Source organism: Musa acuminata, chromosome BXJ2-6 (assembly GCF_036884655.1).
Source record: "Musa acuminata AAA Group cultivar baxijiao chromosome BXJ2-6, Cavendish_Baxijiao_AAA, whole genome shotgun sequence".
Lineage (NCBI taxonomy): Eukaryota > Viridiplantae > Streptophyta > Magnoliopsida > Zingiberales > Musaceae > Musa > Musa acuminata.
Window position 1 is genome coordinate 23898633 of NC_088343.1, and position 144179 is coordinate 24042811.

Below are 144179 nucleotides of genomic sequence, written 5' to 3' on the forward strand. Positions count from 1 at the left end.
AGCCGAGGAGCACGGCATAGGCGGGCTGGTCGCGCAGGCGTGGTCTCGAGGAGTAAGGAGCCGAGGAGCACGACGCAGGCGGGCTGGCCGCGTGGGCGTGGTCTCGGGCATCATGCGGCCGAGGAGAACGGTGTAGGCAGGCAGGCCGTGTAGGTGTGGTCTCGGTTATCATGCGGCCGAGGAGCACGGCACAAGCGGGCAGGCCGCGCAGGCGTGGTCTCGGGCAACATGCAGCCGAGGAGCACGGCATAGGCGGGCAGGCCACGCAGGCGTGGTCTCGGTTATATTGCGGCCGAGGAGCACGGCACAGGCGGGCAGGCTGCGCAGGCGTGGTCTCGGGGAACATGTAGCCGAGGAGCACGGCGTAGGTGGGCTGGCCGCGCAAGCGTGGTCTTGGGGAGTATGGAGCCGAGGAGCACAATACAGGCGGGCTGGCAGTGCGGGCGTGGTCTCGGGCATCATGCGGCCGAGGAGAACGGCGCAGGCGGGCAGGCCGGGCAAGCGTGGTCTCGGTTATCATGCGGCCGAGGAGAACGGCGCAGGCAGGCAGGCCGGGCAAGCGTGGTCTCGGTTATCATGCGGCCGAGGAGCACGGCACAAGCGGGCAGGCCGCGCAAGCGTGGTCTCGGTTATTTTGCGACCGAGGAGCACGGCACAGGCGAGCAGGCCATGTAGGCGTGGTCTCGGGCAACATGCAGCCGAGGAGCACGGGGTAGGCGGGCAGGCTGCGCAGGCGTGGTCTCGGGCAACATGTAGCCGAGGAGCACGGCGGAGGCGGGCTGGCCACGTAGGCGTGGTCTCGGGCAACATGCAGCCGAGGAGCCACTTGATCTTGATCATCAATCCACTGCTTAGTGACGCGCAGGCGCAAGAAGCCGGGTCGCTTCCTAGGGAAGCCCAAGGGACCGTCATTTTCGGGAGTCGCTGGTTTTCGAGGCCGATAAGATCAGCGCTTCAAGATCCACACCGTGCGCCAGTGGGCTGCCACGTCAGGCCATATTTATGGCGGAGTGATGTTCCGCAACGTGCTTCAGGATAGGATGGGTTGCCGTTTTGGTGGGATTTGGCCTATAAATAGCGTGCAGTCAGCTTCCTGCATGTCTTGTTACTTGCATTCGCCCAGCCGCTCCTTCGGACTATGTTACTCCGTCCGAATCGGCTATCCTGCTGTTCCTTCCCAAGGTCGGTGAGGATGGCTTCCCCTTCTTCCTTGCCTCCATCTTCTTCTCCATCCACCTCTAGTAATGCTAGAGAGAAAATATTTGCCAATGAGCCCTAACTCGTCGTCCGACGAAAAAGTGGCTAGGGCTCTCGAAGCCTTGATGTTGCCGCACGACCTCGACTCTACCATGAGCGAGTCGTCGCTTGGTTAACCTCTGGGGCCGTTATGGTGTCCCGGAGGAGTTTGTTCTTACTGCCCCCGAGCCGGGGCAACGGGCGTATGACCCTATCCCGAAGGGTTTCGCCCTAACATTAGATGCCTTCGAGGCCGGGCTACACCTCTCGTTGCATCCCGTCATCTCTTCTTGCATTTCGTGGTGGCGTATTTCCCCATCGCAGATGGCACCGAACTCCTGGCGCTATCTGGTGGCGTTCCTAGGGGAGTGCCATTACGCCAACATTACCCCGACCCGGTCCCTCTTCCTCTCCTGTTTTCGCCTTTCCAAGGGGTCGGGGGGTTACTATCTGTCTGCCCGGGTGGGCTTCCGGGTTAGTGGGGCCCCTTCCAGTAATAAGGGATGGAAGGGGCATTTCTTTTATGTCTATCGTTCAGCGGACTAGGGCTCCGGTGGGCGGCGCGCGTGATTGACAACACTGCTCCGTCCCTGAACGATGAGGAGCTCAGGGACTTTCAGTGGCTCAAGGAGATTCTCCAAGCCTCCCGGGCTATCTGAGAGATGACCGAGGGGTGGCTGGTCGAGGCAGGTCTTAGCCCGGTGCCTTGAGGTATGCCCACAGCGGGGAATGCTAGGTGTTTCTCTAAGGACCGTTGTTGGTGTTCTGACCAATGCTGGTGTTTTTGTGCAGAGATGGTGAACCTCGTCGATGTGCGTGGGGGCACACTTCGTCGATCATGTCGTCGCGTCAAATGGCCGAGCCTGGGGCCGACGCAAAAGAAGCACTAGTAGAACTCAAGGTCAGTAGACCTTAGAAGATATCGAAGATCGGCCCCGAGAAGGAGGATATGCCTCCACCTCGGGCCAGGGAGGTCGTTGTCGAACCGGGCCACCGTGGTCGGCGACGGGGCCCTGGTCGGGGCGAAGCTGGACCGAGTAATGAGGTGGCAGGGAAGGCGCCTCGGGAACCCTCCATCCGTGACCTGTGTTGCCTTCCTGCCCAGGACGAGCCCTATCAAGCTCGGGTGATGGGCGGACTCCCGGAGGGCCAACCCTCAAACCCGCTGGTCACCCGATGGTCGGGCCTAACCCGCGGGACCCGAGTGTGGGCTGACGGGGAGGCCGCGGCCTCCTTCGCGTGAGGCGGGCTTCATCCTGACATAGCTTGGGATCTATACACCCTACCCTCGGACGTTTTGTTGGGCAAATTTGCTAAATCGTTGCTATGGGTAAGCACTTTGCTGTCGACTTCCTTGCTCGACCGGTGTTTTGTACTGACTCTTTCTCCTTGCAGAGCCATCACTATACCATAGTGTTGATGGACCATGTCCGCGAGGCAGGTCGAGCCCTCGGCGTTTTGAGCGACCGCAACGCCGAGCTGCGTCGGCAGATCGAGGAGGTCCGCGCAGGGGCAGCTCCGGAAGCGGTGGCTGCGGCCGAGCAGCGTGTTTCCGACCTGGAAGTGGAGGTGACACGCCTCTCCTCTATCTCAAGGGCGGTCGAGCAGCGTGCCTCGGAGCTGGAGGCAGAGTTGGCATGCCTCACATCTGAGGCGAAGGCGGCAAAGGATCAGAATAACGAGCTCCAAAAGCTCCTGAGGGTAACTAGGACCGAGGCTCGTCTGGCTCGAGATGACGCAGTGGGCCTTGCTCGAAAACTAGAGGAGGCCCGCGCTGAGGTAAAGGGGGCTTCTGACGCCCTGGCTGCCGAGATAAGTCAGCGGCCGGAGAAGGACAGGAAGCTGATCAAGGACTACAAAGAGTCCTCGGGCTTTCAGCTCGGTCTGGTCCGGTCAGGGCAGGTCACCTATGAATATGGGTACCGGATCGCGTTGGCTCGCTTCAAGGCGCGCCACCCCAACCTGGAGGTCGAGGAAAACCCCTTCGCCTCCTGCCCTGAAGACCTGAGCGTTGATATGCCAAACGAGGTCCCCTTTGACGACAGCATCGAGGCCTCCGAGAAATAGAACACTGTAATAGCCTAGGGGTTTAGTCTGTAGTCTGGCCTTGTAATCAGATTTTAACTTCACTAAAACTTCTTGTCTTAGCTTTCTATCTTGTCTACTTCTTTCTTTTATACGAAGAACCTTTTGAGATTTTGCACGTTCCACGTCCTCGGCAAAGGGTGGCCCTGCATGGTTGCAAGCCGATATGTGCCGACCCTTACGATGTCAATGACCCGATAAGGTCCTTCCCATGGGGGCGAGCTTGACGCGCACTCGGGTCGGGTCGCTGACCTCAACCTTGCGTAGAACCAGGTCGCCGAATTTAATGGGTTGAGGTCGTACCTTGCGGTTATAGATTCTGGCGACGGCTCTTTTGTAGGAGAGATCTCTCAGGTGTGCGTTGTTGAATCTCGGATTTTGATGATGAAGTCAATTGTCATTTGTTGTCTAATCTATGTGTTGAGATAAGTGTGCAGGATTAACTACGATGAAAGATAGACAAGCAGCAGGAGTTGCGCCGGAGTCAAGTTCATGATCACGTTGGGAGTTCGAGAGTTCGACGGAAGTACGGACGGTCGTCGAAGGTTCTGCGGGAACAGATCCGAGAAGTCCAGAAGCTTGCCAAGCGAAGCTCGTCGGAACTCGCCAAGTGGATCGTCGCAAAGTCCAGGAGTTTGCCGGAAGTCCGCAGAAGCATCACCGAGGGTTCATCGGATGATCGACGGAAGTTCGCCGGAAACTCGCCGGAAAAAGCAATTGACGTACCGAAGCAAAGCTGCAGAAATTGTCTTAGATTTAATCGTAGTTAGCACGGTGATTAAGTTAGAAATGGGAGGTGATCCCATTAGCTTAATCCTGGGGCAATTGGGCCCCTGAAGAACTCAAGTTGGGTCGAATGGTTCAACCCATTCGAACCCAAGAAGCTGTGGGAGGTGCAACCGCCCAGGCAGGGAGGTGCCACCGCCCAGGCTAAGTCTCCCAGCGAGACTGGGAGGTGCAACCGCTCCAGCTAGGTGGTGCAACCGCCCAGGGCTCAGTCTCCAAGCGAGACTGGGCGGTGCAACCTCCTCTGTCAAGCGGTAGCACCGCCTGAGCTCAAGTTTCGAGCTCTGCCTGGTGATGCAATCACCGAGCTCAGTCTTCGAGCTCTGGAAGAGAAGTACGACCTCTCTGGCCAGGAGATGCACAGCCTAAGCTCAGTCTTCGAGCTCTGGCAGAGAGGTGCAACCACCTCTGGCAGAGAGGTGCAACCACCTCTGACAGAAAGGGGCGATCACCTCTGGCAGAGAAGAGAAACTTCTCTGGTCAGGAGATGCACCGCCTGAGCTCGGTCTTCGAGCTCTGGCAGGAAGGTGCAACCACCCCTGACAGAGAAGGTGCAACCGTCTGAGCTCAGTCTTCGAGCTCTGCCAGGCGGTGCCACCTCTCCAGTCGAGAGGTGCAACCGCCTGAGCTCAGACTTCGAGCTCTGCCAGGCGGTGCCACCTCTCCAGTCAAGAGGTGCAACCGCCTGATCCCGGAATTTCGGGATTTGATCGTTTTGAGCTCGAAATTTGAATTGGGTTGGGGCCTATAAATACCCCACCCATTCAGCACTGAAAAGAAATAGACCCACACCGAAATCTTGATCTTTTCTGTGATTCTAAGAGCTCAAAAGTGTTGTAAAGCCTTTAAGTCTCCTCCTTCTGTTCTTCAAGTTTTCAGTTGTAAAGTGAGGAGAGAAAGGTCTGTAAAGGTTGTCTCCTGAGCCTGTTAAAAGGAGAGAAACTGTAAAAGGGCAGTTTGGCCTTCGCCTATTGAAGGAAGGCCCCTAGTTGACGTCGGCAACCTCGTCGGTGGAGGAAGCCAAAAGTGGAGTAGGTCAAGGCTGACCGAACCACTCTAAATCTCTGGTTTGCGTTTATTTTTGAGCACTTTATCATTACTGCAAACCTCCTCCATTACTACTGCTCTCTGCGCTTTCACGAACAAGTTCTAAGTGCTGTTCTTCCGAATCTGCATTCAGACGTAAATTCGTATTTTCGTACATTACAGTTTACGTTTACGTTTGATTCTGCAGAACTGTCTTCGGTGCTTTTACGAAAGAGTTTCTTTGCAGTTTACACTTACATTTTGATCCTATTGATAACTGCAAACTGTCCTCTACAATTTTACGAACGAGTTTCAACATTTAGACGTAAAACTGCATTTAGACGTAAATCGGCTTTCCTCTCACAATCATCAGTTCTCAGTTCACGTTTACGTCTTGATTTCAACTGCATACTGCTTTCTGCGAGTATACAAACGAGTTTCAAAGTTTAGACGTAAATCTGCGTCTAGACGTAAAACAGCGTTTAGACGTAAATCTGAGTTTAGACGTAAAACTGCGTTTAGACGTAAATCTGAGTTTAGACGTAAACTGCGCTTAGACGTAAAACTGCGCTTAGATGCAAACTGTGTTTAGACGCAAACTGCGCTTAGACGCAAACTGTGTTTAGACGCAAACTGCGCTTAGACGCAATCTGCGCTTAGACGCAAACTGCACTTAGATACAAACTAAGAATTAGCTTTTGCATCATAATAGTTTTTTTATTGAACGAACGCAGCTTTTGGTTTTTAATCGCTGTAAGATTTCCGCTGCACTAATTCACCCCCCCCCCCTCTTAGTGCTCTCGATCCTAACAATTGGTATCAGAGCCCGGTTAACTCTCAAAAGGATTAAAACCCAAGAGAGATGGCTTACGCCGGAAACCAAGAGGGCCATTCTATTACACGTCCACCCATGTTTAATGGGACGGACTACACCTACTGGAAAACCCGAATGAGGATCTTTCTTATTTCTATGGATTTTGAATTATGGAATCTTGTCGAGAATGGTTTTTCAAAGTCTTCTCTTCCAATGATCGATTGGAATGATTTGGAGAAGAAGGCTTTCGCTCTAAATGCAAAGGCTATGAATGCCTTATTTTGTGCACTCGATAAAAACGAGTTTAACCGTGTTTCAACTTGTGAAACTGCATTTGATATTTGGCACACACTCGAAGTGACCCATGAGGGCACAAGTAGAGTAAAAGAGTCAAAAATCAATTTGCTGTTACACTCTTTCGAACTCTTTCGGATGAAACCGAGTGAAACCATTGGCGACATGTTTACCCGTTTCACGGATGTCGTCAACGGTCTAAAAGGACTCGGAAAGAGCTTTTCGGATTTTGAGCTTGTTAATAAGATACTAAGATCCCTTCCTAAGAGTTGGGATCCTAAAGTCACCGCTATTCAAGAGGCAAAAGATCTGCGAAATTTTCCTCTTGAAGAACTAATCGGGTCACTAATGACCTATGAAATGACTTGTAAAGCTCATGAAGAGCAAGAAGACATCCTTCCAAAGAACAGGAAGGATATGGCACTCAAAACGTCAGAATGCCACTTGAGAGAAAACTCAAGTGATGAGGACTGTGATGATGACTTGGCACTTCTAACAAGAAAGTTTAAAAAGTTCTTTAAAAGAAACAAGTTTAAGAATGATGCAAAAAATAAACTTGAACCCAAAAAGGACCAAGTGATCTGCTATGAATGCAAAAAGCCGGGACACTACAAAAGTGATTGTCCCCAAGTCAAGAAAAGAACAACAAAGAAGAAGGCGCTCCAAGCAACATGGGATGATTCGAGCGCATCTGAGGAAGAGGAGTCCAACACCGAGCAAGTTGCTCATTACGCCTTAATGGCCATCGAAGACGAGGTAACAAATTCAATAGATGCTGATTTATCTTTCGATGAATTATTAAATGCTTTCAATGACTTATTTGACGAATGCAAGAGTATAAGTAGAAAATATAAATTGCTGAAAAAGATGCATGATAGTTTTACTTGTGAGTTTGATAAGTTAAAAGTCGAACATCATGATAGTTTAAATTCATGTATCAAATGTCATGATTTAGAAACTATGCAAAAAGAAAACCTGCTACTCAAGGACACATTGAAGAAATTCGAGGTTGGTAGCAAGTCATTAAACATGATCCTTGCAAACAAGGGTCACATTCCAAAAAGGAGCGGGATTGGATTTGTGAGAAATCCTCACCAAAATCCAACCACCTTCATAAAAGGCTCCATCTTACATGTTCAACACCAAACCAAGTGCAACTTTTGTTGCAAATCTGGACACAAGACACATTGTTGTCCATTCAAGAAAATAAGTCCAAACAAATTAATTTGGGTTCCTAAAGGAACCATGATAAACTCTATGCAATATGATAGAAAATGTAGATCTATTTATGAGGCACCCAAAAGCAAATGGGTTCCTAAAGATCATCCCTTCCTATAAAAACATTAAAAGTCTAGGCCGGAGCAAGAAATGATATTCTGCTCCTTGACTCTCAATGGTCATAAACCAAGAATCAAAAAGGAACTCGCAACGCTTAAGTAACAAGTGGAAGTTGTGAAATCACAAATTCGATACAACCTTATTAGAAACGTATGAAATCCAAATTCATATACCCCCCTGATCTTCAAAACCCGTTCATCTACGAATTAATTCTTGTAGAAACTAAATATGTCATGATCTTAAAAGGGATACCAAACAAACATACGTATGCACGTTAAAAGATCTATCTTGATCGTACAAGAGCTTCTTCCTTAAATAAAAAACTCATACGAAATCATGTAACAAACATTAATTGCTCTGAAACTCTCCTCAAGGCAAAAGCTCCCTAATCAAATCATATTAGGTGCTCACTGGCTGCAGGCGGTGGCACCTCTCCAGCTGGCGGTGGCACCTCCAGCTATCACGGGTTGCCAGAGGTTGCACCGCTCCAGCCAGAGGTGCAACCGCCAGCAGCTCTGCCCTTTAAACCCACACTAGGGCCGGCTGTGAAACCGACCCCAGCTCACTTCCCTTCCCTTCTCTACTCCCCCAAACCTCCTCCATCTCCACTTCACCCCGTTGAGCTTCCCAAATACCTCCCATTTCGGAGCAAAACATCAAGAATCCTTCTCTCTTTTGAAGAATCAACCAAGGTATTCTCTAAGAACCTCTTAAATTCTGTTTTGCTCTCCATTCACTCTTGCTCATCTTTATCCCTCTAAACTGTTGTAGTTATGGGATCTAGAAGATCCTCAAGGGACAAGGGAAAGAGGAGATTAGTAGAAGAGTTTGATTTCACCCTCTTTGATTCGAAAAATCATGCTGAAAAATTTCCCTCTTTCGAACTTAGAAGCATCCATAAGGGAAAATACGTAGACATACATGAACTTAGAAACTTAGAAACTATCCAATGGTTTGCAAACCTAGATCTACTTCCAATCTTGCAGATTAATGAACCCATCTATCCTAGACTAGTTCGATTGTTTTACAATAACATAAAAATAGATGAGGAAGAAAGGATGTCCACCTATCTTTTAGGACAACACATCTCAATCACTAATAGATTCATTTGTGATATGATAGGCATTCCCATGAAAAGCATAGGACTTTACTTTAGAGGATCATGGGTTGATGAAACTATTGGAACATCCTATGCTGAAGCCTTAGGAACAATCTTGGACAATCCCGACATAACATTAGTTCCTAAAAGTTGTGAACATCTACTACCTATGAACACTAAATTACTTCATCATATCATGACTAGTATAATCCTTCCTAAACAATACCATCATGATGAAGTGAGTCAATTAGAATTAGGAACTATGTACTTAATCATGAAGGGACATGACATCTGTCTTGGCTATCTTATCCAACAAAGCATGTTAGAATTATCTAAGAAAGATATGATGCTCCCATATGGTGGTATAATCACTAGAATAATAAAAGCTTACGACATTCTAATATCACCAGAAGAAGAAGTAATGAAAGTAGATCGATACAGCATAATAAACAAAAATCTACTTCACCGACTAAGATGTTACTATAGAAACGGTAACTGGGTTAGACTCCCTAGAAGGACAGATCACCCTCAATCTGAACCAGAACCGGAAACACCAGTATTTAGGGGTACTCAATCTCCTCCAATCCTTCCCCTTGAGGAAACACATCCAGTTGAGCAAACTCATACATCCGTCGAAGAAATTGGGATTCGAATGGACCAATTCGAACAGAGACAAGAACGGATTGAACAACGACAAGATCAAATTCTATCAGAGCTACAGCAGATTCATAGTCAATTCGACTCCTTGTTTAGGCACTTTAATTTTCCACCTCATGAATGAACTTGTATGAACATTTGTTGTTGTAAACTTCTTATGTTACTTCTGACATGCTGGTTGTAAACATCTATTGTGGTAAACATTTGACATGTGCTTTGTGGTAAAGGTTATCTCGAACTTTAATCATATCGTTTTTTTTTTTTTATATGTGATAAGAATATTGTGTTCTGAAACTAAAAGTTTTGAAAACCTTGTGCATTGATTAGGAATGTTGATGTGTCCGAATAAATAAACTTGTTAAAATTATTTTTCGGACTATATTGAATGATCAGATCACATGAATGCCATTTTCTATGATTATATGTGAAAATCTGTAACAAAATCTTGTCCAAATGCATCTTAGTTGTTCGAATGCTATAAAACAGATTTATTCGTACACTTTCATGAAAAATAAGTTTTTGAATTAAATCTGATAAAGTGATTCCTGAATATGTATTTCATTCTGTAATATCTTTACGGGTAAAATGAATTATAACAAAAGGGGGAAGAAGTTTTCAAAGCAATCTATGTAAAATCCCTCTATAAGCTTTCGTATAAATTGGTCTTCCTTGTATAACAATGCTTTTTGTTGATGACAAAGGGGGAGAAATATATGAATTGATAAACACTGTGATTAGAAATACCTTGAGTGATGCTATAAATAATGTTTGCACAATGCCATCCTTGCATCACCAAGAGATATATGAAACATGTGCTATAGTTTGCATTATGTCTTGAGTTGATATCCTATTTTGTGAAGTAAATGCAAACTTGCTAGAATGATAATATGTGTGCATCATGTAATAGTCCTTCGAGCTTTAAATGATAATGTTCAATTACATGATGAATAGTCACAAACACTATCATACAAACTTGATGATGAATGTCAAGCTTTGACATCATCCTTGAAGAGATACATCATGATAGGTATCATGATGGGAGTATTGATAAGTTTAACTGATCTAACTTATCAATACGTCACTTGAATTCTTAGGTCTTGAATTCAAGGTTGACTTATCTCAACTATGGCATATAGACAGGGGGAGTTAAGGATAACTCCATTATCAATTGATTGTCATCATCAAAAAGGGGGAGATTGTTGAATCTCGGATTTTGATGATGAAGTCAATTGTCATTTGTTGTCTAATCTATGTGTTGAGATAAGTGTGCAGGATTAACTACGATGAAAGATAGACAAGCAGCAGGAGTTGCGCCGGAGTCAAGTTCATGATCACGTTGGGAGTTCGAGAGTTCGACGGAAGTACGGACGGTCGTCGGAGGTTCTGCGGGAACAGATCCGAGAAGTCCAGAAGCTTGCCAAGCGAAGCTCGTCGGAACTCGCCAAGTGGATCGTCGCAAAGTCCAGGAGTTTGCCGGAAGTCCGCAGAAGCATCACCGAGGGTTCATCGGATGATCGACGGAAGTTCGCCGGAAACTCGCCGGAAAAAGCAATTGACGTACCGAAGCAAAGCTGCAGAAATTGTCTTAGATTTAATCGTAGTTAGCACGGTGATTAAGTTAGAAATGGGAGGTGATCCCATTAGCTTAATCCTGGGGCAATTGGGCCCCTGAAGAACTCAAGTTGGGTCGAATGGTTCAACCCATTCGAACCCAAGAAGCTGTGGGAGGTGCAACCGCCCAGGCAGGGAGGTGCCACCGCCCAGGCTAAGTCTCCCAGCGAGACTGGGAGGTGCAACCGCTCCAGCTAGGCGGTGCAACCGCCCAGGGCTCAGTCTCCAAGCGAGACTGGGCGGTGCAACCTCCTCTGTCAAGCGGTAGCACCGCCTGAGCTCAAGTTTCGAGCTCTGCCTGGTGATGCAATCACCGAGCTCAGTCTTCGAGCTCTGGAAGAGAAGTACGACCTCTCTGGCCAGGAGATGCACAGCCTAAGCTCAGTCTTCGAGCTCTGGCAGAGAGGTGCAACCACCTCTGGCAGAGAGGTGCAACCACCTCTGACAGAAAGGGGCGATCACCTCTGGCAGAGAAGAGAAACTTCTCTGGTCAGGAGATGCACCGCCTGAGCTCGGTCTTCGAGCTCTGGCAGGAAGGTGCAACCACCCCTGACAGAGAAGGTGCAACCGTCTGAGCTCAGTCTTCGAGCTCTGCCAGGCGGTGCCACCTCTCCAGTCGAGAGGTGCAACCGCCTGAGCTCAGACTTCGAGCTCTGCCAGGCGGTGCCACCTCTCCAGTCAAGAGGTGCAACCGCCTGATCCCGGAATTTCGGGATTTGATCGTTTTGAGCTCGAAATTTGAATTGGGTTGGGGCCTATAAATACCCCACCCATTCAGCACTGAAAAGAAATAGACCCACACCGAAATCTTGATCTTTTCTGTGATTCTAAGAGCTCAAAAGTGTTGTAAAGCCTTTAAGTCTCCTCCTTCTGTTCTTCAAGTTTTCAGTTGTAAAGTGAGGAGAGAAAGGTCTGTAAAGGTTGTCTCCTGAGCCTGTTAAAAGGAGAGAAACTGTAAAAGGGCAGTTTGGCCTTCGCCCATTGAAGGAAGGCCCCTAGTTGACGTCGGCAACCTCGTCGGTGGAGGAAGCCAAAAGTGGAGTAGGTCAAGGCTGACCGAACCACTCTAAATCTCTGGTTTGCGTTTATTTTTTAGCACTTTATCATTACTGCAAACCTCCTCCATTACTACTGCTCTCTGCGCTTTCACGAACAAGTTCTAAGTGCTGTTCTTCCGAATCTGCATTCAGACGTAAATTCGTATTTTCGTACATTACAGTTTACGTTTACGTTTGATTCTGCAGAACTGTCTTCGGTGCTTTTACGAAAGAGTTTCTTTGCAGTTTACACTTACATTTTGATCCTATTGATAACTGCAAACTGTCCTCTACAATTTTACGAACGAGTTTCAACATTTAGACGTAAAACTGCATTTAGACGTAAATCGGCTTTCCTCTCACAATCATCAGTTCTCAGTTCACGTTTACGTCTTGATTTCAACTGCATACTGCTTTCTGCAAGTATACAAACGAGTTTCAAAGTTTAGACGTAAATCTGCGTCTAGACGTAAAACAGCGTTTAGACGTAAATCTGAGTTTAGACGTAAAACTGCGTTTAGACGTAAATCTGAGTTTAGACGTAAACTGCGCTTAGACGTAAAACTGCGCTTAGACGCAAACTGTGTTTAGACGCAAACTGCGCTTAGACGCAAACTGTGTTTAGACGCAAACTGCGCTTAGACGCAATCTGCGCTTAGACGCAAACTGCACTTAGATACAAACTGAGAATTAGCTTTTGCATCATAATAGTTTTTTTATTGAACGAACGCAGCTTTTGGTTTTTAATCGCTATAAGATTTCCGCTGCACTAATTCACCCCCCCCCCTCTTAGTGCTCTCGATCCTAACATGCGTCAGCACGCCGCTCTTCGTGCAGGTCAAGGCCGGCTCGCACTCCTTGGGCCGAAGTGGTTTCGTCGTAGTTTTCCATCCGAGGGGTAGGGAAAACCACTTCGAGGGGCAGGACAGCCTCGGTCCCATATGAGAGGCTGTAGGGGGACTCTCCAGTTGCGGTTTTGGGGGTGGTCCACAGGGACCATAAGATACTTGGGAGCTCGTCCGCCCAAGCAGATCGGGCCGCAGACACTCTCCTCCTGAGTCCGTCCAAAATAGATCGGTTGGTCACCTCGGCCAACCCGTTCGTCTAGGGGTGGGCCACTGAGCTAAACCTCAGCTGAATCCCGTAGCTCACGCAGAATTCTCGAAACCTTGCGCTGGCGAACTGGGATCCGTTGTCCGTGATGATGGTTCTGGGCAAGACAAACCGAGTCACGATGTTTTTCTAGACAAACTTCTCCACTTGTCGTTCCGCGATCGTTGCTAGTGGCTCGGCCTCAAGCCACTTTGTGAAGTAGTCTACTCCCATGATGATATATCTCCGTTGCCCCGAGGCCAGTGGGAAAGGGCCGAGGAGGTCCAATCCCCATTATGCGAATGGCCACGCACAGTCAATGGAGGCGAGAGGAACCGCCGGCTGCCGGGGAGTTCGGGCGTGCCTTTGGCACGGGCCGCACCGCTGTGCATTCGGGACATGGTGGGCCAGTAGTACCCTTAGCGGAGGATTTTGTAGGCTAAGGTCCAGCCATCAATATGCTCTCCGCAAATCCCTTCATGAACCTCGGCCAGGACCGTCTGAGCCTCTTCAGGCCCGAGGCACCGTAGCAGTGGGTGCGAGAAGGACCGCTTGTAGAGTCGTCCGTTCACCTCGGAGTACCATGCCTGCGCTCGGCAGACGCACCGAGCCGAAGCCTCATCGGTGGGAAGGATCTCATCGTGCTTGAAGCGCAGCATCTCCTGCACCCATGTGGTACGACCGTCGGCTGAAGACACAGTCGAGACCGAGATGGCGCGAAAGGGGAGCCTTTCGATCTCGGGCTGAGCTCTGGGGTCCGACTTTGAGGCATGCTTAGCCAGCTCGCTCGTTCTGGCTTCTTGGCACCTTGGATACCGTGAAGTGAGAGAAATTGGAGGCTAGGTTTTTTACATCCGCTAGGTACTTTGCCATGGTTGGTTCCTTGGCCTCGTATCCGCCGCTGAGTTGCTCGGCTACCAGCTGCGAGTCGGTGAGGACGTGGATGGCGTCCACCTGCATCTCGCGGGATAGTTTGAGCCCTGCAAGGAGTGCCTCGTATTCGGCTTCGTTATTGCTTGCTTGGAACCCGAAGCGGAGGGAGCGCTCGAACGAACGCCCGTCGGGGGTCGATAGCACTAGTCCCACGCCGGCCCCACTCGAGGTGGACGAACCGTCCACATGTAGGACCCATGCTTTCCCGGGCTAGCCGGGAACCTGGTCTTCAGTCTGGACGAGTTCTGAGATGAAGTCGGCCACCGACTGTGCTTTGATGGTCGTCCTTGGTGCGTAATGTATGTCAAACTCTCCAAGCTCTACCGACCACTTGAGGAGCCGACCTGCAACATCGAATTTAGATAAAACTTGTATGAGCAGTTGGTCGGTGATTACCTCGACCGGGTGGGCTTGGAAGTAGAGACGCAGCTTCCGGACCACAAGTACGAGCGCCAGAGCAAGCTTCTCAATTGGTGGGTATCGCTCCTCAGGCCCATTCAAGACATGGCTGATGTAGTAGATCAGTAATTGTTCACTGGAGACTTCTTTGATCAGGACTGAGCTGACCGCGCGTTGGGAGGCAGCCAAGTAAATACTGAGTTTTTCCCCCAAAGAGACTGAGGCAAGGCGGGGGAGGTTGGCCAAGTGTTGTTTGATTTATCTGAAAGCTTCCTCACATTGTGCCGTCCATTAGAAGTCCTTCGGGTTCTTCAGCGCCTGGAAGAAGGGGAGGCAACAATCGCCCGATCGGGATAGAAACCGAGACAAGGCAGCGAGCCTTCCATTCAGTCGCTGCGGGTCCTTGATTGTCCGAGGGGTTTGCATTTCGATGATCGCTTGGACCTTTTCTGGGTTGACGTCAATTCCTCTTTCGTGTATGATGAACCCGAGGAACTTTCCCGAGTTGACACTGAAAACACACTTTGCCGGGTTGATTCGCAAACCATACCTCCGTAGCGTGGCAAATGTTTCGGTCAAGTCGGTCAGGTGATATGCCGCCACACGGCTCTTCACGATCATGTCGTCAACGTAGACCTCGACGTTCCGCCCTATCTGTTGGGCAAACATCTTGTTCATGGCTCTCTGATAGGTTGTGCCCGCGTTCTTTAGCCCGAATGGCATTACTTTGTAGAAATACACTCCTAGATCGGTGAGGAAAGCCGTGTGTTCTTGGTCCTCAGGCGCCATTCTGATCTGGTTGTAGCTGGAGAAGGCATCCATGAACGAAAGGCGGGCATGCCCGGCAGTTGCGTCGACCAGTTGGTCGATCCTCCGAAGGGGATAGCAGTCCTTTGGGCATGCACGATTGAGACTAGTGTAGTCAACACACATCCTCCAGCTCCTATTATGTTTCTTCACCAGAACTACATTAGACAGCCATTGCGGGTACTTGACTTCCTCTATAAAGCCAGCTGCCAAGAGTCGCTCCACCTCTTCGCGGATGGCCTGCTGTCTGTTTGGTGCCTGGCGTCATGGTTTCTGCTCACTGGCCGAGCATCAAGTGATATGTTCAGGTGATGTTGGGCGGTCTTTGGATCGACGCCCGTCATGTCAGATGGCGACCAAGCGAAGACGTCGGCGTTCTCCTGTAGGAAGCCGATGAGCTATTCCCGCTTCTGCTCGGGGAGTTCCGACCGACTTTGATCGTCCAGTCTGGGCGGTCCTTCATCAACTGCACGTCACAAGTGGGGGTCGTCTGCTCAGGATGCGAGGTCAGCCGCTTCGTTTCCCTTGGGTCCTCCAAGAGTCGGTCGGTCTTCGCCCTTTTGTGCAGTGAAACCGCCATCAGGTAGCATTGTCTGGACTCCCGAGGGCTCCCCCAGACCTCCCCAGTGTTGGGAAATCATGGGGGCGACATCATATGCGCAGCGGAAGAACAAGAAAACAAAAATCCCCGATTCCCAAAAAGATGTTCGTCGTCGTGCGAAGATTGGTGCGCAAAATCCGCAAAACACAAAACTGCGTATAGAGATTGTGTTACCTAGGGAGATCGTATATCCCTGTTTCCTTGCAGATCCTCAGGAGAGGGTGAAAGAGGTCAAGCGTCCTCCTCTCTAGCGGTGATCCACACAGCAGGGTTGCGACGACGCTCCTCAAAACTCCAGGCCTACTCTGAGGTGGAGAGGGAGAGGAGAATAAGAAGGGCAAGCAAAGACTCTAGCCTATGAGGCTGTGAATCTCTCCTATTTATAGAGATCCCGTGTCAAAACCCTAATGGGTCCTTTCCCTAGTGGGTATTGGATCTGCATCCAATAAGACAAGGGCTCCGTCGGATATCTCATATCCGAACCTCTACTCATCGCAATGCCTACCATATGTGTGTGACCCTCTAGGCCCAATATCGAGCTGGCCGTGAGTAATACCTGTCAGAACTCCTTCTAACTAAGTGAATTATTATCTCTGTAATAATTCACTCGACTCATCGACTACGGAAGTACTAGGCCACTACGCCGTAGTCCCCAGACGATACAGGGGAATCCAATCCATTGGACCTGTCTGTCCTCAGTTACCATGTACCTATAGTCCCTCATCCATCTAATATCCCAGAGACCGTATATCGAGCATGGTGCTGTCAGACCCATACGGTTTCTACTTGAGTCTCGCTCTAATCGGATTCTCCCGGAGAACTCTTTCTCTCTCAACCCGAATGACCCTGGCCAGGGATTTGTCTGAGCAAGAACACATGGGATATTCCTCTCATGATACCGAGAGTGGATGATCCTCTATCGACACTCAATAGCCCTCGTAAGGTCGACTACCACTCCCAATGACCAGCTGTACTAGATCTGGGAACAGCCAAACCTATAAGTCTGGTATCAAAGAGTGGAGCACTCATACAGGACATCCTTGGTGTCTCAAGTCTAAGAACCAGATACACCACTAGGACTACGGAATCGTTGTCTGACAATAAGGCATCATCAACCATCCAGCATTCCGTAAGCGGATCAATCAGTGAACTCATTCTCCAATGAGCACCTGTACTGTATCCCTAGTGTCCCTACACGAGCAGCTATGAGACCAGCTGCATCCATCATATGGACGGGTATACAGCACACCAGTCTATCCGGTTATCACGATGTCCCTCTCGAGTAACCTATGACCGGGATTATTTAGGATATGTGTTTAAAGGTGAATCGATCTCATTATCGTGATCTCATCACGATCCGATTCCCATTGCACAAATCCAAGGACATCACTATACATATGCATTTATGCAATAGTTATAAAGTGATATACGCCAAAAATATAATAAGCAAAAAAAGATTCTGTATCAAGTCACACGTGCCATCACTCACGTGATTGGCTTGCTGGGCACTTATGACTAGCAATCTCCCACTTGACCTAAAGCCAATCACCTATGTGTCTGATCCCCATCAGACCCCTGTGACGCTCAAAGACAATCTGAGACAATGGCTTTGTTAGTGGATCTGCAATGTTATCTTCGGATGGAACTCTTTCCACTGCTACATCTCCTCGGGTCACGATCTCTCTGATAAGGTGGAACCTCCTCAGAACATGCTTAGATTTCTGATGAGACCTAGGTTCCTTCGCTTGAGCAATTGCCCCGTTGTTGTCGCAATATAGGGAAATCGGCTCCTCACTATCCGGCACGACTCCCAAATCTGTGATGAACTTCTTCAACCAGACTCCCTCCTTTGCTGCATCTGATGCAGCAATGTACTCCGCCTCTGTGGTCGAGTCAGCAGTGGTATCTTGCTTGGAACTCTTCCAGCACACTGCTCCTCCATTCAAGGTGTACACATACCCTGAATTCGACTTGCTATCATCGACATCAGACTGAAAACTTGAGTCAGTGTAGCCTTCAACCTTAAGGCTATTACCTCCATATACTAGTAAAAGATCCTTAGTCCTTCTCAAGTACTTAAGGATACACTTTACTGCTTTCCAGTGCTCCAAGCCTGGATCCGCCTGATACCTGCTCGTGACACTCAGAGCATGCGCTATATCAGGCCTAGTACATAGCATGGCATACATGATAGACCCTATTGCTGAGGCATAAGGTATCATATCCATGTTCGCCCTTTCTTCTGGAGTCTTTGGGGACATACTCGTAGAAAGCGATATCCCATGTCTCATCGGTATGAGACCTCTTTTGGAATTTTCCATGCCAAACCTTTTGACAATAGTTTCTATGTACCTGGACTGGGACAAGCCAAGCATCCTTTTGGATCTATCTCTATAGATTCTAATCCCCAAGATATAAGATGCTTCTCCTAAGTCCTTCATGGAGAAGTGTCTAGATAACCAAGCCTTTATTGTGGATAGCATTCCTATGTCATTCCCAATGATGAGGATGTCATCCACATATAACACCAAAAAGCTAATAGCGCTCCCACTTACCTTTCTGTATACACAAGGCTCATCTTCGTTCTTAACGAAGTCATAAGATCTGATTGCCTCATCAAATCTTATGTTCCAACTTCGGGAAGCTTGCTTTAGTCCATAAATGGATCTAAGCACTCTACACACCTTATCTGGGTAGTTCTTGGACACGAATCCCTCAAGTTGCATCATATACACCTTCTCCTCCAGGTTCCCGTTGAGGAATGCGATTTTCACATCCATCTGCCAGATCTCATAATCATAGTGTGCTGCAATAGCCAATAGAATTCTGATGGATTTTAGCATTGCTACGGGTGAGAAAGTTTCGTCGTAGTCAACACCTTGCCTTTGACGATACCCCTTAGCCACTAGCCTTGCTTTATAGGTCTCTACCTTTCCATCTACTCCGATCTTTTTCTTAAAGATCCATTTGCTACCGATGGGTACAATACCTTCGGACGCATTAACTAGGTTCCAAACCTTATTGGAGTACATAGAATCCATCTCAGAATTCATGGCTTCTTTCCACTTCCCGGAGTCTATACTCATAATAGCCTCCTCGTAGGTCTGAGGATCAATATCCTCTACATCCTCTGCTCTAATATGTCCCACATATCTCTCAGGAGGATGAGATACTCTATCAGACCTACGTAAAGTTGAAACTTGTGTATTAGGTATCTGAACAGATTCGGGCTGTAGAGTGGTGCTTGAGCTTGGTTCTCTAACTTCGCTCAACTCTATCATTCTCCCACTGTCTTCGCCAAGAATGTGTTCCTTCTCAAGGAACACTGCTCTCTTAGCTACAAAGACCTTTTTGTCCTCGAGATGATAGAAATAATACCCACAAGTTTCCTTGGGGTATCCCACAAATTTACATCGCCCTGTCCTTGATTCTAACTTATCGGGGTTGTGTCTTTTAACATGGGCAGAGCAGCCCCAAATCTTAACTACTTTAAGATCAGGCTTCTTCCCTTTCCATATCTCATATGGTGTAGACACCACCGACTTAGTTGGAACTCTGTTCAGAAGGTAAGCTGCGGTTTCTAGGGCATATCCCCAGAATGAGATGGGTAGGTCAGCGAAACTCATCATGGACCGTACCATATCTAATAATGTATGATTTCTCCTTTCAGAGACACCATTGAGCTGAGGTGTATAAGGAGGTGTCCATTGGGATAATATCCCATGGTCCTTGAGGAAGTGAGTAAACTCTGTACTTAAGTACTCACCTCCTCGATCTGATCGAAGAGTTTTGATACTCTTTCCAGTCTGGTTCTCCACCTCATTCTTATACTCTCTGAATTTCTCAAAGGCCTCAGACTTGTACTTCATTAAGTACACATATCCATACCTTGAGAAATCATCAGTAAATGTAATGAAGTAGGAGTAACCTCCAATGGCATGAGTTGACATGGGTCCACATACATCACTATGTATGAGTTCCAACAACTCAGTGGCTCTCTCTCCAGTTCCACTAAATGGAGAGTTGGTCAGTTTTCCACGAATGCAAGGCTCACAAGTTGCATATGACACATAGTCGAATGGATCTAGATATCCATCATTTAGCAACTTTTGAATCCTTCTTTCATGGATGTGACCTAGCCTACAATGCCACAGGTATGCACTGTTCAACTCATCTCGTTTCCTTTTGGACATATTTATATTCATGATATGTGGAGTGGTGTCTAACATAAATAAACCATTATGCAATGTTCCTTTCGTGATGATCTTATCATCTAATAATATTGAACAACCATTGTTCTCAAAAATAAATTTATATCCACTAACTGTTAAACATGAAATGGAGATAATGTTTTTGATAATAGAAGGAACAAAATAACATGCATCTAATGCAATAAAAGCTCCACTAGGCAGATGTAGGGCGACCTCGCCAACAGCTAAAACAGCAACTTTTGCTCCATTACCCATCTTGAGGTCCATCTCGCCTCTCTCTAGTCTCCTAGGCCTTGCCAGAACCTGCAATGAATTACATATATGATAAGCACTACCGGTATCTAATACCCATGTGTTATCATAAGAGTCTGACAAATGGAGACCGATCATGAATGTACCTGAAGCTTCATCAAGCTTTTGTTTCGCCCTTTCTGCAAGGTACTCTTTGCAGTTTCTCTTCCAGTGCCCATCTTTACCACAGTGGAAGCACTGGCCTTTGTCCTTTGTTGGGTCTTTCTTAGCAACCTTTGCTTTACCTTGTTTGCCCTTACCCTTTCCCTTCTTAAGGGACCTTTCTGCTTTCCTTTTCTTTCTGGTCTCACTAGTGTAGAGAACTGGCTTCTCTTTCTTAATAGTACTCTCTGCCTCCCTCAACATATTGAGGAGCTCTGGGAGAGTCACCTCAAGCTTGTTCATATTAAAGTTCATTATGAACTGTGAAAAGGAATCTGGTAGGGACTGAAGCACAATGTCCACACACAAGTTATCCTCTAGGACCATTCCTAGACCTGTGAGTTTCTCTATCCACTCAATCATCTTTAGGACATGGTTCTGAACCGGTGTCCCCTCAGTCATCCTAGCGCGGAAAAGGCTCTTGGATATCTCATATCGTTGAGTCCTTCCCTATTCCTCAAACAATTTACGGACATGTAGGAGAATGGATCTGGCATCCATCTTTTCATGTTGTCTCTGTAACTCTGGAGTCATAGAGCCCAACATATAGCACTGAGCAAGAGTGGAGTCATCAATGTACTTCACGTAGCGAGCGATCTCATCCTCGCTTGCCCCTTCTTCGGGCGTAGGCATCACTGTATCAAGGACGTACACGATTTTCTCCGCTGTGAGAACAATTCTCAAGTTACGGAGCCAATCCGTATAATTTGGACCAGTGAGGCGGTTGACATCAAGTATGCCACGTAAGGGATTTGAAAGCGACATTTTCTGAAAATAAAGATGTAGCAAAAATGAATAACATGCAGATTTTGCAAGAAATAAACTATCAAGATATGGACTTCTATCTTAATATGCTCCCACTATTTTACTAACGAGTCACGCGACACCCTCAGCACGTGAAACGGAAGTCTCCGGCAGACTTCTAGTGGGGATCAGGATCCAATCAGCGTCTTAGTGTAACCTCGAGGGACTCGACCAATCACACTAAGCCTAAAAGGTAGACAACTCTTGCCGATCACAACTCCTTGTGATTCCCGTCCTGTTCAGCCTCCGAATCACCATGGCCTCGAGGGACTCGACCAACCATGATGCTCGGTTAAGTCAACACCTTTGTTACAAGATGAGTCTGATTTGATGATATACCCTCGAGGGACTCGACCAAGCATATCATGCCCTCAGGTCACCGGTGACATCTCTATGTCGTAAGCAAGATAGCGAATCGCGATATAGGTGAGTCTCGAGGGACTCGACCAACTCAACCTACACCGGGATTCGGTTCCTACTCATAACGATGGAAGGCCACGTGGGTCAATCTAATTGCCTCACGTTTACCGACTTAATATTATCGAGAGATGTTTCTATGATTTGGTCTCCTATTATGACATGTCACACATGTACATATTTAATATATATCTACATCGCATGCAAATATATATACATATCTAGTATGTGTATAAGCAATCACACCAGATGATCATGGACCACAACCTAATATGATTAGGCCCGAGCCAGTAGGCCTAATCACTCACATCAAGATCTATGTGTGCAACGGTGCATCTCCATGCCTTGTGATCGTCCATCTCGTCCTCGTTGGTTCCGTCGACATCTTGATGCATCTTCATGCATCACGATCGTCCGTCTCGTGGGTCCCGCTATGGCTTCCACGCTCCCGCTGCGCCTCCTCATGTGATTACAACTTAATCATAGGCACGCAGGCCCGACAATAAACGAGAAATATAATGGAGGTTCGCAGACCTCAATAATAATAATCACAAGTACACACATCACACGGTCCATGATCATCCGTCCACTCATCATACATCACATGTATAAATAATCGTCATTATGTAGGACTACTAGATAATAAAAATAATAATCAACTAAACCTTTTAATTAATTAATATTTTCTGAAATCAGGGATATATAGGGAATTTCTCAATTCCTAAGGGTATTTTCGTAATTTGGACAAAAGACAGAAACTGGAATTTCTCAAATTCCGAGGGGCAAAACTGTCTTTTGCGCAGAAAACCCTAATACCCTTTCCCCTTTTCGCTGCTGCGCCGCCGCCGCCGCCGCCACCCTGCTGGCGGCGGCCTGTGCGGCGAGGGCGAGGGCACTGCCCTCGCCTGCAGGTGGCACGCCCGTTGGGGTCGCTGCCGCTGCAGGTGGGCGCCCCCGCGGGCGCCGCCGCCTTCGCGGGCGGTTCTGCCCGCGAGTTAGCGCCCGCAGGTGGTGCTGTCTCGCTGGCAGCCGCCCTTGCGGGGTTTTTGCCCGTGGGAGCAGCGGCCACAGGCTCCGCTGCCCTGCGGTGCCTCAGCCCGCGCTGCTGCCCCGCGGCGCCTCTGCCCGCGGGCTCAGTGGCCGCAGGCGCTTCTACCGAGCGGGCTCCCAGCCCCGCCGGCCACAAGCCTGCTGCAAGCAGATCGCCGGCCGGCTACTGCAGGCACAGCGCTTGCGCATGCGCCGGCACTGTGCTGCCTGGCTGCGGCTGCGGCTGGCTGTAGGCATGCAGATCGAGGGCAGCAACTGTTGCTGCCCTTCCTTGCTTTTGCGTCAACGATTTTGACGTCAATATTCTTCCTAAACACAACACACGCAGTTCAAAAACCAATCATTCGCACGAACAACCTGGCTCTGATACCACTGTTGGGAAATCATGGGGGCGACATCATATGCGCAGCGGAAGAACAAGAAAACAAAAATCCTCGATTCCCAAAAAGATGTTCGTCGTCGTGCGAAGATTGGTGCGCAAAATCCGCAAAACATAAAACTGCGTATAGAGATTGTGTTACCTAGGGAGATCGTATATCCCTGTTTCCTTGCAGATCCTCAGGAGAGGGTGAAGGAGGTCAAGCGTCCTCCTCTCTAGCGGTGATCCACACAGCAGGGTTGCGACGACGCTCCTCAAAACTCCAGGCCTACTCTGAGGTGGAGAGGGAGAGGAGAATAGGAAGGGCAAGCAAAGACTCTAGCCTATGAGGCTGTGAATCCCTCCTATTTATAGAGATCCCGTGTCAAAACCCTAATGGGTCCTTTCCCTAGTGGGTATTGGATCTGCATCCAATAAGACAAGGGCTCCGTCGGATATCTCATATCCGAACCTCTACTCATCGCAATGCCTACCATATGTGTGTGACCCTCTAGGCCCAATATCGAGCTGGCCGTGAGTCATACCTGTCAGAACTCCTTCTAACTAAGTGAATTATTATCTCTGTAATAATTCACTCGACTCATCGACTACGGAAGTACTAGGCCACTACGCCGTAGTCCCCAGACGATACAGGGGAATCCAATCCATTGGACCTGTCTGTCCTCAGTTACCATGTACCTATAGTCCCTCATCCATCTAATATCCCAGAGACCGTATATCGAGCATGGTGCTGTCAGACCCATACAGTTTCTACTTGAGTCTCGCTCTAATCGGATTCTCCCGGAGAACTCTTTCTCTCTCAACCCGAATGACCCTGGCCAGGGATTTGTCTGAGCAAGAACACATGGGATATTCCTCTCATGATACCGAGAGTGGATGATCCTCTATCGACACTCAATAGCCCTCGTAAGGTCGACTACCACTCCCAATGACCAGCTGTACTAGATCTGGGAACAGCCAAACCTATAAGTCTGGTATCAAAGAGTGGAGCACTTATACAGGACATCCTTGGTGTCTCAAGTCTAAGAACCAGATACACCACTAGGACTACGGAATCGTTGTCTGACAATAAGGCATCATCAACCATCCAGCATTCCGTAAGCGGATCAATCAGTGAACTCATTCTCCAATGAGCACCTGTACTGTATCCCTAGTGTCCCTACACGAGCAGCTATGAGACCAGCTGCATCCATCATATGGACGGGTATACAGCACACCAGTCTATCCGGTTATCACGATGTCCCTCTCGAGTAACCTATGACCGGGATTATTTAGGATATGTGTTTAAAGGTGAATCGATCTCATTATCGTGATCTCATCACGATCCGATTCCCATTGCACAAATCCAAGGACATCACTATACATATGCATTTATGCAATAGTTATAAAGTGATATACGCCAAAAATATAATAAGCAAAAAAAGATTCTGTATCAAGTCACACGTGCCATCACTCACGTGATTGGCTTGCTGGGCACTTATGACTAGCACCCAGTTCCCACGTGGGTCGGGAACTTCACCGTTTGGTGGTAGGTGGAGACTACGGTCCTGATTTTGTTGAGGGTGGGGCGACCGAGGATGGCATTGTATGCTGTAGGGAGATCCACTACTAAGAAGGTGGACATCACCGTCTTTGTTCTGGGCGGTGCTCCTAGAGTCAGGGGCAAGGTGACGGTTCCCAACGGTGAGATCGAGTCGCAGGTGAACCCAGTGAGCGCCGAGCAGATAGGCTCCAAGGCCTCTTTGGCTAGCCCCAGTTTCTGGAAAGCGTCAAGATATAGCACATCATCTGAGCTTCCCATGTCGATCATGATTCTTCTTACCTAGGCATTGGCGATTCGAGCCATTATCACGAGCGCGTCGTCGTGCTCTGGTCGCTCAGCACCCTTGGGGGGGAATGCGACCTCAGGGTTGGGGCTGCGTCGGGTAGCATCGTCCCTAGCTGAGCGGGCGTATGCCTTCCTTCCGGACATGCTGATCCCACCGGACGCTGGGCCGCCCGTGATGATGTCGATGTGGCGCTCAACGGGACCCTCCGGATGGGGCAACAATCCCCTATTCTCTTGGACGAACCAACTGAGGTGTCCTCTATAGAAGAGCTCCTCGATTTGCCGCTGCAGCTCGTGGCATTCTTCAGTATCGTGCCCGCTTTGCCGGTGGAAGCAACAATACTTGGACCGGTCAACTAGTTCCCGCGGGCTCTTCATTGGAACAGGGGCCTTGAGCAACCCTTTTTCCCTTATTTGGAGAAATATCTCCGTTTGGGATGCACCCAAAGAGGATATAGGAGACCTTAGCGTAGGCGGGTCAGGTCGGTCCAGCCTGCGCCTCGACGTGGCAGACTGTTGTCCCCGAGCCGGCTCCGGCCTGCCCCTCTTGTGCTCTTCCCGCTTCCCGGCCATCCAAGCCTCGGCCGCGATGAACTGGTTCGCGTGTTGGAGCATTTCGGGCACCGCGGTGGGGGGTCGCTCCACGAGGGACCATAAGAACCTGGAAGGATGCAAGCCTATCATAAACGCCTGCATCAATAGAGAAGTATGAGCGTCCGGTAATCCCCGGATCTGCGTTGCAAAACGATTCACAAAATGGGAGAGGGGCTCGTTCTCCCTCTGGTTGAGTCCGAGGAGAAGCACCACGGAAGGCTTCAGCCGTGCATAGGCCACGAAGTGGAGCTCGAAGTCCTTGACGAGCTGGTCGAAGGAAGCGATCGTTTTGGTCTTCAAGCCGCTATACCACGCGCGGGCTGGCCCTCTCAGGGTGGTGGGAAACGCTCTGCACATCAGAGCATCAAAGGTCCCATATAGCGCCATCTGGGCGCGAAAAGCGACTACATGGTCCGCTCGGTCGGTAGAGCCGTCGTAAGCGTCGAGGGAGGGGAGTCGGAAGTTCGAGGGGACTATCTGGTCCTGTATCTCGGGCGTAAACGGAGATCCCTGGTGTGCGTCCTCCCCGAACTCTCCTTTTGACCTGTGGACCTCCTTCTGCACCTCGTCCTGAGGCGGTGTGCGAGCCTGAATGGGTGGCTCTTGTTGTCACAGTGGACGAGAAACAAGGGGAATAATGGACTACACCATACCGGTCAAAGTTCGAACTTAATGGGTGAGGTCATGAAAGGCCTCGGATAACACGGGCGATGGGTCGGCGGGGGCACCGTCGGGCGGTGACAGGCCCGGGTTGTTGAATATCCGCCAATAGCGCTTTGAGGTCGTGGCGAGGTGTTCGCCATGAAGATCTCCGTGTGGGGGATGTTCCCCTGAAGCTCCAATCGGATGTGACCCCTCAGCCGCAGGTTTGTCCGAGCCAATCGGGTGATCCCTCGACATCCCGACCCTCCTTCTAGCGCCAAAATGTTAGTGTAAACAACTTTAAGTCGTGGCCTTGGGGCCGATGTGGCTTGGTTCGGGTCCGGTTGATGGGGGATCTTCTTGGGATGTTTCTCGAGACTGTTGAGGTGGTCGATTACGGTGGTCCGATTGGGACGGGGTCACCGTTTCCTCCGGGAAGGAACTCCTCGCCTGGGTGTTTTGTGGGAGACCTTCGCCTTCGCACTTGCACAAAGGTCGGGTCGGAGGGATCGGCACCCCGACCCAACCTTTGTGCAGGTGCGAAGGTGGAGGTCTCCCACTAAATGCCCAGGCGAGGAGTTCCTTCCCGGAGGAAACATCGACCTCGTCCCAATCGGACCACCGTAATCGTTCACCTCAACAGTCTCGAGAAATATCCCAGGAAGATCCCCCATCAATCGAACCCGAACCAAGCCGCGTCGGTCCCGAAACCACGACTTAAAGTTGTTTACACTAAGATAGTCTAACATTAAATCACTCGATAACCCAAAAGCCACTATTGTGAATGAGAAAATAGTAGATTAGCTGCTATCTAAGGGTTAAAAGAGTAAAGTTGTAGCATTATTTAAGAATTTTTCAAAGTAACAACGTTTTGTGAGAAATTTTAATAAATATAAATTTTTTGAGAATTTGTCAAATTAAAAAAGGGAAAAAGCTTTCTTTTTAAGAAAATATATCACGGGTAAGACCTTTATTAATACACTACACTTTTAACCATTAAAAGATGTACTTCATATGAATACTGAGCTGAAATATATATAGTATATTAAACAGCTGAACGTACCTAATGTTATCAAATTTTATCTCCTATTATCTGATTGATTAAACTTTAAATACGCATAATTTCACTCCCGTTTTTATTGATGAAATTCTAATTATTTAATTCGCAAAGAAGTGGTTTATTATTAGCTTTATTATTAATCTGGTCAACGCGTCAAATATGGTGGAAGGGTCAAACTTAGCCTATTTAATAATAGAATTATTAACTGGAGCTCAATCTCGAATTAAGAGAGCCGCCACGGAAGACCCTCGCATCCGACCGACGTCGGTCGCTCGAACACGACATGACATGTCCGACCCACAAGTCAGGTCAGATCAGATCAAGATCGCGTCGTTGAGGGGAGTCTTTTAATGATACGGTATGTATCTCTATAATTCCAATTCCACGCCAAGGGGCTCCGTCCTTGTCGCCGACGAAGCGGGAGGCAGCAGCGCTGGGGCTCGTGGAATCCCAACGACGGGGAAGAAGCCGGAAGGCAGGCGTGCCTGCTAGTCGGAGCGTAGACACGGCGGGGAATTCAAAGGCCGAGGGAGGATCGGCAGCGATCTTCCGGTGGTTCCTACTGTGAGTCTTCTTTCTCCTCTCGATTCTTTCTTTCTCTCTTGGTTCTTCTTCTTCCGCAATGAAATAAATGAAGATACCACGTGATCCTCGTTTCTTTCTTTCCTCCTTTCTCGTGTATAAAAGAAATCTCACGTTGTCGGCTGCGGAAACCAACCCGGATCGGATGATTTATGATCCGATCTTGACTCAAGCCTGAAGGATGTAAGATCTATCGACCATTGTCGAAAATATGCACGAACACGGAGCTGTTCAAAGTAGGCTGCTTATGAGAATTCCATGCGTCTCATGAAGGAAATTTAACAAACGTTGATAACATCTAACGCATGGGTGATGTAGTAAACACATAACACAAATGACAAGTTATTGGATATCTGATAGAAGAGATCTATGAAATAATGATTTCATTTGTGAAGAATACCCTCTCTAGGATATCCTTGTTAAAATTCCACTGATCGAGGTGATATTCTTTTATACCTCCTGTGTATTTCTTGTACATCTAAAATGTTTCGGTCCATGCTTCATGGATTTATTCTGTGTAATGATTCCATAATTTTTCTTGTTCACCTTTAGATAGCTGTTTGTATTTTCAAAGATTTGATTCTCAATCAAGAAATCTCCTGAAGATTTTTTGATGATTATTGGTTGATAGATAGAAGATAATGGTTATAGGGAAGTTGAGTTAATGAAGTATAATCAATCATGCAAGTGTGACATATGCACAATATTGGGATATTTAGAATAATAGAATAGAGATAAAAATATATTTAATAAATGATGTAAGAGGAGGTCCATTCCAACCTATCGTCGAGGTTATCAGTAATTAAGATTGCAAATAATACCTTTTTGTGGTGGATATTGATGTCAATATTTCATTGAAAAAGCAAAAGTATGACATGATTGAAAACTTTGTATTACTCCTATTTCCTTCATTTCCATGACAACTATTGTTCATGTCAAGGGAGATATGATTCGGTGCACACTTGCTAAACATTTGGTCTTTGGTTGCCTATCTAGTTATTACTTTTATGGACATCGAACAGCTGTTGTTTCAAAGGAAGTGACCTTCTGAAATGAAGTTCCACCAGAAATGGCCAATAAGGAAGCATGTAATTAATTAATTTATAATGGTCCAACTTAATTAACTATAACTCGATTCAAGTACACCTAATCAATATGTCAGAATCAAGTTTAATAAAATATTGAATATAACTAAAATAATAATTCAATTTCATTAAACAAACCCAGAGTCCCTTGACATCACTCCTGCTAAATAAATAATAGAACTCTTTGGAATGTGAGTTTGTGAAAGGTGGCTTCCTGGATATAAAAAAAAAAGTGTGGCAGGTAACCACATTGAGTGACAGGAGCAGAAGAAAGGGAAAAGACAAAAAAAGAAAAATAAAGAATAAAGAATAATAACTGCTAACTAGAAAAAATGGGTAATAGAGACACTTGGGCATTTGCTAAAGTGAACTGACGAGGTTAGGTGAGACTAGAGTGCATCGAGAGGCCCTAGGCGAGACATGGCACCCCCTAGGTGAATGCCTTAGTTGAGGCATCGGCAGCCAGGCCCCTGCCTAAACCTCAATTGAACTTTCAACAGGGCAAGCTTTATTTTCCTTCCCCACTCTTGCAACCATCCTCTCTCTTTGTCTATCAGTTTCATATGTATGAGTAGGTTTCTATTCCTAATTCTGTTGATGTGCTACAGGTGTTGCTAAACTGTCAATCAGATAGTTGATCATGGAGAATGGTGAAATTGAGAGTGCAGATGAGGAAATTACTTCACGTAGTGGACGGCAGTACAGACCGGTGGTTTCCCATGATCCACCTGTTGTCCAAATGACTTCCATAGATTCTGGTCCTCTTACAGAGATACAACTAAAGTGATTTCCTTATTTGAACTTTTTAGTAATTATTCATGCAACTTTTATCTTGTAGGAATTACTTTGCAAGATATTTTGTTTCAGTTGGTTATGTTTTATTCTCATTTTTATCCAGAGTATACTTGATCTGCAAAATTAACCTTTCTTTTTTTTTTAAAGAAATTTTAGCTTAAAGTGTTCTATTTTATCAGTTCTTACCTACTTATGATTAAAGCACAATCAATTGCATGTTATTATGGGAGCAGCAAGATTTATGGTCATTTTGATGCAATAGGATAAGCGTAATGCATGTCAGCTGCAACTATCTTCATTAACTGAAACCTCGTAACAATTTTATACTAAGAAAATTTTAATGATAATGCTACATATATAATGTTCCTGGAGATGATTATCTTCAGTCTGTCACGATGGGAGTGCATATATGGATCCATTAATTATTAGTTTATCAACAGCATACTCTAGATTGCTCAAAAGTGCTTTGATGAACTGGCTTCCCCTATTGATCAAATTCTTCTGCAGTTTCACTTCTCAAGGTTCTTGAAAACTAATTCTCTTTTTGGCAAGGCACAAAAAGGATGACAGTAGAATTAATCCATGCTTTTCAGATATTATGTTTTGTGCTGGTTATGCTTTAGCTTTGCACCTTAATAGATAATTTATTTGTTGCAATAGATTAGTCTCTTGAGACAAGCTTAGTTGAGCCTAACTCAAATGATCGGAGTAAATTCTCATATACATTTTAACAGTGATTTAGTTTCATTTTTGTTAACGCATAAGATATCAATTTGTCAAATTTTTAGCTGAATCTGAGCTGCTGACTCTCTGGGTTCTGCCCATACTATCAACATCTGCAGGCTGCATTTATGCTCGAAGATGAATATGATCAGTAAGGTCAAGACTAGGTTGGCATCCAATTAGAACAGAATTCTTTATTTTTCGTGAAACCTCAATATAAAGCTCCATTAGGCTTAGCTTATAACTTGTATAGTGATATGTGACTGGCCTTCTTAATCTCCTGTTTCTACGAATTAAGTGAATGCAATTGAGATCTTTTCAGAAGTAATAGGGTACGTTTCTGATGAGTTCATGGTTATTTGTGCGTTATGTGTATCTCTCTGAAGTTTATATTCCTTGTCTCAAGTTAGTTATTAGCAAGGTTCATCATACCGTGACATACTGCTCGGTATGGGCGGTACATACCGGTCCGATAGGGGACCGGTACATCGGTACGCGTTCATGTACTATGTGTTAGTATGCTTGATATTACTCGGTACAGCTCGTTATGTACCATACTGGCAGCTGGTCCGTACATTGGTACAGATCGGTAAGGTAAACCATGGTAATTAGTATTGCTTGTCTTAGATCTTGCTTTGGTCAAACACACTCTTTTCGCTTACTATTTCAGACATATTAGCCTTAGGTTTTGTGTTGTGGATATTCTAGAGAATATATATTCTACAATATTTTTGTTTTTTGTATTCTCTAATATATTTTGTTCTTTTATTGTTTATTTTTCTACAACTACTTTTTTGTTACAATATTTTGCCTGTGGATTGCTAACAAAGTAATAAATTTTATTCATATTTATTTTAGGAATATTAGGATGTCATCACAATCAGAGAATGGTCCCAATGCAACGGAGGGACCTTCCCATGGTCATGATGGATCCAACAACTCCCAGAGGGAATCAAAGTTGGAACTATTTGGTTTTGATTCTCTTGTGAACAAATTGGGACTCAAAAGGTACGTGATACTGTCGCCATCTTTCTTTCTTTAATATTTGCATTCAGTTTTTTTTTTCTCCGGCTGATGTAAGCATTCATGCTCATAAAAAGTTCATAACAATAGTTGCATGTTTGGTATTTTGGTTTGACTTAAGGTTTAAATTTTTGGTTGGATCTGCACGTATCAGTATTTTACCAAAAAAGACCCAAAAGATATTAAGAAATAGTTCAAATCTGGTATATGGATGGTATTCCATGATACTGGTGTACCACTACCCTGTTTGACTAGTATAATATCATTGGTATAATGTGCAATTTTACACCTTGGGTTAGTCATTAGGTATATGGATATTTGTTTTCTTTAATTTTTTAATTGATTAAGTCATTACAGTATGACAGGGGAACAAATTCCAACACCGTCAAGTCCCAGAGATGGTGAGGATGTATCCATTACTCTTGGGGGCCCAAAGGTACATTTGCTACCTTTTGCTTACAGCTACTTTGTATTTGCTTTTGTTTGTTGAAAAAGTTTGTAGGTTTTCTTGCACAAGTTATATTATATTTTTCTAAATTCGCGCATGAAATATATCACCTGTTGGTGGATTTACTGACTGATTGGGAAGGAGGTTTCCTAACCTTATATAGTTTATCTCTTTCTGTTTGTTTTGTGAACCAGAGGTTGGAAAACTTTTTATATATTTTTTTATCCTCTTTTCTTTTGTTTCTCTTTCTTTCTACTAATTTCATGATCTTAATGAAATAAAATTGTCTCTTTGCTCCTTTGCCTAAAAGGACCTAATTTGATGATGATCATTATCTTGCTTCCAATCTTGAGATGGAAAAAGAATAAACTTTTATTGCAAGGCTGATTTTAAAAGAGGCTAACTGCTTTCTGTTTCTCCTTTTTTTGCTCACTGCTCCCTGTTTATCTTTTCTCGTATCTTTTGTCATATTTTATTCTCTGTTTTTCGTCTTATTCTTTTTGTCATGGTAAGTTAATTACCCAAGAATGTTGCCTGTTCAGAAGGCATTGAATGTCCTTGCTAGATAGACTAGAACAGTTTCACAATGCATTTGTTGGTTACTTGGGATGCTTTTATGTGCCCTACCCTCACTTAAAAGTTGATCTGGACTTGTGCTCCACATTATTCAATTTGTATTAACAAAGCACATAATTCATGAGGAGAATGGTAGAGCAAGGATTGAAATACCGTACCGTACCGGTGTTTCGAAGTTGGCTCGGTACGGTACGGTACCGTGTATCAAGCGGTACACCTAATTTAGGTATAAAACCGTCTGAAAATACCTGAAAATAAAAACAAAGTTATGATAGGATTTTTAAGTTAGAAATAAATATAGTAATAGTATAAGTTTAGCAAAATCAATGTAAATTAGGTAAGAATAATATCACATATCTTTTTCGGACAGTCCATTACGGATTGTCTTTATGTAAATATTGAAATATCTACAGAAAAATCATTTGAATTGTTAGACTATTTTATTACAATATAAACTCTAAAATTTAAATGAATTAAATAATCACATATGTAGATATACCTGATTGCTAATTCTACCACCAAAACGAACGACGGGCCTCCACGGGTGGTGGATCGGGGTCCTCGATCCTATACATCTGCATATCAATATAATATGTTTGTTGGACCCAATCATGAAATTGATCCCATGACATAGTGTATTGATATACCGTATGCTATTGATGCATCAATGCGATGTTGATCGTAGGCTGATCGTCATAAATCACATTTGTCCGAGGCAGCTCTCGAGGCATATATTGGTGAATGTCAGAACTTCTACTTTCGCTATTGATCTGCTGCTCTGTATCATACTGTTGCTCAGAGAAGGATGACCAACTATCACCATACTACTTTTACCCGTATGATTCTCCATAATATGATGAGTGTGAATACGATGAGCTTCTTTCTGTGTCTACATCATGTAGGCTCTGTCACATTTGCTCAAATTCTTCCACTACCTTCCCCTTCCCCTTCCCCTTCCACGCATAAACTTGACCAGTACCTTATCGAGTTCCATGACCTGAATCTTGGGTGGCATGTGTAAAATATTGCTCCTCGGTCCATGCACCACCCTCAAGTTGTGTAGACGAGACCAACGACTGCCCGACATCACCGCCATCATCCGTCGAGGCACTGTTGTCCGTGCTGCTATCATGTCTCTGGACCGAGCGAGTTGCTGAATGTGATTGTGAAGGTGTCTCGTCACCCGACTCGATTCTTTCCAACGATGCAACTGATGCTACTGCCTTCCCCTTTGCCTTTGCACGTTGGGCGGACGATTGTGATCGTTGGGTGTCTATAGTTCCTCGAGCAGTTTGACTCGATGTTGTTTGACTCCTACCACGTTGTGATCGAGGGGGATTTCCCACCTGTTGGGGTTGTGCTTCTTTTTCTTCTATTGCCTCGGTGATAAAATGTGAAGGACGCTGAGGATCTCCCACCTCATCAAGTAGAGGATCCTCTTGGTTCTCTGCTGTTTCAACCCAATCTAACATCGGCTCTGAATCTTCGTTGTAGAATTGGAGGTCAATGGGATCAATATATGGTTCCTCTATCTCCTTATCTAGCTCAGCATGTCGCATGCTATTATGGACATATACTAGTTTCTTTAATCGTCTGTAGGAGAGTTTGTTGCGGACCTTCGTGTGAATCAATGCAAACGTCGACCAATTACGTCCACAACCACTAGATGTTGTCGTTTGTGAAAATACATGAACGACAACCTTCCTTAAATGTGGTACATCCCCTCCAAATTGTAGCCACCACTCGACTGCAAAAAGATATAAATAAGATTTTATTAGTATAACAAATAATTAACATTAAATATAATTGATAATCAATATGTGTAACTTTTCCTCACCAGGATCTATAGTGTAACGACACGATATAGCTACAACGTCGGAGAATGAACCAACTGTTTCTCGAAATAATCGACCCTCCATAGGACCATCGACTGCATCAGTAGTGTTTGGCAAGAGCCGATATATAACATTTCGTAGTGTCGTTAGTAAATTATTTTGTATTCCAAGAGTATATCGATATTGAATTGTCGGGTTTAGATAATACGCTACAAGACATAATTTTGTTAGTATGATTTTTTATTATTTAAAAAATAATAAATTAAATTATTATGAATATGAATTTACCTGTATTATGGATATCTTGATCCATATGAACTTCGATCCGACGATCAATGATCCGTACGTATTGGTCGACCTTAAAATCATCTTTGAATACTTTCCTGACCTCCTCTCTTGCTTAAATCAACATATATTTAAGATACGGCATCTGTGGACGCTTGTCCATATCGACCTTACAAAGGACAATATAAAGTGGTTCCATACCTTTTATGATTTCTACTGTAGTCTCCTAAAATCTAGAGGAAAGAATGGACTTTTTTATCTTCTTTCTATCGCTCAATCTCGAATATCTAGAATCAGACCACTCTTGTGAGGTGACCATTGCCTTCAAGCTATGCTTTTTTTGTTGTAATGACTTTAATGCAATAAAATTGGTAGCAAATCGAGTAATTCCAGGTCGGAGTATCGCACCGTTTACATACTTTTGCATTAAAGCGTGGACTAAATGATGATTATATATAAACTTTGTAATTGATTGTGCTCGAGCTACACAATTCTTGATTGCATCTAGCTCACCAATATCCTTCAGCATTAGATCTATGTAATGAGCTGCACATGGAGTCTAAAATAAAGTTTTTTTTTCTATCAATTACAAACCGGCCTTCTTGAAATTCACTCTATTGTCGGTTATTATTATTTGGACAACATACTGTGGTCTAATCTCCTCTACTAAAGTGTCCATCAAGCTCCCAATGTAGTTTGCATCTTGGATCTTTTCAGAAGCATTAACAAACTTATAAAACACCACTTTTCTGTTGCAATAAACAAGAAAGTTAATGATACTCATTCTTGTTGGTCCTGTCTAACTGTTACACATCAATGTCACCTCATATTCGTCCCATTGCCTCTTGAAGGATTTGATCCAATCCTTTAGTTCTGCCACCTCCTCATTTAAGTACACGTCGTAAATCTCTTTTGATGTTGGAGGTTGGATCCCCGTGCCAGACTTTTGAATAGAAGAGACCATGCTCTGATAATATGGACTTTGGGTTGTGTTGACTGGAATCCTATGGAAGTTGAACCATTTTGAGATTGCCTTCCTAATATCCCTTTTTTTTTTTGTGTATGCATCGTCAATCCGTGTCTATTTCGCTGTTTGTGGGGGATAAGCTTATGGATCAATATCAACAATATCTGGTGCGGACCACCTGCCAAGACCTCTCATAAAACCACGGAATCCACCATACCTCATACTACTAGTTCGGCCTAACTAAGGAGCAGTTGGCTGCCTCATGTTGGCCAACCTCTGGATTCCACTACCACTGCCATGCTCCAATTGTGAGTCAGGTCATCGATGTCTCATTGCTTCATCGACCGTATACTGATGCTCCAATGATTCACGAATCCCAGTTGTGAGATCCGGGTCGACTTGATCGCCGTAACTCTCATATTGATCATAAACTAGTTCCTGTGTAGCCTTATAATATTCTTCTTCAACTCTTGCTTTCTTTTTTAATGTATCTTCCTTTGCTTATTGTAACTTGCTTTGAAATAATTTACGGATCTCCATCGGAATGTTCTTGCATTTTGCAACATCAGGATACCCGCCAACCAAATGCATTTTCACCTAAGTTATTCCTTCACCCTTGCCAATGTAGTCACAATAAATACATTGTCAATGATGAAAGTTCCCATCTATCTTGCGGGCATGAACCCATGCATCATCATGTGGCGGTTCCTTTGGTGTCATGATCTTACCAAATTTAAATCAAATAAACTATAAAATATAAACATATTGAATTGATCAAATATCGATAAAAAATCACTAATCGCAGTATTAAATAATTTTATTAAAACATAACTAATTATATTTTATCATCATAAATATGTTACATACATAAAAAAAGCATTAAATACATAATTTTGATCTGGTTCAAATTATGATAAAATCATCATTAGATACATTAATCATCTAATTAACATAGTTAATTACTCATTAATTACTTCTCTTTCAATATTATAAAAATGTCAAACACCCTAATAGGTATTAAAGACATTAAGTTGATATAAAATTGATTAAATTTTGATTAAATCATTATTAAGATGACTAATCGCAGCATTAAATAACTTTAATAAAACCTAATTAAACTTATTTTACCATCATATATATGTTAAACACATAAAAAAAATATTAAATATATAATTTTGATCAAATATAGTTCAAATTATAATGAAATCATCATTAGATACACTAATTACATGATTAACTTAGTTAATTTCTCACTAATTACTTCTCTTTCAACACTATAAACATGGCAAACACCCTAATAGGTAGTAAACACATTGAATTGATATAAAATCGAATAAATTTCGATTAAATCATCATTAAAATCACTAATCGTAGCATTCAATAACTTTAATAAAATCTAATTAAACTTATTTTACTATCATAAATATTTTCAATATTTAATATATATTAAATATAAATATTTGACCTATTAAGTATCTAATTTTGAATTAATCAATATTAAACACACTAATCATAATATTAAAGCTCTTAATTACTCTTTAATTAAAGAGAGAGAATGCATACCTCTTGATTAGAAAGTTCTTCCTCTTAATCTTTCCAAATTAACCTCCATTCAATTCAATCATTGTTTTGTAGAGTTTAGGAGAGCACAAATGTGAGAAAAAAAGAGTTTGAGATAGTTTAAAAGAGTATAAGAATGTAATGGAGTGAAATAGAGGAGAATAAGACATACTATAAGAAAGGGCTCCAACGGTCAATTTGACCGTTGGAGCACTATAACACTGTTATCGAGCAGTAACGGTCGATTTCGACCGTAATTGACCGTTGGAGCACTATAACACTGTTATCGAGCAGTAACGGTCGATTTCGACCATTATCGAGCTGTGTCGGGCGGTAACGGTCGATTTCGACCGTTACCAAGCTGTGCCAGGCGGTAACGGTCGAAATTTTGACCGTTACCGCCCGATATTATCCCGTATCGTCCGATACGGGACGCTTTTAAACATTCCACCCGATAGTGGGCGGTCTACGTATAGGTATGTCGTCGGATCGGTATGTATCGCCCGTACCGTACGGTACCATTAGAAATTGCATACCTTGGTAGAGCATGATTACAACAGATTAGCTTATGCAATTTACATCAAGGTATGCAATTTCGAATAGTACCACCCGATACAGGCGGTACGTACCGGTTCGATGGTATACCGGTACACGGACCGTTCGCTACCGGACGGAATATGCTACAGTGCTCCAGTAAGAGGAAGAAATATTTAAAACCGCTCGGTAACAATGATACAGTGCTCCAACGGTCAAATTGACCGTTGGAGCCCTTTCTCATAGTATTTAAATCCTTCTTCTTCTCTATTTCATTTCATTACATTCTCATACTCTCTTAAACTATTTCAAACTCTTTTTTTCTCATATTTGTGCTCTCCTAAACTTTACAAAACAACGATTTGTGAATTGAATCGAGACTAATTTGGGAAGATTAAAAGGAAGAACTTTCTAATCAACAGGTATGTTTACATAAGGACAATTCATAATGGACTGAAATACGAACCTTGCACAAAATATTCTTCAAAGCCCGAAAAAGATATGTGATACTATTCTTACTTAATTTACATTGATTTTGCTAAACTTATGCTATTACTATATTTATTTCTAACTTAAAAATTCTATCATAACTTTTTTTTTTTATTTTCAGGTATTTTCGAAGAGTTTTACACCTAAATTAGGTGTGCCGCTCAGTACGCCCTGGCGTACTGCTCGGTACATGGTACCGTACCATACCGAGCTAACCTCGAAACACCGGTACGGTACGGTATTGCATACCTTGATTTACATAATGAAAGAACATTACGGATCAGAAGCTAGTAAATTGCATCCAGACAAAAAAATTGAGAACATTATTCATTATTGTATAATAGATATGGAAGCTGCAAGAGGTACAAACAGCTGTAAGAAAACAAAATTGTTTTTATCATTAACATAGTGTAATGACAAAACATGATTGATTCAGATCTAAGAACAATGCTAGGAGCTTTGCAGGAAATGGTTACAAGTTCTGCATAATGAAATGGTAACTGGAGGATTTTGATCAATACAATAAAGCAAACTTCTTTCACTTGTATCTAGGTTCTCACCGTAATAGTCTTTCTACATGTATGGATAAGGTTGCCTATATTGACAGACCCATCCTATACCTGGTGGGATCCTCGTGCACCATTTTTTTACCATGGCCTTACTTCATTGCAAATATGTTTTTAGGTTTTGGTCTTTGTTTGGTCTTTGAACAAGCAATATCTAAATTGAAATTTGTGTGTTGTCATTTCACCTGGTACATACTGGTCTGACTGGGTATTGGTATGATGGTGTTAATTTTAGCCAAATTATGACATTATATAATCTTTGGGTATATTTCAACACCATAACAACCATCACATGCTTGTCCAACCACATTCCAGCATTGTATTGGTACCAATATTTAATTTTCTGGTCACAAATAGTCTAATGAAAGTAGAGCAGGATGAACTAGAAAAGCATTGCAAGCCTGGAGAAATTTCTACTCACGCACAAAGCATGTTCAGGTTGATGTGTGGTGAATAGGAAGGACACATGAGTAAGCACCATATTAAGAGGTGTAGGTTTTAGTTTATTCAAAGACCAATAAATGAAGGAAGCAATCAATGATGGTTATGACTAATTGGCCATGTAACATGGAAGTTCTGAGGTTTCTTGCTTAAGGAGCTTTTAGGGTTTCCAATAATTATGGAAGAGGAGGAAAAGGTTAAAGGTAACCTGGGTTAAATGTTGTGAGGAAGTATCTATTATTTGCAGCAACATCATTAGAAGCCTATCAAAGGAATGATTGACAAATATGATCCATTAACCAGTTTAAGTCAATTACTTTTCATTCAATGTCCATGTTAATATTTCAACAGCCACAAAGCCTTCTTTTTTTTTTTTCAATTTTACATGAAATAAAAGTTCTGCTGTTAGATATTACACAATGCTGGATGTCTAAATGTGAACTAGATTCATTTAGTTAATGTATGTGTTTTTTATTTTCTGTTTACTGCTAACTAAGCATTATACTATGCAATATGCACTAGCATGCTTATGCATGCTGGATACTCTTTTGACAAGTTATGGATACACTAATACATTAGAATTGAGATAGTAGAATTTGGTATGGAGCAAAGATTTAGAAACCAGTTCAATGTCAGGAGGTATCCTGACCTATACTGCTAGGTATATAAAAAGGTGAATATACAAGACTCCTACTATTGAATAAAATAATTAAGAAAATAAGTAAATGGTATATATCCATATGTGAACACATTTGTTACAGTATTGGTACTTGATTGGATCATATATACTAATCTGTATATACTGGTCCAGTTTGTACTTAAAAGTTAAAACCTTGGAATGAAGAAGGCCATAGTATTTTTTAACTATGTATGTAGCCAAGCTCGATACTTATTTATAGTGTCAAAGCATATTGTTCTAATCAATAAGTAATTAACTAGCTTTCAGAACCTATTCGTCATAAAAGAAATTGTTGGAATGTGTTCAATTGTCAAATTACGCATTTACTAAAGTTTTTTAATGATGTGCTGCTCCGTTGTGTCTCATTATGGGAATGTACATGTGCTCACTATGTATGCCATCTATAAGTAACGTAGTGTCCTTCATTTGGATCCATAGGTTGCATGGAAGTATTTATCTTTTGTGTGCAAACCTAACCAGTCTGTTAATTGTGTTTTTTTTTTTTCACAACTCAATTTCTCCGTCATATGAAGTATATTTGCTGATAAATGGATTGATACTGTCGTAATAAACAATTGTGTACTTAACCATGGTATGCAGAACCGAATGGTACTGCCCGGTATGGGTGGTACCTACCGGTCCGATAGTATGCCGGTACGCGGACCGCCCGGTACCGGACGGAATGTGCTACAGTGCTACAGTAAAAAAGAAAATATATAAAATTGTTCAGTACACCCTGGTGTACCGCTCGGTACGCATTGGTGTACCACTCGGTATGCTGGTACCGTACTATACCGAGCCAACCTCGAAACATCGGTATGGTACGGTATTGCATACCTTGTACTTAACTATATGAAGTCTCCTATTAGTAGCTTGTCCTTGTCCTTTTGCCCTTCTATTGTTATGTTTCTGCAGTACAATAATCTTTTTGTGCCAAATCTTAAGATGATTACTGTAGTTGCACATAACTTCAAATATATTTATGTTTAGCATATTAGTTGGACTTAATTCTGTTCTGCAGGTTGCTGGCCCCAAGTTGGGGACTATGATGGGTGTGTTTATACCTTGTTTGCAGAACATCTTGGGAATCATATACTATATCCGTTTTTCCTGGTGAAGTGCATTATACTTTCACTTCCCTGTCGAATGTTGATTTTAGCATGAATGCTGTAGGTTTTTTTTTTCATGAAGCTTCTCGTAAGTAAATGATCACAACATTGACATTAAGGGTTCTTCTAGAATATAACTTGTCAATTTAAGTATTGGAGTGATTTTATCTTGCTAATTTGATGATTATTTCCTTATACTGGTCTCCCCTTTGGCTAAGATACAATTGTGATGGAGAGACTTGAGGCAACAATGATCAGATGATCTCAAAAATTTCCTATCTTTATGATACAATGATGAAGTGTAGCGGACACTCATATTTTACCTCTTGTGTTGATTTACTTGGTTTTTTAACAAATAGTGGGCAAAATGAACTTCACTGAGCATAGGCACAACTCACAAGTAAAGAGTATTTTTTATTATAGCAATAATATTACATGTTATTGAAACCAAGACCAATTATTATCCATTGCAGTTGAAAAGAAATGGCTACCATACATGACAAAATCTGTTGTTATTAAGTATGAAGTGCAATCATTGTGCTGAGGCTACTTGATGAAGCCTCTTTACCTGTTACACAATATACTATTTAAATTTTGATAAATTTCATTTTGTGGTGTCTTGGTGGGAATACCTTGTTTTCTGTTTCCATTTGTTAAGATGTTACTTATGACTTCATCAATTTTCTGATACATTACATATATGATGCTCAGATTTGGCATCTATGCCCTTGAAATCAATGTTGATGTAACATGCTACTAGTGCTGGTATGCTCTTTGACTCAGATTTGACTGGAAACAATTGAACTGAGACTCAGCTGGGAATTGACCCAACTTGGCCAAAAATCAGCTAGAGTTATCAAACTTAAGTCAATATCAGCAGATTCTTGCTGATCCTTTGTCAGCAAAGAATGGAAATTGGTGGATGAGTAGGAGGAGATGGTTGACCCTCCTTTGCTGCTGCCATAGTTTCTCTGCAGTTATTACCATTGATGTTCTCATAGCCAACATGCTACTGTACACTGTTGAATGCACGTGTGCACTCACAAAAAGCGAGAGAGAGAGAGAGAGAGAGAGAGAGAGAGAGAGAGAGAGAGACAGAGACAGAGACAGAGGTGATGTCACAGATGATGGAACTTAAGATTCAGTAACATCTAATCTATTCCAAGGCCTTATAGAAAATCAGCCTACAGCATCTTGGCCATCCATTGATCAAAGGAGGAAAATAAAGATAGGATAAAAAGAAGAAGAAAAATAAGAATAGAAGAGAGAAGAGAGAAAAAAGAAAAGGAAGGAAAGAAAAGTTATGTTTAGTTATGTTTTTGTTAACTTTAGATCATTTTAATATTATAATTGAAATATGTTATATAATATTTTAATATTTTTTGATTTGGTCTCTTATCCCTATATCTTATTTTAAATTGATTCTTTTTCTACTGTATCCCTCTATCCTTAGTTAATAGGATGACCATGTCAGATGCTATGATCATTTCCGTACATGACGCTGTATCCAAGTTTGAGCAACATAGCATCATATCATTGTCTGCAGTTAGTATTAAGTCCCCTTTCTGTAAATCTCATCAAATAATGGAGATTTTGTTTTTTAACATCTTATTCTTTTCTCAATTTGAATTACTGAGTGTAATTCGTAGGCCTTAACCCTTTAAATGCATAGGCAGGAGGCCGGGGCATCATTGTCTGCAGTTAGTATTAAGTCCCCTTTCTGTAAATCTCATCAAATAATGGAGACTTTGTTTGTTAGCACCTTATTCTCTTCTCAGTTTGAATTACTGAGTGTAATTCGTAGGCCTTAACCCTTTAAATGCATAGGCAGGAGGCCAGGGTGCACATGATAATGCATAAAAAATTTCCTTGAGAATTATATAGATTTGGTATAGAAAAGGTTAGTGCACTGCATGAGTGTCCTGCCAATGGTATGCAGGTGGGTGCACAGAAACATTGCCATAAAAGATACATAAAGTTCTATATGGATGGGCTGCCTAGAGCATGAGGCTTGTGCCATTGTTGGTTTGAGGAGGATCACTATATGTAGCGTTACCTTGCAAGCAGTAAGGTTCTTTTCGTGATTCAAGTTTTGGTCACCTGGGTTGCAAAAGGAGGAGCAACTTTACTGTGGCTTAAAGGCTAAAAATAATGTCAATACTTCTGATAATCTGTAAGTTAGTAAAACATACAGTTTATCATGTGAAGTCGTCTTGCATTAAGTATTTTGTATAGGTCATGTGAGTATTCTTATCATAGTCCTAGGTTTGTGAGAGCAATTAAAGTACTAACATAAATTTGAGTAGAACCAATCAGAAATGGAATTAATAATTCTATTAATTCATACGTTATGTTTTGAAAGCATGTGTAATTGAGCAAAGAATACATTCATTATCATGATAGTATTTTTTGGATGAAATTATATTACTCTTTACTTATGTAATAATTATGGTAAAGGGGAAAAGGTGGACTTTAAGGATTTAGGTGGCCACTCAAACCCCATCTAGCTGCTTGTCGGATCACCTGACCTGATGCCTAGATGGTGTACGCTAAAATGTAGGCATTGACTTCCTACCTGAATAGGCTGCCTCCTGTGACAATGTGGAAGTTGTGCCCTTTGAGCATTGAGCTCAGTTTTGAGTGGATTATTATTCATTTTTCCTTACTTCCATGCCAATGATTTTAATATACACCTCTGACTAAACATATTATGTTGTTGACTATATATCTGTTATCACTATCATAAATTTTTAAGTAATATTGATTATAAGTTGATAATTAGCATAATTCTAGCATTCAGTTTTAACATTTTCATTCTCTTCATTTGCATTTGAACTTAGTAAGCTGACAATATTTGGTTATTGTTTCTGTAGGATTGTGGGTATGGCTGGCATTGGTGAAGCATTTTTACTGGTTGCATTCTGCGGATGTTGCACTTTTTTAACGGGTATATCATTAAGTGCAATTGCAACAAATGGGGCAATGAAGGTAAACTTTATCTTCATTGTTTATGAATTTTGTTGGTTGAGAAATGTTTATTTGTCTTGTTTTAAAGATCTGTGGTTCTTTAGTTTCGGATTTAGGTTTATTACATATTGCTGTGGCTTGGAGAGTTTGTAGACCTGGTATTATCTGGAATGGGCATTTTCCATGATGCATGAAAGAAACAGTTGGGAAAAGTTTAATAATATAGCTAAACCTCTTTTTTGGGTGCTTAGAGATTCTTCTTGTCTGGTTATAACAAATTGTACACCAAGTTGAACAACTTTTGACAGTTAATCAAGGTTGGGAACTGTCAAATTAATCTGGTCTTGATAACTTGCCGAATCATGAATACCAACTTAAACATCTAACAGAATATGCTATTCCTTAGATAATCAGTTGCATCTTCTTTATGGGCTTATTTTTTTGTAATTTATAGTATCTGCTGATCAAAATTATCCTTGTTACCTTTCTAGCATATCAATTTTGGATTAGATTTTCTTCTCATTTACTATGATCATTCAGGGTGGTGGCCCATATTATCTAATCGGTCGGGCTCTGGGTCCAGAAGTTGGAGTGAGTATTGGATTATGCTTCTTCCTTGGTAACGCAGTTGCTGGTGCTATGTAAGTCTGCCTTGGGTTAACTTCTTATATTTCTGTATTTCTGTCTTTTGTTTTGCACTTTCAGATCTGTCTGCCCAATCATGTCTTAGATGACAACATCTGAGTGACTTGTGCCCCTTTTTGCAAGAATTGATGCTTTAGTTCAAATGGGTATCAACATGTTGCAAATAAGACTATTTATGGTGGAAAGCTTGTCATTTGATTATTTGACATAGATTACTTAGAGATCAGAACAAATAAAACATTATTTTCCATTCATGTTGACTTTAACAAAGTCTAAACATAAGTTTGAACTCCTGGTTCCCCATAGATGAGAGCTTAACCTGCAATGGCAGACAGCCCTCTTGCTCATTTTTATTAGTTCGGCAAACTTACCTAGGGTGGGAACTTGGTGCCATTCAGAAATGGATTGCCTTGACAGTTCTACTTAAATTTGGGCTGACGGTTTCTTGGCTTATATTTGTCCTTAAATTAAACTAATGAAATTTTTTTAATGATATTGACATGAAATTAGAGTTAACCTTTTTTCCTTTTAAATGTGCACCAAGTGAAATGAGAATGAACTCGCTGTGCTAATTGACATAGTAAATTGATTAATGCCTTTGTTTTGGATATTAAGATGAATTAATTCTGGAATCTTATATTATTGAAAGCTAAAATGGAAAGGTACAAGATCAAGGAGCCACATGCACACATTGATCTGTTCTATTACACATTTTTTCCATGTGTTTCATAAGCAATTATGGTGCTTAGATATTATTTACTGGCACATACTGTGCGTGAAGCTGTTGTCAGCTTACATGCCTTGGTACATATGCCATACAAATTCATGGTGAAATATGCATGCATATTTTCTTGCTTTCTGAGAATTAAAAGAATAATTTCTTGGGGAGTCTATGTAGATGTCTGAGTTGTAAAGGAAGTTAATGATAGAGGTCCATGAAGCAGCTGATGCCTAAAAATCATGATATTAAGCTTATGAAAAATGTAGGAATATCAAGAATTGAGATATGTCATTGTCAGAAATGAACATATAAAAAACGGTCAGATGATAGCTTTGAGCTAGGTGTTGCCCTTCTTGCCTGGAGTTTCACTTTTTTCAGGGAGAGAGGAACCTCTAAGAGATTAAAGTTTAAATATCTTTCTTCTCTGCCTTCAAGGCATATAATCACTAATATATGTGAGTTACGGGAGAAAAAGTTCTGATTTTGGAAGTTTTATCATCTTTAAAAGTTCCACCAAAAATAAAAACTTTAGGCTGTCCAATACAAATCCTAATAAAAAAATAAATTTCATACCTTTATTACATAGTAGGACTCTGGAGACTTCAAACTATTACCAGTATGAGTAACAAAAAATAATGTCATACTTTTACAAAATAGTAAAATACTAATGTAAAATTTTAATGAAACAATAGTAACAAAAAAAATCTATCAAAAAGAAATTGAATCATATTCTATTACCAGTACAAGTGGGTGAGGAGCCTTTTCTGCTTCCTCCTTTTAAATTTTATAACAAGTGGGCTGGGAATGTATCCGTCCTCTACTATTCCAAGTAGTATTAAGTTGAACTTCTCCTTATAGAGTTGGATACACCATTACTTCTTGACCCATGTATGAGTCATCTCATTAGTATATGTTGTATCGAAAACAGAAACTTCTCTTTGACAAGTCTTACATACATGAGTGATTATAAGGCCTTGTGGCTTAATTCAAGTTGTTATCTTTCTTCTCCTTTAACAGTGTCTATAGTTCAGCTTTGTTATCTCTGTTGGTGATAGCTTGCACTTGCTAAGAGGAGCAATCTTAATGTGGTTCAAAGATTACTCTCAAATTGAAATTAACAAATGAAACATAAATAATAGATTCTCAAGAAATGCCAAAATTTAGAACTTTTCAATTACTGGAGTGCACTATTCAAGAAGAGATAAAAAGAGAGTGTTACATTAAATAAGAGAAGGATGCTTAAAGTAAAAAAGGAAGATTTGTCAAGGAAATTATCAGACTATTTATGTTTTAAGGAGCCAAATAGGACAATTAGAAAGAAAACATCACAGAAAGTTAATACTGCTGAGAATAGGATTCTGAATCTGACATTTATGAATATGATATTAAAAAAAAAAGATTATGTTGATGGCAAGTTGTAAGTGGCAGTTTCTGTGATTAAGATGAAGACCAATAAGAAATCTTTAAAGAATATGAACTACATACATTGAGGAGAGATGAACAAATTCAACTTATAGGTGCCATGAGAACAACTAGGCCTAAGCTCTCCTTAGTTTTCTTTTTGAATGAGTAACCAACGCATACATATTGCCTTTAAGTTTGGATATTTGATGCAAGTAGTGTTTTTAGATTGTTTAATTATGGTAACTTGGTTTCCTAGTTCTGGAATCTAGTTATTTTAACTCTGTTATTGTTTCAGGTATGTTTTGGGAGCTGTGGAGACCTTCTTGGGTGCTGTGCCAGGTGCTGGATTCTTTAGAGGTAAACCACTATGATGGTTGTGGAAATTGGATTAAGCTTTTGCTTTGAAAAAAGCTTGTAGTATAGAAATTCAGTGGTCATACCACAGATCACCATATTGGATATGGGAGTTGACTGGTTAGATGCTAATCTAACCAGATCATCTGATAAGTTTGTCATGGAGAATTCATAGAAAAATGGCAGTTACATAGTAAGAAAAAATGGTTTTGAATATGAAAATGTACTTATTTGACATTTAGTAGGATGTCAACAATTTTGGAAGGTAGTGTAACTAAGGTAATGGCCAAAACATGCAAGATATGTGATTTTTTTTTTCTTTCTGATACTTGATTGCTAAATTTTAAATAATATATGTATATTTGATTTTAGATTAGCATAAGAGCATCTTCTAAATACAATCAGCTTTAAAATACCAAACTCACCTTTAATGAATTACTGTCATATATTGGAAGTGATAGAATTATACACTATTCCAACAGCATTTATGCAGAAACTAGTATAGATGGAAAGTCAATTAGACTTTCAGCTGGCTATAACTGAAGGTATCACAAAGTAAAGGATCACTAAGCATAAAACCTTTTAGGGATATCAATTTTCAAATTTGTGGGCTCTTAGTTAGCACAAGAAGGTACTCTGTTTTTGCCATCCACATGACTGTCCTTGACATTTTCAATGAGTAATTTATTGGATTTTTTTCAGCTGTTAGCATATCTGATGTTTAATAATATCATTGTTAGCTCTTTGCTCTTTGGAACTAATTTATAAATCTCCAATAAGCAATCTTTTGGGAGCTCTTGCTCCTCATGCTTTACATATCCTTGCTTAGTCAAGATCCACAATGTGTTAGTTTTTCCAGAATAATCACAGATTTTGAAATGTGGCAACTATGAAACGCTGGCAAGAAGTGTAGCTCTGCCATCATGAAGTTTAATAGGCAGCCAAGTAATCTGAAGCCCTTGGGGCCCTCTATGATTTGGTGTTGGGTAGGTGCCTAGCTTCTAGAGCGTGTTTTGGCTTGGGCACCCACAATGATTGTCAAAACATTTAGATATAAATAATATAGAGGTCATTTGTTTAAACCATTTTTTTCTGTCTACCACCTTAAATAATTGTATCTTCATGTTTTAAATACAATGATTACCAATACACATGATAAGTTTCGCTAAGAATCATTCACATCTCCCATTCATTTGTATCTAATTGATTATGAGCCATTTGCTCAATAGTTGTCCTCACTTATTCTCCCTCTCGCATTTCCTACCACCTCTGCTTTTTTTCTTCACTGCTCTTGATGTCCACCAATCTAATGCTTACCTTCTTTCTTTCTCTTGCTTTTTTCTCTATCTTCCTTTTCCAACATGATGAGACCATTCAAGTTAGCACATGCTAGGATCAAGATTGGCCAAGCCCAGATGACAAGCTATCAGAGATTAATCACCTGTATGCTACATGTGTTGGTCAGATGTCAAAGGCTTAAATGGTGGCATATAAAGGATTGCCAAGGAGGTAATTTCAACTGTGTAAACTTGAACATCCTGTGCCAACATTCTATTTGTGTTAATAACCCCCTGCGGACCTTACCATGTTTGCCTCAGACAAAATGTATACTACACATGTATCCTACATGTATAATAACCCCCTGCGGACCTTGCCATGTTTGCCTTAGACACATGTATACTACATGTGCTGGTCAGAAGTCAAAGGCTTAAATGGATTGCCAAGGTGGTAATTTTAACTTGTGTAAACTTGAACATGTTGTGCCAACATGCTATTTGTTTTAATAACCCCCTGCGGAACACACCATGTTTGCCTTATCCAAAGGTCTTTTGATTTGTTTTTTGGGTTTCTAGAATTAATGTCAAGCCCTGATTTGATGGATACTTGTGTATTGGGCTGAACTTTTTTAATAGTGATGCCCCTTTGTTTGAGGTATATATATTTCTTTCTCTAGTTATCTATTGTTTCTCCTTTGTTCTGGGTTCTATTTTGTGTCAGCAGCAGGCCTATATAGGCACTTGGCATAGCATTAGCATGGCATGTGCCAATAGCCACTTCATGTGGATCCTTGATCTAACTCACAACCTGATCATAGCTAACCAAGTCATTTGAAGGAAGCTAATGCATGGGCATATTTGATGGTATTTTGAACTTTTTTTGGTTTTCAAAACAGATATGTCCTTGAATGTCATTGATAAAGATGTTTTGACATTTAGAGGGTGCACATGAAATTGCTTCTTTTTATAATAAAACAATATTGCTTGGGGAAGTGCATTTAGTGAAGAAAAGGGATTGAGAGTGTTTTTTTATGGATCAGTTTTCGTGAACTATGAGAAGCTCCAATAACAATTCAAGAGATGCTTTGATTGGGTTTTTAGTCATGTTTTAATATTTAACTAGGATCTTGAATTATGTTATGTACTTGAAAATCATTGATAAATATACTTAATTGTCTGCATAGTCTTGTTAAATTGTTTTTTGGGTTGTCCCCTCTTTTTATTTCAGAGTCTGTGACAGTCGTCAGCAATACCACAGCAGCTAATGGCACAATATCTGAGGTAGTAACAACTGTATCTACTCCAAGCTTGCATGACCTGCAAGTTTATGGAGTTATTGTGGTTATCCTTCTCTGCTTCATCGTATTTGGTGGTGTCAAGATTATAAATAGGGTAGCACCGGCTTTCTTGATTCCTGTCCTTTTTTCACTTTTCTGCATATTTGTTGGAACCTTCGCAGCTCCAAGGAGTAATGCTTCAAGTAAGATCCCTTTATTAAATACTTCTTTATGCATATGGTTATCTTAGTTACTACTTCAAAGTTCAGTCTTTTTCAGACTTCACTTTGCATGAAGTGATGTACATGAACTTGCAATTCTTTTATGGTATCTCATGCCTATGTTGCTCTCTTTGGAATTGGGCACAGGTGGCATAACAGGGTTAAGATCACAAACATTGAAAGACAATTGGAGTTCTGCTTATCAGCGTACTACAAATGCTGGAATACCTGAACCAGATGGACCTGTCTATTGGAGCTTCAAGTAAGCCTTTACTGCATATATATGTTCGGTTTTTTTCTAAGTTTGCAGAGGTTTTATTAATGAAATGTTAAATCAGGTGACGCCATAATTTATTCAATTTTAAAATGTTAGATATTAGATTTACTAGTTGATTTTGTTTACTTTGGGGAAATGTGACTGTAACAAATGTTGATATACATCTTGGCATGTAACTATGACGCCTTCTAATTCCTTGATATATATTATAGTTTTAACTTTTTTCGTATAGGCATTCTGAAATTCTCTATCCTTTTTGTAGTGCATTGGTAGGCCTATTTTTTCCAGCTGTAACAGGAATTATGGCTGGCTCAAATCGATCTGCATCGTTGAAGGATACACAGCGTTCTATACCAGTTGGAACATTGGCTGCAACACTTACCACCTCCTTTTTATATTTGATATCAGTATTACTCTTTGGATCATTGGCCACTAGAGAAGAGCTACTGACAAACCGGTACCACATTTTTCCTAGTTCTGTTTTTGGTCTTGAATGACAATATTTGACACAAAAACTATGAAGTTCTGTGGTCTTTTGCCTGTGTATCCACTTTTCATTTGATCTGAAATTTATGTGAACCTTAGTTTGGCACCACCACCATTTCACCCTGCTAATTTTTTTTCAGAGCATTAGATTGGTGATGGATCAGGATTGGAACGATAACTTACATGGAATGCCAGGGTGATGGTTAGGATCTTATATATGATGCATATATGATATAAGTCATTATGATGTACCTAATTATAAATATAGATTTGCTGTTGGGAGAAACAGCTATTGTAGAATATTCTGATGATTGGTAGGTATATGCTGTTCTACTGACTGTTGATGAACTAAAGCATTACATAAATAGAGAGAAACAAGAGAAATATTGATGTATTTGTGATTAAGTTTATCATAAATTTATCAACAATTCTTTCCATGCCAAAAACCTTTTTAGCATTTTATTAGGTTAAGATCGTTAGTTAAACATATGGGAGAAGATCTTTTTCTTATAAGGAAAACTATCTAGAACTCTCAACACTTGTCTTATTAACTAAATTATTAATCCAATTGAATCTCTACAAAAAAAATGATTCTCAATCGTCAAACTACTCAAAGTAGTAACGAATATACCCTCTAAATGAGTATTGTTGTAGTTGCGCACATTTGGTCATGGACCACCTTGTATTCAATGGATCATAGGATTTTGGCTTTCTTCTCTGAAATCTTATATTTTAGTTGGTTTTTGTTGCATACCAATTTAACATTATGGTTTTGGCTAATGCTAATATGCCATTGGCTCTCTAACCTTTGAAGTTAAAAGCATATATCTGTTTGAAGTTGTGTCTTATTTCTTTGCTTGAGTTTCTAATATGGAACTTTGTGCAGGCTTCTGACTGCAGAGATTGCTTGGCCTCTTCCAGCAATTATATATGTTGGGATTGTTCTCTCCACTTTAGGTGCAGCGCTTCAGAGTTTGACAGGTGCCCCACGCCTGCTTGCAGCAATAGCAAATGATGACATTCTCCCTGTTCTTAATTATTTCAAGGTCACAGAAGGGGGAGAACCTCATTTGGCAACGCTCTTTACAGCCTTTATTTGTATTTGCTGTGTTGTGATTGGGAACCTGGATCTGATCACACCTACTATAACTATGTTCTTCCTTCTATGTTATGCGGGAGTTAATTTGTCTTGCTTCCTTCTTGACCTACTTGATGCTCCTAGCTGGCGCCCTAGATGGAAGTTTCATCACTGGAGCCTCTCACTTCTTGGAGCATTGATGTGCATTGGTATGTTACATAAGTTCAGGATATTTCTTTATCACCTCTACCATCTGGCAAGCTAGATGTTGATACGTGTCCCAGGAATAAACTTGTATAAGCTATGCCAACTGTAGCATAATGGAAGTAGCTATGTTAGATCAAGTTATAGTGTACAGAAAGAAGTAGGCAAGTTTAGGGCCACTAGTACTGCTGGTTGGCCATAGAATCACGGAAAAGCAATGTGGAAAATTTTCTTGTGGATATGACAAGATAAAAATGTGACAAATATTTTAGGATTGTGATGGAAATCTTTGGATGGTAATTATGTCATTTATAAGATAGCAGTTTGTTTTTTTTGTTAGCTGCAGATATGGAAGTGAACTGATAATTTAGTTATAGACACATTTCCAAGCATCTGGTTTGTCATAACAAGAGATACTTGGCATGTAGAAACTAGTAATAGCCAAATACCCTTTAGAGGTTTCAAGTATGTGTTATAGAAAATTGGTGGCATGATTTACAATGATGGTTCATGATAGTGCTTACTCATCATCAAGTATTATCTTCCTCAACTAACCGGTGACCTGCTACCGCTTCCGAGTTATTAAGATTTGCTTGATCTTAAGGACTTGACCATTTAAAGCCTCCTCTTAGATCTATTTAATATGCCATTTCTCATTATGTGACCAGTTAAATGTTATAGTTATGCACCTAAAAACATTTTATTGATTTCTAACCAAGACTGCTTTCAATTGAATGGCTATAGCAACTGTACTATAATGATGTTGATGTTGGAATAATTACTTTAAATTAATAAAAATCAGGTTAGTACGTAGATCTCATTTTATTTTCATAATCTATGAGTTGGCTTATGGTTTGTTTAAGAATGATTATGGTTGTGTGCTGCTTAGGTAAAAAAGGTAGGTTGTCTTCTTGCTTAGGCAACTTTGAGTCAAAAATAGCCAATATGCTTTTGGAGATTTTTATGGTGCAAGAAGGGTAGCACGGTTTCTTGTTTTCGAATTTCAGCTAAAAATGAGCTTTAGCAGGATAGACATGCAAAATGTTACAAGCTCCAGGTTATTGTGCCAATGATTATATTAATGGTAGCATGGCAAGGCATAAAATCAGGATAAAATGATAATATGTATCAGAAGAGTTACTAAGAAAAGGAAGCCAGGATCCAAAGCGTGAAAATTGTAATGACTGAGATCCAAGAGCAATTGATGATGACAATCCATAAGTTGACTATAGATTGTCTAAGATTGATTGGTGATTTATTGTGGATCAATTAACTGGTTGAAGCATTTGCTTTCTTGCGTTCGTGGCATACTTGAAATAAAATATTAGAGTATTTTATATAAGCTTATATATGACCATTGATATCGTCTGATGTTTCCTTCAATTGTTTGTTTGTGTTTCAAACGCTGAAGTACATATTTTCTTCATCAGGTTGTAAGCTGTTGTGTGAACGTATCATTACACTATGAAAGAAGAATTTGCCACAAAGAGAACTTAAGTCATATTAATGGTCTGATTTGAATGGTTAAACATTAATAATGTCAGAATACATTTGACAAATTTTTAAAATGGAAATAGTAAAACAAATACTTTTAGCTAAATCCTGGGATAGAATCCTGCCTGCACAACTTACCGTATGAAAAAAAAAAAAAAAACACTACATGGCAAGTAGCATTAAGTAAAAAATGTATAGATTCCTTAGCTGTTTCTTTCTTCATGCAGTAACTTTTTCTTGGGGATATTAAAAGAACCAATAAAAATATAAAATCTATGTCTTTTAAAGTTGGAAAGTTGAAATGTAGGATATGCATGGATGAATTATTTTTGTCCAATAAACTGATTCGTATCTAAGATTTTTTTTATTTATCCAGTGATCATGTTCCTTATCTCCTGGTCATTCACTGTGGTGTCTCTGGCCCTTGCTAGCCTCATTTATTATTATGTGAGCATAAAAGGGAAAGCTGGAGATTGGGGAGATGGATTCAAGAGTGCCTATTTTCAACTGGCCCTTCGCAGTCTTCGATCACTGGGAGGTATGCCTACATGTTATTCTGCTTTCATGATGATTTGAGAAAAAATATTCTATCACTGATTGCTCAGTGCACCATGAAATGGTATTATATAGCAATGACAGTACTTAGTGTGTGTACCCATTAACATCAGCGTCAAATACTGCATTCTGAATTTGTGAAGTATACCATAATAAAAGTTATCTTTAGATGGAGGGAATGTGTCCTTTGAGGGATCAACCCAACAACCTCTCTCACTCGATCTGTAATTACAATAAAAGAGAGTTTAAAGTACATCTCCAGAGAGATAAGACCCCGGAAAAGATAAGCAAGATAATTGGACTAAGAAATTTTTCTGTTCACTATTGTATGGTTCAGAGGAATGTGTCTGAAGATTTGACCCTGCACTGTACAATGGCAATACAGCACATCTGCAGCATGTTAAAATGCATATAATTTCATAATCATTCATCTGATTTGTTTAGCCTTCAAGTTTATTGTCAACTATCAATTTACAAATATGTCACATGCTCCATTCATTCACAAGAGATATGTTATCAATATCATCATTGCTTCATGAATGAGATTGTTTGCTACGTTTTCTGACCTTCTTATGTCCTCTTTATCTATGTGCCATTTTTGCAAATATACAAAGGCCTCGGGAAGCACAAACTTGCAAATGATAGTTGTCTACATAACTTGGTCTGGTTGAAACTAACCAAAGATATTACAACATTTCTCTTCATAGTGACACCATGTTTTCACCTGTTCTGTCACGGAAACTGAATTGCCAAATTTTGCATGAAACATGCCATTTTTTATCACAACTGTCTCTGAATTTCATATTGTGATATTGGCAACTTGATGCCCTCCTTGTATTTATCTATTAAAGAATTGTCAAGTCTCCACTTACTATAAAATGCATGAATTTGTTTACGAGTCTTCTTAGAATTTATCTTTATTACATGATTAACTTATTATGTTTGTCTTATCTTGAAGCAAACCAGGTACACCCTAAAAACTGGTACCCTATTCCCCTCATCTTCTGTCGGCCATGGGGAAAGCTGCCAGAAAATGTTCCATGTCATCCAAAGCTTGCAGATTTTGCTAATTGCATGAAGAAGAAAGGTCGCGGGATGTCAATCTTTGTCTCGATTATCGATGGTGACTATCATGAATTAGCTGAGGATGCAAAGACAGCTTGTCGTCAGATGAGCACTTACATAGACTACAAGCGCTGTGAAGGAGTAGCTGAGATCATAGTTGCTCCCACAATGTCTGATGGGTTTCGTGGTATTGTCCAGACAATGGGGCTAGGCAACCTTAAGCCCAATATTGTGGTTATGCGATATCCTGAGATTTGGCGTCGTGAAAACCTCACCCAGATTCCATCCACCTTTGTCAGCATTATCAATGATTGCATTATTGCCAACAAGGCAGTCGTGATTGTCAAGGGCCTTGATGAATGGCCCGGCGAATATCAGAGACAATACGGAACAATTGACCTATACTGGATTGTGAGAGATGGGGGCCTTATGCTTCTCCTATCTCAGCTCCTTCTAACAAAAGAGAGTTTTGAGAGCTGCAAGATTCAGGTGTTCTGCATTGCCGAAGAGGACACAGAGGCTGAAGAGCTGAAGGCTGATGTTAAGAAGTTCCTTTATGACCTCCGCATGCAGGCTGAGGTGATTGTTATAACAATGAAGTCATGGGAGGCACATGTTGACGCGGGGGACCAGCAGGATGAATCGGCGGAGGCATTCACGGGTGCACAACGTCGAATTGCTTCCTACCTAGCTGAGATGAAGGAGACTGCTAGGAATGAAGGGAAACCACTAATGGCCGATGGGAAGCCAGTGGTGGTGAATGAGCAGCAGGTTGACAAGTTCCTTTACACGACCCTGAAGTTGAACTCGACCATTCTGAGATACTCACGGATGTCTGCGGTCGTGCTTGTCAGCCTCCCACCACCACCTCTAAACCACCCAGCGTACTTTTACATGGAGTATATGGATCTCTTAGTTGAAAATGTGCCGAGGATGTTGATAGTTAGGGGGTATAGGAGAGATGTTGTCACTTTGTTCACGTAATTGTATACTTACCGACTTTTCTGGTCACACGACCTTGTTGTAATTGACTTATGCCTGTGGGTTGGTTTTGTTTACTCATCTGATATTTATTCTTTATAGTCATTTTTTGATCTGTTCAGGTGAGTCATCTGCTACTTGAATCGGTTGTGGTTTTTGGTGATACAACGACCTACGAAGGATAATGGAATAGCAGTTGGTTGGCAGTCTATCTTGAGATCAACAAAGCTTCTGTTCACCATATATATATTAGCTATTGATGAGCCAAAAAAAAAAACGGCCTGTTGATAGTGGACGAATAAAACTCGTTTGTAGTGCGAAGTTAGGGTGGCTAATCATGAATTCTACACAACATACTCACTGTGGATGATTAGCGCAAAAATGATTCCACGGGTGTCAAGTGACCGACCTCCGTTGGCTTATATTCCCTATATATATATATATATATATATATATATATATATATATATATATATATATATATATATACATATATACATATATACATACATACATATATATATATATATATACATATATATATATATACAGGCATGAGTTAGTGATTAAAAACTTCACCAAAATGAACACCCAACCCCACAAAAACCCATCACAACACTACGTATTTGCAGTAAGCCACGAACTCACCTTCCTGATTCGGTTCGTGGAAATCTGATACCAGTTGTGTTTCGAGTCCCAGGTTGCAGAAAGATCCTGTTAAAGCCTTCCAACCGCACAAGAACTCAGTGAAGCACTACAGAATCCACTCTGATACAATCATGAATGTTAACACGAAAATAAAGGGATGGTCTCCATGCCACCTCCGAGACTGTTAGTTGACGTGGCCATCTCGTTTAATGGCATTAGATCTACCTAATGAAAGACTCCATAAGGAACTGGTGTTATGAATCTACAAGTGCACTATTCATTACACCAAAGAAGATGAATCTCTCACATGACATGGGAACAGCGATTTCTACCACCTAGATTCGTCTTTGAATCACTTGGATCCCTCGACACACCAAGGCTTCCCTCTTGGATCATCAGACTCCAACTCTGACTCCAACCCCGAGATCCATCACCTAATGTTGGATGCTTGGTCCAGGCATCCACCTGTTCTTGCTCTACTTGCCATCACAACTTCCAGCAGGGCAAGATAATTTACAAACAGTGCAACAAAGAGCAGTCCACGCTCTTGTGCTTCCAGCTCCCTCCGTCGGAGCAACTTGATGACTTCTTCTGCGACTGACCATGACAAGGATGACCTGCAGAACAAGATCATTTGTTATTCCAGCCTTCCTACCATCAAAGACGATGACATATACATAAACATATACATATATATACATATATATATATACATATATATACATATTTATACATATATATATATATAGATATATATACATATATATACATATATATATATATATCCATTCCTTTTTGGAGCAAATATGATCTAAATGTGAGAACACTGGAACAAGTGCTAATGTTAAAACTAAAGCAAAAGATAGAACAGAGAATCCACATGCTCCTTTGTGTAAACTATGAAATAGATCAGACAGGTTCTCTCGGTATCTTAAGATGTGAATTTTAGATGCGTGAACTCCAACAATGACATGTAAGCAAGCCTGAAGAGATTATGAAATAGGACTTGTTTTTGCTACAATGACATGATCAACAACTTGAAAATAATTCTGAACATTCTGCAAAATTTACAATAACCTCCTCATTGATAGGCCTTTGACTCATCACAAATAATCAATTATGCAACATCTGCAGGGAATCTCCAGATGAAATAATTAATCATCCTTTTGAATGCATCTAAATATTTTGAAAGGTAACTCAAGCAGAAAAAATGCTGCACAGTATAAATGCCAACTCAAAGATGAACAAAATATTAGTTAAATCATAAATTGAGTTCATAGGATTAAAAATCCAGAAATATTAGTAAGAATGGTTTGAAATACATGTAACAGTAAGCAATTGAATGATTGAAGCATGGTAAGATCGACACAAAGTCCTTACACTTTAAAGCATAGATGTCATCGAAGAACTAATGATATTCTTAATTTGGTTTGAATGGTGCTACCAACAGATCTTTACCAAATATATAACTTTATTCCTCAGAACATGCTCTTTTCTTTTCAAGATCTAGATTGGCTACTCTACAAAAGTGGTATTATCTCTTAATTGCCAACAAAAGTCGAAGACAATGCCAATCTGTATGCCACAAGTCCAACCTTCTGTAAGATCTCAAATGTCCTTTGGCTAACTTCTTCATTCTTCCTTCTGCATTACTTTTCTAGTGGTTGTTAATAATCTTTAACGTATTGTCACATCCCGGGCCTAATAAGCTAGTTGTCTTACCAACTTCGTTTGGCCCAAACAATTAGCCAAAATACTTAAGTTGAAGTTGATAGTAGTACACTCATCAAACCATTATAAGCCAATATTTAGTCTTGCCCACTTCCGATGTGGGACTAATCAAGGTGTTATAGCATGGTCCATTTGAGGCATAGCTTGGTGGTGGCTTCACGTCGTGACAAGTCCTATAAATCTATATATGGGTATCCCTTTCCTACTCGAGCCCCCTCACCATGTCTAAATAAGGTCGGCTCTAATACCAATTATCACGACCCAGGCCTAATGAGTTAGCTGATTTATCAACTTTGGTTGGCCCAAACCACTGATCAAAATACTTAAGCTGAAGTTAATAATAATATACTATAAGTCAATCTTTAGTCTTGCCCACTTCCGATGTGAGACTAATCGAGGTGTTACAATTTAGGTCAACTACATGGATCTTTTGTTATCATTGAGATCTATAAAAAGCCATATGTTTAATTAAGTTTAGAAGATTTAAATCTTTATTTATAGTTTCTATTAAAAATTTTTGGATCATCCTCTTTTTAGTTTCTATTAAAATCATTTTATCTTTTCTAACGACCATATTCGTAGGTCTCATAAGCACATGCTCATACCATCTTAAACGATTCTCTCTCATCTTATCCTCTATCAAAATGATACCTAGTTGTTTACAAATAAAAATATTTTTTATTCTATGTTTCCTAGCAACTCCGCACATTCATTTTTGCATTTTTATCTCGACAACAAAAGCTTTTTGTATATGTTATTTCTTAACTTCCAACACTCGAAACAATAAAGCATTGTTGATCTCACAACTGTCTTATAATATTTTTTTTAATCTCCAAGGTATCCGATAATTATATAAGACTATTAATATCCCTCACCATTTTAATCATCTTGTTTTTACTCTATAAATAATATCTTTATCAATCCCTCCATCTCGTTAAATAATTGATCCAAGATATATAAAACGTATACTTAAAGGAACTTCTTACTCATCCAACTTAACTATATTCTCTTGCATATTCCTAATATTACTAAAATTTTATTTCATATATTTAGTTTTAATCATACTTAATCTAAAACCTTTAGTTTCTAAGAAGTATCTTCGTACTCAAGTTTATAATAGAATAGCAATAGAAAATGACATTAATATAAAGAAGACGAAAAAAATTATAGAACTAAAAAAAGTTATATTTTCATAAATAGGCCCATTATGGGCTAGCGTAGATTGTCCATGTGCATCATGAACTAGTGCAACATATGGAGAACACGACACTTAAAAGGTTACTACTAAGATGTGAGTCAAATTTAAACATTACCAAGAATTTGACTTGACAAGCAGTAAAAAAGTCTCAAATGTAGGTAACACTAAAATGGTGTCGGCAGATGTCAAGCCATCCGAGCCTACCATTAATCTTGATGAAGTTTTGACATTTCCATATCATCAAATAAATGTATTTTATCTCTTAATCCATCTCTCTCTTCTAAACTATGCATGATTTCAAGGTTCCAAATACTGGGCATACTATTGACCAATAGGGTTTGGTATTTACCAGTCCACTAGATGACCAATACGTGAACTGAGAGATACCACCAATACAATTTGAAACAGTGTATTTTATTTTGTCTAGACAGGTGTAATCTGCTATCGACAGCTGTTGACATCCATCAACATCAGGTACTTGAGATGCTAAATTATTAAAATAATAGGTAAAAAAATTAAAAAGTAGTTTTCAGCAATGCTGTTGAAACTTTCCCTCTTCTCTCTCTTTCCCTTTGTTCAGCCACAACCACCACTCCACCTTGGCATCCACCTCCTTCAATAGTCATTGCTGTCTCTCCTCCTCTTCCCCCTCTCACTCTAGTCCAAGCATTCTGACCAGTACTGAGTGAAGAACTGTCATTGTAGAGGTTAGGTCGCCTACCAATATTAGCACGGAACCAAGATTTTGAACCTTTCATGAATTCATGGTTAAGTCACTCGTTTTCTGTATATTTCAAATGATTTATGCTTAGATAAGGTTAATTATGCCAAATTTAAAAAAAATTACATTTCAACTATTTTGTAGCTACAATCCACCACGAATTAAGTTAGAGAAACATGTATAAAAAATAACCTTGTGGCCTAAACCAGCATTGAATGTTAGAATTACACCACAATGCGTTCAGATTAAGTTAGAGAGAGAAAACCAGCTAAAACCAGTCACATGCATGCAAGTCAATGTGTGCTGGTGTGCTAGTTCCATTACAGCATCACATTAGCATGTTCCCTAGAATAGCACATTATGATAGAATAAGGCTGATTGGCATAGAGGTGGTATATAACAAAATTCTTGAGGTTACATGACAGTGAATTAGGAACAGAACTACTCAATCAACATAAGCAATATGGGCATACCCTTATCATCAAATTCTCCATGGGTAGAACCTCGTAATATGAAATTCCTCAAATCATTTACATATAAGTGGAATATCAAGAAGAACTAACCTCTAGAATGCAAAGATGATAGCTTGCAAGGCAAGAATGCGTGCCACTAATGTAGCAGTACTGCTTTTCTTAGTCCTGCTGCAATCTAAGGGTACCTGTTTGAAATGGCAATACCCATCTCAATCACTACAAAAGAACTATCAACAAAACACAGAGTAAAGTAGGACATTTAATGTACCTCAAGATGACATAATGATGATCACCTCAAACTGTTGTTTGATCTGAGCTGCTGCCCTGCACAAACTGTGGTGAATGAGCAGGTACTATGAAGTGTGGCTGGGCAGGAACAGGGGTTGCTAATCCTGTAATGTTGAATACTAAAATTATTTTCTACAGGCTATGCCAATAACATAGTAAATTGCAGCAAACCACTTGTCCAAAGGTTCAAAAAACAAGAACATTACGGTTATTTTCTGACTCCTTTGAGCTTGAAATGATATATTTGTTGAGAACCACAGTCAAATGTAAAGACCAAGGATCACAATTAAAATAACCAAACTAAAGAAAGAAATACAGAATATTTTTAACAAGTTCAAATTCAAACCAACTACAGCAAATAGAATACTAGTATCTGATGTTCTCCGCTAAGTCATATCTTGCATCAAGGAAACAAAATTAAAAAAGCACCAATATACTACAAGTTGAGCTTAGTAAGGTCAACCATTAATTTATTCTTGTGCCAACCACGAATTTGTAACACTAGGTAACATTCACTCAATCCTTTCTCTTGAACCTCATCAACAGTAGAGTCCTGTATGTCCCAACCACAATCTATGCTCACCTCAAAGAGATACAGATACCTAGATATAATATAACATGTAACTTAAGACCTGAACATACGAAATAACAAAGAAAATGAAATTTCTAGGAGAAAATGTACCAGCTGGATAGGGTGCCTGAATCACAGGTCGAGGAGCACTTGCCATTCCATTGACATTTGGTCCACTCAATTGCACAATCTGATTAGCTGGCATTGTGTAGCCCTGAACTGCCATATAACCAGGCCCACCAGACATAGGTTGACCAAATTGACCAAATGGGTAAACAGCTGTATTTACAGCTCCTGGAAACCCATAAACTTGAAAGTAATGGTGCCCCATGTAAGGGTTGTATATATTCTACAAAAGAAAGAAAGAGGATTGTATACATTCTGCAAAAGAAAGAAATATAATCACAACTGCCACTGCTAATAGCAACAGTCTAAAATCAACTTCCAGATTCAGAAAAAAGGATTGACATAATTCTGGGTACTGAACCTGTGGAAAGATGTACTCCGGCCCATATGGATTGTAACTGCAAAAGGAATTTTTATAGTAATCAATAAAGGCACTTGATTGATACTCCACTAACACATTCACAATAATCATAAACCACAATAAATATTTGAAGGACCTTAAGCATAGATGTGATAAGCACAAATTCCTAACATCATGACAACCAGAGACTACAGAGTCTTACTACCTTCTCCCTATTCCTAGGGTGTGCAAGCAGTGTCACCATAGCCATGTCAACGTGGAGCTTATGTTTCCCCATCTTAATTTCCCCCTAAACTCTCTGCAAGTGGATAATAAACTAATATCCCATCATCCTTATTTGCAATTGGCTAATATCAAACCATAATACTAACAACTGAAAGATAATTATTCTTTAACTTCATCAGTTGCCTTCAATGGAATTGCCAAAATATATATCAGTGCATGAGTATTGTACTGTTTTCACTAATACAGATAGAGAGAATTTAATGTTTGAATTTCCTTGAATATATATGTATATATATATATATATATGTATATATACATATATATGTATATATACATATATATGTATATATACATATATATGTATATATACATATATATGTATATATACATATATATACATATATACATATATATACATATATACATATATATACATATATACATATATATACATATATACATATATATACATATATACATATATATACATATATACATATATATACATATATACATATATATACATATATACATATATATATACATATATATATATATATACATATATACATATATATATACATATATATATATATATATATATATTGATGTTATTTTAGTTAAAAATCACAGCCTACATAAGCTCTTGCCACTAACAAATCTGAAAAGGGTCAACTAAATGCATCTTTAACCCCGGATTCAGAAAGGCTGTTCCTCAGTTACAAGCCACAAAATGAAGGGCGTATCCGCTTATTGAATTTTAATCAAGACACATATTTCCGAACATGGATTACAAATTAAAAAAAGGTCCATCTCTTACATTTATTTAATTATTAGAATCATATATTATATGTCAAAGAATAACTAAAAGCAAGTAAAGCTCATTAATTTTACACAACATAGCTATTATCTGACTCAAGATAATTGTAAAACAAAAATCCTTTATATCAGAAAGTTCAGATTTCTCCATGTTTAACGGAAAAAATATAGGTGGCACACTTGATTAATATCAGTGCCTGCTTCCATGCCTATCAAATAGAAGTGAACATGTACATAGTTATGGTATTATAAGGTCAGGTAACAATTAAGTTGGTTTAGCCAAATACTTTACAATTCAATCTACCTTATCTTACAACTATATATCACCTAAAACATACCTTGCTATTCTTTGTTCCTAGTAGGGCATGCTTTTAAGTTAGAAAGATGGGACCACAAGAGAGTTCCCATTCGAAATCTCTTCTAAAAGCTTGCACGTTCAAGATCATAGCACTGCTGGTTCAGAAGTAAAAACAGAGAGAATATTAACAGTAAATTTTTCTTCTCCACAATTTTTAGTTGTGATTCTTTCACTTATTCATCCTAGTAATTAGTTCTTTAAACTAATCAACTTCATAATAAGATATCAGGACAGATATCAAAGGAAATATTAATTACTTTCTTTTAACAACAACCAACTACTGTTCTGAAAAGATTCAGAAGATCAACCAACCTATATGGTGGATAAGGAAACCCTTGTTGGTAGCCAAAAGGAACTGATGATTGATGAGCAGGACTTCCGACATATGGCCCTCGTGGAACCAACACACCTCCAATGTTGGGGCCTGCTGACCTTGGGCGCACTAAAAAAGAAAGCCCGACAAACAAACCGACGTCCATGTTACAAGTGGCTAGCATGTCGTAGCAGCATGGCAACAATAGAAAAGGAAAAACATCAAGAATGGATATAATGCATTTTCCTTCAGATTCTTAAAGTTCAATATTTTTGTCTTTTATATTATCTTTTTTTTTGTAGGGAGGATTTGGTGGACTAGAAAAATAAATTAATTCATTCTATAAGTCAAAAAAATGTTCTGAATGTTTCACAGACAGGTATCTATTTGGTAAGTATTTTATGTGGAAGGAAACATAAGGACTTCCTTGTGAGGGGGCAAATCAATTGTTATAGACCAAAAGAAGCAGGTCTATATAGATTGGGAAAGGCCGTAGATGAAAAAGTGAAACAACCATAATGAAGTAGTCAAAAGCATTTAAATGATTCCCATATGGACAACTAGTATTTCAAGCATGCTCAGAGAAATGCAGGCGGCGAAAGCAAAGCTAAAAGAAACCACCCCGTGGTTTGCTCCAAAGCTTGGTGGTCAGTGACATGAGTACTTGTGCCGACATATGCTGATCAACATGATAATCCCTGGTTTGCTCGTATTACATCATTAGTAATAAGTACTGAAATTTTGAAATCATCCACTTAATCTAACTTCTGCAAAGAAGAAAGATGCCAAATTGGCAAATCTGAAAGCAAAGAGAAAAATATAATAGTCCTATAGATTACAAAATGCACCATTACAGAAGACCTATCTTCCTCCTAATTCAGAAGGAAAGAAAGGATATCTAAACTAATTAGGAGTTCCCACAACTTCAACATTCTTGTTTGTCCATCATCAAATATATATAACTTTCTACCCAGTGTTGCACTAAACCATTTGATGTTGATTTAATTGTTTTCCTATCTCTGTGATATGGTTTAGCATTTTCCAAAACATAAACTCGACCTAAAAATTTATTTGCATTTTTATGTCTCTATCGAGTCCGAGTAACCAATACACGAACAATTAAAAAGAACCTGATGCTTATGTAAAGTCCAGGCCTTTCGCAACTCCATTAAGACTAAGGCACAAAGTAAAGATACAATAAAGTTTGTTGATGATTTTACAAGCTGCAAAACCAGGTGGTAGATATAGTTTAAGGCACTTGCAAAATAACATGCTTGACCACATCATGTCTGAAGCCCTCTTAGAAACTGGATAAAGATATGGGTTATGGTTACAAGTTACAACACAACAGGGATACAAAAATCTTAAAATGTTAGGACAAAGTACCACACAGAAACATCAATTAAAATATATGTATATTATGAATACTTACTCCTGAGATAATATAAATATTATAAATATTAGCCGACAAACATTTTTCTATTACAATCATAATATAGATGTTTTCTTCATGTGTGATGTGTCTACTACCTTCTAGTACTTTTATCTCCGGATTTTACAATTCTATATGTTGTTTTTTTTTCTAGCAATTTTTAAGAAATTAACTCGTCCAAATTAATCAAGCTACTAACTCATGATAAAAGATAATAAAGAACTACAACTTCCTACAAGCAGTCATGGATCTATGGTTGATCTTTATGAGCTTGTGATACAACAGAAGAGATGATATAGCAAGAGAAGTGACTCACTAACAGTGACATCATAACAACAGCAGCAACCCAACAGTAGTTGTCTTCTCCTTCCCTCTTTGTTTCTCTCTTCTACTTCATCCTCTTTTATTTTTCCTTATTCTCTTTCTAATGCCTTTTCCATACATGCTGATGCTCAAAAGAATATATATATATATATATATATATATATATATATATATATATATATATATATATATATATATATATATGGCACATATTCCAGCCATGATATGCCTTTAAGACTAACACAGTAACTTTCAACTGTTTTTGTTTGCATTGGATTAGTTTTACAATGCCAATAGGAACCCATGAAACAACGAAACTAGGTTCTTTGTAAAAGTAGAACATATTAAGAAAAATTATCTTCAAATTCATAGCCCATAATTAATAAGCTAAGGATAACTCCGAATCTCCAATATCAGTGTACCATAAAGATTACATGCAATGACGAACTTCAGATTTGTTCTTAGGTTTGTCATTCTTTCATATGCAACTTGTGTTGTATGTTTCAAATGTACTATTCATTATTGCACTGATCTCACTATAAAAACATTTCAGTTTGAAGTGAATTCTTTTATAATAACAGTGGCCAAGAGATCCTACGACTTACTCTTGGAAACCAACAATGAACTTTGCAACTTCAGGAGCATTAAATAAAGTATAAGGCTGACACATTGGATAGGTCGAAGACCTCTCCTGAAGATGATAGATAAGCCTGATTGTGACAATCGAAAAAGAAAAGGTTCTAGAGTGCAGCAGTACGGATGACAAACAAAGAATTGGATGGACGACAAGGAGCAATTCGACAGATTTGAGGCACCACCAAATATTCAGATGCAATTTTTGATGATTCTACCATAATCAGAAACTATAGGGCAATACCACCAAACTGTAGAGCAGGGCGAGGCCGCCCAAGTGAAGCCAAGTTGCAGTTCGCCCGCCGGCCATCGATAACAGGGCTCGGGTCAGCACATGCCCTCTTTGCAGATTCCGATTGTCGAAAAGTAACCTAATGCCAACGACCAAGTCAACACCATAACCAACGATTCAGCAGTCACCCCAACAAACACGTAAGTAACAACTAAAAGATCAAAATCCTTCCTCGATCTCGATTCTTTAAAGGAGCAATCTTCACTTCACACGATTAAAGAACCATGAAATACTCACGAATCCATAACCTTTGGACCGCCCGGTGTTCTTGTCCGTGATCACCACGGCCTCGAGGATCTCTCCGAACTGCTCGAAGTGGCGGCGCAGCGTCTCGCTCTTGGTCTCCCACGCGAGGCCCCCGACGAAGACCTTCGTCAACGTCGTGTCCCCGAAAGGGGAATTTAGGAAGTGGAACCCGGAGCTGGAGCTCGAGGCCGATCCGGAGGCCGACCCAGGCCCCGGATGGTGAAAAGCCATCGAGCAAACCCCCAGAAGGAACCGAAATCGCAGCCAAGAAGAGGAGAATTGGAAGGAAGAATCGGGCAGAGGGGTGGGGTGATCAACCGTGCAAACCCTAGGTGGCGCTCGTAAAAACCCTAGCTTTATGGGTTCCAAGCAGAGACCAGATCAAAAAAAGCGATCTTCGCTGAAGATTTGAAGGAATCCCGAGGAAAGATGGAAGAAACAGAGAGGAGGTGTGGGATGGGAGTCCGACTCTGGCAGCAACTGCTGGCCTTCCACGAAGAACACTTGTGCCAAATCATTACTACTGCTCCTAATAATAATAATAATAATAATATTATTATTATTATTATTATTAGAAAAAGAAATTGGGATAGGTCAGCAGAAATTATATACGGACATTGGATCCTTAAAACCCTAACTTTTGTATCCTTGTGGTGTGATTTGGGATCACTCCATTCTGCTAACTACTCTCTTATCTCCAACCCTGTTTAGCAATTCCACTTTCTTGGTGATGAAGCCAGCCATCCACTATTATTATAAGCTTCCTTCGTTTCATCAATTGCTTCACCCATTCTCAACCTTAAATTGTATATTAATTAAAAAAGTTGGTTGTGCCTCCTCCCTGTATTCAGCTACTTAATTCACAGAGTACTCTATGAATTATCCCTTGAACTGTGGAACCTTAATAATTAATCGTAAAAGATGTTGAAACCGAAGCCAAATCTTTTGTTAATAATCCTCGTCTCAAAATTACATTATGCAGTGATTGATTGTAATGTGTTGTACGCCTTTTAATTCAATATACGTCAGAATGAGGTCCCGCTGTAGATAATAGTAGAATCAAAAGTCGGTCAGCTGCTTATGAACTGGGAACTCATGGAGCTTGATTTTAGCGTGGATGCTCATTAGCCGGAGAATGATCTCTTCTCTTCGACGGTTGTGAAACATTCTTCTCCTCTTCAAGAAAATGATTTTTTTTTAGATTAATTATTTCCTAACACTCATTTCAGCTAATATGATGCCATTACCTGAGTGTTACACTTGATGTTTAGCTCCACACTGAATGCAAAGAGGTTAACTACAAAACCTCACCTATCGCATTTGATTAGGTGGTGACAAATAATGTGATCTAACATTGAGCATTTGTATGGTTAAAAGACATATCATAACTGATTGGACCTCGAGGATGTTAAATATTAAATGGGAGAGATAGTGATGTTCAAATTTAATCATGTATTTGATAGATGCCAGAGATTATATCATAAGAGGATTTTAATGTGATCTAACATTATCAGTGAGTTTAAAAATTTATAAATAATATACTTGTTTAACATTAACTATGACTTCTGATAAGCGGATAAGATTTCCGTTGAGGAAATCTGTAAGCAGTTGATAAAAATTCTCTCTGCTGTGTATAAATAGCTATCAAGAGCTTAGTATCTAAATGAACTAGGTAATTACGTCTCATACATTTCATGGTTTCTTCTACAATTTCTATATTTCTATCTTCTTCGTTTAATTCTTAACATGGTATCAAAGCGTTCTTCCTTGCGAATGTAGGCAGCTCTGTCGAAGCCTTCTACTGCTCATCTTTTCTGTTCAATTGGAAAGGGCAGTGTTGCTGCTTACCTCTCCTCCGGCGCCACTACTTCCTGTTCCAGAGTCAGAGACTGCTCGGCCACCTCTTGCCCTCACAAGAACCTCGCCTACACTATCGTGGTGGCCGTCGTCCTCGCAACTACTCCCCGGCCAGCGACCTCTCCTCCTCGTTCCCACATCTCACTCGAGCGAGAAGTGCTACTGCTGCCATCCTTGCCACTCAACCTCGTCGAGGTGCTCGACGCTGACACTGCTTACCCTATTTCGCAGTGTTATCCTACCTGAGCTGGCAGTCGCCTACCATTTCCTCTACCTCGGTGCACCTCAGCAACATTAATCCAAAGTAACAAAACAGTCACCTCCTGCCATAGCCATCATTGCCTTCCTGCGGCAACAGGAACGATTGCAGTTTTTATAGCTTCCATCTGCAACCGCTTCCCTCTACCATAGCAATTTCTCTGCCATAGCAATCTTTACTGCCATAGCAAGCTTCAGTAGCTTGCATCGCTACAGCCTCATCGTTGCAGCCTTCTCTGCAGTGCATCGTTGCATCGTTGCAGCCTCCTCTGCAGTGCATCGCTATAGCCTCCTCTGTAGTGCATCGCTATAGCCTCCTTTGTAGTGCATCGCTACAGCCTCGTTTGCAGTGCATCGCTGCAGCCTCCTTTGTAGTTCATCGCTACTGCCTCCTGTTGAATCTCGGATTTTGATGATAAAATCAATTGATGGGTTAATTGATCTAATCCATATTATTGAGCTAAGTGTGCAGGATTAACTACGATAACCAGAAAACACAAAGCAAGAATACCGGAGTCAAGATCGATGGACGTTTAAGAGTCCGAAGAATCGTCGGAGATGCTGCCGGAACCAACCGAGAAGAAATCGGGAACCTATCGGAATTTTCGGAAGTTCACCGAAGAGATCGTCGGAGGTTCACGGAGATCACCGAGAAGGCTTGGCTACTCGTTAAAGTCATCACAAGATCGGGAGCTTGACGGGAGTCTGTCGGAAGAAGTTCGTCGGAAAGCTCGCCGAAACAAGACTCGACGTTCGCGGTTGAAAGCTTGCTTAGGATGTGTTTTTGTTATGTAGTTCACTTGTAATTAGGATTAGGATTAAGAGACAATCCTATATCCTGGTTAGGGGCCAACTGGGCCCAAAGTCAGATATGGTTTGGGCTTAAATTAAGCCAAACCAGTGAAATCGGAGAGCCAAGCGGTGGCACCGCCTGGCTGGGCGGTGGCACCGCCCAGCACCCGAGAGCTGGGCGGTGACACCTCCTTGGCTGGGCTGTTGCACCGTCCAGCACCCGAGCGCTGGGCGGTGGCACCGCTTGGCTAGGCGGTGGCACCACCAGCATTCGGGAACCTAAAGAGAATTCAAATTTTGGAGCCCAAATTTGAATCCTCTTGAGGCCTATAAATACCCCTCAAATCTCAGCTGAGGTTACAACTTTTGAGAAGCATTTTGATTGAGAGAAAAGTCTTAGAAAGTCTTAGCAAGTCTTGTTTTCAATTTGCTAGAGAGTTCTCCTCCTTCTTTCTTATTGAAAATTTGTAAGAGGTTGAGCTGCTTGTAAAAGGTTGTAAGAGGGGTGTTTACCCTTCCATTTCAAGAGACTTGCTAGTAGAAGGTGGGAGCCTCATCGAAGAGGGGCCTCGCAAGTGGATGTAGGTCATTTGACCGAACCACTCTAAAATCGGCGTAATCTCTGGTTTGCATTTTATTATTGTCATTTACATTACTGCATACCTTCTTACTGCTTTAGTTTCTTATTACCCTTGCTGCGCAACTTTAAGAATACGCTTTCAAGTTAAACTTTTCAAGTTCCGTTCTTATCGTACGAAAGATTTTTCTAAAACCGAAGTTTTAATCCGCTGCACTAATTCACCCCCCCCTCTTAGTGCCGCTTCGATCCTAACAAGTGGTATTAGAGCAAGGTTATCTCTCATATTTGGTTTAATACCCAAGAGAGATGGCTTACTCCGGCATGCAAGAGGGTCATTCTATTGCACGACCACCTTTGTTTAATGGGTCGGATTACACATATTGGAAGACTCGCATGAGGATCTTCCTCATTTTTATGGACTTTGAGCTTTGGTCTATTGTCGAGAATGGATTTCAAAAATCTTCTCTTCCGATGAGCGAATGGAATGAATCGGAGAAGAAGGTTTTTGCTTTAAATGCAAAGGCTATGAATGCCTTGTTTTGTGCATTAGACAAAAACGAATTTAATCGTGTTTCAATGTGTGATTCGGCTTTTGATATTTGGAGAACTCTTGAGGTCACTCATGAAGGCACTAGCTGAGTGAAAGAGTCCAAAATCAACATCCTTGTGCACTCTTACGAACTTTTCCGAATGAAACTAAGTGAGTCCATCGGAGACATGTACACCCGGTTTACGGATGTCATCAATGGACTCAAAGCTCTTGGTAAAGATTTTACTAATTTTGAACTAGTAACTAAAATCTTAAGATCCCTCCCTAAAAGTTGGGATCCAAAAGTTACGGTCATTCAAGAGGCCAAAGACCTTAAAGCATTCCCTCTTGAAGAACTCATTGGGTCTCTAATGACCTACGAAATGACATGTCAAGCTCATGACGAGCTCGAGAACCCCCTTCCAAAGAACAGGAAGGATATGGCACTCAAATCACAAGAAGACCACTTGAAAGGAACATCAAGTGATGAGGACAGTGACAATGACATTGCACTTTTGACTCAAAAATTTAAAAAATATTTAAAAAAGAATAAATTTAAAAATAATATAAAAAATAAATTTGAACAAAAGAAGGACCAAGTGATTTGCTATGAATGCAAAAAATCGGGACACTACAAGAACGATTGTCCTCAAGCCAAAAAGAGGACATCAAAGAAGAAGGCGCTCAAGGCAACATGGGATGATTCAAGCGCGTCCGAAGAAGAGGAGTCCAACACCGAGCAAGTTGCTCATTACGCGTTAATGGCTTTAGGAGAAGAGGTATGTGATTTATTTAATGAAGATTTATCTTTTGAAGAACTCTCTATCGCTTTACATGAATTATTTGATGAATGTAGAACTGTTAGCAAGAAGTTAAGTATCTTAAAGAAAGAGCATGCTTTGCTACAAGATAAGTTTGATAGTCTTCAAACTCCTCCATGCTCTAAGTGTGAGCATTTAGAAGCAATAAAAAATAAAAATTTGCTTCTTAAGGAAACCTTAAACAAGTTTAAGGATGGTAGCAAAGGATTAGATATGATACTTGCACACAAGGGTCACATCGCAAATAGAAATGGAATTGGATTTGTAAAAGGATTACATCAAAATCCTACCACTTTCATAAAAGGATCTACATTACATGTTTCCTCTTATATGAAATGCAACTTCTGTTGCAAATCCGAACATATTGCCTACAAATGTCCATTTAGGAAAATTAGTTTACAAAAATTAATATGGGTTCATAAAGGAACTATAAAGGATTCAAAATTAAATAACAAGGTTAGTGGATCAATTTTTGAGGCACCCAAAATCAAATGGGTACCTAAAAATCATCCTCTTTTGTAGACAAACCCACAAGCTAGGAGCAAGAGATGGTATCTCGATAGTGGATGCTCAAGACATATGACTGGAGATCCATCTCATTTCTCTATGCTCACTAGCAAAGAAGAAGGGTACGTCACCTTCGGAGACAACAACAAAGGCAAAATTATTGGCAAGGGAACTATTGGTAACAAATTTAGTTTTTCCATTGATGATGTTTTACTAGTTGATGGATTGAAACATAATCTCTTGAGTATTAGTCAACTATGCGATAAAGGTTATATCGTTAGATTTGAATCAAATATGTGCATTATTGAAAAACCAAATCATAACATGACTATGATTGCTTTAAAACAAAATAATGTCTATACCATCAATCTTGATGAACTAAGTAATGAAATGTGTTTCTCCGCCGTAAATGATGATGCTTGGCTTTGGCATAGGAGATTAGGTCATGCAAGCATGAAAACAATATCTAAAATCTTATCTCAAGAATTAGTACGAGGGATTCTGAATATGAAGTTTATTAAGGATAAGGTATGCGATGCATGTCAACTAGGCAAACAAATAAAAACAAGCTTCAAACCAAAAAATCAAATTAGCACCACTAGACCATTACAATTGATCCATTTGGACTTATTTGGACCAATTGATACAACAAGTCTAGGTGGAAGCAAATATGCTTTTGTGATTGTGGATGACTACTCTAGATACACTTGGACCTATTTCTTAGCTCACAAAAGTGATTGCTTCAAGTGTTTCTCTAAATTTTGTAAACTCACTCAAAACGAAAAAAGCTTCATGATTTCATCAATTTGGAGTGATCACGGTGGTGAATTCCAAAATCATGACTTTCAAAATTTTTGCGAAGTTAATGGGTACAATCATAACTTCTCAACTCCAAGAAATCCTCAACAAAATGGAGTAGTTGAAAGGAAAAATAGAAACCTACAAGAAATGGCAAGAACTATGTTAAATGAACATAGTTTACCCAAATATTTTTGGGCCGAAGCCGTAAATACGGCTTGTTACATCATGAATAGGGTCCTAATAAAACCATCTCTATCAAAAACTCCCTATGAATTATGGAATAACAAAAAACCAAATATTTCTTATTTTAAAGTTTTTGGTTGTAAATGCTTCATTTTAAATAAAAAGGATGCCTTAGGTAAATTTGATGCTAAATCCGATGAAGGCATTTTTCTTGGTTACTCCTCCGTTTCTAAGGCCTTTCGTGTCTTTAACAAAAGGACCTTAGTAATAGAAGAGTATATTCATGTAGTTTTTAATGAAATTTCTGATTTAAAGAAAAATGATTTTGATGATGTTCTTGGTTTTGATAATTTGAATTTAAACGAACCCCCTCTTCAAAATAGCCATTTGAATGCATCTTCTTCTGAAATTTCTTTACCCAAAGAATGGAAGTATATAGATGCTCATCCAAAGGAGCTAATTATAGGAGATACAACAAAAGGGGTTCAAACTCGTTCTTCTTTCAAGAATTTTTGTGCTAATGCCGCTTTCCTTTCTCAAATTGAACCTAAATGCATTGACGAAGCCTTAAAAGATGATTTTTGGGTCATTGCAATGCAAGAAGAATTGAACCAATTTGAGAGGAATGAGGTATGGAAGCTTGTTCCTAGACCAAGTGACCACTTAGTCATAGGTACTAAGTGGGTCTTTAGAAACAAGCAAGACGAAAATGGTATCGTGGTTAGAAACAAGGCTAGATTAGTGGCCAAAGGTTTCAACCAAGAAGAAGGTATCGATTACGAAGAAACCTTCGCTCCCGTGGCTCGATTAGAAGCCATAAGAATGCTCCTTGCCTATGCTAGTAGTAATAATTTTAAACTATTTCAAATGGATGTCAAAAGTGTTTTCTTGAATGGTTTTATTTCCGAAGAAGTATATGTCGAACAACCTCCCGGATTTGAAAATTCTCTTCTTCCTAATCATGTATTCAAATTGACTAAAGCTCTCTATGGCTTGAAACAAGCTCCTAGAGCTTGGTATGAAAGGCTTAGTTCCTTTCTTATTTTAAATAATTTTACCAAAGGCAAGGTTGATACTACATTGTTTATTAAACATTTTGAAAATAATTTTCTTATTGTGTAAATTTATGTTGATGATATTATTTTTGGCTCTTCGGATGAATCACTATGTGAATCATTTGCCAAATGTATGAGTCATGAATTTGAAATGAGTTTAATGGGTGAATTAACTTTCTTTTTAGGATTACAAATCAAACAACTTAGTGATGGTATATTTCTTAACCAATCCAAATATACATTAGAATTGTTAAAACGATTTAACATGGATAATTCAAAAGCAATAAACACCCCTATGAGTACTGCGACTAAGTTAGATATGGATGAAAATAGTGAAAATTTCGATCAAAAAACATATAGGGGAATGATAGGTAGTCTACTCTACCTCACCGCGACTAGACCAGATATTATGTTTAGTGTAGGACTTTGCGCTAGGTTTCAATCTAATCCTAAATTATCTCATCTAAAGAGTGTTAAAAGAATATTTAGGTATCTTAAAGGAACTCTAAATTTAGGATTGTGGTATCCAAAATCTGAAAAATTCGATCTAATAGCTTATGCAGATGCCGATTTTGGCGGATGCAGGATAGATAGAAAAAGTACATCCGGAACATGCCAATTTTTAGGACATGCACTTATTTCTTGGACTTCCAAGAAACAAAATTCAATTGCACTATCTATGGCGGAAGCCGAATACATTGCTGCAAGTGCATGTTGTGCACAAGTCATTTGGATGAAAAATACATTAGAAGACTATGGAATTCACTTTAAAAACATTCCCATAAAATGTGATAATACTAGTGCCATATGTCTTACTAAAAATCCAATTCAGCACTCTAGAACTAAGCACATCGACGTTAGGCATCATTTCATACGCGATCATGTCCTTAACAATGATGTTGTTCTAGAATTCATTGACACAAAGCATCAATTAGCAGATATATTTACAAAAGCTTTGAATGAAGACCAATTTGAATTCATTAGAAGGGAATTAGGTATGTTAAATTGTCCCTAAGAATAAACTTGTTTGAATGGATTTTCCGTAAAGTTTTTCATTCTCTCTCCGTTCCTCGGTGACTTGTTAAATTATCTTATCCTATCTTGAGTCAAACACCGCTTCCATCTGATCAAGATTAATGATTTTATGATATTTTGAATCTCGAAATTGATTTTTATGGCTTGATTATGAGTTTCAAGTTGACGAATTGAATTTGAATGGATTTGTATTCGAATTATGATCTTGACTTATTGGAGTTACTACTTAAAATTTTTTTTCTTATCCCAAATCTCTTCTTTGTACATCTATAATTTTTGTTATTTATAAAAAGAAGAAATTTGATAATATGGATGAATGCTGAATTTTCCTTTAAGATGAACTCTGCGTAAATATTTTAGCATACTTAATTTTGAATGATAAAATCTTTGTATGATCAATGATAATATAGATGAGTGATGTATGATCAATGATAAAATCTTTGTATGATAAATTATGTGCTTCAAGTCTCATTCTCTTTTTGTTGATGACAAAGGGGGAGAAAAGTGATGACTTGTATCATTTTAATAGCATGACTTATATGAATTGCAAAAGCTTGTGTGATATTAATGTCTTATATGCCTTGCAAAATCCTTGAGAATATCACAAGATTGATTGATCATATTGAAAGCATGCCTTACATCGATATCATGAAATTCATGTTGAAAATCTTTATCTCCTATCGTAGTAAAAATTGTCCCATATCATTTGACTTATGATTTTCATCGAAGTTTCGTATTTACTATTGCTTAATGAGAATAACGATAAGTTCTACGGTTAGAACTTATCGGTTTATGCTTGAATTCAATGGATGAAATTCAAGTGTTTTCATCTTCTCATAATATGGCATATAGATAGGGGGAGTTATGTTTAACTCCGTCATCAATTGATCGTCATCATCAAAAAAGGGGAGATTATTGAATCTCGGATTTTGATGATAAAATCAATTGATGGGTTAATTGATTTAATCCATATTATTGAGCTAAGTGTGCAGGATTAACTACGATAACCAGAAAACACAAAGCAAGAATACCGGAGTCAAGATCGATGGACGTTTAAGAGTCCGAAGAATCGTCGGAGATGTTGCCGGAACCAATCGAGAAGAAATCGGGAACCTATCGGAATTTTCGAAAGTTCGCCGAAGAGATCGTCGGAGGTTCACGGAGATCACCGAGAAGGCTCTGCTACTCGTTAAAGTCATCACAAGATCGGGAGCTTGATGGGAGTCCGTCGGAAGAAGTTCGTCGGAAAGCTCACCGAAACAAGACTCGACGTTCGCGGTTGAAAGCTTGCTTAGGATGTATTTTTGTTATGTAGTTCACTTGTAATTAGGATTAGGATTAAGAGATAATCCTATATCCTGGTTAGGGGCCAACTGGGCCCAAAGTCAGATATGGTTTGGGCTTAAATTAAGCCAAACCAGTGAAATCGGAGAGCCAGGCGGTGGCACCGCCTAGCTGGGCGGTGGCACCGCCCAGCACCCGAGAGCTGGGCGGTGACACCTCCTTGGCTGGGCGGTTGCACCGTCCAGCACCCGAGCGCTGGGCGGTGGCACCGCTTGGCTAGGCGGTGGCACCACCAGCATTCGGGAACCTAAAGAGAATTCAAATTTTGGAGCCCAAATTTGAATCCTCTTGAGGCCTATAAATACCCCTCAAATCTCAGCTGAGGTTACAACTTTTGAGAAGCATTTTGATTGAGAGAAAAGTCTTAGCAAGTCTTGTTTTCAATTTGCTAGAGAGTTCTCCTCCTTCTTTCTTATTGAAAATTTGTAAGAGGTTAAGCTGCTTGTAAAAGGTTGTAAGAGGGGTATTTACCCTTCCATTTCAAGAGACTTGCTAGTGGAAGGTGGGAGCCTCATCGAAGAGGGGCCTCGCAAGTGGATGTAGGTCATTTGACCGAACCACTCTAAAATCGGCGTAATCTCTGGTTTACATTTTATTATTATCATTTACATTACTGCATACCTTCTTACTGCTTTAGTTTCTTATTACCCTTGCTGCGCAACTTTAAGAATACGCTTTCAAGTTAAACATTTCAAGTTCCGTTCTTATCGTACGAAAGATTTTTCTAAAACCGAAGTTTTAATCCGCTGCACTAATTCACCCCCCCCTCTTAGTGCCGCTCCGATCCTAACACCTCCTTTGCAGTTCATTGCTGCAGCCTCCTTTGCAATTCATCGCTGCAGCCTCCTTTGCAGCGCATCAATCTGCTTTTCTCCTCCTCCCTCCCTCCTATATCTTTACATCTTCTGTAAAGATCACTTAAAACCGCCACAAGATATCTGGGATGTCTTCATTTTTCTCTTCCGATATTCATATCCCTATTTCTGCAGGGACTCTGAGCACTTCTCAAAGTCTTATCACCATCAATGTTGTAGCACTTATTCCCTTCAAATTATCCAAAGGCAGCAACTATACATCTTGGCGGGTACAACTTTCTAATCTTCTATTTGGCTATGATCTCCTAGGTTATATTGATAGCTCTCTCCAGTGTCCACCTAAAATAATCAACATCCCAGGTGAACTCAGTCCAATGCCAAATCTAGCCCACAAACTATGGTTACGTCAAGATTGCCTCATCCTCCAAGCTATTCAAGCTTCCGTTGTTGGATCCATTGCCCCGCTGATATCCTCATGTATGACTGCTGCAGAAGCATGGTGCAAGTTACAAACAACTTTGGCAAATCGCTCGTGTACTCGCATACTTTTTCTCCAATATGATGAAAACGAAACAAGAGGGAAGTACTATTGCTGATTATCTACAACATATCAAAATTATCGTCGCATCCTGACTTCACAAGCCACCAACGAGTTGTTTGCCAACTATGTGATAAAGTCGGACACTCCGCGAAAGTCTGTCGGTCTCGTCTCAGACTCCCTGCTCCATCATAGTGGCTTCAGACGAATTTCATGGCTACTCCAACTCCTACCCAACCTAAATGGATTGTGGACTCGGGCGCCTCTCATCACATCATCTCTAATCTTCAAAACTTGTCCATTCTCAATAACTATGACGGAAATGAAGATATCATCATTGGTGACGGTAAAAGAATTCCTATTACTCATTCTGGTTCCTCAACGCTTAGTTCACTTACCACAACTTTTATACTCGATGATGATGCTCTATGTGCACCTCACATTAAAAAAAACCTCATTTCTGTTTTTCAATTCTGTAAACAAAATAATACCTCCATTGAATTCTTTCCTAATTTTTTTCTTATCAGGGATTTGAGCACGGGGGCATCTTTAGTCCAGGGCCAGAACAAAGACAACATTTATGAGTGGCCATCTACTTCGCAAATTACCCTACCTACTGCTCACTCTTCAGTCGCAGCTCCGGTTGATATATGGCATTGTTGTCTTGGTCATCCCTTCCTTTTTATCCAGCAAAAATTACTTTCTCGTTATTCTCTTCCTACCTTGAAAATCAATAGCATTGTCAATCATTGCGATGCTTATCTTTGCAATAAAAGTCATAAACTATCTTTTAACACAACCTTCATTTCTTGCTCTAAACTATTTGAAATCATTTATACTGACGTGTGGGGCCCTGTCCCAATTCCTTCTTTCGACAAGTTTCGTTTTTATGTCATTTTTTAGACTATTTTACTAAGTACACATGGTTATATCCTCTCTACCATAAGTTTAATGTTTCCATAGTATTTACCAACTTTCGGAAGTTGATCAAGAATTTTTTTCAATCTTCCATTAAAACAGTTTACTCTCATGGCGGAGGCGAATATCAAGCTCTCACATCCTATCTCTCCGCTTGTGGTATACAACACCTCAAGTCACCCCCACATACTCCCCAATTGGTTTGCTTTGTCGAACGCAAACATCGGCATATTGTTGAAACTGGTCTCTCCCTTCTACATCAAGCATCCATGCCACCATCTTTTTGGTCAGTAGATTTTCAAACTACAGTTTATCTCATTAATCGTATACTCACTCCAGTTTTACAATACCAGTTACCATTTGAAAAATTATTCCACAAGTTTCCAAATCTTCATAAACTCAAAGTTTTTGGCTGTTTATGTTATCCATGGCTCCGTCCCTGTGCCTCACATAAGCTAACACCACGATCTAAGCCTTGCACTTTTATAGGATACTCTCTTGAATATAATGTTTTTCATTGCTATGAACCCCAAACTAAAAAAGTCTTTATATCACGTCATGTTATTTTTGAGGAGTCTATCTTTCCTTTTCAAAACAATCATACTATGCAAGCTACTCCGATAAACATACATTACTAGAATATCCCTCCGATCTCATTACACGAACCTCCAATGACACCGTCCAGTCCTTACCCTCAAGATCCACATACTACTATTACTCTAGTTCAACAGCTTCTCACTCCCTCTATTTCTCCACTCCCTTCCTCACAAGTTTCCCCTATTAATGAAGTAATACCCTCGACAACATTGCCACTGGCTTTACCTTCTCTTAGACCTAGTGACATTGTCGTGCCGATGGTTGGCCCGGTCCATGATAGTGACTCGCCCTCGGCTATACCACCAACATAATCTACCACTTCCATCCCCCCTAGACATCCAATAACAACACGCTCCAAAAGTGATATTTTCAAACCACGTCAAGTCCTTGACTTACATGTTATAACAAGTTCCTCTACTAAGGCCAGTGAACCCACTACAATCACTCAAACTCAAAAATCTTCTCACTAGCGTAAAGCCATATGTGACTAATATGATGCTCTCCTCCATAACTCTACATGGACCTTAGTACCCTTTCATCACACACAAAATATCATCGGGTGTAAATGGATCTTTCAAATTAAGTGGAACCCAGACGGATCCGTTACCAGATATAAAGCATGTCTAATCGCCAAAGGGTTTCATCAACGACCTGGTGTCGACTTCATAGAGACATTTAGTCCCGTTGTTAAACCCATAACAATCCATCTTATCCTGAGTTTGGTCATCTCAAAGGGCTGGCATATATAATAATTGGATGTTAACAATGCCTTTTTACAGGGGTCACTTACTGAAGATGTCTTTATGCAGCAATCTCCTGGTTTTGTTCATCCTTAGTATCCGAGGCATGTCTGCAAACTTCAAAAAGCTATTTATAGACTTCGTCAAGCTCCAAGGGCTTGGTATACCGAGCTTGGCTCGTTTTTTACTTCAATTAGCTTCATCTATTCTAAGTTTGATACCTCGTTATTCATTTGCCAACACAATGGAAGCATAATATATCTTTTAGTATATGTGGATGATATTATTGTTATAGGAAATGATCCTTTGAAGACTCAAGCATTTCTAAAGCACTTGGTCGATCGATTCTCCCTCAAAGATCTAAGAACTTTGAGCTACTTTCTGAGAGTGGAAGTAACATTTACATCTTCATGTCTCTTCCTATCACAAAGAAAGTATATTCAAGATTTATTATCAAAGACAAACATGCAGGATGCAAAAGAAGTTACAACTACTCTCTCTACCAGTGAATCACTTAAATTATGTGATGGAAGTCCTACTATAGATTCGACTCAATATCGACAAGTCATTGGCTCCTTATAGTACTTAGCTCTCACCCGTCCAGATATCTCATTTGCCGTCAATAAATTATCGTAATTCATGCATCGACCATCTATTACGCATTGGTCTACGGTCAAACGAATTTTACGGTATCTTAAAGGGACTCTTAATCATGATATTTTTCTTCGCAAAAATACTTCACTCCATCTCCATGCCTTTGCTGATGCTGATTGGGCAGGGAACTTTGATGATAGAACATCTACGTCAGGGTACATTATCTTCCTTGGAGCTACTCCAATCAGTTGGAGTTCTAAAAAATAAAAGACGGTTGCACGATCTATAACTGAAGCTAAATACCATGCCATCGCCACCATCGCTGCTGAACTCAATTGGGTCACAAATCTGCTTAAGGAACTCAACGTCAACTCTACGGTTATTCCTACAGTATATTGTGATAATATTTGAGCTACCTACTTATGTGCCAATCCAGTGTTCCATTCCCGTATGAAACACATTACCATAATCTTGCGGGGACATGATAAGCAGATAAGATTTCCTCAAGGTAGTCGAGGAAATCTCTAAGCAATTGAGAAAAATCCTCCCTGTTGAATGTGCATAAATAGCTATCAAGAGTTTACTATCTAAATGAACTATGCAATTACATCTCATATATTTTATAGTTTCTTCTACAATTTTTATCTTTCTATTTTCTTCGTTTAATTCTTAACAACTTCTTCAATCAATCTCCTTATTAGTGTTAAGCTGTGGAGATAAGAATAAGTCAATTATCTCATCTACTCAGGTTGGAAAGGTATTCTATAATTTAAGAAAATAGTATCTTGAGATTAATTACATCAACAAAATGACCAATCTGAAAATCTATCTCAAGAAAATGATGTTTGAGAAAAAATTCCTGGTTTTTGACCTTTGCAAACTCGACAATCTCTCTCATCTGAGTCTCAACAAGCAACCAAAGGTGACACTAGTGGACAAAACCCAACTCTAAGAAAGAAGAAGAAGAAGAGGAGGGCAAATTGGCAACCTTGTATGGTTAGAGTGTCGCTTTTAATGCATGCCCTGTGTTCAAGTTTGAATTGAGTGTCACTCGTAAGAATATCGCTATCTATGTGGCATAATAAAATGGATGGATTGGCCCAATGCATGTGAGTCAGTCCTTTACCACACACACATATATATATATATATATATATATATATATATATATATATATATATATATATATATATATATATATATATATATATATATATATATATATAATTGTCCACCATTAACTGTAATGGAATGCATGACTTTTTAAAAAGCTAAAACATGCTGATGATTATTGATATGGATGGATCAAAATACGTGCAAGATCGATAAAAGAGAGCTTCGTCTTACATAAAAGACTTGAAAGTAATATTTATCTATTTAAATAACAATGAAATTCGAGTCACGAAGCAATTCAATGCTGAAAATGCGTTTGAATCCAATAATGTTGTCCGAAATCCTTTTAGCCAATCAAAATATCATTTTTCACGTTGTCAAATTTGGTGTTTTCATTCTGACAATTGTCTTCATACTTTTGATGTGATAGATTACTACAATTCTCAATAATATAGAATGTTTTTGCACCAGCGATTTTTGAGATGGCCTAAAAATCTGTATTTATTTATTTTTCACACAAAAGTTAGTTGTTCTTCAAAATCTCATAATTTATAAATTGAAAGAGGAAAAAACAATAATAAACCTTGAAATATAACAGTTAAAATGGGATGTGTGGTAAACCACACATGAATTATAATCTTTGGGATGTCGACAGAAATATATCGTTCCAACCATTTGCCTGTCATGTATTTTTATTTTTCAATAATATCATATATGGTGTAATAATAATGTGGATTATCAGAAATTACTCTTTGTCATGCTTAATAAAATTATTCTTATAATAATTTTTTTTTAATATAATACATGTAAAATATATTAAATCCACGGTTGGACTAATTGATTTATGGGTTCGACCAACGACACAATAAATCGAGACTTGTTCGGATCGTTGTTTATTCCAAGTTCTGATTATCCATAATATAAATTTGAAGTCTTCAAATAAATAGATAAATGACCTTTGACCGTCAAGCTTCTGTTTAACTGTGAAGGCAACGTGTTTGCCAAATTTCGTGCTACATACTTTTTTTTTTTATTATTTTTTTTTCTAATTTAATTTAAAATTGTAATAATGGTAAGAGACAACTTTGCCGTTTGGTGATCGCATCAGCCCGCTCCAGCTATTGTTTCTCTTCCTCCAAGGTGCGAGCGAGGTGCAGTGCTCTTCTCTCCTCTCCTCTCCTCTCCTCTCGCGCCTCCTCCCCACTCATCGTCGCCGGAGAGAATGGACGTCCGCCGGAGGCTACCATCGCGGCCCCCCTCTGTCGTCGCCCCCTCCCCCTTTCGCGACGGAGGAGCCTGTCGCCCCCCCTCCTCGTCCCCCGCCGTCCCCCGGCTCCAGGCGTCGGACGCCCTCCCCCTCCCGATCCGGCACACCAACCTCCTCTTCTCCGCCCTCTTCGTCGGCTCTCTCGTTTTCCTCATGCGGCGTTGGCGCGAGAAGGTCCGATGCTCCACCCCGCTCCACCTCCTCGGCCTCTCCGAGATCCTCGCCATCGTCGGCCTCATCGCCTCCCTCATCTACCTCCTCAGCTTCTTTGGCATCGCCTTCGTCCAGTCCATCGTCTCCTCCCACGACGAGGAGGACGACTTCCTCCTCTCCGGCGCCGCCCCCGATTCTGCCCCCTCTCCTGCCCCCATTTGCCCACTTCTCTCCACGGATGGAACCATCTCCTCTCAGAGGAACCTGGAGATCACTGCCGATGACGAGGATATTGTCTCCTCTGTGGTCTCCGGGAAGATCCCATCTTATGTCCTCGAGTCCAGGCTCGGCGATTGCAGGAGGGCCGCGGGGATCCGTCGGGAGGCCCTCAGGAGGATCACCGGAAGGACCTTGGAGGGGTTGCCGCTCGATGGTTTGGACTACGCGTCGATCTTGGGACAGTGCTGCGAGCTCCCGGTGGGGTATGTTCAACTGCCGGTGGGGATCGCGGGGCCTTTGGTACTAGACGGAAGGGAATACCATGTGCCGATGGCGACCACAGAGGGATGCCTGGTGGCCAGCACCAACAGGGGTTGCAAGGCTATCGCAGAATCCGGAGGGGCCACGAGCGTGGTGCTGAGGGACGGCATGACTAGGGCACCTGCCGTGAGACTCCCGACGGCAAGGAGGGCCGCTGATCTCAAGGCCTTTTTGGAGGATCCCAACAACTTCGAGACCATCGCCTTGGTGTTCAACAGGTACTCGTTCTTAGTCGCTTTCTAGTTTTAGTTGTAGAGGGGGAAATGGTGATTAAGGTATCGAGAATATTGTTCTGCATTAGGATCTCGTTTATATCAAATGGCCGTAGATTGATTTGGTTAAAGTTAAAATATTGCTTTGCGGTTACTTTTGCAGCTCCCCAATCCATCGAAAAGTTAGCTTTGGCCTTGGAAGTGTTCATTTTGGTTCTGTTTAATATGGTTGCTTGTTATTTTGCCAGTCTGGCGATGAGCTTGTTGTAGATTTTAGTCCTTGTGGGGGGACAAAAAAGAAGAGGAGCTTTTGTTCTGTAACAATCATATCATGGTGTTTGTTAACCTCTTGCATTTTTGGTGTTGCAACTCTTTTCTGTTCCATGCTTGTGTTATCTTTCTGCATTCATTGTTTTTGAAAGTCATGTTTCAAGGAAAAAAATTCACCATTTTCCTACTTGCAAGTGTTCATTTCGGTTCTGTTTAATACGGCTGATTGTTATTTTTGCCAGTCCGACGATGAGCTTGTTGTGGATTTTAGTCCTTGTGGGGGAAAAAATGCGGAGCTTTTGTTCTGTTACAATCATATCATGGTGTTTGTTAACCACTTGCTTTTTTTATGTTGCAATTCTTTTATGTTCCATGCTTTTGTTATTTTTCTGCATTCATTGTTTTTGATAGTCATGTTTCAAGGAAAAAAATTCACCATTTCCCTACTATGGTCAGAGTTGTTATTGGACTTCCTTAACAGTGTTGTTTTTGACTGACGCATGTTTTTGTAGCATATGGAAATCACATCTACTTAAAACGTAAAATTTTCTGCAGGTCTAGCAGATTTGCCAGGTTACAAGGAATCCACTGTGCCCTCGCTGGGAGGAACCTCTATATGAGATTCAGTTGCAGCACAGGAGATGCAATGGGGATGAACATGGTCTCCAAAGGTGTGCAAAATGTCTTGGACTACCTGCAGAATGACTTTGAGGACATGGACGTCATCAGCATCTCAGGTAAGACTTTTGCCACTGCCTAAGATTAACGAAATTGCTTTTGAGCTTGCCTATTTAATACTCATAGATTTATCAATGAATGAAGATCCCTATACTGGTTCTTAGTTCATGAAATGAACCATAAGTGAAGTACTTGTTAGACTTTTAATCTGTTGTTTTTTCCCCTTTTTTTTGGGAATTGACCATTGAGATTCTTGTTTCCTTGTGAAATGTTGCCATTTTTTTGTTATTTTTCTGCTGTGAATTGGAAGTCTCCATCATTTCTGTTTGTTGATGTCCATTCCTTACCAAGAACTTCCACTGAGTAGATGCTAACTCTCATGTGGCCGATCAATGCTTCATTTGCAAAATTGGCCATTGTACTATCGCATATCTACTTAATTAAATGTTGGGTTCATGCTTTGGAATTTAGCTATCGACTTTCAGCTAGTTATTACAAGGATTTAATTCTTACACGATCTTTCCATGGTAGAATATTTGTCATACTGGGATCAACCTTTCCATATTAGACTTTTTGTAACATATAAAAATCAGCCATTCAATGGTGGACTATCTTTGACATATTGAGATCAAAAATATTTTTTTGAATGGTTGTGGCATGTCTAACCATTAGAGTAAAATGTACATGTAACATGTACACAAATGACATGCTGCCTAGTCTAGCCAGTCGATGATGGACTTGGGTCCCTGTCGGTCCCATTTCGTTTCTTGGTAACTTCCACGAATGTCACATGAATAACCATTACCAGCACATTCATGAACACTCTGCATGATTATAAATATGTTGGTGTGATTTAAGAGAAGCCAAACCATGTAGCTACCAATGTTTGTATCATTCACTTCAAGCAATTATGGTTGATGCAAAATTGGGTTAAGAGAGGCCTAGTTCACCTGTGTCAATTGAACTTGCTTGTCTGCTTAGTAGGAGATATTAAACTTTGTGTTTTATAATGCTTCTCTTGGCACTGATCAGGTAATTTTTGCTCCGACAAGAAGCCTGCTGCAGTGAATTGGATTGAAGGACGGGGTAAATCGGTGGTCTGTGAGGCAATCATCAAGGAGGAGGTGGTAAGGAAGGTTTTGAAGACCAATATACCTGCATTAGTGGAACTCAACACGATCAAGAACCTTGCTGGCTCAGCCATAGCTGGATCTCTTGGGGGCTTCAATGCTCAAGCAAGCAACGTTGTGTCTGCCATCTACATCGCCACTGGCCAAGATCCAGCTCAGAATGTGGAGAGTTCACACTGTATCACCATGATGGAAGCTGTGAATGATGGAAAGGATCTTCACATCTCTGTGACCATGCCATCCATTGAGGTAATATTGACATATCAATCTCGTTGGTTTATTAAGCAGATTTATCTTGTTTAACATCGCTTCTGTTTATTCATACACCATGATTTATATATATATATATATATATATATATATATATATATATATATATATATATATACACACACACTAGGCGACGTGGCCCTGCGTGAGAGAAGGAAAAGGCGACGTCGCCGAGGCGATGCGACGTCGCCTTTATATATATATATACATACATATATATATATATATATATATACATACACCGAATGATATACCGCTCTGTGTACAGTTTCGTACCGTACCGAACGAACGTTGAAACTCCGGTACGGTACAAAATTGCATACCTTGATTTATGTTACATATTTTACTCTCTCATAGCTAAACTATTATGATAATCACTTTTTATGTTGTGGGTATAGACTTTTGATCTGTGTCTTGATCCATGTTCTCTCTCTTAACTTTTATTTTGAGTCCTTTTCTTTTTCTTTATAGTGACTAAATTAATTGGTCAAGTTGTTTAAGATTGGCTTAAACTTCTATTCACATCTTAATTTTGTCTATTCGGTGGCTGTCAAGCATATTGATTACCAGAGATTTGGGTACTTGCGAGATCAATGTAGCCCCAATCAGTTAGCTTTGTATACAATGGAACTTTAAACATAAATTTGCTAAGACAAGTCTTTAATAGGCCATTCTGGTATTTTGATGGCCATATGAATCCCACAGGCTTGTAGGAATCATTCTTTCTTAATTTATGTATTATAGCAATGAGGAGATAGGTTCTGTACTAATAAGACCACAAGACAACTCAATAGACCATGTTCTCAAACAACTACTCCACATATTTCCTTAATTTGATTTACATGATGAGCTGTAGGGCTGATGTGTGGTCCTGCTTGTCATTTTTCAAACAACCACTCGTCATCTTGCAGACATGTTTCTCATCTTTCTTCTGTGATCAATGTTAAATGACCTAATTCAAATGTACGGGTATATCCAGAGGTTAGCTGGTATCATGTGAACGAGAAGTTCATACTGTTTTCTTTTTTATACAGGTTGGCACAGTTGGAGGTGGGACTCAACTTGCTTCCCAGGCTGCCTGCTTGGACCTACTTGGTGTGAAGGGTGCAAGCTTGGAGTCTCCTGGTGCAAATGCCAGACGCCTCGCCACTGTCGTGGCCGGTGCAGTTCTGGCTGGGGAGCTGTCTCTCCTCTCAGCTCTTGCAGCTGGCCAACTTGTGATGAGTCATATGAAGTACAACAGATCCAGCAAAGATTTCTCCAAGGCTGCCTGCTGAAAGTCATCTAGAATGGCTTCTCTAAGGATGAACAAAGGTTTTTAAAGGAAACAACAGCAAAGAAAAAAATCTGATGAAAAGAAGCTATCGGATGTTATCTCTTGGATTTTGTGGGTTCTTCCATTTCTTCTAAGCTGTTCCTTAGGATGGCCTTTGCAGGCTACTGTTGCATTCAAGTGACTCCCTTTGCTGACCATTTTCTTATTAACAATTCTGTCATGCATGTAATTTTTATTTGTGTTGGATGTTGGGTTGGATAATGTGAGAACTCCGAAAGGTTTCTAAACACAGTATTTAACTCTGATATAATTATCATTATTTCAAGGTCTAATCTCAACAAAAAAATTTTCCAATTGTTGCTATCAAATATGATACATATGTCGAGATGATAAACTTAAGTTTTATTACTTAATGATCACTTGATTCTTTTGTTTTTTTCTTTTTGTTAAATTTGATATGTGGTTTCCATCAAATTAAAGTTCCATGGTTATTATATCTCTTACCTGTTCTCAGAAAATGAACAACACTATCCTTCATTTCATCTTGACAGAGCCAAGTCTTATGTGATTCAAGACAGGTCTTCTTGATTCAAGTATATGTAGCATGTCATCTATAATCTTATTCCAATATATCTAGTGTGGCTTCCTCGTAAGTGAATATTAGCATAGACCAATTCGATTATTCCAACCAACTCACTAGTCTGATTTTTTTAATTATTCATAGAATCATGTGATCTTTGATTCTATATTATGATTGGAAGCTTCTCACTTATCCTAAATGGTAGTGCAAGAGAGTCAACTTTACGAGGACTAAATAGAATTTCAAATTCCTATTGAAATTCATATTTGAAATTCATATTGAGATTTGTGGTATCAGAGCTTAGTTTCAATCTGAATTGAACATTATGGCTTTTAATTTTGGAGTATAAAGATGAAAACTCTATTGAAAATGGATATGCGAATCCAGATGACGAAATGAAGCTAAGGGAGAATAGAAAGAAGGATTCAAAGGCATTGTTCTTCATTTAATAAGCTGTACATGAGACGATCATCTCAAGAATTGCAGCAGCGACAACCTCAAAGCAAGCTTGGTTGATACTTTAAAATGAATTTTAAGGCTCATCAAGGGTGATTAGGTAAAACTTCAAACCCTCTGTCGTGAGTTTGAAATTTTGTTCATAAAAAGTAATGAATCGGTACAAGATTTTCTTTCTCGAGTGATTGAAATTGTTAGTCAAATGAAATCTTATGGTGAACATCTTTCTGATCATATAATTGTTGCAAAAGTTTTGAGAAGTTTAACTCCGAAATTTGATCATGTTGTTACCGCAATTGAGGAGTCAAAAGATTTATCTACCTATTCATTTGATGAACTAATGGGTTCCTTGTAAGCACATGAAGTAAGTTTGAACAGGTCACTTAAAAAAAGTGAAGAAAAAGCATTTTAGATTAAGGGGGAGTCTTCTACTTCAAAAGAAGATAAAAAATCAGTAGGAAGAGGACGTGGCATAGGAGGATTTTGTAGTAGAGGAAATGGAAGAGGAAGAGGACACTTTGATGGGTATGATGAACAAGGGCAATCAAATTATGATAAAAAAAATTACAAGAGTGGAATTCAATGTCACCGCTATAAAAAGTTTGGTCACATAAAGATTGTTAGAAAAGAGAAAAGCAAGCAAGCTTGGAGGAAAATGAAGAAAATAGTAAATTGTTTATGACTCATTCACAAGTTCATGATATCTCAAATGATATTTGGTTTCTAGATAATGGATGTTCTATCATATGTCAGGCATAAAATCAATATTTAGAGATATTGATGAAACTCACAAGTTGAAAGTTAGACTTGGAGATAGCAAGCAAATCCAAGTGGAAGGGAAAGGAACAATCAAAGTAATCAAGGGAAGGTAAAATACCTTGATAATGTTTTCTTTGTTCCTACTTTATCATATAACTTGTTGAGTATTGGACAATTGACAGATGATGGATATTCAGTAATATTTGATGATGGTTCATGCACTATTAAAGATAAAAAATCTGGTTTGATTATAGTAAATGTTTGCATGACGCAAAACAAGATGTTTCCACTTGATATGTCAAATATTGAGAGGCATGCGCTTGCCGCAACTCAAAAGAATGAGTCTAGTTTATGACATTTAAGATATGGATACCTTGACATTAAAGGTTTAAGGTTGTTAAGTAAAAAAGGAATGATTTTCGGATTGCCCAAGATTAATACACTTGATGTATGTGAAGGATGTATTTATGACAAACAAAGTAAAAAATAATTTCCTATTAGAAAAGCATGAAGAGCATCTAATTGTTTTGAATTAATTCATGCTGACTTATGTGGACCTATGAATACAAAATCATTTGATGGAAGTCAATATTTTTTATTGTTTACTGATGATTATAGTCGTGGGTATATTTTTTGAAATTAAAATATGAAACATTTGATAATTTTTGAAAATTCAAGGCACTTGTAGAAAAACAAAGTGGTAGATATATAAAAACACTTCGGATAGAGGTGGTGAATTTTTATCTAATGAGTTTAATTCTTTTTGTGAAGAAAATGATATTCACAGAGAATTGACAACACCATATACACCGGAGCAAAATGGTATAGCTGAACGTAAGAATCGGACTGTCGTTGAAATGACAAGAAGTTTGCTTAAAGGAAAACATCTTCCAAATCAGTTTTGGGCAGAAGTAGTTGCAACAGCAGTTTATTTGTTGAATATTTCACCAACAAAGGCTGTTATGAATCGAACTCCTTTTGAGGCTTGATATGGTATGAAATAAGTGTTAGACATCTAAGAATTTTTTGTTGTATTGCTTATGCTTTGGTGAATTCACAAAATCATCACAAGCTTGATGAAAAATCTGAAAAATGTATCTTAATTGGTTATATAACCCTATTAGTGGTAAAGTTATTATTAACAGAAATGCTATGCTTGATGAAAGGGCAAGTTGGAATTGGGAGACTAATAAATATGGAACACAAATGCAGATTCTAGCAGAACTAGACACTCTGCAGAACCAAGTGACAGATCCTGCTCCAACAAGTTCATCGTCAACCTCACGCAATAGCAGTTCAAATTCTGATTCCTCAGATGAAACCCTTCCAAGAAATTTCAGATCACTGATAGAAATTTATAACTCAACATTTGCTTTGTTTATTTCAGATCCAACAACTTTTGAGGAAGCAGTTAAAAAAGAGGAATGGAGAAAAATAATGAAGGAGGAAATCAAGTCAATTGAGAAGAATGAAACTTGAGAGCTAATGGATCTACCGAAAGAAAAGAAAGCGATTGGGTTAAAATGGGTGTTCAAAACAAAATTTAAATGCAAATTATTTGATTTTACTTATAGTGATCGAAAGAGTACTTCAAGTAAGTGGAGCCATAACAATGAATATGGAACGGATGAACAAGTTACGGATATCCTTACCAAATCACTTCCAGTTCGAAAGCATGTTTATTTTATGTCATAAATTGGTGTATGCAACTATGAATCAAGGGGGAGTGTTGAGATTTGATTCATAGTTATCTATCTAGATAGTTATCATGATCTAGTTGTCACTAGGTCCTATAAATATGACCGTAGTTCATGAAGCAAGGGACATATAGAGTGTGTGCATCTTGTAAGTGTTCTTATCAATCCTCCAGTTTTTAAATACTATATCAGTTTTCGATTCTTTTTACTCGTATCGTAGTATTCTGTTTTTTCCTTGCTCCTTCGTCCCTTCCTCATAAGTGAATATTAGCATAGACCAATTCGATTATTTCAACCAACTCACTAGTCTGATTTTTTTCATTATTCATATAATCATATGATCCTATATTATGATTGGAAGCTTCTCACTGATCCTAAATGGTAGTGCAATTTGACAAGAGAGTCAACTTTACATGGACTAAATAGAATTCCGAATTCCTATTGAATTTTTCTGGGTTGTGGGTGGATCAGTGGTAACATGTTAAATTTGAAAGGTAGAGATTTTTGACAAGGACATATGTTCTAACACAAGAGGCTGAATCACTCATCGGTAACATCACGGGCGATTTGGTTTGTTTGCGACCTTACGATAGGGCGATGACATCGCACCTGAAAAGTTTTCGGGTTATCTTTTCCACGAGTTCAATTAGCACCGGTGCAAATTAGACTCACGGAGATGAGAAACCCTGTGAACCCTAGGAATCCATCACCGGCATAATCGGGTGATTTTGAGGGGGGCGGTGGAGAGTGGAGGGTGGAGAGTGGGAAGAAAATGGAATTCCTTGATAATTCTTTTATTGGGAATTGGGGATCATAGTTGCGTACTTTGTCCAAATTATTTCTGCAATCACTCAGCTTTTTTGCTTCAATTACAAAGTGAGAACCTTAAAGTTGGCACACTTGGTCTTTTGCAGGAACTATGTAGGCATTCTATGGCGAGGGTTTCCGCTCACCAATAGCTTCATAACTTGTCCAAATCATTTCTGCAATCACTCAGCTTTTTTGCTTCAATTACAAAGTGAGAACCTTAAGAAGTCAATTAATTTCCACTTTTTCTCGACTCTTTTGCAGGAACTATGTAGGCGTCTCCTTAAAGTTGGCACACTTGGTCTTTTAATTGCGTAGGAGTTCTTTCTTTATCTGTATAGTTTGATCACAGCGTACAAACTTTTTCTCTCCCTATATTTATTCGTCATGAATCCATCTCAATGTGATCAAAGTCATTATTAGAGTAGAGATCTTCTCATGTGTATGCTCCTTACCTGTAGCCATCAAATTATTATTTGGCTTTTGGAAATACACAACTAATTGATTTCTAGTAAAGGAAATGTTTCTGTGCCCGACCATTGTGTTTTGTACAAGTTTGGCTGACTGAGAAAATATCTTTGTTCGCTGCTCTATGGTGTTAGAGTTACTGAAATCTCTATCACCTATTCCGATACAATAAAGAGGTCATACTAATCTTAGTCTCAGACAACTAACTAGCTATTATGAAAACTCGGACATATTTTGTCAATCACATGCACTATCTAATTTATGGCTAAACCCTGTCACTGAGAATAAACAGCAAGCTATGGAGTTTTGTGCTGTTGAGTTTATGATATTTTATCTTTATCTATATTTATTAGCACCTGTAATCCAAACTGAATTCCCTAGCCTTACAGGTTTTTGGTGGAGATATCCAAATCATAATAGATGATATTTTGTCCTTCTGTCATTTTTGCTGATACCAAATCACCATATCAATATCTTCATCTCTCCTACACTACTTGTTTTATTCTTTTTCCAGATACATCTTATTTGTCTGGCACTGTGATTCACGAAGCACAAATGATTTATCATCTATTGAATTTTTCTCTCATTTGAGAGTGATTTGGTCACACATTTCAGATGTTACAATATTAGTTAACCCACTAGATTTGTCAGCTGTGTCTCCATTGCTTTCCGGTTCCTGTTGAATGGTACCACTAAAATGTCAAAGATTCTACTTTTGGAATTCTTTGACTACATATTTTAAATTATATCTTCATGTCCGCATGTTACAGGAGCTGCACTTCAAGTATTTCTAATCCCTATGGTTCCAAATTTCAAGAACAAAATATTCTTGCTATGAAGAGAAAGTCTGCTTCTTACAAATTAATTATCAGGCTATGTTCATCATAAATTGTTTATTTCAAAAATATTTTGGGTTTAACTTCAGATATCATGCCTATCTAAAAGTTTCTTTTGCACATTCTTGAGATATGTGGAAGAGGCGATGGCGAGATGGCGAAGAAGGCTGGGGAACCTGAGAACGTTCGTGGGGAACGCGACGAGCGGCCTCCGAGGCGGAGTCAACCTAGCCTCGTGGGTGGTGGCGGGCACCTTGACAGACTTCCTCTTGGTGGTGGCGGGCCTATCTAAAAGTTTCTTTTGCACATTCTTGCATTTGAATGGCAACCCACAGATCTCTATTTTCCTTTGCTAGAATCAACCTCTATGAGTTAATCATCATCACATATACACTTTTGTTCCAGAGGCAGCATGTCGATCTTCAGGATCCTGCAGCAGTGGTAACATTGCCAGGTTGGTCGTAGGTGACTACATCATATTAGTATACACTCCTAATTCAGATGACTTGATGCTCCAAGGCTCTAGAATTATACACCGAATACTCTATGGATAATCTGACCTAACCTGAAGCTTTACTTTTTTTTTTTTTTTTTTTTTTCAATGTTGATAATGCTTTCATGTCACCATAATAGGACCTCCATATAGAAATTGGTTTTCCAAAATAAGTTGATTTCGGTGAGCAGAAGCTTGATTTCCTTCCACTGATTCTGCTTGCATTTATTTATATGTCAACCCCATAATAGTATGATTATATATATATATATATACAAATTTACATGCTTATCTGAGTGGTCCTGGTTCTTTCCAATTAATGAAGTTATCAATTGATCTTTTCTGAGGATGTCTGGTTTTCACAGATATTAGAAGACAACTAAGATGTAACAATGTCAAAATTCACAAGTGCCTCCCAGGAACAATAATCTTAAAATGATTGCATCTTTGATCCATGTCCTTTAACTAATATTTATTTGCCTTGAAAACATTTTTCGTTTTTTTGCTTTTTGTACCAGTCCAACACAGCAATTAAAACGTGGGTATGGGTTTAGGACATTTTGTTATAAGCTTTTGTTTATTTTATTATGGCATCTTAGCTTTTCTAATGCATGGTATCCTGTCTAAAGCATCTATATCTGTTTTGCAAGTTATATGGCCATGCCGTATGGGCATGAATGTGTCGGTCTAATTGCTTCTTTAATCAAGTTTTTACTCTTCTTGTGCTTCAGATCCTCACCGCTATGTTGAAAGAAGGAAACCCTCAGGAAACTGGTCTGATATATGACAAGAGAAAGAAGGAAACCACGAAATCTGACAACTGATTCATCCGTAGACTTGCTTATATCTAGTTAGAGAGTATATGCTCCTGTTTGACGACAATTAGATCTGATAGCTTCTTTAAGAAGACATTCTGGAGACTGCTTCTTGCTTAGCTTAAAGTTAGTTATTTTGTGGTAAGCGGCACAAAAATTGTTGCACAAGTATCTCCAAATAGATTCATAAAATATATGTTGTTGTGTCAAGAAATAAAGGGAAACTTGTTGGTAGTCATTAAACACCCCTCTCGGTGTTCTTCCCTTTTCATGTGTGCATTTCTGCTCGTGAGGCATCTCGATTTCTATCTCATGCTCTGTGGATCTCTGTTGATGGATGTGTCTCCTCCGTTGATGGAGATGTTTATATGCCTGTCAAATCCTAGAACATCTTTTCCGGAAAAGAAAACATACCAAATACAGTCACAGGCCAACCCTTCTTTTGTACTCATTTGTGCAAATTGTCCCTACTCATCTGCTGCTACATGTGGTGCAGAGCCCCACATTGGATAAAACCCGTGAAGTTTCTGCTTACATCTGCTGCTATGAGTTTAGCCTCTTGCTCTACTGATTGCTATTTTGATTGGTGTTCATCCAAAAGGATGCAGGATTTCCACAACATGATTACTTTTAAACTGATTCTAAAGCTGCCAAGTTGGTGAAACTGGTTATTTCCATCGTCTTTCTTTTCGTAACAGTTGGCCTTACTAAATACATAGCCCAAGTGCATAGCTGGGGTCATGGTTGGGGAGGGGGGCCTTCAGTTCTGGGGATTGCATTACATCTCGTGATCATCTTGTTATCCATCTGTTTCTTCCACAGTAGCACCAGTGATGATTGTGAAAACCATTCAGACCTAATAACATATGTTCATTCAGATGTGGTTTCTCCTCCTTTTTCGAGTGTGGTTAACTGGTAGAACAAACAAGTATCCAAATCCAGCGTGTGCTAATAACATATGTTCTTTCTCCTTTTTTTTTTTTTTTTTTTTTTCCGAGTGTGGTTAACTGTGGAACAAACCCAAGTATCCAAATCCCAGACATTGTATCATTGCCTATCATCAGGGATCAAACCAATGACGACCATCACTTTCCACCGGCGAGGTGGGTGAAGACAGCATGGGATAAGCGATAAGCTCGAAACCTACCTATCCTTCCACCTCACACATCACGATTCAGCTCCTCCCCTGGTTTTCAAGATCAGACTCAGACTCATGGAAGCAGGTTTTCTTGTAGGCGGTCTCCTCAATCTCATCAAGGTGGGGTGACCTTATCACGATCGGATTTCATGATCACCCCCCCCCGTGGTGGGTGCTTGCCGACCCAGTCCACCCCTGCCAGCCGCAGCGTCCGCCGAATCGGCTCGCGCCAGGTAGCCGGGATCCCCGATTTTTCTATTTAAAGAGAAATGAAGGCCAACTCACGTCTCCTTCCACATAACTGTTTGTCTGGGCACGAGAAAGAGTTCCACCAGCCCCACACATCAGCTCATGTGCTATCATTTCGAGCTCGTAAACAAAGCTCAGATCGGGTTTGCTTAAGCAATGATCAAAAAGCATCGGGTTAAAGTTGTGGAGATGTGGGATGGTGTGGTTGGATCGAGGAGCAGGACATTGCGCGGGCGATTGGCACGCACGCAACGCACATGGATTCCGACAAAAGACAAAGCGCCGCTCGCCGAGTATTATTTATTATAAGAAGCCAATCTGCTCCCGCGCTTTCGGTCCATGAGATCATTAGTCGTTTATGTGGGGTGCTGGAGCTGCGTCAACCTGCGTCGCGACGCCGATCGCAGTAGAGAGTCGAAGAGCAGCAACATGACGGCGTCGGGTAATTTCGTCGAACAGGTGGTTTGGTTTGCCGAAGAAGTCAAGCTCAGAATTAACTTGGTGTGAAGATGGATGGATATATCAACTGGGAGTTGGGCTAACTCAGTAGCAGCTGTGCACGGTGGTTGTCAGAGTGAATAGTTGATGTGACACACAGGGGTTGGAATGGCCATCTCTTCAAGTTAAAAGTCTCCACTTACTTGGCGTGTTCGAGTTCTTCGATCTGTCCTACTGCAGTTAGTTCTTCGACAAGAAAATCTTGTAGTCCTAACAACAATGTGATGTTGTTCAAAATGGAACAAATGTGGTTCAAAATGATTGTCAAAATAAAGATTTTTTCGATGCAAATAGAGATGGCATCAGAAGGAATCTTTATGTTCAAATTAGAATATATGTTTGAACTTGAGACTCGGATGAAGTGCGAAATGAGTCTATCGAAGAGATATGCCCCATCAAATCATTCTCTAATATTAAAAATTAGATTATATAAATTGAGGATTAGTATTAAGTGAGAAACCTTTTTTTTTCTTTTTTTAATTAGAAGATTGTCTATCACTTGCACAATAATACTATATTAACTAGACTAGAAATCTCTCATTTTATATGCATACAATAATACATTAAGTACAATTCTGAAGCTAAAACCAAATCTAGCAACGAGAGCATCTGAAACCAGACAAAATAGTTCCATCCACAAGCGTACATCGACATTATATCCAAGTACTACTGTGCTTACTTATATTTCACAGAGTCTATTGTGTGATTGAAGAAACCTAAGATAGAGCATGCATCTTCTCTGACCTCATCTGTTTGTTTATGTTTGATCTATTAGATGACCATATATACCCCATCCATATTAAAATACATATTACGATTAATTCTAGTCAGTTGATAACGATATTTATAATTTAAATTTAATATTAATATATCCTTCAAAAATATTTATTATAAAAAAATAAAAAATATTTATTATATTTAAGATAACCCGTGTTATAAAAATCGAAGTTATAGAGGTCTACCATTGATCGACAATAAACATAAAAGAGACCATGGGTTCTATAAAAATTTAGGTGCCCATGAACCCTAAAATTAAGAAATATATCAAAATAGACAAAAAAAAATTAAAAATAAAACTAAGTTGCAATTTGTTGAATATCCCAAGCGGGCATACTTCCATATGACAGTTTTATTTTTTAAATGCTTTAACATAAAAATATTAAAAAAATATGAAAGAACAAATAATTGATCAGAAAATAAGGTATTTATTTATTTTAATTTTTAATATAATTATAATTAATAATAGTTAATTTAAATATATTATATGAACCGAAGTTTTATATTTACACACATAAATTTCAAAATTTTGACAGCGATACACATAAATACATGTAATATTAATACACATATATATTTATAGGGGTAAATCTGGTAATTTAGCATATAAAGCACCATGGTGAATGAACTGGCTCCAGGCTGGAGATGGTGGGGCCACAGACCGGGGCCCCGGTCTCAGCCAATTAATGGGCACCCCCAAGGTGGAGGTTCTGCCGTTGGCACGCAGACGCAGGCGACACACTGCAACAGATAAGGTTGACCAAGTTCCAATGCCCGACCGACCTCCACGTGTCGGACAGCTGTATCGCCTGGGAGCGCCACCCTTAGACCCGCTGACTGCACGTGCCCCGTCCATCTTGACCCCGCAGTTGTCTCCCGGTCATCTTCTTCCTCCTCGGCGAGTTCACCTTCCTCAGTGATGCAAGTTTCATAGACAAGGAAAAGAAGGACCAACTTCTTTTGTGGGTTTGATTTCTTCTGCACGTAGTGCTGCTGCTGCATGTAAGTGGGCAAAGTTACAAGGTTAAATCTGTTTCTTTCATGCAGATATCACAAGGGAGGCCGCTCTGAGTTCATACGCTTATCTGCTGTGGGTCAAAGGCACTAATAGTCTCAACCACTACATGGTCCCAAGCTTGAGAATTCCATTTTGGAGTCTGCATGAGTCGGTACTTCTCTTCCTCTCAATGACGCAGCAGATGGGGCTATATTTCCCTGATATTGCAGGGGGCCAAAGTAGCCAGCATGATTGGTCAAAAGGGGCAGATGAAGCCAGACAAACCCAACCCAAATCTATATGGGAAGCCAAACCGTAAAAGAACAATGACCTTGTTCCACCCTGGGATTATTGCACCTTCAACCTTCAATCTGTTCTTTTGACTTGACATCGGTGGATACAGGTACTGGCTAACCTATATAATTATACTGTATGCATGCTTTTACAGGCACTAGAGAAGTTATGGCTAAGTCCATATAATACACAGTTACTATGTGAGTAAACTCTCTCTCTCTCTCTCTCTCTCTCTCTCTTTATACTGTATGCGTGCTTTTACAGGCACTATTGAAGTTATGGCTAAGTCCATATAATAGATAGTTACTATGTGAGAAAACTCTCTCTCTCTCTCTCTGTTTCTCTCTCTCTCTCTCTAATTGTACTGTATGCATGCTTTTACAGGCACTATAGAAGTTATGGCTAAGTCCCTGTAATAGATAGTTACTATGTGAGAAAACTCTCTCTCTCTCTCTCTCTCTTATGGCTAAGTCCATATAATAGACAGTTACTATGTGAGTAAACTCTCTCTCTCTCTCTCTCTCTCTTCGAAGCCATTTCATCTGCTTTCCAGACATTTTGTGCACAACCCCACCATCTTTTCCTTCTCTCAGAACCCAACTTCCTCCATCCAAAACTCAGCTCTGAGACCACCTTTCTGTCTGAGGAGGAGGACAGTAACGCAAATCCAGCATCATGCGTTCTGCTGCAAAGAATTCTTCGTGGCTTATGTTTGTTCTTGAAGGATCGGAGAAAGGAGCCGCTGGCTCTTGAGTGATTTCCTGGCTTTGCTGGACTAGATCTACCTCGATGTATTGATTTTTCCGCTGGAGATGAGATCTGTCTTGTGGGAAAAAGAGATCGTTTGTTATATAGCTCGGTCAGTGGTGCAATTAAGAGAGAAGGCCTCTGCTGATGGTCCTGGAGATTAAACTCATCTCGGTTAATTCTCGACTCTTTTGAAGTACGAATCTGAGTTGTTTTTTGTTTCTGAATATTACTGTAAGCGATTTAATCGGTGTAAAGCGCACTGAAACACCCTGGAGTCTATCCAAGAAGGAAGAAGAAGAAGAAGAAAAATCTCATCTTTGGAGTTGGTTTGAGGGAGAAAAGGTTAAAGCTTTGAATTCAAAAGCAAGAGAAGAGAATCTTTGAGAGCGAGGTGAAGAAGTGCGGAGAAGAGAAGCTGGCAAACAAGTGGTGGGAGAGAGTAGATGTGTCAGCGATGGCCGGGATGGAATCCGGAAGTGCAAGCGGCGGCGATGGAAGTTCTTCGCGCTACCTCCACCACCTCCTTCGCCAGCCGCAGCCGTCGACCCAAATCCCGCCGCAGGAATCCGAGCCCTCCACGGAGGAAAGCCCCAAGCTTTCCTCCGACCGTGGCGGCAGCGATCATCCGTCTGACTCCTCCCCGGCGGGCACTTCCGGGGGCCCTGTCCGCCGCCCCCGCGGCCGTCCCCCGGGCTCCAAGAACAAACCGAAGCCCCCGATCATAGTCACGCGCGACAGCCCCAACGCCCTCCGCTCCCACGTGATCGAGGTCGCCAGCGGGGCGGACGTCTTCGAGTGCGTATCCGAGTACTCTCGGCGACGGGGGCGGGGGGTCTCCGTCCTCAGCGGCACCGGCGCGGTAACCAACGTGGCCCTCCGCCAGCCCGGGGCGTCGCCGCCGGGGAGCATGGTGGCCACGCTCAGGGGCCGGTTCGAGATTCTGTCGCTGACGGGGACCGTCCTCCCGCCGCCGGCGCCTCCTGGCGCCAGCGGGTTGTCGGTGTTCTTGGCCGGAGGCCAGGGGCAGGTGATGGGAGGCAGCGTGGCGGGGCCGCTGGTGGCGACGGGTCCGGTGATGCTGATGGTGGCGTCCTTCGCCAATGCGGTATACGAGCGGCTGCCACTGGAAGGCGAGGAGGAGGAAGCAGCTGCCGCGCAGAGCCAGCAGCCGGCAGTGTCGCAGTCTTCGGGCGTTTCCGGAGGCGGCGGAGGCGGCGGAGACGGCGGTAGTGCTAGCGGCGCCGGCGGTGTTCCCTTCTATAACTTGAGTGGTAACATGGGGAGTTACCAGTTCCCAAGCGATGCTTTTGGATGGGGTGGTGGTGGGATTAGGCCACCTTTCTAATCCTTCATAGCTGAGACTTCATTGTTCTGCCGATTCATATCCATCGCTGTCAGAGAAAGAAGATTGACTCTTCTTGTTGATCTATGTTTGGCTGGAGAAATGGAAATGCTAAAAAGATGAAGTCATTGCATCTCTTCTGCTGTCTCAAAAATAGATGAGATCTTGAGACACAGAAATATCAAACTATCAGATGCATGATGGCAATGGAGAAGAAGAAGATAATATCACAGAGAAGTTGAAGACAATGAGAAGGCACAGAGGTTTCCAAGGTGAGTGGATTTGAAATCCATGCCTGCATGCTATTTCCAGTCTCAGGACTCGTTATCTTGTCTCTCTTGTTTTCACATCTTGTCTCTTCCTTCGTCCAATGTTATGAGATATGCAGCAACTGTATTCTGATATTGAGTTGCAGAGATTTCCTGTCTTCCATAACACAATGACTCCAATGTGTACCATAAGTGCATCAGCATTGCATTCTCAAGTACCGATTCAGTGGTGTTTACATCATGCGACCATGGAAGTCTTGAAGAAGAGGCTCAGCTCCCAAGCACTGGACCACGCTTTACATGCATGTGGACTTCCTTTTGTGCTCTCTTGATTTGCCAGTTAGCTAGTACACACTAAGCAGACAGATGTTAAACCCTGGACTATTTCCAGTTACTGGTCAATGCGATAGGAGAGACCAGAGAGGGCCTTGATGAAGAGAGAGAGAGAGAGAGAGAGAGATGGTGATGCAGTGTTGTCGTTGTGCATGAAAGACAAACTCCATCGAAATGTTGATTGCAGGCTGACAGATACCCATCATCTGCTTTCATCTTTACCATCACTTAAAAAACATATGGTATTCTTTTTGGTAGTCTCAAGGATGAGTAGGTCTTGAAATTGACTAAAGACAAACACCATAGTTACCTTGACATACTACCTATTTACATGTGGTAACTCCTGTTTACGAAGTGTACTTCCATCATAGTTCTTATTGGTTCCATGAACTCGAAGGAAAAATATGGTATATGCTCCACTGTGGTCGTGTTTTCTTCATTGTGGAGCTGTCTGCTGACACAGTTGCATTAAAGAGTCATAGGCTTTCCTGGCCGAACAATTACTCCTCTAAGTTCATGTGATAACTCTTCATGTACACCTCTTGTTTGCTAGCGTCCGCCATGCATGCATGGGGACACACACACACACACACACACTCTCTCTCTCTCTCTCGTGGATTTTCTAGTTTGAGAGGCTTTTGCACCTACAAGTGTTTGCTTTGAGATCTTCCTGCTCATTGTTGTCGACAACTTATTACCTTTATGTACGTTATAATCTAACATCAATTTAGCTGTTTCCTAATGCTCTTGAGATTATTGATCACCCAATCAGAACTTTTCTGATGGTATTAGAACGGATGGCAGATTGTGGGCACTTAAATGTTAATTGCATATAAGAGGGGCTATTAAAGTTCAGTCTGTATACATTGAGCTCTTTTCTCGACATCCTCTGCTACCCATGAAAACTATCTTTTGATTGGGTGTTTAAGCTCCTGAGATCGAATCTAGGTGTTCTTCTAGAAGAACAAGCCAGATTATCTGCAAGCCAATAGGCTATAGAATATAAAAAGGGTCCATGCCTTGTATGGAGAACACTAGCTTTCTGAGACCTAAAGTTAAAAAATGCTGCATTGAGAACAGATCCAAACTTGAAATATCAAATACTAGTTTTTAAACAAAATTCTGAACAATTAATTGTTCATAATCAATGGACTATGATACTGACGTTGTGTAGTTTGGTATAGGGCTGACAAAATGAGCAACAAGAACTGGTTTGCATCAGGAACGTGCCATTAATGCATGCTAGCAAATTTGAATTCATACTGTGTGAATGACATAATGCCTATTTTGATACCAGAAAAGAAAATAATATTTATACTACTATAGAACAAGGGCTTTCTGGAAACAATCGTCTTTTCTACTTGTTTGGAAACAAATGGTTGAAATTTTCTACCATATAATGGTTAAAAGTATTTTGGTAGTAGAGATAATGGAATCAAGAAAGAAATATCTATTTTGCATGTAAAGGACTTCTACGTTGCTTCCCTGACTATATACCTCTATCCTCTTCTCCAGCGGACAAATATTAACCGTTGTGGAAAGACGTCCAACTCTGTTGTTAGACTCGATGTTATATATTTGAAGTAGATTGATCTTAGTTTCTCATCATACAATCTTTCTATCTATCGTGAAGCTCCCTTTATCCTTAGTTGGGACAGACAAAATGTAGAACTAGTATTAACAGTTCATCCCCGAGAAAAAGGACTCAACCTGCTAGAATCACCAACTTACATTGTGATTGATAGTGTGGGAATTATTCATAACACAAAGAATAAAAAACTTGACTGAAATATTAAAATCTCTCCAAAAATATAATTGCCACTCATTTAAAATCAGACCAAGGGCTAAAAGAATGTCATTGTGGTTGTATGATTTATCATCAACATCATGCTAATTAATCACAGAAGGAAGTGTTGGGAAAAAACATGTTAAAGCGGAATAATTCTTTTCCCTCTTTGTATATCAAAATGGGTTCCTCATCAAAATACCAACTTGATATAGGTGTGGTTCTTTGTTGTAAGCAAATATCAACTACAACATAAACAATAAAGCAAATAATCAATCAGATAAACAGTATCTTTGTTGTGAGCTATTGTTTTCGGTCTTCAATTTGTAAACCCACTCATTCTTTAGCTTTTCTTCTCGTTAGGCAATTTTACCAAGTCATAGGTGTGGTTCTCAAGCAAGGATCTCATCTCTTCTTGCATGGCTTTAACTAACTCATTCTTATTCTTATGTAGAATAGCTTCTTGGTAAGTTTCTGGCTCTTCCGCGTCAGTAAGCATAACATACTCATGTAGAGGATATCTGGTAGATGGTTGTCGCTCTCTAGTGGATCTTCTCAATGGAATCTCAATTGGTGGTGGAGGTGCCTGTTCAGTTGGCTCAGCATCATCAACTGTAGGTGTATCATCACTGGTATTTTCATCATAATCTTCTTATTCATCTCCCCCATGATCATCATGAACTACAAGTGAAGGAACTAGACCCAAACTCTAAGGAATATAAATAGAGATTTCTGGCTTCTCAATATTATCACCATCATCAAACAATTGGTCTTCAAGAAACACAACATCTCTGCTTCTAATAATCTTCTTATTCACTGGATCCCATAATCTGTACCCAAACTCTTCATGGTCATATCCCAAGAAGATATGGTTTACTATCAAGCTTGGACTTCTCATCTTTGGGAATATGAACAAATGCTTTACACCCAAAGACTCTTAAGTGATTATAAGATATATCTTTTCCTCTCCATAGTCTCTCTAGAACATCATCTTTCAGAGGAACTGATGGAGAAAGATTTATCAGATCAACTGTAGTTCTCATAGCCTCCCCCCAAAATGACTTTGGTAACTTGGCGTGGGAAAGCATACACCTAATCCTTTCTTTAATGGTTCTATTCATCCTTTCTGCCATACCGTTCTGTTAAGGAGTTTTAGGAACTATTTTCTCAAGCCCGATACCATGGAACCTGCAATAATTCTCAAAAGAACCCCTGTACTCGTCACCATTATCTGATCGAATACACTTTAGTTTTCTGCCAATTTCTCTTTCAACACTGACATGAAACTCCTTGAAAACATCGAGTACCTGGTCTTTAGATTTCAAAGCAAAAGCCCACACTTTTCTAGAATGGTCATCAATAAAAGTAACAAAATAAAGAGCACCTCCAAGAGTTTTAGTTTGCATAGTACAGACATCAGCATGAACTAAATCAATAACATCTAATCTTCTAGATGATGGATATGTATGAAATGCAACTCTATGTGTTTTTCCAGCTAAGCAATGATCACAAGATTTAAGAGATGTACCTTGCAACTTTGGTAAGAACTGCTTTCTAGCAAGAGTTTGAAGTCCTTTCTCGTTGATATGTCCAAGCCTCTTATGCCAAAGATTTATACTTTCACCTTTTTGAATTGCATTAATCTCTCCTTTGTGTAGCTTAGCTTCCATGACATAAAAAGAGTTAAGTTTCTTTCCTCTTGCTACAATCAGAGAACCTTTAGTAAGTTTCCATTTGCTTTCACCAAAATAGTGTGCAAAGCCCTCATCATCAAGTCTACTTGTAGATATCAAGTTAAGACGAATATCTGGAACATGCCTTACATCTTTGAGTATCAATTTGCTCCCAATACTAGTCTCCAAGCAAATATCTCCAGTACCCACAATCTTAGATGTACCACTATTTCCCATTCTGACATTACCAAAATCACCAACAGTGTAAGATCTAAAAAAATCACCATGAGAAGTAACATAAAATGAAGCACCAGAGTCAATTACCTAGTTACTGTCTTGAGCTACAAGACTAACACAACCGTCATCACAAACAATAATGATATTACTTTCAGCAGCAACTGTATTAGTCTCTTTCTTATTTTTCTTCATTTCATTCTGTTCTCGCTTCTAAAACCTGCACTCTTATGTGACCTGACCTTTTACAGTGAAAACATTTGATATCTCTTCTAGACTTAGATCTTCCTCTATATTCATGTGGGTTTCTGCTATAACTTCTTCCACGCCATTCTTGTTTTTTAGTAACAAATGCACTAGAAGAAGATTCACCCTATTCTTTCCTTCTGACATCTTCATTTAGCAAACTGTCTTTAACCATATCTATAGTTAAAGTTCCCTCTAGCGTGGAGTTACAAATAGTCACCACATACGTTTCCCAACTTTCTGGTAAAGAGTTGAGAAGTAGTAATCCTTGCATCTCATCATCTATTTTCATTTTCATAGCAACCAACTTGTTTGCAAGACTCTGAAATAGGCTTATGTGCTCAACAATGTTACCATCATCTTTATACTTCAAATTTACAAGCCTTTTGAGGAGAGAAATTCTAATATATGCTTATGCAAATTTATATCCATCAATCTTCTAATATAGGCAATAGCTTTTCTATGTTGAATTTCCCATTCTTCATCGTCCATAGTAGAAGGTTTATCTTTAACTTTGATGGGCTTATACAAATCTTTACAATAAAGCAAATCTTCCATCTTTGATGAGCTTATACAAATCTTTACAATAAAGCAAATCTTCCATCAGACGCCTCCAAGTGGAATAATTTGATGAGTTCAATTTAATCATGCTATCTGACTGCTCTATTTCAATCACACAAGAAAAACTAGCACCAAACAACCTGTTGCTCTAATACCACTTGTTGGGAAAAAACCTGTTAAAGCGGAATAATTTTTTTCCCTCTTTGTATCGAAATGGGTTTCTCATCAAAATACCAACTTGATATCCAAATAAAAATATCAACCAGCATAGCATAAACAATAAAACAAATAATCAATCACATAGTGAGACCAAATCTTTTAACGTGGAAAACCTAATGTGGGAAAAATCACGGGACCGTAGTCCACTTCAAACTTTCACTATCAATAATAATGATAACAGGTTTATAGTAAGTCTTCTCTAGAGTATCAGAATAACATCAAGATCATGATCTCCTAAAAAGAATTCTTTCTCACAACGTGAGTATAACAGGAAAGTACCTTAAAGAGGGTAAATTGTAGATCAACACCGTTAAGATTGTAGAGTTTGCTGCAAGGATTCTCCACATAAAATTTGGGCCGAAACGGACAACGTTTGGCCACCGATCGTCAAACAAAAAAACTTAGAAACCTAATTTTTCTCCACATTATTATTCTTTCTCACGCTGCACCCTCTCTAATTTTTTCTTTTCTCTCTTGATTTGGGCTTATGACTAAATTGTTCAAGCTCGGGCTGGACCCAACAGGAAGTTACTTTGATTATATAATCTAAGTGATTACAAATCCTTTTCCATTGCACACTAGTAAAGAATAATGGAACTACCCACACTTTTGTTATATGGGTCAGATAACAATTCCACTAACCTTGGACATGGGTTGACTTGGATTTGACCTGGCCCAACACAGCGCAATTCAACACAGTAATCAGCGTGTTAAATATGTCACTTTTGGACTAATTTGTTTTGAGTTTGATAGTACGTCAAATCATATCACAATTGAGTTGATTAAGTTATGGGTAAAATCTTATTGAGAAAAGATTGATTGTATAATTCTTCATATGGTTTACAAACCGTGTTGAGCGAATTAAGTATATAGTGTAATAAGTCCAATGAACAACTACTCAACAAAACGTCGGTGCCTCGAAAAGAGAAGGCTCGAGTGTTATTATAATATCTCGTTTCTCAAACTCCCTAATTGATGTGAAATTAGTGTTGTACTATCTTATTTTCTTATATATGAACAGTTTTAAGATAATATATATATATTTTTAATCGTTATTATTAAATAATTTATTTAATAATAATGTAATCATTCTCATTAAGTTCATAATCAATTTCATCATTCATTGTGGTTTAAATATTTTGATTTTTCATTCTAAATGAACAATTATTATTAAATATTTAATATCATTAAAATTCTTCATTATGGTTTAAATGTTATAAATTTGAATTATTTCTTCACCGTTAAAAGTTAGTGATAATAAATATTCTTATAAGAGAACATCTATATAAACGAGGATTTTGGTCCCTGGGCTCAACATCTCTTTGAAGTCAAAAGGATTTCCTACACCATCTACAGCGAGAGTTCTGAGCCAAGAAGTGCCAAAGTTCAAGAAGAAATTATCAAAGAGAAATCGTTGCTGAAATTCGTGACAATAATGGTTGGAGGTATACTATTTCATTTCTGCATTAGTTTTATTACGTTTCTATTATAATGATTTAGAAACACATTTTGGTATAAAATTTTTTTAACATTTGATATCAAAGCCCTTTGACCTCTGTCTTGATATGAAAAAGTTTTTATTTTTATACCATGAATATGACTTTATTTTGGTTTTTTTTTGAAACTTTTTGATATATTTCATGTTAAAAATCATGAGAATAAAACTTTTAAATACATGAAGTTAGTAAAATGCTTATGCATATTTGGTTATATTGACTTATGCTTATGAGTCCATTTTATATGTCTAAAATATCTAATAGTTCATATAATCTTAATTAATTAGAAATTAGTCATAATATTTTTAATTAATTTAAATTATATATAAAGTTAAAGTAAGGATCACATAAGTAATTAGACATTATATTGTGACTAATTATATTTAATATAATAATTATTATCCTACATAATCTTTTATTATATTCAATATAATTAATCAGGATAAAATATCAGATTATTTTCATAATTTACCTATAGGGATTATGAATTGGAATATAATTTTATAGTTTTATCATAAAGACTATTTGAATATATTTGAATTAAGAATTTAGCCCACAAGCAATTTTTATGTCATGAGATTCATATTTTTTTGACGTATTTCACATTGGTAAAATATGCAATTTAAACTATTAAGTTTCAAATTTTAACATAAGCATGTTTGATTTTATGTAGTTTCTCAAACTATTGATTTCTCTGATATTCAATGTGACATTCTCGAACTTAGGGGTGATAACTATAAAATATGGAAAGAGAGGGTTCTCTTCTATTTAGGATGGATGGATATTGATTATGCTATTAGAAAAGACGAACCACGTATAATCACTAATACCAGCACTCCAATTGAGATCACGTTATATGAGCGATGGGAGCGATCTAATCGGCTCAGCATGATGTTTATCAAAACTAAGATAACTGCTGGCATACATGGTTCTGTTGACCAACATGAAAAAGTCCGAGACTTGCTATAAGCTATCAATGAGCAATTCATCACTTCGGAAAAGGCATTAGCAAGTACCATAATAATGAAATTTTCATCCCTTAGACTCACCAACATAAATGGTGTGCGTGAGCATATAATGCAAATATGAGATATTGCGGCTCAACTTAAGAAACTCGAGGTTAATATGTTTGAATCTTTCCTAGTGTACTATATTTTGAACATCCTTCCACATCAATACAGGTCTTTTAAGATTTCATACAATACACATAAAAATAAATAATTAATCAATGAATTATTGACCATGTGTGTTCAAGAAGAAGAGAGGCTAGTGATGAAACTAGGTGAGAGTGCATTAGTGGTAACCACTCGCGGAAAAAATAAAATTGATAAAAATCAAGCCAATTAGAATGCTCATCAGTAGCGAAAAGGTAAAATACCACCCCAAGCTGATATCAAGAAAGAAGCAAAGTGTTTCTTTTGTAAAAGGAAGGGACACATGAAGATGGAATGTACAAAATTCTAACAATAGCTTGAAAAAAAAAGGTAAACCAACCTTGTTTGTATGCTATGAATCTAATATGGTTAATGTTAATATTAACATATGGTGGATTGACTCTGGATCAACAATCCATATTGCAAATTCTTTGTAGGGCATGCAAAACCTAAGGAAGCCAATGGGAAGTGAGCAAAGCATCTTATCAGGAAATAAGATGGGCTCACATGTGGAGGCAATTGGAACATGTATTTTAACTTTAAGTAGTGGTTTTGTTTTAAAATTATAAAGGACCTTTTATGTACCAAGTTTCTCACAAAACTTAATTTTTGTTTCTAAACACGTACTAGGTATTCCTTTAATTTTAAAGACCCATCATTTCGTTTATTATATAAATCTGATTGTGTTGGGAAAGGTATTTTGTCTGATTATCTTTATCATATTTTATTACAAAATGATGATACTCAAAGTTCAATGCATTTTCACGCTAGCACTAAAAGGTGTAATATTAATGAGGAGACCTCTATATTATGACATCGGAGATTAGGACATATCTCCATAGAGAGAATTAAGAGATTAGTTAATGATGGGGTACTTAGTACTCTTGATTTTACTAATTTTAAGACTTGCGTGGACTGTATTAAAGAAAAACAGACCAATAAGTCCAAAAGGGGTGCCAATAGAAGCTCAGACATATTAGAGATCATACATACTGATATATGTTGTTTAGACATGGACACACATGGTGAGAAATACTTCATCTCCTTTATAGATGATTACTTATGATATATGTATATCTATTTGCTTCATAACAAAAATGAAGCATTAAATGATTTCAAAGTTTTTAAGGCTGAAGTTGAGAACTAATGTAGTAAGCAAATTAAAATTATGAGATCAGAGGTGGAGAATATTATGGTAGCTATACTGAAAATGGACAAGCACCTAGTCCTTTTGCTAAGTTTCTTTAAGAACATGGGATTGTTGCCTAATACACTATGCCTGGTTCTCCAAACCAGAATGGTGTTGCAGAAAGAAGAAACCGAATTAGACATGGTGCAGAGTATGCTTAGCAACTCCAATCTCTATAAGTTCTTGTGGATTGAAGCACTAAAAATGGCTGTGTATATATTAAACTGAGTTCCAACTAAGGCTATCCAAAAGACACCATTTGAATTATAGAAAGGTTGAAAATCGAGTTTGCGACATATGCGCATTTAGGGATGTCCGTTTAAGATCAGGATATATAATCCACAAGAGAAGAAATTGGACTCGAGGACTATTAGTGGGTATTTAATTGCATATGTCGAAAAGTCCAAAGGTTATAGGTTCTATTGTCTATATCACACAACTAGGATTGTGGAATCAAGAAATGCTAAATTTCTTGAGAATGACATGATTAGTGGGAGCGATCATTTCAGGAACATAGTTTCTGCACATGATCATATAGAATCTCAACTTTCTACATCAAATGATAGATTGATTATAGTTCATAGCACTCCTCAAGGATAAACTGGTGTTGAACAACCAATCATTGAAATTCCGCATGTTGCTGACAAAATTCTAATAGATCAAGTAGTTCAGGAATTACAACAAGCTTCTGAACAACTAGTTGAACTACAAGTTCCTCAGAGAAACATTGGTATAATATTAAGAAGATCTACTAGAAATAAAAGATCAGCAATTCCTAGTGATTATATTGTATATCTATAAGAATCTGACTATAATATTGGAGCAAAAAATGATCCAGAAACCTTTTCACAAGCCATTAGTTGTAATGAATCAAATTTGTGGCATGATGCCATAAAAGAAGAGATGAATTCTATGATGAGCAATGAAGTTTGGGATATTGTAAAGTTACCTAATGAAGCAAAGGCTATTGGTTGCAAATGAGTCTTTAAAACTAAGAAAGATTTGTTAGGCAATATTGAGAGATACAAGGTAAGACTTGTTGCAAAGGGATTTACTCAAAAAGAGGGAATCGATTATGCAGAGACGTTTTTTCCTATATCTAAGAAAGATTCTCTTTGTATCATTTAGGCATTAGTTGCTCATTTTGACCTTGAGTTACAACAAATGGATGTGAAAATAATATTTCTTAATGGAGATCTAGAGGAAGAAGTTTATATAAAACAACATGAAGGTTCCTCCTCTAGTGTTGGTGAACACTTGGTGTTGGGAAATTTTGGGGGCGGCATCGCATGCGCAGCGGAAGAACAAGAAAACAAAATCCTCGATTCCCAAAGAGATGTTCATCGTCGTGTGAAGATTGGTGCGTAAAATCCGCGAAACTGAAAAACTGCATATAGAGTAGATTGTGTTACCTAGGAAGATCGTATATCCCTATTTCCTTGTAGATCTTTTGGAGAGGGTGAAGGAGGTCAAGCGTCCTCCTCTTTAACGGTGATCCACACAGTAGGGCTGCGATGACGCTCCTCAAAACTCCAAGCCTGCTCTGAGGTGGAGAAGGGAAGGAGAATAGGAGAGGCAAGCAAAGGCTCTAGCCTATAAGGCTATGAATCCCTCATATTTATAGAGGTTTCTTGTCAAACCCTAATGGATCCTCCCCTAGTGGGTATTGGATCTGCATCCAATAACCCAAGCTTTTTTAGATTAGTGGATCTCTATCCAATAATCTCTCATGGGCTCTTATTAGATATCGTCCATGGGATCCAATAATTCAGGGGCTTATTGGATATCCAATAAGATAAGGGCTCCGTTGGATATCTCATATTCGAACCTCTACTCATCGCAATACCTACCATATGTGTGTGACCTTCTAGGCCCAATATCGAGCTGGCCGTGAGTCATACCTATCAGAACTCCTTCTAACTCAGTGAATTATTATCTTTGTAATAATTCACTCGACTCATCGACTACGGACGTACTAGGCCACTACGCCGTAGTCCCTAGACGATACAGGGGAATCCAATCCATTGGACCTGTCTGTCCTTAGTTACCGTGTACCTATTGTCCCTCATCCATCTAATATCCTAGAGACCGTATATCGAGTATGGTGCTGTCAGACCCATACGGTTTCTACTCAAGTCTCGCTCTAATCGGATTCTCCCGGAGAACTCTTTCTCTCTCAACCCGAATGACCCTGGCCAGGGATTTGTCTGAGCAAGAACACATGAGATATTCCTCTCATGACGCTGAGAGTGGATGCTCCTCTATCGACACTCAATAGCCCTCGTAAGGTCGACTACCACTCCCAATGACCAACTGTACTAGATTTGGGACAACCAAACCTATAAGTCTGGTATCAAAGAGTGGAGCACTCATACAGGACATCCTTGGTGTCTCAAGTCTAAGGACCAGATATACCACTAGGACTACGGAATCGTTGTCTGACAATAAGGCATCATCAAACATCAAGCATTTCGTAAACGGATCAATCAATGAACTCATTCTCCAATGAGCACCTGTACTATATCCCTAGTGTCGCTACACGAACAGCTATGAGACCAGCTGCATCCATCATATGGATGGGTATACAGCACACTAGTCTGTCCGGTTATCATGATGTCCCTCTCGAGTAACATATTATCGGGATTATTTAGGATATGCGTTTAAAGATGAATTGATCTCATTTTCGTGATCTCATCATGATCCGAATCCCATTGTACGAATCCAAGGACATCACAATATACATGTGCATATATACAATAGTTATAAAGTGATATATGCCAAAATATAATAAGCAAAAAGATTCTGTATCAAGTCACACATGCCATCACTCACGTGATTGGCTTATTAGGCACCTATGACTAGCAATCTCCCACTTGACCTAAAGCCAATCACCTATGTGTCTGATCCCCATCAGACCTCTATGACACTCAAAGACAATCTGAGACAACGGCTTTATCAGTGGATCTACAATGTTATCTTCAGATGGAACTCTTTCCACTATTACATCTCCTCGGGTTACGATCTCTCTGATAAGGTGGAACCTCCTCAGAACATGCTTAGATTTCTGATGAGACCTGGGTTCCTTCGCTTAAGCAATCGCCCCATTGTTGTCGCAATATAAGGAGATCGGCTCCTCGCTACCCGGCATGACTCTCAAATCTGTGATAAACTTCTTCACCCAAACTCCCTCCTTTGCTGCATCTGATGCAGTAATGTACTCCGCCTCTGTGGTCGAGTCAGTAGTAGTATCTTGCTTGGAACTCTTCCAACACACTGCTCCTCCATTCAAGGTGTACATGTACCCTGAATTTGACTTGCTATCATCGACATCAGACTGAAAACTTGAGTCCGTGTAGCCTTCAACCTTAAGGCTATTACCTCTATATACTAGTAAAAGATCCTTAGTCCTTCTCAAGTACTTAAGGATACACTTTACTGCTTTCCAATGCTCGAAGCCTGGATCCGCCTGATACCTGCTCGTGACACTCAGAGCATGCGTTATATCAGGCCTAGTATATAGAATGACATACATGATAGACCCTATTGCTGAGGCATAAGGTATCATATCCATGTTCGCCCTTTCTTCTGGGGTCTTTGGGGACATACTCGTAGAAAGCGATATCCCATGTCTCATCGGTATGAGACCTCTCTTGGAATTTTCCATGCCAAACCTTTTGACAATGGTTTCTATGTACCTGGACTGGGATAAGCCAAGCACCCTCTTGGATCTATCTCTATAGATTCTAATCCCCAAGATATAGGATACTTCCCCTAAGTCCTTCATGGAGAAGTGTCTAGATAACCAAGCCTTTACTATAGATAGCACTCCTACGTCATTCCCAATGATCAGGAATCCACATATAACACCAAAAAGGTGATAGGGCTCCCACTTACCTTCCTGTACATACAAGGCTCATCTTCATTCTTAACGAAGTTATAAGATCTGATTGCCTCATCAAATCTTATGTTCCAACTTCGGGAAGCTTGCTTTAGTCCATAAATGGATCTAAGCAACCTACACACCTTATCTGGGTAGTTCTTGGACACAAATCCCTCAGGTTGCATCATATACACCTCCTCCTCGAGGTTCCCATTGAGGAATACGGTTTTCACATCCATCTGCCAGATCTCATAATCATAGTGTGTTGCAATAGGCAATAGAATTATGATGGAATTTAGCATTGCTACGGGTGAGAAGGTTTCGTCGTAGTCAACATCTTGCCTTTGACGATACCCCTTAGCCACTAGCCTTGCTTTATAGGTCTCTACCTTTCCATCTACTCTGATCTTTTTCTTAAAGATCCACTTGCAACCGATGGGTACAATACCTTTGGGCGCATCAACTAGGTTCCAAACCTTGTTGGAGTACATAGAATCCATCTAAGAATTCATGACTTCTTGCCACTTCCCGAAGTCTATACTCATAATAGCCTCCTCGTAGGTCTGAGGATCAATATCCTCAACATCCTCTCCTCTAATATGTCCCACATATCTCTCAGGAGGATGGGATACTCTATCATACCTACGTAAAGTTGAAACTTGTGTATTAGGTACCTGAACAGACTCGGGCTGTAGAGTGGTGCTTGAGCTTGGTTCTCCAACCTCGCTCAACTCTATCATTCTCCCATTATCTCCGCCAAGAATGTGTTCCTTCTCAAGGAACACTGCTCTCTTAGCTACAAAAACCTTTTGGTCCTCGAGATGATAGAAATAATACCCACAAGTTTCCTTAGGGTATCCCACAAATTTGCATCGCTTTGTCATTGATTCTAACTTATCGGGGTTATGTCTTTTAACGTGGGAGGGCAGCCCCAAATCTTAACAACCTTAAGATCAGACTTCTTCTCTTTCCATATCTCATATGGTGTAGACACTACCGACTTAGTTGGAACTCTATTCAGAAGGTAAGCTACGATTTCTAGGGCATATCCCCAGAATGAGATGGGTAGGTCAGCGAAACTCATCATGGACCGTACGTACCATATTTAATAGCGTACGATTTCTCCTTTCAAAGACACCATTGAGCTGAGGTGTATAAGAAGGTGTCCATTGGGATAATATCCCATGGTCCTTAAAGAATTGAGTAAACTCTGTACTTAAGTGCTCACCTCCTCGATCTGATCGAAGAGTTTTGATACTCTTTCCAGTCTGGTTCTCCACATTATTCTTATACTCTCTGAATTTCTCAAAGGCCTCGGACTTGTACTTCATTAAGTACACATATCCATACCTTGAGAAATCATCAGTAAAGGTAATGAAGTAGGAGTAACCACCATTGACATGAGTTGACATGGGTCCACATACATCACTATGTATGAGTTCCAACAGCTCAGTGGCTATCTCTCTAGTTCCACTAAATGGAGAGTCGGTCAGTTTTCTATGAAGGCAAGGTCTATGAAGGCAAGGCTCACAAGTTGCATATGACACATAGTCGAATGGATATAGATATCCATCATTTAGCAACTTTGTTGAATCTCATATTTTGATGATGAAACCACTTGATATATGTTTATGATTTAATCTACGTTTTGAGTGACGCAGGCTGCTTCGATCAGGATGAGACAATTAAAACAGGAAAAATCATGTTGTGCTGGAGGAACATGTCAAAAGATTGGACGTCGGGCCGGTGGATCAGTCGATGTATCGACAGAAGGCTTCGGGTTGTGGACTCGGGCATCGGGCCAAGAAGAGCGGGTATTATGCCAAGGATATCGGAGTTGTGGAGTCAACTAGCTGATTGGGCAATAGGCCGCAGGAGAGGACGATGAGCCGAAGAATCAGACGAAGCGTCGAGGGACCAATGACATGCCGGACAACTTGGTTAATTGCTTAGGATTAATTGTCTCGATCAAAGTTTTATTTTACATGTGCAGGATTAACTACGATGAAAATAAGATATGCAATAGGAGTTGCGCCGGAGTCAAGACAATGATCACGTTGGGAGTTCGAGAGTTCGAAGGAAGTTCGGACAGTCGTTGGAGGTTCTGCGGGAACAAATCCGAGAAGTCCATGAGCTTGCCAAAGAAGCTCGTCGGAACTCACCAAGTGGATCGTCGCAAGTCCAGGAGTTTTCCGGAAGTCCGCAGGAGCATCACCGAGGGTTCATCGGATAATCGACGGAAGTTCGCCGGAAGCTTACTAGAAGAAGCGATTGACGCACCAGAGCAAGTTGCAGTAAATATCTTAGGAAAAATCGTAGTTAGCACAATGATTAAGTTGGAAATGGGAGGTGATCCCATTAACTTAATCTTGGGGCAATTGGGCCCCTGAAAAACCCAAATTGGGCCGAATGGATCAACCCATTCGGACCCTGATTTCTGCCAGGCGGTTGAACCGCCCAAGCCAGGAGGTGGCACCGCCTGGGCGCAGTCTCTGAGCGAGACTGGGCGGTGCAACCTCCCCTGACAGAGGTGGCACCGCCAGGGCTCGGTCTCTGAGGTCTGGCTGAGCGGTGCAACTGCCTCAGTTAGGAGGTGGCACTGCCTGAGCTCGGTCTTCGAGCTCTGGCAGGAGGTGCAACTGCCCCTGACAGGAGGTGGCATTGCCCAGAGGCTCAGTCTTCGAGCTCTGCCAGGCGGTGCAACCGCTCCAGTTAGGAGGTGCAACCGCCAGATCCCGGAATTCCAGGAATTGACAGTTTTGAGCTCTAAATTCAAACTGGGTTGGGGCCTATAAATACCCCACCCATTCAGCACTGAAAGGGCACTCAAATACACCGAAATCCTGATCTTGTTCTGTGATTTTTAGAGCTCAAAATTGTTGTAAAGGCCAAAAGTTCTTCTCCCTCTTTTTTTCCAAGTTCTGAGCTTTAAAGAGAGGAGAGAAAATTCTGTAAGAGTTGTCTCCTAAGCCTGTCAAAAGGAGTGAAACTGTAAAAGGGTGGTTGGCTTTCGCCTATTGAAGGAAGGCCTCTAGTTGACGTCGGTGACCTCGTCGGTGGAGGAAGCCAAAAGTGGAGTAGGTCAAGATTGACCGAACCACTCTAAATCTCGGTTTGCATTTACTTTGAGCATATTAACTTTACTGCAAACCTCCTCTAAAGCTTGCTGCTTTCTGCACATATACGATTGGGTTTCAAGCTTTGCACTTTCCGAATCGGCGTTTAGACGTAAAACAGTTTCATCGTACGATCATCATATTTCTGTTTGCATTTACGTTTTGATTTCTATCATAACTGCAAACTGCCTTTATATCCTTGCTTAAACTACATCTCGCTTAATAAAGTGATTTACGAATCAGCTTTCTTACCAAAATCACTTTTAATGAACGAACGCAGTTTTTATTTTTCGTAGAAGGTTTTCCGCTGCACTAATTCACCCCCCCCCCCCCCCCTCTTAGTGCTCTTGATCCTAACAATTGGTATCAGAGCCCGGTATTTCTCATTTCGGATTTACACACGAGAGAAATGGCTCTTCATGGCTTTCAAGAGGGCTTTTCGGTTGTTCGTCCACCGTTGTTTAACGGATTGGACTACACTTATTGGAAAACTCGAATGAGAGTTTTCTTGATTTCTATGAATTTGGATTTATGGAATATTGTTGAAAATGGTTTTCAACTTCCCTCTAAACCGTTGAACGAATAGTCGGATTTGGAGAAGAAGTATTTTTCTTTAAACGCAAAGGCTGTGAATGCCTTATTTTGCGCTTTGGACAAAAATGAGTTCAATCGGATTTCTATGTGCGAAACAGCTTTTGACATTTGGCGAGCACTTGAAATCACGCACGAGGGAACTAGTAGAGTCAAAGACTCGAAAGTTAATATTTTATTGCATGATTTTGAGCTTTTTCGAATGTAACTAAGCGAGACTATAGACGACATGTACACCCGTTTCACGGATGTCGTCAATAGTTTAAGAGCTCTTGGAAAATGTTTTTCGGATTTTGAACTCGTAAACAAGATTTTGCGTTCTCTTTCTAAGAAGTGGGATTCAAAAGTAACTGCAATACAAGAAGCTAAAAACCTAAACAACTTACCACTTGAAGAACTAATTGGTTCGTTGATAACATATGAAATGGTGCACAATGCACATGATGAACATGATGAACAAAATCACCTTCCAAAGAACAAGAAGGATTTGGAACTCCGGACAAATGAATACCACTTGAGCGATGACTCAAGTGATGAGAACAATGATGAACTTGAACTTCGAACACTAAATCTTAATAAGTTTATTAAACAAAAATCTAAAATAAACAATAAACTTGAACGAAGGAAGAGGCCAAAGAAGAAGAACACAAAGTGGGATGAATTGAGCTCCTCCGAAGACGAGGAGAAAATCAAGAAAGGCGAGGTGGCAAACTACGCCTTAACCGCTTTCAATGATGAGGTAATCGAAATCCCCCTAATTTATTTTGAAATTACTTGATGCTTTCATGATGTATTTTCTTTTTTAGTTTAGAATTAATGTTTAAGAAAAAAAATTATGATCATGCTAGTAATTTCGAAAATGATAATATTACATATTTTATGATAAACAAACAAAATGATTTTGATTGAAAATATGAAATCATGGTTAAGAAGTAATAATGTGTATCATATTGATGTCCATTGTTATTTCTCGATTTTGAGTATATTAAATCATGTTTAATTTGAAGTTATGATTAATGAGTATATATTTTTGAAATTATGTATGATGATTCTTGATAATTATGGATTATCGATTTTCATGATAATAACAGTGGCTTTAAAAATTGATGCATGTTTTGATTTGACATAAATGAAATAGGCATGGTTATATGAAATAGTGTAAGTGTCATGCTTGACGATTGTATACTCAATGATGCATAATGATGTAATAAAAACATTAAATGTTTGGATACCATGATTTATGATTTTATGCATGAGATTTTAAAGTTGTACATGATGATTTTTGTGACTCATTGGTCTTGATGGTTTTATGATGAAATTCATTTTAGGATCCTAAACGTTGATGCATGTTTTCATTTGACATAAATGAAAAGACATGCTAATATGAAATCGATCATTTAAGATGAAACACTTAAAAAAGGGAAAAAATATATTATCAATGAAATCATGAATCTATTTATGTTATAAATTTTGTGAGCCATAAAAATGATTTTGATGATTTAAATTTGAAATGAGTTTTATCAAAATCATGATCATGATTTGTCAAATTGAATAAATTGAAAATGAATGATGATTTTTCTCTTGAATGATTGTGACCTGTATTCCTTGTATTCATGATATGATTTTTATGCAATTCTTTGTATTCATGAAAGGTTTATCTCATCACCCAATTATTTTCTTCTTGATATTCCTTATGTGATGATATGAATACATGAAATATTCATTAATTTATTTTGATGTATACAAATGAAAAGTTATGATCATGCATGGTAGGATATAATTTAACAAAATTGATACCATCACGATATGAAACATTTATGATTTGCAATGATGCACGCAATACTTGAGCTTTTTAATTATGATGTGATGTATTGCATATGATGTGAATCATGATTTAAAATGCTATGAGTTGTTGCTAAAATGAAGTATTATAAATGTTGATTTAATGTCATGAATGCTCTAAATGATGAATGTTTGGTATCATGATCAAAATGAAGTGATAAATACTTAAAAAATATTGATTTAATGTTCGGTATCATGAACACTTTATTATCATATATGAAAATAGTGATAAATACTTTGAAAATAAATGTTTGTTTCATGTTAGATGGTTTGACATATTGTGCATGATAAGCTATAAAGATGATTGAAATAATAGGAACGATGATTTGGAATCATATAATAATGAGTTTATATGTTTTAAAAATATATATGATGATAATGATGCATGCAATGATGAAATATTCATGATAAAATAATTGTTTTGACATTCAAGACTTGAATTTTCATCAATGCTATTTACCTTTGCCATAATTTAGAAATTTACGTAAAGAGTCTTCCCTTCTTTTTGACAATGACAAAGGGGGAGCAAAACGTGCTTGAAAGCTAATTTGCTAGCTCATATAATTAAAAAAAAAAGAGAAAGAAAATAATTACACTTCTCAAAAGAAAAGGAATTGCTATCTTGAACATCACCAAGAAGCGCTATCTTGCAAATCTCAAGATGCACAAATGCAAACATGCAAAATTTGTAATTTTGCACATCATTAAAATTTATGATGCTTCGGTGATTATGCATGTTCTAAAATGTTATAAGATTCACTAGCTTTCATGATGTAGAACTTGCTATATTGAACATCACTAAGGAATGATATCTTGCAGAAGCAAAAAGTTAACTTGCACATTTAGCAAAACTTATATTTCAAGAAGCAAGAGTTGCTTTCTTGAACATCTCAAAATTACTAGCTTGCGTATCTTAAAATTGTAAACTTGCCATCGTACTACCATGATGATGAGCATGCCTTATCTTCATGATTGTATTTGAAAAACTATGACAAAAATACGTTCGATTGATTGAACGTGTTAAAATTATTTTTTTAACTTTCTTGATTGAATGATCAAATCACTTGATTGCCATAATGATTTTACACAATTACATGTTGGAAATTATGTGCTTGAATACAAAACTTCCATGATAACAAGCATGCTTTACCTTCATGATTGTAATTGAATATCTATAGCAAAACCTTGTCCGAATGCAAGAAAGAGTCAAATTTCATTTTCGGATTCTCTTGATCCTAACAATCAGATTTTCTCGATACATTACTCTCTTCCGAACTTAACAAGCATATATCATATCAAGTTTAGTACATATCATTGATTTTTGACATATGTAATCAACTAGCAAATACATCTCTCATACACATATCATGTGAAAAATATTTTTTTGAGAAATGGATTTGATGAATATGGATGAAAGTGTTTTTACTTGCAAGGATTTGTTTCACATACATATCTTGATCCTTGTAAAAATGAAGCATGATTTAATCTCTCATCGATTTTAACTTCACTCGAAGTAAACTCATAAATAGCATGTATCACAAATAGTCTTCCTTCTTCATGCAAAAAGATAATAACAGATAAAAAAAAAAAAGAGGAAGAAGTTTTCAAAGCTATCTCCATGTCATGTTTTCCTTGAGATGTTTGTATAATTGATATCCTATCACTCATTGTTGGAAAATGACATGAACCTAGTTATGACATGAATAATTACAAGCACTTATGCTTAAAATTTGCTTATATCGTTCTCCTTTTTGTTGATGACAAAGGGGGAGAAATTTATGAATTGATGCTATGAACACTGATGCTATGATTATGCCATGCTTGCATCATCAAGAGATATATGAATTGATATGATTGTCATATTTGCAATGCTTGCATCATCAAGAGATATATGAATTGATGCTATGATTGCCAAATTTGCATTATGCCATGTTTGCATCATGCGTTAAGATATCAAGAACTTGTATCGTAATTTTATGTGTTGATATCTTACTATGTGATGAAATGCTACAATTGATAAACACTTGAAATGTTTGCGTTATGATATCAAAAGCTTACATCGCAATTTTACATGTTGATATTTGATAATAGCAAACTTGCATGATGATAAAACTTGATATTATGTTTTTCATGCAATGAGTTGAACCAATATCACAAACACTTGATTGTGGTACTTCTCCTTTTTGTTGATGACAAAGGGGGAGAAGTATGATGTTATGCATAAGTTCATGATGACGTGTTGCAAGTATTCGTGATGAATATTGCAATGACTTGAATTCAGTTTGAATTCAAGGTTCTATCAATATGGCATATTGATAGGGGGAGTTTGTTTAAACTCCGGGAGTTAAGTTTAACTCCGTCATCAAATAGTTGTCATCATCAAAAAGGGGGAGATTGTTGAATCTCGTATTTTGATGATGAAACCACTTGATATATGTTTATGATTTAATCTGCGTTTTGAGTGACGCAGGCTACTTCGATCAGGATGAGATAATTAAAACAGGAAAAATCATGTTGTGCCGGAGGAACATGTCAGAAGATTGGACGTCGGGCCGGTGGATCGGTCGACGTATCGACAGAAGGCTTCGGGTCGTGGACTCGGGCATCGGGCCAAGAAGAGCGGGTATTGTTCCAAGGATATCGGAGTTACAGAGTCAACTGGCCGATTGGGCAATAGGCTACAGGAGAGGACGATACGCCGAAGAATCGGACGAAGCGTCGAGGGACCAATGACATGCCGGACAACTTGGTTAATTGCTTAGGATTAATTGTCTTGATCGAAGTTTTGTTTTACATATGCAGGATTAACTACGATAAAAATAAGATATGCAACAGGAGTTGCGCCGGAGTCAAGACAATGATCACGTTGGGAGTTCGAGAGTTCGAAGGAAGTTCGGACAGTCGTCGGAGGTTCTACGGGAACAAATCCGAGAAGTCCATGAGCTTGTCAAAGAAGCTCGTCGGAACTCACCAAGTGGATTGTCGCAAGTCCAAGAGTTTTTCGGAAGTCCACAGGAGCATCACCGAGGGTTCATCGGATGATCGACGGAAGTTTGCTGGAAGCTCGCCGGAAGAAGCGATTGACGCACCGGAGCAAGTTGCAGTAAATATCTTAGGAAAAATTGTAGTTAGCACAATGATTAAGTTAAAAATGGGAGGTGACCCCATTAACTTAATCTTGGGGCAATTGGGCCCCTGAAAAACCCAAATTGGGCCGAATGGATCAACCCATTCAGACCCTAATTTCTGCCAGGCGGTTGAACCGCCCAAGCTAGGAGGTGGCACCGCCTGGGCTAAGTCTCCGAGCGAGACTAGGCGGTGCAATCGCCCCAGCCAGGAGGTGGCACCACCTTGGCTTAGTCTCCGAGCGAGACTGGGCGGTGCAACCTCCCCTGACAAAGGTGGCACCGCCTGGGCTCGGTCTCCGAGCTCTGGCTGAGCAGTGCAACCGCCTCAGTCAGGAGGTGGCGTCGCCTGAGCTCGGTCTTCGAGCTTTGGTAGGAGGTGCAACTGCCCCTAATAGGAGGTGGCACCGCCCAGAGGCTCAGTCTTCGAGCTCTGCCAGGCGGTGCAACCGCTCCAGTTAGGAGGTGCAACCGCCAGATCCCGGAATTCCGGGAATTGACAGTTTTGAGCTCTAAATTCAAACTGGGTTGGGGCCTATAAATACCCCACCCATTCAGCACTGAAAGGGCACTCAAATACACCGAAATCCTGATCTTGTTCTGTGATTTTTAGAGCTCAAAATTGTTGTAAAGGCCAAAAGTTCTTCTCCCTCTTTTCTTCCAAGTTCTGAGCTTTAAAGAGACGAGAGAAAATTCTGTAAGGGTTGTCTCCTAAGCCCGTCAAAAGGAGTGAAACTGTAAAAGGGTGGTTGGCCTTCGCCTATTGAAGGAAGGCCTCTAGTTGACGTCGGTGACCTCGTCGGTGGAGGAAGCCAAAAGTGGAGTAGGTCAAGATTGACCGAACCACTCTGAATGTCGGTTTGCATTAACTTGAGCATATTATCTTTACTGCAAACCTCCTCTAAAGCTTACTGCTTTCTGCACATATACGATCGGGTGTCAAGCTTTGCACTTTCCGAATCGGCGTTTAGACGTAAAATAGTTTCATCGTACGATCATTATATTTCTGTTTGCGTTTACATTTTGATTTCTATCATAACTATAAACTGCCTTTATATCCTTGCTTAAACTGCATCTCGCTTAATAAAGTGATTTACGAATCGGCTTTCTTACCAAAATCACTTTTAACGAACGAACGCAGTTTTTATTTTTCGTAGAAGGTTTTCCGCTGCACTAATTTACCCACCCCCCCCCCCCTCTTAGTGCTCTTGATCCTGACAAACTTTTGAATCCTTCTTTCATGGATGTGACCTAGCCTACAATGCCACAGGTATGCATTGTTCATCTCATCTCGTTTCCTCTTGGACATATTTATATTTATGATATGTGGAGTAGTGTCTAACATAAATAAACCTTTATGCAATATTCCTCTCGCCAATCTTCCCTCAGCTTTGCTAGAATTTACAATAAATTGTAGATGTGATAAGCAATACTAGTATCCAATACCAATGCACAATCACAAAAATCTGACAATTAAAGATTGATCATGAATGTACTTGAAGCTTCTCCAAGCTTCTATTTCGCCCTCTCTGCAAGGTACTCTTTGCAGTTCCTCTTCCAGTGCCCATCTTTGCCACAGTGGAAGTGTGCAAGCTAGCGATTCTTGCTTCCTTTAGCAATGTGCAAGTTGCAAGTTTTTGCATTTTCTTTACTTGTGCAAGCTAGCTATCTCCCCCTTTATTATTGTAAAAAAGAAGAGAAGAATATAATTTTGTATCTCTTTTTCCCTTTACAACAATTTTCAAATCATGTCAAAGGATGAATAACAAAGATGAAAAATCAAGTTATAAATGTCAAAACAATTTTTCATCATGAATATTTTATCATTACATGCATCATTTTCATAAGTTGAAGTGTTGCATGCATAATATCAAATCATCATTCATAATTTCATTAATGTTTCAATCATTATTTCAATATGTTTGTGCATCATTATAGTTTCAATTTACAACATACATAATTTTAAAACCTTTACATTTGTATCCTTACTTCATGCATGACACAAATAAATCAATCACTATGGGCATATCATACATGATATTCAAGCATTCATGATACATCATTTTGACAATAAATCATAGCATTTCAAATCATGATGGTATATAAATATCAAATTATATTACATCCTATCATACATGATCATAACTTCTCATTTATTTGCATCAACATAAATTCATGAGTATTTCATGCATAATTTCATATCATCATAAAAAAAATATCAAGAGATTTTTGGTGATGAGATATACAAATCATGAAGACAAATAGTGAATATCAAGAGACATATAATGATTCTTTTTGGATAACTCAAATGGTGAAAAGAAAGAATCATAGTAGACAATCTTGATTTATAAAAAGAATTTTCAAGTTATAAATCATGAGAAATCAAAATCATGATTTCGATAAAATCCATTAAATTTAAATCATTTTCATAATCCATGAGATTCACAAATGCATAATATACATGGATTCATTAATGAAAAATCAAAATCAATTTCATGATTCAAAAATTCATAACATAGGAATTGAGAAATTTTCAAGAAATGTATTCCCCTTTTATTTCATACAAGCATGTCTTTACTAAATAAAAATATTCATCATCGTTTCAAAACCAAAAAATTAAATTTCATCACGACAAGGATCAACAAGCCATAAATCATAAAAATCATCATGCATAATTTCAAAATATAAACTCATTAAGCATGATATCAAATCTCTTAATATTTTTATTAAGACATTAAGTATGACTTCATTGAACATAATGTTGAATGATTCTTAAAGATATCTAATCTTCTTTAGTTTAAATTTGTATGATTGACTTTATATTATCATGGCCAAATATTTATTCTTATATCAAAACCATGCATCATGTTTAAAATCGAAAACCAAGGTCAAGATTCATCATAAAAATCATCAAGCCTTTCATACAAAAGCTATCATGTTTAACTTCAAAATCTCATGCATAGAATAAAGTCATCAAGCATTGTACCAAAACATTTATTAAAAACAATAAGCCTGATTTCATTGAGTGTTTTCAATTAAAGTCGAAAATCAATATGGAAATCAATATGATACATATTATTGTTTCTTTAGACAAAAGATTTAATTTATCTTTTTATGTGATTAATTTTATATAAGTATGCTCAAATTTTTCATATGAAAGCCATCCAACAAAACTCGAAAAGAAATACAAAATCATCACAATACACATAATTGTTTATACCATAGAAGAAATTAATCACTAGATTTAATTTTAACATTTTATTCATTTATCATAAAACATGTAATTTTCATGATCATTTTCAAAATTACTCGAATGATAAGCATGATCCTAATTTTTTTGCATTTTCATTATTAAACATATAATTAAAAAAAAAAATAATTCTAAACTAAATTAAAAATAACTCATGAAAAGCATTATGTAATTTCGAAATAAATTAAGGGCATTTTGATTTTCTCATCGTCGAAAGCCATTAAGACGTAGTTTGCCACATCGCCTTTGTTGATTTTCTCCTCGTTTTCGGATAAGCTTGATTCGTCCAAGATTGCTTTATTCTTCTTGCGTTCATAGCAAGTAGTTGCGTTCTTTTTGTTCTTTAATGTTTGTTTCATTAACTTTTTAAATTTCATGAGTAGTTCAAGTTCACCATCACTTGAGCTTATGCTCGAGTGGTCTTCATGTGTTCTAAGTGCTAAATCCTTCCTATTCTTTAGAAGGTTGTTCTTGAGTTATTCACGTGCATTGCACGTTATTTCATAAGTTATCAAAGACCCTATAAGTTCTTAGAGAGAGAAATAGTTCAAGTTTTTTGATTCTTGAATAACCATTACTTTTGAGTCCCAAGTTTTAGAAAGCGATCGTAAAATCTTGTTTACAAGTTCAAAATCCGAAAAACTTCTACCAAGTACTTTTAAACCATTGACGATATCCATAAAATGGGTGTACATGTCAACAACGGTTTCGCTTGGTTTCATATGAAACAGTTCAAAATCATGCATTAAAAAATTAACTTTAGAATCCTTAACACTACTTGTGCCTTTGTATGTGATTTCAAAAGTGTGCAATATATTGAATGCCGTTTCGCATGTAGAAACCCGATTAAATTTCTTTTTGTCTAAGGTGCAAAATAAGACATTCATAACCTTTGCATTTAGAGAAAAAGCCTTCTTCTCCAAATCATTCCAATAGTTCATTGGAAGAGGACCTTTGAAAATCGGATTCGACTATATGCCATAAATTAAGATTCAATAAAAGCAACAAAACTCTCATTCGAGTTTTCCAATAAATATAGTCTTTCCCATTAAACAAGGGAGGACGAATGAGAGAGTGACCCTCTTGAAAGCTGAAAAGAGCCATTTCTCATTGGGTGTTAAACCAAATGAGAAAAACGTGGCTCTAATACCAATTGCTAGGAAAGGGGTCGGCACTAAGAGAGAGGGGGGGGGGGGGGGGGGGGGGGTGGGTGGGTGGGTGTGTGAATTAGTGTAGCGATAAAATAATATCGGTTCAAAACTTTGTTGCGCTTAAATCCGTTTCCAATGAAAATTGTTTTGTAAATATCTTAATTTGAAACACGTTCATAAATATATTAAAAGCAATAAGCTATTAAAGTGGTTTGCAGTAAAGATAAATTGCTTAAAGTAAAATGCAAACAAGATTTTAGAGTGATTCGGTCGTCGTGACGTACATCCACTTCGTCGATTCCTCTTCCGTCGAGGCCATCGACATCCACTATCAATCTTCCTTTAATATACGAAGATCAACCTCCTTCTTACACCCCTCTTCTCTTTTTACTAGGTTTAAGAGATAATCCTTACAAGCACACACACTCCTCTCTAAACAGAATTCTAAATTTAAGCTAGAGGAGGGATTTCTTAAGTGATTTCTACAACATTTTCTCACTTTAAAACTCTCTATGCTTATGTCTATTAACTAGGGATGAGAGGGGTATTTATAGGCCTCAAATTGATTCAAACTTGAAGCCTAAAAATATCTCATCTTAGGTTTCCTGTGTCCGGGCGGTACCACCGCCTGTGTTGGGCGGTACCACCGCTAGTGTTAGTCTGACACTGACACTACACTGCTAGTCATAGGTGCCCAGCAAGCCAATCACGTGAGTGATGGCACGTGTGACTTGATACAGAATCTTTTTGCTTATTATATTTTGGCGTATATCACTTTATAACTATTGCATATGTGCATATATATATTGTGATGTCTTTGGATTTGTGCAATAGGAATCGGATCATGATGAGATCACGATAATGAGATCGATTCACCTTTAAACACATATCCTAAATAATCCCGGTCATAGGTTACTCGAGAGGGACATCGTGATAACCGGATAGATTGGTGTGGTGTATACCTGTCCATATGATGGATGCAGCTGGTCTCATAGCTGCTCATGTAGGGACACTAGGGATACAGTACAGGTGCTTATTGGAGAATAAGTTCACTGATTGATCCGCTTACGGAATGCTGGATGGTTGATGATGCCTTATTGTCAGACAGCGATTCCGTAGTCCCAATGGTGTACCTGGTCCTTAGACTTGAGACACCAAGGATGTCCTGTATGAGTGCTCTACTCTTTGATACCAGACTTATAGGTTTGGCTATCCCAGATCTAGTACAGTTGGTCATTGGGAGTGGTAGTCGACCTTACGAGGGCTATTGAGTGTCGATAGAGGATCATCCACTCTCGGCGTCATGAGAGGAATATCCCATGTGTTCTTGCTCAGACAAATCCCTGGCCAGGGTCATTCAGGTTGAGAGAGAAAGAGTTCTCCGGGAGAATCCGATTAGAGCGAGGCTCGAGTAGAAACCGTATGGGTCTAACAACACCATGCTCGATATACGGTCTCTGGGATATTAGATGGATGAGGGACTATAGGTACACGGTAACTGAGGACAGACAGATCCAATGGATTGGATTCCCTTGTATCGTCTGGGGACTACGGCGTAGTGGCCTAGTACGTCCGTAGTCGATGAGTCAAGTGAATTATTACAGAGATAATAATTCACTGAGTTAGAAGGAGTTCTGACAGGTATGACTCACGGCCAGCTCGATATTGGGCCTAGAGGGTCACACATATATGGTAGGCATTGCGATGAGTAGAGGTTCAGATATGAGATATCCGACAGAGCCCTTGTCTTATTGGATGCAGATCCAATACCCACTAGGGGAGGACCCATTAGGGTTTGACAGGGGACCTCTATAAATAGGAGGGATTCAGAGCCTCATAAGCTAGAGCCTTTGCTTGCCTTTCCTATTCTCCTCTCCCTCTCCACCTCAGAGCAGGCCTGGAGCTTTGAGGAGCGTCGTCGCAACCCTGCTGTGTGGATCACCGCTAGAGAGGAGGATGCTTGACCTCCTTCACCCTCTCCTAAGGATCTGCAAGGTGTTGGGAAATCATAAGGGGGGGGGCGACATCATATGCGCAGCGGAAGAACAAGAAAACAAAAATCCCCGATTCCCAAAAAGATGTTCATCGTCGTGCGAAGATTGGTGCGCAAAATCCGTAAAAAAAACAAAACTGCGTATAGAGATTGTGTTACCTAGGGAGATCGTATATCCCTGTTTCCTTGCAGATCCTTAGGAGAGGGTGAAGGAGGTCAAGCATCCTCCTCTCTAGCGGTGATCCACACAGCAGGGTTGCGACGACGCTCCTCAAAACTCCAGGCCTACTCTGAGGTGGAGAGGGAGAGGAGAATAGGAAGGGCAAGCAAAGACTCTAGCCTATGAGGCTATGAATCCCTCCTATTTATAGAGATCCCGTGTCAAAACCCTAATGGGTCCTTTCCCTAGTGGGTATTGGATCTGCATCCAATAAGACAAGGGCTCCGTCGGATATCTCATATCCGAACCTCTACTCATCGCAATGCCTACCATATGTGTGTGACCCTCTAGGCCTAATATCGAGCTGGCCGTGAGTCATACCTGTCAGAACTCCTTCTAACTCAGTGAATTATTATCTCTGTAATAATTCACTCGACTCATCGACTACGGAAGTACTAGGCCACTACGCCGTAGTCCCCAGATGATACAGGGGAATCCAATCCATTGGACCTGTCTGTCCTCAGTTACCATGTACCTATAGTCCCTCATCCATCTAATATCCCAGAGACCGTATATCGAGCATGGTGCTGTCAGACCCATATGGTTTCTACTCGAGTCTCGCTCTAATCGGATTCTCCCGGAGAACTCTTTCTCTCTCAACCCGAATGACCCTGGCCAGGGATTTGTCTGAGCAAGAACACATGGGATATTCCTCTCATGATACCGAGAGTGGATGATCCTCTATCGACACTCAATAGCCCTCGTAAGGTCGACTACCACTCCCAATGACCAGCTGTACTAGATCTGGGAACAGCCAAACCTATAAGTCTGGTATCAAAGAGTGGAGCACTCATACAGGACATCCTTGGTGTCTCAAGTCTAAGAACCAGATACACCACTAGGACTACGGAATCGTTGTCTGACAATAAGGCATCATCAACCATCCAGCATTCCGTAAGCGGATCAATCAGTGAACTCATTCTCCAATGAGCACCTGTACTGTATCCCTAGTGTCCCTACACGAGCAGCTATGAGACCAGCTGCATCCATCATATGGACGGGTATACAGCACACCAGTCTATCCGGTTATCACGATGTCCCTCTCGAGTAACCTATGACCGGGATTATTTAGGATATGTGTTTAAAGGTGAATCGATCTCATTATCGTGATCTCATCACGATCCGATTCCCATTGCACAAATCCAAGGACATCACAATATATATGCATTTATGCAATAGTTATAAAGTGATATATGCCAAAATATAATAAGCAAAAAGATTCTGTATCAAGTCACACGTGCCATCACTCACGTGATTGGCTTGCTGGGCACTTATGACTAGCAATCTCCCACTTGACCTAAAGCCAATCACCTATGTGTCTGATCCCCATCAGACCCCTGTGACGCTCAAAGACAATCTGAGACAATGGCTTTGTTAGTGGATCTGCAATGTTATCTTCGGATGGAACTCTTTCCACTGCTACATCTCCTCGGGTCACGATCTCTCTGATAAGGTGGAACCTCCTCAGAACATGCTTAGATTTCTGATGAGACCTAGGTTCCTTCGCTTGAGCAATTGCCCCGTTGTTGTCGCAATATAGGGAAATCGGCTCCTCACTATCCGGCACGACTCCCAAATCTGTGATGAACTTCTTCAACCAGACTCCCTCCTTTGCTGCATCTGATGCAGCAATGTACTCCGCCTCTGTGGTCGAGTCAGCAGTGGTATCTTGCTTGGAACTCTTCCAGCACACTGCTCCTCCATTCAAGGTGTACACATACCCTGAATTCGACTTGCTATCATCGACATCAGACTGAAAACTTGAGTCAGTGTAGCCTTCAACCTTAAGGCTATTACCTCCATATACTAGTAAAAGATCCTTAGTCCTTCTCAAGTACTTAAGGATACACTTTACTGCTTTCCTGTGCTCCAAGCCTGGATCCGCCTGATACCTGCTCGTGACACTCAGAGCATGCGCTATATCAGGCCTAGTACATAGCATGGCATACATGATAGACCCTATTGCTGAGGCATAAGGTATCATATCCATGTTCGCCCTTTCTTCTGGAGTCTTTGGGGACATACTCGTAGAAAGCGATATCCCATGTCTCATCGGTATGAGACCTCTTTTGGAATTTTCCATGCCAAACCTTTTGACAATAGTTTCTATGTACCTGGACTGGGACAAGCCAAGCATCCTTTTGGATCTATCTCTATAGATTCTAATCCCCAAGATATAAGATGCTTCTCCTAAGTCCTTCATGGAGAAGTGTCTAGATAACCAAGCCTTTATTGTGGATAGCATTCCTATGTCATTCCCAATGATGAGGATGTCATCCACATATAATACCAAAAAGCTAATAGCGCTCCCACTTACCTTTCTGTATACACAAGGCTCATCTTCGTTCTTAACGAAGTCATAAGATCTGATTGCCTCATCAAATCTTATGTTCCAACTTCGGGAAGCTTGCTTTAGTCCATAAATGGATCTAAGCAACCTACACACCTTATTTGGGCAGTTCTTGGACACGAATCCCTCAGGTTGCATCATATACACCTCCTCCTCCAGGTTCCCGTTGAGGAATGCGGTTTTCACATCCATCTGCCAGATCTCATAATCATAGTGTGCTGCAATAGCCAATAGAATTCTGATGGATTTTAGCATTGCTACGGGTGAGAAAGTTTCGTCGTAGTCAACACCTTGCCTTTGACGATACCCCTTAGCCACTAGCCTTGCTTTATAGGTCTCTACCTTTCCATCTACTCCGATCTTTTTCTTAAAGATCCACTTGCAACCGATGGGTACAATACCTTCGGGTGCATCAACTAGGTTCCAAACCTTATTGGAGTACATAGAATCCATCTCAGAATTCATGGCTTCTTTCCACTTCCCGGAGTCTATACTCATAATAGCCTCCTCGTAGGTCTGAGGATCAATATCCTCTACATCCTCTGCTCTAATATGTCCCACATATCTCTCAGGAGGATGGGATACTCTATCAGACCTGCGTAAAGTTGAAACTTGTGTATTAGATACCTGAACAGACTCGGGCTGTAGAGTGGTGCTTGAGCTTGGTTCCCTAACTTCGCTCAACTCTATCATTCTCCCACTGTCTCCGCCAAGAATGTGTTCCTTCTCAAGGAACACTGCTCTCTTAGCTACAAAGACCTTTTGGTCCTCGAGATGATAGAAATAATACCCACAAGTTTCCTTGGGGTATCCCACAAATTTACATCGCCCTGTCCTTGATTCTAACTTATCGGGGTTGTGTCTTTTAACATGGGCAGAGCAGCCCCAAATCTTAACTACTTTAAGATCAAGCTTCTTCCCTTTCCATATCTCATATGGTGTAGACACCACCGACTTAGTTGGAACTCTGTTCAGAAGGTAAGCTGCGGTTTCTAGGGCATATCCCCAGAATGAGATGGGTAGGTCAGCGAAACTCATCATGGACCGTACCATATCTAATAATGTACGATTTCTCCTTTCAGAGACACCATTGAGCTGAGGTGTATAAGGAGGTGTCCATTGGGATAATATCCCATGGTCCTTGAGGAAGTGAGTAAACTCTGTACTTAAGTACTCACCTCCTCGATCTGATCGAAGAGTTTTGATACTCTTTCCAGTCTGGTTCTCCACCTCATTCTTATACTCTCTGAATTTCTCAAAGGCCTCGGACTTGTACTTCATTAAGTACACATATCCATACCTTGAGAAATCATCAGTAAATGTAATGAAGTAGGAGTAACCTCCAATGGCATGAGTTGACATGGGTCCACATACATCACTATGTATGAGTTCCAACAACTCAGTGGCTCTCTCTCCAGTTCCACTAAATGGAGAGTTGGTCAGTTTTCCACGAATGCAAGGCTCACAAGTTGCATATGACACATAGTCGAATGGATCTAGATATCCATCATTTAGCAACTTTTGAATCCTTCTTTCATGGATGTGACCTAGCCTACAATGCCACAGGTATGCACTGTTCAACTCATCTCGTTTCCTTTTGGACACATTTATATTCATGATATGTGGAGTGGTGTCTAACATAAATAAACCATTATGCAATGTTCCTTTCGTGATGATCTTATCATCTAATAATATCGAACAACCATTGTTCTCAAAAACAAATTTATATCCACTAACTGTTAAACATGAAATGGAGATAATGTTTTTGATAATAGAAGGAACAAAATAACATGCATCTAATGCAATAAAAGCTCCACTAGGCAGATGTAGGGCGACCTCGCCAACAGCTAATACAGCAACTTTTGCTCCATTACCCATCTTGAGGTCCATCTCGCCTCTCTCTAGTCTCCTAGGCCTTGCCAGAACCTGCAACGAATTACATATATGATAAGCACTACCGGTATCTAATACCCATGTGTTATCATAAGAGTTTGACAAATGGAGACTGATCATGAATGTACCTGAAGCTTCATCAAGCTTTTGTTTCGCCCTTTCTGCAAGGTACTCTTTGCAGTTTCTCTTCCAGTGCCCATCTTTACCACAGTGGAAGCACTAGCATTTGTCCTTTGTTGGGTCTTTCTTAGCAACCTTTGCTTTACCTTGTTTGCCCTTGCCCTTTCCCTTCTTAAGGGACCTTTCTGCTTTCCTTTTCTTTCTGGTCTCACCAGTGTAGAGAACTGGCTTCTCTTTCTTAATAGTACTCTCTGCCTCCCTCAACATATTGAGGAGCTCTGGGAGAGTCACCTCAAGCTTGTTCATATTAAAGTTCATTATGAACTATGAAAAGGAATCTGGTAGGGACTGAAGCACAATGTCCACACACAAGTTATCCTCTAGGACCATTCCTAGACCTGTGAGTTTCTCTATCCACTCAATCATCTTTAGGACATGGTTCTGAACCGGTGTCCCCTCAGTCATCCTAGCGCGGAAAAGGCTCTTGGATATCTCATATCGTTGAGTCCTTCCCTGTTCCTCAAACAATTTACGGACATGTAGGAGAATGGATCTGACATCCATCTTTTCATGTTGTCTCTGTAACTCTGGAGTCATAGAGCCCAACATATAGCACTGAGCAAGAGTGGAGTCATCAATGTACTTCACGTAGCGAGCGATCTCATCCTCGCTTGCCCCTTCTTCGGGCGTAGGCATCACTGTATCAAGGACGTACATGATTTTCTCCGCTGTGAGAACAATTCTCAAGTTACGGAGCCAATCCGTATAATTTGGACCAGTGAGGCGGTTGACATCAAGTATGCCACGTAAGGGATTTGAAAGCGACATTTTCTGAAAATAAAGATGTAGCAAAAATGAATAACATGCAGATTTTGCAAGAAATAAACTATCAAGATGTGGACTTCTATCTTAATATGCTCCCACTATTTTACTAACGAGTCACGCGACACCCTCAGCACGTGAAACGGAAGTCTCCGGCAGACTTCTAGTGGGGATCAGGATCCAATCAGCGTCTTAGTGTAACCTCGAGGGACTCGACCAATCACACTAAGCCTAAAAGGTAGACAACTCTTGCCGATCACAACTCCTTGTGATTCCCGTCCTGTTCGGCCTCCGAATCACCATGGCCTCGAGGGACTCGACCAACCATGATGCTCGGTTAAGTCAACACCTTCGTTACAAGATGAGTCTGATTTGATGATATACCCTCGAGGGACTCGACCAAGCATATCATGCCCTCAGGTCACCGGTGACATCTCTATGTCGTAAGCAAGATAGCGAATCGCGATATAGGTGAGTCTCGAGGGACTCGACCAACTCAACCTACACCGGGATTCGGTTCCTACTCATAACGATGGAAGGCCACGTGGGTCAATCTAATTGCCTCACGTTTACTGACTTAATATTATCGAGAGATGTTTCTATGATTTGGTCTCCTAATATGACATGTCACACATATACATATTTAATATATATCTACATCGCATGCAAATATATATACATATCTAGTATGTGTATAAGCAATCACACCAGATGATCATGGACCACAACCTAATATGATTAGGCCCGAGCCAGTAGGCCTAATCACTCACATCAAGATCTATGTGTGCAACGGTGCATCTCCATGCCTTGTGATCGTCCATCTCGTCCTCGTCGGTTCCGTCGACATCTTGATGCATCTCCATGCATCACGACCGTCCGTCTCGTGGGTCCCACTATGGCTTCCACGCTCCCGCTGCGCCTCCTCATGTGATTACAACTTAATCATAGGCACGCAGGCCCGACAATAAACGAGAAATATAATGGAGGTTCGCAGACCTCAATAATAATAATCACAAGTACACACATCACACGGTCCATGATCATCCGTCCACTCATCATACATCACATGTATAAATAATCATCATCATGTAGGACTACTAGATAATAATAAAAATAATAATCAACTAAACCTTTTAATTAATTAATATTTTCTGAAATCAGGGATATATAGGGAATTTCTCAATTCCTAAGGGTATTTTCGTAATTTGGACAAAAGACAGAAACTAGAATTTCTCAAATTCCGAGGGGCAAAACTGTCTTTTGCGCAAAAAACCCTAATACCCTTTCCCCTTTTCGCTGCTGCGCCGCCGCCGCCGCCACCCTACTGGTGGCGGCCTGTGCGGCGAGGGCGAGGGCACTGCCCTCGCCTGCAGGTGGCACGCCCGCTGGGGTCGTTGCCGCTGCAGGTGGGCGCCCCCGCGGGCGCCGCCGCCTTCGCGGGCGGTTCTGCCCGCGAGTCAGCGCCCGCAGGTGGTGCTGTCTCGCTGGCGGCCGCCCCTGCGGGGTTTTTGCCCGTGGGAGCAGCGGCCACAGGCGCCGCTGCCCTGCGGTGCCTCAGCCCGCGCTGCTCAGTAGCCGCAGGCGCTTCTACCGAGCGGGCTGCCAGCCCCGCCGGCCGCAAGCCTGCTGCAAGCAGACCGCCGGCCGGCTGCTGCAGGCACAGCGCTTGCGCATGCGCCGGCGCTGTGCTGCCTGGCTGCGGCTGCGGCTGGCTGCAGGCATGCAGATCGAGGGCAGCAACTGTTGCTGCCCTTCCTTGCTTTTGCGTCAACGATTTTGACGTCAATATTCTTCCTAAACACAACACACGCAGTTCAAAAACCAATCATTCGCACGAACAACCTGGCTCTGATACCACTGTTGGGAAATCATAAGGGGGGGGGCGACATCATATGCGCAGCGGAAGAACAAGAAAACAAAAATCCCCGATTCCCAAAAAGATGTTCATCGTCGTGCGAAGATTGGTGCGCAAAATCCGCAAAAACACAAAACTGCGTATAGAGATTGTGTTACCTAGGGAGATCGTATATCCCTGTTTCCTTGCAGATCCTTAGGAGAGGGTGAAGGAGGTCAAGCGTCCTCCTTTCTAGCGGTGATCCACACAGCAGGGTTGCGACGACGCTCCTCAAAACTCCAGGCCTACTCTGAGGTGGAGAGGGAGAGGAGAATAGGAAGGGCAAGCAAAGACTCTAGCCTATGAGGCTGTGAATCCCTCCTATTTATAGAGATCCCGTGTCAAAACCCTAATGGGTCCTTTCCCTAGTGGGTATTGGATCTGCATCCAATAAGACAAGGGCTCCGTCGGATATCTCATATCCGAACCTCTACTCATCGCAATGCCTACCATATGTGTGTGACCCTCGAGGCCCAATATCGAGCTGGCCGTGAGTCATACCTGTCAGAACTCCTTCTAACTCAGTGAATTATTATCTCTGTAATAATTCACTTGACTCATCGACTACGGAAGTACTAGGCCACTACGCCGTAGTCCCCAGACGATACAGGGGAATCCAATCCATTGGACCTGTCTGTCCTCAGTTACCATGTACCTATAGTCCCTCATCCATCTAATATCCCAGAGACCATATATCGAGCATGGTGCTGTCAGACCCATACGGTTTCTACTCGAGTCTCGCTCTAATCGGATTCTCCCGGAGAACTCTTTCTCTCTCAACCCGAATGACCCTGGCCAGGGATTTGTCTGAGCAAGAACACATGGGATATTCCTCTCATGATACCGAGAGTGGATGATCCTCTATCGACACTCAATAGCCCTCGTAAGGTTGACTACCACTCCCAATGACCAGCTGTACTAGATCTGGGAACAGCCAAACCTATAAGTCTGGTATCAAAGAGTGGAGCACTCATACAGGACATCCTTGGTGTCTCAAGTCTAAGAACCAGATACACCACTAGGACTACGGAATCGTTGTCTGACAATAAGGCATCATCAACCATCCAGCATTCCGTAAGCGGATCAATCAGTGAACTCATTCTCCAATGAGCACCTGTACTGTATCCCTAGTGTCCCTACACGAGCAGCTATGAGACCAGCTGCATCCATCATATGGACGGGTATACAGCACACCAGTCTATCCGGTTATCACGATGTCCCTCTCGAGTAACCTATGACCGGGATTATTTAGGATATGTGTTTAAAGGTGAATCGATCTCATTATCGTGATCTCATCACGATCCGATTCCCATTGCACAAATCCAAGGACATCACAATATATATGCATTTATGCAATAGTTATAAAGTGATATATGCCAAAATATAATAAGCAAAAAGATTCTGTATCAAGTCACACGTGCCATCACTCACGTGATTGGCTTGCTGGGCACTTATGACTAGCACAAGGAAACAGGGATATACGATCTCCCTAGGTAACACAATCTACTCTATATGCAATTTTAAGTTTTGCGGATTTTGCGCACCAATCTTCGCACGACGACGAACATCTTTTTGGGAATCGGGGATTTTGTTTTCTTGTTCTTCCGCTGCGCATGTGATGTCGCCCCAAAGATTACCCAACATACACTGGGTGGTACCACCACTTGGCACTAGGCCACTGGGCAGTACCACTGCCTAGACTGGCAGTACCACCGCTTAGCACGCTGCCAAGGGTGGTACCACTGCCTAGAGTGGCGGTACCACAGCCTGACACAGTCTCGGAGACTGCCACGACGGTGTCACCTTTTGGGTCATTTTTTGGGCCTCTCATTGGGCCCAAAATAGTCTTTCCATGGGCCCAACTGGCTGCTAATTGGGTTGGCCCAAATCCAATCCCAATTACGTGCTAACTGCGAAATCTAAGGCATACTTAAACTAAACAAGTCACTAGTTCTTAGTTTCTTCCGGCGATCTTCCGGTGAACTTCCGACGATCTCTCGGCAATGTTTCAGCAGACTCCCGGCAAGCTCCTGGACTTCACGATGATCTTCTTGGTGAGTTCTAACGAGCTTCTCTAGCAAGCTCCGGGCCTTCTCGGCAGAACTTCCGATAAACGTCCGGACTTCTGACGAACTCTCGAACTCTCGAACTCTTAACGAAATCGCGTCCTTAGCTTTGAGACTTCATTTTGCTTCATGCCTTGCTATCATAGTTAATCCTACACATGTAAAACACACTTTAATCTAGACAATTTTTACTAAGCTTGAATCATGTTGTTCGCCATATCATTGGTCCATCGATGCTTCGTCCGATTCTTCAGCGCATCGTCCTGTCTTGCGGCCTATTGGCCAATCGGCCAATTGACTCCGCAACTTCGATATCCTTGGCGTAATATCCGCTCTTCTTGGCTCGATGCCCGAATCCATGGCCTGAAGCCTTCTATCGATACGTCAATCGATCATCCGACCCGACGTCCAATCATCTGACATGTTTTCCTCCGGCCCAACATGATTCTTCCTGCTTTAATTGTCTCTCCCTGATCGAAGCATCATGCATCACTCAAAATGCAGATCAAATCATAAACACTTATCAATTGGTTTCATCATCAAAATCCGAGATTCACCAAAACACACTTCGATCTAGACAATTATTACTATGTATAAATCATGTTGTCCGGCATGTCATTGGTCAATCGACGCTTCATCCGATTCTTCGATGCATCATCCTCTCTTGTGGCCTATTGTCCAATCGGCCAGTTGACCTCCGCAACTCCGATATCCTTGGAGTAATATCCGCTCTTCTTGGCCCGATGCCTGAAACTATGGCCCAAAGCCTTCTGTCGATACGTCGACTGATCCTTCAGCGCGACGTCCAATCTTCTTATGTGTTTTTCTCCGGCCTAACATGATTCTTTCTGCTTTAATTGTCTCTCTCTAATCGAAGTTTCCTACGTCACTCAAAACATAGATTAAATCATAAATACTATCAATTGGTTTCATCATCAAAATATGAGATTCAACAATCTTCCCCTTTTTGATGATGACAATGAATTAATGACGGAGTTAACCTTAACTCCCAGAGTTTAAACAAACTCCCCCTATCAATATGCCATATTGATAGAACTCTTGGATTCAAAAATCTAAGCAACATGTTATTATAAAATTTATGCATAACATCATACTTCTCCCCCTTTGTCATCAACAAAAAGGAGAAGTTCAACTATTAAGTGTTTGAGACATAAGTTCAAATCATTGCATACTAAACATAATCTCCATTTAAATTATTATGCAAGCTAGCAAATTTAGCAAGTGCTACATCATATTAGAACATGCAAGCTATCAAGTTTTAGATATGCAAGGTAGTGAGATAGCAAGTTTACAACATACAAGCTAGCAAATTTTTTTTATTTTTTTTATTATAGAAGGTGTAAGCTAGCAATATTTCGGAAGCAAATGCATGATAACTTTCTTGTTGAAGTGTTCAAGATAGTAATTCTTGCTTCCTTTTGCAATATGCAAGTTGCAAGTTTTGCTTTTTAAGATAGGCAAGATAGCACTATTGCTTCTCTTAAGATTGCAAGATAGCATTTCTTGCTTTTAAGATGAGCAAACTAAAAGTTTTATCTCTTTTTGCGATATGTACGTTTGCAATTTTTGCTTCTCTTTAGATGTGCAAGTAAGCAAGCAAGCAAGCTATCTCCCCCTTTGTCATTATTAGAAAGAAGGGAAGAATATAATTTTGTATCTCTTTTTTCCTTTACAATAATTTTTAAATCATGACAAAGATAAAGTGTCATTCTTATTGCAATATGCCATAATTGAGATAAACCTTGAATTCAAATTGAATTCAAGTCAAAGCATTTTTAAATATGATTCAGATTATATGTAATATATTATATCATCATAATAAAATCATAAGTATTGCATGCATCATTCCAAATCATAAATATTTTACATTATGATGATATCAAATATCAAGAAATCAAGATGATGATTCATATAAAAAGTATCACAAGTTATAATTGAGAGAAAAAAAAATCATCATTCATTTTCAACTCATTCAATTTGTTAAATCAACATTTCTTGGGTATTCATGATACCAAAACATGTTTTCAAGTCTTCAATATATAGCATGCATAATTTCAAAAAATTGAAAGGAGAAGAGAAGAATTCAAAGGTACAAAGATTTTAATCATCTTATAAACAAATGAAAGATCAAGTCATAAATCCAAAATTCCATGAATCATTTCGATAATTTTCATTTTAAATAATCAAAATGATCATCAAAATCACTTTTCGGAAAATTCAATGAATGCAACATAGATAGATTCACACGAGAACTTGATTCATGCATAATGTCTCAATTTTTCATGAATCATAAATAATTTAGAGTATCAAGTGACGAAGTCATGATTCATGTGACAAAAAAAATTATCGATTCATGCATTCAAACCATTACTACTTCAACTCATCATACATAGTTTAAAAAATATGAAATCATCAAATATGATACAAAAATTTATTTTCAAAATGCATTCCCTTTTTGGTTGTTTCATTTGAAGTTGTTTGCTTCATAGAAGCATGTTCAAGTTTTTCGTATGAAAACCATATATCATGGTTTAAAATCGAAAGAGTAAATCTCATCATTGAAATCATCAAGATCAATAAATCATAATTTACCCAAAAATCATCATTACTTCAAATCATCATGCATAATTTAAATATAAAATCGTCAAGCATGATACTTACATTATTGCATACCTTTTTCTTTTATGCCATATAAAAAAATACATCATTTTTAAAACCAAAAAAGTAACTTTCATTACGGTACAAACCGATAAGCCATAAATCACAAAAATCATTATGTATAATTTTGAAATATAAACTTATTAAGCATGATCATTATGTATCATTACTTTGGGCATTATATCATTAATCATAGAGCATCTTTAATCAAAATCGATAAACAATACGGAAATCAACATGATACACATTAATGCTTCTTAAAAACATATATAGGATTATCATTAGATTTAAATCTAACATTTTATTTCTTTATCATAAAACATATAATTTTCATTATCATTTTCAAAATTACTACCATGATCCCAATTTTTTAGCATTTTCATTACATTATTAAACATGCAATTTTCAAGAAAAATAATTAAACTAAATTAAAAATAACTATGAAAAGCATCATGTAATTTCGAAATAAACTAAGGGGATTTTGATTACCTCATCATCAAAAGCCGTTAAGGCATAGTTTGCCACCTCGCCTTTGTTGATTTTCTCCTCGTCTTCGGATGAGCTCAATTCGTCCCAAAGTGGTTCCCTCTTCTTGCGTTCATAGCAAGTAGTTGCATTCTTTTTATTCTTTAATTTTTGTTTAATGAACTTTTTAAATTTCATAGTAAGAAGTTCAAGTTCACCATCACTTGAGCTTATGCTCGAGTGGTCTTCGATTGTTCTAAGTTTGAAATCCTTCCTGTTCTTTGGAAGGTTGTTCTCAAGTTCGTTTTGTGCCGCAATGGTCATTTCGTAGGTCATTAAAGACCCAATTAGTTCTTCAAGTAAAAAATTATTAAGATCTTTTGCCTCTTGTATTGTGGTTACTTTCGGATCCCAACTCTTATTAAGAGAACGTAAAATTTTGTTTACAAGTTAAAAATCCAAAAAACTTTTACCAAGTGCTTTTAAACTATTAACGATATCCGTAAAATGGGTGTACATGTCTCCAATGGTTTCGCTTGGTTTCATATGAAAAAGTTCAAAATCATGCATTAAAAGATTGATCTGCAAATCTTTTACTCTATTTGTGCCTTCGTGTGTGATTTTGAGAGTGTGCCATATATCGAAAGCCATTTCACAAGTAGAAACCCGATTAAACTCAATTTTATCTAAAGCACAAAACAAAGCATTCATAGCTTTCGCATTTAAAGAAAAAATCTTCTTCTCCAAATCATTCCAATGGTTCATTGGAAGAGAAGATATTTGAAATCCATTTTCGATAATATTTCATAAATCGAGATTCAACGATCTTCCTTTAATAGGGGAAGATCAACCTCCTTCTTACAACTCTATTCTCCTTTTGCAGGCTTAGGAGAGAACCTTTACACCCCCTTTTTACAAAGCTTCCCTCACACTCTCCCTTAGAATGGTCTCTAAACTTTAGGAGGAGGGACTCTATACTTTACAAGGGTTTTCAACTCTAGAAACACAGTTTTTGTTTACTTTTCTTATTACTCCATGTAGAAATAACTAGGGTATTTATAGATCCCAAATGGCTTCAAAAATGAAGCCAAAATTCAAATCCCCAAAATTTCAAGGTATGGGCGGTACTACCGCCTGTAGTCTGATATTGGGTGGTACCACCGCCCAATCTGGTAGTACCATCACCTAAAAGACTATGTCTGGGTGGTACCACTACCCAGACTGGCAGTACCACCGCCTGACATAGTCTCGGAGACTATGCCATGATGGTTTCATCTGTTTGGTCACTGTTTGGGCTTTTCTCTTGGCCCAACATAGTCCAAACTTGGCCCATTTGTCTCCTAATTGGGTTGGCCCAATTCTAATCCCAATTATGTACTAACTATAAATTTTAAGATATTTATTAAGCTAAACAAACTCTATAAGTCTAGGTTTCTTTCGGCGAGCTTCTGGCGATCTTCCAGCAAACTTCCGACGATCTCTCAGCAATGTTATAGTGAACTCCCGACAAGCTCCTGGACTTCACGATGATCTTCTTAACGAGTTCCAATGAGCTTCTTTGGCAAGCTCCTGGACTTCTTGGTCAATTCCGGTAGAACTTCCGACGAACGTCCGGACTTCCGACGAACTCTCGAACTCCCAACGAAATCACGTTCTTGACTCCGGGACTTTATTTTGCTTTATGCCTTACTATTGTAGTTAACCCTGCACACATAAAACATACTTCAATCTAGACAATTTTTACTAAGCATGAATCCTGTTGTCCGGCTTGTCATTGGTCCATTGATGCTTTGTCCGATTCTTTGGTGCATCGTCCTCTTTTGCGGCCTATTGCCCAATCTGCTAGTTGACCTCCACAACTCCAATATCCTTTGGCGCAATATCCACTCTTCTTAGACCAATGCCCGAATCCATGGCCCAAAGCCTTTTGTCGATACGTCTACTGATCCTCCGGCTCGACGTCCAATCTTTTGATATGTTTTCCTCTAGCCCAACATGATTCTTCCTGCTTAATTGTCTCATTCTGATCGAAGCATCCTGCATCACTCAAAATGCAGATCAAATCATAAACACTTATCAATTAGTTTTATCATCAAAATCTGAGATTCAATATTAATAAGACTCCTACCCTAAGAAGTAACCTCCCAACTAACCCTAACGCTAACCCTAGCCGGCCTCTTCACCTCTTTAATAGGGGCCAGCTAGGTAGTTTTTACATGAATGCCCCTTTCAATATAATTTAATTAGGATTCTCCTAGCTAGAGTCCTAACAGACCCATCCTCTTCAAATCAAGATTGTCCTTGAGGCTGATGATCCATGAATTTTAGGAATTTGAACTTCAAGTTGTCATAGTTCTCCCAAGTAGCATCTTCTGTTGGTAGGTTCGCCCATTATATTAGCACTTCAGTAGTGGGTCATCGTCATCGAGTCATGATCTGTCGATCAATAATGGCACTCGGCTAGGTTTGGAGTTCTCATTGGATAGTCATATTTGGTAAATGGCATTGGGCTATCTCATTTTGTCCCAGCTTGAGCTTTAAACATGACACAGGGAAGACTGGATGGATTCGGGAGCTAGCAGATAAGTCCAATCTGTATGCTATTAATTCAATGAGCTCCAAAATTTGGTAGGGCCCATAGAACCAAGGTGAAAGCTTCATAGATGCTCTGGTTTGGATTGATATTTGCTTGTATGGCTGGAGTCGTAGGAAGACCCAATCTCCTACTGAAAATTCTCTTTCACCTTTGTGTTGATCATATTGCTATTTCATCCTTGCTTGGGCTGCAGTGAGATTATCTTTTAGTAACTTCAGCATTTTATCTCTATCCTATGGTTTCCTATCTACTTGTTCTACTTTAGAGGTGCCTAACACATATTTTGGGATCACAGGGGGAGGTCGGTAATACATAGCCTCATAGGGAGTACATTTTGTGGATGAATGATAAGTTGTATTATACCACCATTCGGTCTAGGGAAGCCACTTTGTCCACTCTTTTGGCCAGTCACTAGTGAAGCA

The 144179-nt window shown here is 39.9% G+C and overlaps 6 protein-coding genes across 9 annotated transcripts; 3 read left to right on the forward strand and 3 right to left on the reverse strand.

Moving 5' to 3' along the window:
- Window positions 1-13494: 13494 nt before the first annotated feature.
- On the reverse strand, window positions 13495-14035 carry LOC135613912 (uncharacterized). The gene is made up of 2 exons (XM_065110923.1): window positions 13941-14035; window positions 13495-13882 (listed from the first exon to the last, which is right to left on the reverse strand). The coding sequence occupies exons 1-2, from the start codon at window positions 14033-14035 to the stop codon at window positions 13495-13497; spliced, it is 483 nt and encodes a 160-aa protein (XP_064966995.1).
- Window positions 14036-24951: 10916 nt separating this feature from the next.
- On the reverse strand, window positions 24952-26451 carry LOC135613913 (uncharacterized). Its single transcript, XM_065110924.1, has 2 exons — window positions 26257-26451; window positions 24952-26139 (listed from the first exon to the last, which is right to left on the reverse strand). Exons 1-2 carry the CDS (start codon window positions 26449-26451, stop codon window positions 24952-24954), a joined length of 1383 nt encoding a protein of 460 aa, XP_064966996.1.
- Window positions 26452-27621: 1170 nt separating this feature from the next.
- Window positions 27622-56071, forward strand: LOC135615216 (cation-chloride cotransporter 1-like). 3 transcript variants are annotated; one of them, XM_065113421.1, is made up of 14 exons: window positions 27623-27817; window positions 29529-29703; window positions 31297-31446; window positions 31819-31897; window positions 40863-40954; window positions 43824-43938; window positions 44458-44558; window positions 46983-47044; window positions 49547-49798; window positions 49964-50078; window positions 50356-50550; window positions 51466-51866; window positions 53732-53893; window positions 54869-56071. In XM_065113421.1, exons 2-14 carry the CDS (start codon window positions 29561-29563, stop codon window positions 55957-55959), a joined length of 2958 nt encoding a protein of 985 aa, XP_064969493.1. In that variant the 5' UTR covers window positions 27623-27817; window positions 29529-29560; the 3' UTR covers window positions 55960-56071. The 3 variants fall into 3 exon arrangements, with proteins under 3 accessions (XP_064969494.1, XP_064969493.1, XP_064969495.1); XM_065113422.1 differs by lacking the exon at window positions 49547-49798 and having other exon boundaries at window positions 27622-27817; XM_065113423.1 differs by lacking the exons at window positions 27623-27817; window positions 29529-29703; window positions 31297-31446; window positions 31819-31897; window positions 40863-40954 and adding an exon at window positions 48421-48550 and having other exon boundaries at window positions 43902-43938.
- Window positions 56072-56703: 632 nt separating this feature from the next.
- On the reverse strand, window positions 56704-67333 carry LOC135615217 (uncharacterized). Of its 2 annotated transcripts, none has more exons than XM_065113424.1 (8): window positions 66707-67333; window positions 66422-66548; window positions 63788-63965; window positions 62074-62110; window positions 61698-61935; window positions 60996-61119; window positions 60818-60912; window positions 56704-57221 (listed from the first exon to the last, which is right to left on the reverse strand). In XM_065113424.1, exons 1-6 carry the CDS (start codon window positions 66944-66946, stop codon window positions 61022-61024), a joined length of 918 nt encoding a protein of 305 aa, XP_064969496.1. In that variant the 5' UTR covers window positions 66947-67333; the 3' UTR covers window positions 56704-57221; window positions 60818-60912; window positions 60996-61021. The 2 variants fall into 2 exon arrangements, with proteins under 2 accessions (XP_064969496.1, XP_064969497.1); XM_065113425.1 differs by having other exon boundaries at window positions 63788-63917; window positions 66707-67239.
- A 15557-nt stretch (window positions 67334-82890) lies between these two features.
- LOC103973856 (3-hydroxy-3-methylglutaryl-coenzyme A reductase 3) lies at window positions 82891-87913 on the forward strand. The gene is made up of 4 exons (XM_009388522.3): window positions 82891-83970; window positions 84790-84971; window positions 85945-86291; window positions 87347-87913. The coding sequence occupies exons 1-4, from the start codon at window positions 83015-83017 to the stop codon at window positions 87587-87589; spliced, it is 1728 nt and encodes a 575-aa protein (XP_009386797.2). The 5' UTR covers window positions 82891-83014; the 3' UTR covers window positions 87590-87913.
- Window positions 87914-98978: 11065 nt separating this feature from the next.
- On the forward strand, window positions 98979-101028 carry LOC103973855 (AT-hook motif nuclear-localized protein 27). The gene has a single exon (XM_009388521.3). It carries the CDS (start codon window positions 99657-99659, stop codon window positions 100545-100547), a length of 891 nt encoding a protein of 296 aa, XP_009386796.2. The 5' UTR covers window positions 98979-99656; the 3' UTR covers window positions 100548-101028.
- Window positions 101029-144179: the final 43151 nt, after the last annotated feature.

Coding starts and splice junctions, on each gene's coding strand:
- LOC135613912 (XM_065110923.1), bottom strand. CDS start 14,035: ATGCAGGTGGACGCCATCCACGTCCTCACCGACTCGCAGCTGGTAGCC. Junction 13,883..13,940: donor AAGGAACCAACCATGGCAAA/GTACCTAGCGGA, acceptor ACGGTATCCAAG/GTGCCAAGAAGCCAGAACGA.
- LOC135613913 (XM_065110924.1), bottom strand. CDS start 26,451: ATGTCGAGGGATCACCCGATTGGCTCGGACAAACCTGCGGCTGAGGGG. Junction 26,140..26,256: donor CCCCCGCCGACCCATCGCCC/GTGTTATCCGAG, acceptor CCACCCATTCAG/GCTCGCACACCGCCTCAGGA.
- LOC135615216 (XM_065113421.1), top strand. CDS start 29,561: ATGGAGAATGGTGAAATTGAGAGTGCAGATGAGGAAATTACTTCACGT. Junction 29,704..31,296: donor CTTACAGAGATACAACTAAA/GTGATTTCCTTA, acceptor TATTTATTTTAG/GAATATTAGGATGTCATCAC. Junction 40,955..43,823: donor TACTATATCCGTTTTTCCTG/GTGAAGTGCATT, acceptor TTGTTTCTGTAG/GATTGTGGGTATGGCTGGCA.
- LOC135615217 (XM_065113424.1), bottom strand. CDS start 66,946: ATGGCTTTTCACCATCCGGGGCCTGGGTCGGCCTCCGGATCGGCCTCG. Junction 66,549..66,706: donor GGTCCAAAGGTTATGGATTC/GTGAGTATTTCA, acceptor CGTTGGCATTAG/GTTACTTTTCGACAATCGGA. Junction 61,936..62,073: donor CGGAGTACATCTTTCCACAG/GTTCAGTACCCA, acceptor TTTCTTTTGTAG/AATATATACAACCCTTACAT.
- LOC103973856 (XM_009388522.3), top strand. CDS start 83,015: ATGGACGTCCGCCGGAGGCTACCATCGCGGCCCCCCTCTGTCGTCGCC. Junction 84,972..85,944: donor GGACGTCATCAGCATCTCAG/GTAAGACTTTTG, acceptor GGCACTGATCAG/GTAATTTTTGCTCCGACAAG. Junction 86,292..87,346: donor TGACCATGCCATCCATTGAG/GTAATATTGACA, acceptor TTTTTTATACAG/GTTGGCACAGTTGGAGGTGG.
- LOC103973855 (XM_009388521.3), top strand. CDS start 99,657: ATGGCCGGGATGGAATCCGGAAGTGCAAGCGGCGGCGATGGAAGTTCT.